Below are 122,044 nucleotides of genomic sequence, written 5' to 3'. Positions count from 1 at the left end.
GAACGAGAACCGTCGCGAATCAATTGGTAACTTGAAATTACGGTCAAGATTCAATTCGCGGTCTCTTCGGGAAAGTTGTAATATCGCGCGTTTGGAAGAGAGACGCGACTCTTTTTTATCGATCGAAGCGCGGTATTGCCCGACGCTATGATCGAGAATCAAGGCCAGAAACGATCATCGTGGGAAGAACGTCGCGAGAGCTCTCAAAGAAGGCTAATTTTCAGGGAGGCCCGATCGATCCTCTTATTCGGTTCTCGGATCGTTTCGAAGCTGGATCAAACTCTCTCGCGACGAAGACGAAGAATAGTGGCGGGAACTACTGTTCTCGGATCTGGGGAGTAAAGTCGATCTTAGCGGCGGGTAATACTGTATACGGTGCATCCTCGACCTGTATGAAATGTACAAAGTTGATCCGAGTCGATTGGTCCGCGCGTTCGAGGGATAGAGAGCACTCGAGTCGACCGTAGAAAGTTAGGCTATAAATGCTGAAGGGTTCGGGAGAATCTCTATCGATCGAACAGCTCGGATCGTCAATCGGACTGGTTTGGCTGAATCGATCGATTCGCCTGGTCGCCGGACTCGTTAAAAATTAAATATATTCTCTAACGATTGCTTTAGGCCTAACGTTTTTCCAGAAAGAAATGTCAGACCGATGAGTCGGGCAGCGATTTTTTTCAGCGAGTTTCACGAAACAAAGGGCGGAAGCGTGTTCCATACGTTATCAACTTTATTATTACGAAAACACCTCGTGTTCGAAACAGCGACGATAATTATATGGCTTGTATCGCGATTAGATCGCCGTTGGAAGCGCAACGCGACCACTTTTGGTCGCGTTTCAATCGACGGAGTTTCCCTTTCCCTATTACAATTTGTTTCCCGCGCGTTTCCATCGCGCGGAAACACTTTTATCGCGCGCGAATCAAGCGGGACGCGCTTACAATGAAATTGGCGGGTTTAGCGATACCAGGAAGACAGTGTTTGGACTCGTCGTCTTCGTTCGATCATAAATACAGACAGCATGCGCAGTATTTTCGTGCGACGATAATAGCGTTCAATTCTATTATTATACCTAAACGTATGTCTCGAGGTCCCGGAGTCTCAAAGCGCGACGTTTTCTGTCCCGCGTTCGGCTCCACCTTGGGCGTGGGCGGCGATGGGCAAAATCTCCACGAAATAAACAATAACTATTTGTTCGCAACTGATCGAGTAACAATAAGATTGCGAAATTAAATATTTAGAAATTGAGTCGATATAGGACGGAAGGTAACGGAAAGTAGAAGAATAATAAATTAAACTGATACAAAAGTGCTTCGTGATTTTGAATCGTTGAAGGAGGAACAGATTGATCCTAAACAAGAAGTGACTAAGAGAATCGCTATTATTTCGATAAAACTTTGCCCACCTCCGCGACACGAACGAACACGACAGTGCCCCGTCGCTTGGCTGAGAGAATATCAAAGTAATTGACTGTTCGCCGTTACATCGGGGGTGGCGGAGGCGGTTGCGAAACGAGCTTTCCAAAGATTTATAATGATACGATACCGCGCGACACTCTGAGACTAGAGAACGACGGACGATCGTCTGCCGTAAATAATGATACTTTCGTACAAACGTATAGAACATCGTTAAGTATTATTATTAGGAGGGTACAGTGCATATAAAGAATCGTATAAATGTATAATATATTTATAATTATATATATATTTTTCTCATATATATATATATATATATATATAATGACGCCAGCTCGCCGGAGAAGCAAATTCGCGATCGGTCCTCCGCGCGAGCCGCTGTTTGAGCTTTGAGATACGCGTACCTTTCGTCGTGTCTTTCTTTCATTACTTCGATACACATCAATGTTAACCATATGCACACACACGCACGCACACACACGCACGCGGGCGCACGCTCGAGCGCGATCGGTACGTTGCGTCTTGAGAGGAGAGATTAATCGCGTATGTTTGTCGCGACTCCCGTGACAGGAGGTCGGCTCGCGAAACCTGCGTTTATTCGGTTGCGTAAGCGATAATAAAAGAATGCTCGACGTCGATTGCAGTATCGTTCGTTACGGATTGTTGCTCTCTCCGATCGCGTTCGAGCACGCGTGAACGTCAGCAGACGCGAGTAAATGTGGACCGATCGTTTGGCGCACGTGCCAGCCTTGGAAAGGATCTGGATCTACGTCGATCGTACGGCGGGATCGTCCGTGGGATCGTCGTTGTTCGCGTTTGTGTCGATCACTGTTACGACGTCGCTCCAACGAGGAAATCGGTTCGGCGTGCATCGAGTTTCCATTTTTCCAATTTTTATTTTATTTTCTTTTCTCCTTGAACTTGTTTTTTTTTTTTTGCCACGTTCGCCGAAACGCGTTTATCGTTTGTTTCCCGTCACCGTGTTATTTTTAGTTCTGAACGACGATCGATTCCTCGTCCGTAGCGAAACCGGGAACGACGACGATCGCGGTTCGGATCGGAGCCGCTCAGCTGCCACGGAACGAAAGTAGTGCCGCTGGTGTCAGCACTGACGAAGGCACAGTCATAAGTCTCGTACGTTCGGCAAACATATCTTTCATAATTTTTTTTTTCTTTCCTCGCTTTCTCATCCACCGTAACCCACTGTTTAAACACGTAAAAAATGGCGTGAGACGTGGAACTATCACGAAATATCATCCACTAACCCTCCTCCCCTTTCCCCACCCGAACCAATCCAGTTCCACCGGTTGCTTTCGTCCCTGTGGTTCACGTTTGGCACCAGAAACGAGCCTCGCTTTTTACGCGGCTAAATCCCATTTTCAGTCCCTTTCGTTTCACCTTCCATGTCGGTCTCTCGTCTCGCTCTAATCCTCATCCCCTATCTCTCCACCTCGTTCTCTCTCTCTCTCTCTCTCTCTCTCTCTCTCTCTCTCTCTCTCTCTCTCTCTCTCCCCCTTTCTTTAATTTTTTTTTTTATATAACATAATATAATATTATAATATAAACGTTTACGTTTTGGCCACTCAGTTCGGTGATCGTCGAAGCACATTATTGTCTGTGTTTCGCGACATTTAGATAGTTTAGAATATTTTTTTTTTTAAATTCACTTTTATACAACACTGATCCCCCTCTAAACTTCATTCCTCGTGTGCACGATTCTTCGCCGGATCACCGGGATCGTGTTGGCCGGCTCATCTCCTCCTTCGGGCCGTGGCTGCCGCGATCATCTGCCTCAGCATCGGCTCCGGGCTGCACACCCTCGGCTCGCACTTCATGTTACCGTCGCCTCCGCAACTGAAATTACAAGTCGTCCATTTTAAGATGCGGTAGACGAAGGAGGTCACTAGCAGACTACAGTATTAATATTTGCCCTCATGAAAAAGGTACGGTATGGTCTTGCTACAAGAAGATGGCCTCTGACCCTTGAAGAGGAGTCATTCTTTTATACTTTCGTAATTAGAGATCCACGTATTTGTACTTTAGAGGGACTGAAATGTGATGCCATTTCTTTAACACCAACTTCAAACAAATACATTCTTAATAAGTTTCTATTTTTCATCAATGATGTAATCACCCTCGTTAAAAAGTCAAAGTAAAATCAGATATGATCGACTTACGTGCACTGAAGGCAAGGTCCCGAGGCCGACCTGATGACCTCCCCGACGCGGTACGCTTGGCCGCGGATTTGGCAGCCGCTCCTCTTTGCGGCTCCCTTGTACGCGTGGGCGTGGAAGTGCGGGGGCAACGTGGTCGTGGTCGTCGTCGTGGTCGTTGTCAGGTTGAGCGACGTGGCCATTGACACCGGACACTCGTATCTGGGGCAACAGAAACCGCTGATGGGCTCCTCGTGACAGCCAGGGATCGGTGGCGGGCAGCTCTGTTGTAGACAGATGATGTCGCTTCTGAAGCAGAAGCAGAAGTCGCAAGGATCGTCCCTGGGTATTTGTTGCGCCGACACGTAGACCTTGCCGCCGTATCTGCAGGTGCCTGGCCCGTATATGGCCTGATCGTCCTCGTCGTAGTCCTCGTCAGGGTTCAAATAGCTGCCTCCTTGCGGAGGGAAGTGAGGATTGTCTTCGCCAGAGACACCTTGGTCAGGGTACTCTGGTAATTGAGGAGCTAGAGTACTCGAGGGTTCTTCGTGAAGGATGGGATGAACTGCTGGTTCGACGGATTCGGATGTATCGTTCACTGGATGTAGAGGTTCCTCGACTTCAGCTTCTGCCTTTTCTGTCGTTGGAACAGATTCTGGTAACATGGGTTCGCCGTGAGGTGGCAGACCTTCTTCTCCGACTTCTTCTTGTTCTTCTTCCGATGGCTCTGCGAGCGATGGTTCGGTTGGAAGCGGTTCGTGTAGTTTCGTGACGGATTCTTGGACAGGGGCTTCGGTCATCTGTTGACCCTCTTCGGGTTTCATCGAGGCTGGCTGCTCAGGAATCGCTGGTTCCGGAGTACTCTTTTCTTGAGACTGTTGCGTCGACGACTCGACCGTGTGCTCTTCTTCAGGGGTTGTCTCGACTTCGGGTTGTTTCTCTGTTTCGTGCTCCGTCGACGATTCTGGCGCAGATTCCGTGGAAGAGTGAGCCTCCTCCGATGGTTGGCTAGGCAGAGGTGCCTCCGTGAGCCCTGGTTCTTCAGGGACAATCGGAGCCTCGGTCGATTCGACCAGCGAAGGCTGTTCTTCGCGAGGACTGGTTGCTTCGGCCTCGGGCGCCGCAGTGCTTGGTTCTTCGCTAATCATTGGAGCCTCAGTCGATGTTTCTTCAGCTTGAGGAGGTGTGCTTGGTGCACCTTCTTTAGGTAACTGTTCCTTGACGAGTATGCTCTCCGTAGTTTGCAGCTCTACCTCTCCTTCGGATTGTGGCGTTTGTTGCTCACCTTCTGCAGGCTTCTCTGCTTCGGGAAGACCCTCCGTTACCTCGGCAGGCCTCTCTTCTTCGGGAAGAATCTCCTCTGTAACTTCGACAGGCTTCTCTTCTTCGGGACGAACCTTTTCTGTTGCAGCAGGAGTTTCTTCTCCAGGAAGAACCTTCTCCGTTACAGCAGGCGTCTCTTCTTCAGGAAGAACCTTCTCCGTTACAGCAGGCGTCTCTTCTCCAGGAAGAACCTTCTCCGTCACAGCAGGCGTCTCCTCACCAGGAAGAACTTTCTCAGGTACTTCGGTAGGCTTCTCTTCTTCGGGGAGAACCTTGTCAGGCTCTTCGCCAGGGATCTTCTCTGGAATTTCGCTAGGAAGCTCTGTACTAGGTGCTTCTGGAACTTGTTCGGCAGGAGTCACTTCCTCAGGAACCTCTTCAGCGGGCGTCACTTTCTCAGGAACTTCAGTGGACAGTTCTTTTTCAGGAGTTTCAGTCGGAGCCTCTTCCTTCGGAACTTCGGCAGGAAGTTCTTCGGGAGCACCCGTGACGGGAGCTATCTTCTCAGGAACTTCGGTAGCTTCTACAGGTGCCTCTGTCGGGAGTGTTTCCGATACTTCGGGGAGCTCTTGACCTGGTGCCTCGCTGGGAAGTGCCTTTTCAGGCATTTCGGTTGAGCTGACTTCGATAGGTGCGGCGCTAGTTGTAGGTGTGGGTTCGGTCGTTCCCTTGATCTCTACCGCTGGAGTTGTTTCGCCTTCGACTTGTTCCTCCTCTTGCGGTGCTCCTGTTCCTTTATCAAGAGATGGTGCTTCAGTTTGTTGCCCTGCTTCAAATACGCCCTCCTCCGAAGGCTTCTCGCCCATCATAGATGGCTCTTCCTCACGCGTTGGACTAACTTCGCTCGTAGTTGACACTTTCTCTTCGGTTACACCTTCACCTTCAACAGGCTTCTGTTCCTCCATTCCTTGCTCAGGTACGATCGAGGCACTTTCAGGCAGTGGCGTTGATCCTTCTTCAACGGCTGGCGAACTTGGTGCTTCGCTAGCTTGCTCTTCACCCGTGGCAGTAACTTCACCTTCGGTAGCAATCTTGCTTGGTTCCGTAGATGTTACACCCTCTTCTACGCTCGGTTTCTGAGTTCCTTCTTCTGGTTTCTGTTCTTCAACGGGAACAACTGGCACGGTGGTTTCTCCTTCGCTTGGTACCAGTGGCTCTTCTGTTCCCTCCTTCAAGGAAGTGTCTGGTGCCTCTGTCATTTGTCCCTGTTCTTCTGGCATCTGTTCTGGAAGCATTGGTTTCGGAGTTTCAGACACTTCGCCTTCAACTGGAGCAGTGGATGCTACGGTCGTCGGTTGCTCCTCCGGCTGAGCCGATTGTTCCTTGACGCCAACGGTAACAGCTTCTTCGGTGCCAGGAATCATTGTTTCTTTTTCAGTCGCGGGTTGTTCAACTTCCTCCTGAGGCAGAATCGATTCTGAAACAGGTTTCTCGCTGGCCGCTTCAGGTGTTGCCGTGATTTCTTCTTGAGGCATTACGGATGGTGTAGCTTCTTCTTCGGCAGGCGAAACAGATTCGGGAGTTTGACCTTCCGGCGATGGAGTCTTCCCAGATTCCTCTTGTCCAGGCTGCACACCACCTTCCTCAGGTTTCGGTTCGACTGCTGGTTCCTCGCTAACTTCCTCCTTTTCTGTAGTTTGTTTGGGGAGAGAAGGTGCTGGTCCTTCGGTGACGATTTCAGGTGCCTCGGTTGAGCTTGGCAACTGTTCCTCCGGGAGTTTCTCAGGTTGTTGAGTGGACAATTCTTCGACGCCTTCCGTAGTTGGCTTCACTTCAGCCTCAGGCGTTTCTTTGGTCTGTTCTTCAACTGCAGGTGCAGCTGTCGAAGGTTCAGCTTCGACAGGTACTGTCTGTCCCTCTTCAGGAGTAAGTGGTTTCTTGGTGGTTTGCAAGCCTTCTTCTACAGCTGGTTCAGTAGCAGTTTCCTCCTTAGTCACGCCGGGAACGGTTGCTTCTTCAGATACTGGAGCTCCCGTGGAGACTCCCATTTCTGCCGTTGCTGGTGCTCCAGCTTCCGTAGGTTGAACAGATTCTTCTTCCGCTGGGGTGACTTCGGGTTCTTCGCCAGCTTTGACACCGCCTGGAGCAGGCGTTTCTGCAGATGGTCTTTCGGTTTCTGCTTCGCTTGGTTGGACAGTTTCGCCTTCGGGTGTCGATTGTTCAGGCTGAGCGGGTTCCTCAGGTTGTTCTTCCACGGCGACAGTGGTTCCTTCCTCCGATGGTTTCTGGGTCTCGGTAACCGATGGCAGACCTTCTGAAACTGCAAGCTCTGGTGTTATAGACGAGCTTGGGACTTCAGGTTCCTTGCTCACTTCTTCCTCGGGAACCATAGGGGCAACAGTCGCCTCTGGCTCACCCTCTGCAGGCTTCTGTTCCTCTTCGGATGGCTCTTCTCCCATGGGTTTCGCAGTAGTGGGTGCAGCTGTTTCTTTGCCAATTCCAGCAGAAGTCTCTTCAACCTCGCCTGCTTGTGTCGTCGGAACTGCTTGCTCTTCGCCAATGCTAGGACTCGAAGGTTGTTCCTCAGCAGCCTGTCCTTCGGTTGGCTGTTCGGTAGATGGCACCTTGGCAGATGGCTCCTCTTCCTTCACAGGCTTCTCCGTGCTTGGTACTTCCGGTGTTTCTTTCGGTTCCTCCGAAGGAATTTGACTAGAAGACTCTGCCTCTGGCACTGAACTGATGGTTTGTTCCTCGCGTACCTTGGCAGGCTCTGCAGCTGTAGTCGGTTGCTCAGGTTCGACAGACTTCAACGTGGTTGGTGCTTCAGGCGCAACAGTTGTTTCGTAGCCCTTGACAAATGGTTCCTTCGTGGTTTCTTGAGTTGGAGCCTCGGTAGGTGGTTCAGTCTTCTGTCCTGCTTCCTGTTCGATCATGTGATTATCGGATTCCAATACCGCCGTAGGCGTGGAGTCGCAAGTGTACATCGGACAGCAGGAATCCTTGGCTGTGTGAATAGGCATGCAGTTCGACAGGTGGCTCGGTGGAGGTGGACACTGAACAAGATCGCACTGGATAATACTGCTGACGCAACGGCACTGAAGTTGACAGGGATTGGCGGGAGGAACAGCTGAGTTGTTGTTGTAGGACTGTCCTTCGACGAGGCAGTTGCCTTCTCCAGGGATCGATGGTGGCGCTCGAACTGGATACTCCGACGTTGTTTCCTCTTCTGGAGTTTGTCCAAGCGTCGAAGGTTCCTCGGAAGCTTGTTCGGTTGTTGGCTTTGGTGGTACTTCTGCATGCGGCGTGGTTTCTGGAACCTCTTCAGGCTTGGCTGGTTCTGCAGTCGATACTTCCTCTGGTACAGCTGGAGTTTCCGTTTCTTTCGCAAGAGGAGCTTCCGTTGTAGGTGCTTCTTTCGATGGGGTGACCTCAGTTTGGGCTTCTTCCGGAAGAGTAACCTTCTGTTCCTCTTCTGGCTGTGTCGTTTCTGCGGAAGGCGCTGTGGACGCTTCAGGGGCTCCAGCTTCGGTGGGAGATACTTCAGGGGTCTCTGTACTGACACCTTCCTCCAGAGGTTTACCTTGTTCGCTCGTTACTTCGGTTGAACTTGCTTGCGTTGATGCTTCAGATACCCCTGGTTTCTGAGTGCCTTCTGGCAATTCCTCTTCAACAGGTTGCTCAGGAGCTAGTTTAGAAGGCTCAGTCGTCATTTCTTCAGGGGAGGCAGGAACTTCGGGTTGTTGTTCTGGTGGTACAGCAGCCTCTGTTTGAGCTTCTTCTGTAGATGGAATTTCTTCCGATGGAGTTTCTTTCGAAATTTCAGGTGTTACTTCAGGTTCTCCTTTAGCTCCAATCGTGGTAGGACTCTCACCTAAGCTAGGAACTTCTGTAGAGGCTTGTTCGGCACCTTCCGTCGGTTTTCCTTCGACCTCTGGACCTGCCGTGGAAACTTCTTCCGAAACTGGTGCTTCGCTTGGTGCGACAGGCGTGACTTCGCTCGGCTCTTCTCCTTCCACAGGTCCTTTGGTTGGCTCCTCTTCAGCAGGTCTTTCACTTGACGCTTCAGACGGTTTTTCTTCTTCGGTGGGTTTCTCCCCTTCGCCAGGTGCCTCAGTTGGAATCTTACTCTCGGTAGGTTTCTCACCCTTGATAGACGGTTTCTCTTCTTCAACAGGTTTTTCGGTTATCTCTTCCTCGGTAGGCTTCTGTTCTTCAACGGATTCTTCGGTTGGTTTCTCCTCCTCTGCAGGCCTTTCAGTCGGTTCTTCCTCTTCAAGAGGCTTCTCCCCTTCAGCTTCTGTTGTTTTCTTTTCCTCTGTAGACGCTTCGGTTGGTTTCTGCTCTTCGGTAGGCTTTTCTTCTTCTACAGGTCCTTCGGTTGGTTTCTCCGCTTCTACAGGCGCTTCGGTTGGTTTCTGTTCTTCCGTAGGCTTTTCTTCTTCGACAGGTCCTTCGGTTGGTTTCTCTGCTTCTGCAGGCGCTTCAGTTGCTCCTTCCTTCATAACAGGCTTCTCTTCTTCAATGACTCCTTCTGTTGGTTTCTCCTCTTCTGTTGGTGCTTCTGTTGGTTTCTCTTCTTCTGCTGGCTTTTCTTCTCCAACAGGTTTCTCTTCCTCGGTAGGTTCTTCGGTTGGTTTCTCTTCCTCAACAGGCTTTTCCTCCTCAACAGGACCTTCCGTTGGCTTTTCTTCCTCGACAGGTCCTTCCGTTGGCTTCTCTTCCTCTACAGGTTTCTCCTCTTCGCTAGGCCCTTCGGTTGGCTTTTCTTCCTCAGCAGGCTTTTCCTCTTCACTTGGACCTTCCGTTGGCTTGACTTCCTCAACAGGTTTCTCCTCTTCACTTGGACCTTCCGTTGGTTTTTCTTCCTCAGCAGGCTTTTCCTCTTCACTGGGCTCTTCAGTTGGCTTCACTTCCTCAACAGGTTTCTCCTCTTCGCTAGGTCCTTCGGTTGGTTTCTCTTCCTCAGCAGGTTTCTCCTCGCTAGGTCCTTCGGTTGGTTTTTCTTCCTCAGCAGGTTTCTCTACTTCGCTAGGTCCTTCAGTTGGTTTCTCTTCTTCAACAGGTTTCTCCTCTTCACTAGGTCCTTCAGTTGGTTTCTCTTCCTCAACGGGTTTCTCTTCTTCACTAGGTCCTTCAGTTGGTTTTTCTTCCTCAACAGGTCCTTCCGTCGGCTTTTCTTCCTCGACAGGTTTTGCCTCTTCGCTAGGTCCTTCGGTTGGTTTCTCTTCCTCGGCAGGTTTCTCCTCTTCACTAGGTCCTTCAGTTGGTTTCTCTTCTTCAACAGGTTTCTCCTCTTCACTAGGTCCTTCGGTTGGTTTCTCTTCCTCAACGGGTTTCTCTTCTTCACTAGGTCCTTCAGTTGGTTTCTCTTCTTCAACAGGTTTCTCCTCTTCACTAGGTCTTTCAGTTGGTTTCTCCTCTTCGCTAGGCCCTTCGGTTGGCTTTTCTTCCGCAGGTATTTCGGCCTCTTCAGTCGCTGTTCCCTCTTCCACCGGCTTTTCAGTTGGCGTCTCTTCTGCAAGAGATGGTTTCTGAGTGCCTTCTACACTTAATTCATCCTCCTTGCGCTCGGCAGGCTTGGTTGGCTTGTGCTCCTCGAGTGGAGCCTGTGGTCCTTCCTTCGCCAACCCAGCTTCCGTGATCGGTTGCTCGGTCGATGGCAATTCAGGACCTTCGGTCTGAGCTTCCTCTTTCATCGGTACACCCTCTGGTTCTTCAGTCATCTGTTCCTCTGGAGCCACCGTAGATGTTTCTTTGGTTATCGGTTCTTCGGTCAGTTCGACAACAGGCTGCTCGGTGGATACCGGCTCCTCAGGCTTCTCCTCTTCAGCTGAGACCACTGTTGGGTGAACTTCCACCATTAAAGTGCCTTCAGTTGGTTTCTCAGCCTCTGCTACTTCTGGTGCCACTGACGAACCTTCGATTTCTGGTGCGGTTGTTTCTTCAGGAGTTTCTTCTACGGCTGGTTCTTCGGTTGCTTCACCCTCGCCAACAGGTATCTGCGGCGTGCTTCCCTCTTCAGCCTCTGGTGGCTTAGCGGTAGATAGAGCCAGCTCCTCTCCTGAAACAGGTTTTTCGGTAACCTGTTCTTCAGGTGTCACCTCGCCGAGACTAGGCTTCTCGCTTGGCAAAGCTTCTTCCGGAGCAGCTGTGGCTTGTACTTCAGGTTTCTCTTCTTCGGTCGAAGGCTTCTCTTCTGGAACAGAACTAACTTCCGTAGATGGTTCTTCGGCATGAGGAGCTTCAGTCGAGTGCGCCAAAGTCTCAGTGGTTGCTTCTTTGCCCTCTGTACTCTGCTCTTCGACACCTGGTTCCGTTGGATGTTCTTCAGCAGGTTGAACTGGCGCTTCGGACGCTTGTTCTCCAGATTCCATTTCTTTCTCGGTGGATTCGCCTTTAGCAGGTGTCACTTCTTCGCTGGAGTCGCTGACTTCCTCGGAGGAAGTTTCGCCAGATTCGTCGATGGTTAGACCCTTGGTTGGTAATTCCTCCTCGGCGGAAGTCTCCTTCGATGGCGGTCCTTCGGAAGACGGCGTCTCAGCGGTGTGATCTTCAGGTACGCTCGGTTTCTCAGGGTGTTGAGTCTCCTCTTGTGGAGCCTCTTCAGTTGGCGTTGAAGCCTCCAGACCGGGACTAACTTCAGTACCTTGAGGAATACCTTCCGTCGCTTCTTCTTGTCCAACAGGAACTTGGCTCGTTTCAGTGACAGATGGAACAGCTTCTTCCTTCTTTGGCTCCTCGCTTGTCGGACCTTCGGTAACAGAGGGTTCTTCGGGTTGCTTCGTTGGTGCTACAGTTCCCTCCTCACTTGGCGTCGCTTCCTGTTCCTTAGGACTCGTCGTTGCCTCCGACGAAGGTGGAAGATACGTCGTGGGAACCTTCTCCGGAACCTCTGTGGCAAGATTGTCAGGTACGAACTCTGATGGCTTCATGTCAACCGAGCCCTCGGTTACGTGAATTTCAGGGACCGATTCTTTGTCTTCTGCTTTGCTTTCAGGTACGCGATCGGTGACGGGAATGCCAGGTGGACCCTGCTCTGGAATCTCAGGAGCTTCCTCTTCTCCCATTTGTTTCTCCGTTACGGCAGGTTGCTCAACCATAACAGGCTCTTCGGTAGGTATGCCATCTTCCTTCTTGGGAACTATTCCAGGTTGTACCTTGCCAGGTTCGGGTGCTTTGTGATCGTATACCTCTAACTCTGGCTTCTGTTCAACTTCAGCTTCTGTAACCGTTTGTACCTCACCTTCTTCGGGAGTTGATGCTTCCGATGGCGTTTCCTTTTCTCCCTCTTCGCTAGGAACTTGTTCAGTGCTTGGTCCTTCTTGCGCAGGTTTCTCAGTAGTCATTTCTATCTCGGGAGTGGCAGCTTCCTCTGGCTTTCCTTCGATCGATTCCACTGTCGTGACCTTCTGTTCAGGTTCTGAGACCTCTGCAGGGGTTTCTTCTTCTTTAGCCACTTCCGTTATTTGTTCTTCCCCTAAGCTTTTAACTGTGGTGCCCTCTGGGAGTGTCTCAGGTGACGTCTCAGGTAATTCTGTAGGTTTCTCAGGTGCTTCGGTTGACTGTGGTTCTTTGGGAGCGGCAGCTTCGGTGGCGCTTGGCTCCTGTTCCAAACTGGTCACGGGTTCTTCAGGTTTCGTCTCGATCTCACCTTCTTCCGTCGCTTTTTCGGTGCTTGGTTGTTCGGTTGGTTGTTCCTTCTGCGAACCTTCGGTTTGTTCCTTCTCTAACCCAGTCTCCTCTGTAACGGGTTGTTCCTCTACTTGTTTCATCGTCACCTGTTCTTCGGGTACCTCTGGTTTCGGCGAAGACGTTTCTGGCGTTTCTTGAGGAGCTGTCGTTTTCGCGAGTCCTTGAGTAGTCTCTTCTGCAGGCTTAGCAGTCGTTTCTTGACCACGATCTTCGCCAGCCGGTGTTGCCTCTGTCTCAGCCTCAACGGGTTCCGTTGCTTTAGCTCCCGAAACAGGGCTTTCCGTGTATTCTTCCGAAACGCCAGCTTCCTTCTCAGTTGCTCCAGACACTGGGAGTCCTTCTTCGGGCGCTTCTTCCTCAGGTTTCTTTCCAATTGGCACAGGTTCCGTGACACCTTGAGTGCTGCTCTCCTCTTTGTGATCTTCTGGAATCGCGTTGTCGAAGCCTGGGAAGGACTCCTCGGTGCTTCCAAGACCGGGAAGTTCCTTTTCAGCTTCCGTCACTGCCTCCATTGTGGTCTCGACAACGCCCTCCTCGGTGGATTGCTCCTCCTCGCCTCTTGGCACCGTTATGAGCTCGTCTTCATCTGCACAAAATGAAGTATACATAAAATTACATTGAAATTGTGACCGAATTATTTGAAAATGGCTACGAAGGATCGAATTTCTTACCGCATTGATACGTGGTCGGGCAACATTTGCCCTCCGGCGGTGGCAAAGCGGTGCAGTTCTTTCCGTGCGTCTTCATGGGCGTACCACAGTTCTGAACAGCGCAGGCGATGTCACCGCGGAAGCAGTAGCAGTGCTGACAAGGCTGCTTCGAGTAGATCAGATCGCCATCCTCGTAAACGTTTCCTTCGTGATAACATTGCGGCGATGCTCCGGGCGCTAGCGTGGTGGTCATAATCAGGCCAGGCGTTGGTTCAATCGTGGTAGCAAGATCCTCGTCATATTCTGTTGGCGATTAATATTGGAGATAATTACGAGGAAAATTACGCTGGAGACTGAAGATGGTTGTTTGAAGAAAGATGGAAGGTTATGGAAAAGTACATGATAGCATTCTATGTGCTCATTCTATGGAAATAAATTTTTTTCTATTGACGTCAATACGAAAGGGTCATGGAAGAGCATGCTTTATCCATATTAGACACTATTTATGGATATCTTTAACGGTTTAGGCTGCATGAGACAGAAAACCTTAGCACTTATTTATAAAACTTTTAAATTATTATAGTTTTCCCTCAATTTTCATTCAAATGAATAGCCATCTAGCGGTTAAAAGGCCGAACTATTTTTCGGAGTATGGTCAGCGCCTCTATCGAGAAAACGCCCAAGCTTGTTCTCGAATAGTTCCTATGTTTACTGCTAGATGGCGCCAATTTCAGTTGTTTTTACCGACATAGTCGGCACATTACCATCATGTCGGTAATTACCATATAAATGACGCCATCTAGCGGTGAAGACAGGAACTATTCGAGGACAAACTTGAGCGTTTTCCCGATAGAGGCGCTGACCGTACTCCGAAAATTAGTTCGGCCTTTCAACCGCTAGATGGCGACACAATTTTCTGCGGGAAATTTGAATGTCTTTTTATTAAATTATATAAATGCTTCGTTAGAAGCATTTGTAGATACTATTGAGTAGTTTAAAAGTCTTTTTCATACGAATTTAGATATCTATGACCATGATTAGCACAATGAATGCGCTGAATAATTCTTCTGTACATTGTTTAGAGATATCTTCGGCGTGGCATAGAAAAGCATTAGCCAGCGATTTAGCCGGCGTGAGTCAAGGAAACGCTCACACGGTCGTTGTTTCGTCACTTGCTTCGCTAAAATTGGTACTGGTAGACTCCCCTTTATCATAGATTAATGTTTTATACACCTAAACCTTCCTCGAGAAAATATAAAAGGGTGAGAAAGCCGCATCAAAATCCGTCAAATTGTTCTGGACATTAGTAATTTTCTTGTGAAATTGGAATGGGTCACGAAGTTAACGTTGATCTGTTCTAGTATTATTCAGATTTTAGATGGAGTTAACGATCCTCCCCAGAGGCAAAGGACCGAAGAAGTGTCGTTACCCGCGCCTGATGCGCAATAACCAACGGCCCAGACCTTCGAGTTCCCCTCCATTGAATGAGTCAAAGTTATGATTTAGCGCACGATCGAAGGGACTCACCGCAATTGTATTTGACCGGACAACACACGCCTGGTTGGTAGACTGGCCTGCATCCGGCCACCCGCAGAGTGCATTCCTGCATGACGCAAGTGGTCCTGTTCCTGATGCAGTAACACAGCTCGCAAGGATTCTGTGGATCGGTGGGCAGCTGGGCACCGTCCGCGTAGAATCGATCGTGAAGGTTGCAGCCATAATTGTCGTGGAATCCTAACGCCGTGGAACCGGAAGTGGCCGCTGGTGCTGTGGTCGTGGACGTCAGCAACTGCACCGGGACTTCTGGACAGGTGATCACGGGACAGCATTGGTCTGGTCTCTTCTCGACTGTGCAATCCTGGCCTATCGCTTTCGAGAAGGGGCAAACCCTCAGGTAACACATCAGCATCCGATTGTGGCACGTGCAGTTCAGGCATGGCTCGTTCGTCACGATTCGATCGCCTTCGTCGTAACGCTGGTAGTTGTAGTAGCATCCTGCCGAAGCTATGATAACGCGAACATTGAAATTAGATCCTTTTGACTCGAGAAATTCCAAGTTCGATAACGATAGGTATATCGACCGTTCGAGTATAATTTCAGGGATGAATTCGTGGCATCAGAAATGTAAATGTTTGGTCGTCCGTATCTGATTCTGTGCGATCAGGAATGAATATGCAACAGTTATGGTTTGGGGGTTGTTTAGGGAAGCAAATTGTATGTATCGCGTTAGCTTTACGATATCGCGTGGAGTTGGCAATCTACAGGAAACGTGTTTCGGTCCCGCAACTATGAGACGCGATAATCAGACGGTGTTGAACGATTTTAATATTCATCGAAAGGATCGATTGAAAGCGGTGCCGTGCAAGAATGGTCGAGGCGGCACGTGCTGTCTGTTCGGTTGCGATACAATTAACGTCACGTCGGTGGCGTGCGCGTACATCGATTAGGAGTAATAAAACTCGCCGCGCTGTACATACCTCCGTCGTATTCTGCAACTTGTGTGGCATCGTGGTCGAGTACTGGCGCTGTAACAGAAATAACAAGGGTGTTACTCTTCGTATGACGTATATATTATCCTAATCGCAGAAAATTCCACCCTTTTCCAATCTATTGTTCTTTTCAACATCATCTTGCCCGACCCTTGCACTAAATTGAATGCTGCCAGCGAATAAAATCCTCCAGCCAAAAATTAGTTAAACAGTTCGCGAATATCGATCGATGCAAACTCGATAATTGAGGCGGAGGGTAACGAAACCGCACGAGGGGCTCCATTCGCGAACAGACCCAATCCACACGCTACAAAATCAGTTCGAAATTGCCTGCCATTGAAGCAACGACAATACAGGCAATTGGCAGATTCGGATCGATACCCGTTCGAGTTTCTCGTCTGCGCGAGCATTGAATTCCAACGTTCGGGCCGGTTCGCGAGGCGATGCAATCTCAGGAACTCCAATTCCCATGAAATTCGTAGGGAAACGAGTTGTGTCTCTCCTGTGCATGCAGTTTATCATAGTAATTACCGACGGGATGCGTTTGGCCGGAGGGTGAGCCGGCTCTAACAACGGAGTGAGTCAAAGCGTCATATGGCGCGAGCGTACGTGGGCGAATTCTCGTTAACACCCTCGCCCCAGTCGAACGAATTGTATGCCGAGTGCACATGGAATACAGAATTCTCTCTGGACCTCTCCGTCTCTCTCCATCTGTATTTTTCTCTCCTGTTCCCTTTGCCTACGACAGTGATTCTTAACCACCGTGACGCTGCCGCGCGGACCGCTACAAATTACTGCGAATGCTTTTCTATGCTTCGTTAAAGAGAAGTGAAACTTTTCGATGTATTGGGCGGCAATATTGATTCCTGCTAACGTATACATATACTCTCTCCATGGAAATACTGTCCGAGTAGGTTTGCGATAGTGTTTGGTTGGATCCGGCGATATTGAATAATGTAAACGAATATGACGCCTAAAGTAGATGTAATGATAGCAATTAAAGGTCGTATATTTCGTTCCTTCTTTCTCTTTTTAGATTGTGTTACGAGTCTAGAAAAACAAAGAATTTTTCAATCATATCGCGAGCTCGAGAAGGTTAAGAACCACTGGTCTACGGCGACACGTTAGCGTGAAAACGTGCTAGCAGACGGGTCCAGACACGCATCAGCACATCGGAGCCTATTCTGAACTCCGTTCTTGGCTTACGCGCGGGGTTTTCGCAATTTCTTTGGAATTGAAGTGCCGCGCGCGGGCTGGAGAGTTCGATTGTTCGTGAAAACGCGACGCGCCACCCTCCGAGGATGCGATCGTTCGCCATTCTTTCTGCTCGCACAATAAGCCTCTCTGTTCGCCGATAGTACCTTGGCGCTCGTTTTCCTCGACCCTATCGTTCGCCAATCCCTTCGAAAATCTCAAAATAGCTCCAACTAGTCATCGCGACTAGTTACACTGCTACAACGATATAAAATAGGTAAATGCATCTACGATCGTTGATACGTAGGATCGGAGGTGGTGTAGGGTCTACGAATTCGCGAGCGAACGTACCGTTCTCTTTTGGAAACTTTTACTTGTACTTTTTTCTTCGAAAACCGACCAGGAACTCCTTGGAATGCACAAAACGTACACGTACGCGGATACGTGCATCGCGACACGCAGGATTCGAATGTACAGTATAATCTTTTCATTGAATGCACCGAGCTGGCAGATTTATTACAAACTTTGCAAAGATTTTCGGTAGACCCTGTGACGAATTTTGGAGGAAGACTTGTTTCGGTCGAACCGAGAGTCACCACCAGGGTTAACTTCATTCTGATCTCAAGCATGTTCTGCAAAAAGCTTGTCCGTTTCCTTATCGCAGGAAATAACGTATGAACGATACTGTCGAGTTCCTGTGAGCAGGAAGGCGTGGGAGGAGACGAGTGTCGATCCGGAGGTCCCATTAGGCGGTCGATCGGAAGCCGATCCGCGGCTGCGGAGGCGCGAGGTTGAAATGCGCGGCGCGTGCGTTTCCGCAAGGTGCACCCGGCCAGCGTTGCGGACATTGGTTTCCGTACGTGCGTCGCAGCAAGAGAGAGCCACAAGGCATATTCGAGAATCAGCATTCCGCGGCGCGGGAAGCGTGCTGGCGGCGGCGGCGGCGGTTTCCAGCGAATTGAATTGTACTGGGAAGCACAGCGAGCTCCGTGAATGGAAGGCCCCATCGTGTCCCGCGGGTCCCACGAGCGGGTCCCAAGCCGCGTGCCTCCACGTTACACGGGCCCCGAGCACGTACCGTGTGTACATCGCTCCGCCGAGACGATTCTTGTCTTGCACGGTGCCCGCGCTAAATTATTGCGCCCGTTCGGCCGCCGCTGCCAGCGCAGGGCACCGGACGCTTTATCGAGGTGTCGGCGAGTCGCGCGTGATTACAATCTCGTACAACTCTCGGACGCACCGTTGTCCGGCCCGATTAATGGCGTAAGCAAATTTACGCGAGTTACGCGACCCTGACGCCTCTACGCTTTTTTTTGCGCCGAACCCCCGTTACATTGTCTGCCGGCGTGATTATCGACGTGGCTCGAGCAACAGGTGCGAAGAAACTCGGCTGCTTTTTTTTTTTCTTCGCCTTTTTGCGCGCGCCACGATAAATTATTTGTTCCTTCCAGGCGAGCACCGGTTAGCGATGGGAGCGAGCCGCGAGCGAGTAATACGACAACTCCGGTCGAGAAGTATTTAACGAGGTCCTCTATGCCGAACGGGCTAAGTACCTGTGGTTATCGTTGTTGGTTATCGCTTCACCAGGAGGAAAAGGTCAAGAGAAAATGTAAACGAGTACGCGTTAAAGTTGATTGAATACCTAGTCCCAGTTCCTATCTCTGTCCGTTCTTCGTGCACCGTAGTCCAGCCTCCCTGCTATGTCCTCGATGCGCCCCTAATCGATTTAGAGGCGACGGATGAATTAAGCGGAATAAATCGACGGCTAACGGGATTGTCCCGCGGCCGACGAGAAGGCAAACAAGGTGTTTCTGTTTCCGCGACAATCGCCTCGAATTCCCCGCGAGAAATTTCCATGCTTATCGAAGAATTCCGTCCTTTGATCGCGGAATTCCAGAGGCGGTGATTAATCGGGGACAAACGGTCGGCCTCCTTGGGCCTTATCGTCCTCAACAATATACACGATCTTGCCTCGGGACTGGAAACCCCATTTGCATGAACGGTAATCGAGGTCAGATCTCCGTGCACCACGGAGACTCGCAGTCATTATGTAAGTCAACGGTCTTCGATTACCTTGCTCTTTCCTCGTCTGCCTTTTCATTAAGTAGCGTCTGTCTCTGTCTCGAGGTGCTCCGGCGCGGACGCTGCACTTAGCGATGGAACTGATACGATTAGGCTTCGATACTCAAACAATTTAGTGGGAAAGTATGTGGTAAATTGTTTGAATGCTTTGTACGAAGACAGTTGAGAACGGATATGTCAAGTTCACCGCGAATTTTTAGACAATACTAAGTTATCAATTGTCTAAAGAATCCGGCTCCAAAATCAGACGGTCAATAACGACTATATTTCTATATTCCCGCAGGCGATACTCTCCTATCAATTTACCGCTACCAATGACATTCCGCGTCATTCCCATCGCTAGATCCTCGAGTGTTCAAGAGGAAGGAACCCGGTGGAAAGAAGACAGCAGCGAGCGAGAGCGACGACATTGCGCGCGCGTTATGAAATCATCCCTGGCGGCCTTGCCTTGCGAAAGTTCATTACCATCAACCGCACACGCTCCGATGAGCACCTGGCTCCCTGCTCCTCGGCGCGTATCGCGTGCACGAAATTCTGCACTGCTAGTCCTCCAAGGTCGCGGTTACCCGGCACCGCAACCGTCGCGGTGGAATCCACCGCGGTGGCCATGAAGAACGCCACGAAATAATTTCGTCCTCCGTGTCGGATGAAAAGGCTTGTTACGACGAAACCGTTTGGCTGCGAGGATGGATCTGCGGTCGTCCTGCAACGCTATAGCTCCGCGGTCGAACACTTTGCCGTCTGGATACTAACGTCCTAAGCCATCATCGCGGAGCTTCTTCTTTTCTTCGTGGAAGAGGAGTGGAGGCTGCGTGAGGTATCTCTGGACCGACGGGGATGGTTTGTCGGATGACTGATTCGATGCTTTGCGAGTCCGCGTTGTTGAGCCTTGTAACTTATTGGCAATATCGTCTTAACTGGCCATCGGACAAGGTGATCTATCAAGAATCTAAGTAAGAGATCCTTGGAAAATTCCTCTCGTAGGATACCTAGTCGCAAGCTCAGCCAGTTATTGCTTTCTCTCAGAAATAATTTTGTCCATTTCTGTATTAGAAATAACCTCCGTAAAATCGCTTCGAAGTTCCCAGTAGCTCCCATCTAAAATTCTAGTGAAAATTGAGCCATTGACAGAAAGTGCAAGCCGACCAGTTTGCAGGAGCTTGTATCCCTCCGGGAGGTTCGTATCTCACCAGTCGATAGTTCAGGGTTTCAGTATACGTCTGCGTTATCTGTGAGAAGCTGCACGACACGTTCCGTAACCTTTGCACGCCGATTACGATTCAGAATGTCGCTTCAACGCCTCGCAGGGCGACAGAGATCGCGAAACCGATAAACGATGTCGTCATGTGCTCATAATTGATCGGGACGTTCACGGTCTTCCAACAGTCAATGTCAATGCCATCGGTATCAAGCCGTGTTGCGTCCAAGATGTTGACCGACCGGTTCTGCCGTAATATGCAAGCGTTCGCCTGCAACGCCGGCACTGTTTCGAGGACAATCATAAATTAATTTCTATTTTCAATCGAGTTCATTGCCGCCCGGCTACGCTGCGCGTCTGGCGTTGATGGATCGACAAAAGGAAGATGGAGTCGCTGGACAAGTTGCTTGACCAACTTCTAACGATTAACTGTTATTTCCTACGGGAGTGATTGAACGACGGCATTCACGCGCCATTGTCGAAGGATTCAGAAAATATTTCAATGTTCGCCGCGCAAACAATTTTCTCGAGTGCTGAAGTCCGGTATACGCGTTGTTCTTCTGGCAGATAGACGATTCGAACAGTACAATGGATAAGTATTCGTTTCCTTTCTTCCCTGGTATCGATCTTGCTTCTAATTATTACCATTACGGAAGACGTATGGTTCTATGTTATAGAATTTTGTAAAAATGTTTAAACAAACAACTTGACGCTAAGTCAGTCGAGATTCAAGAAATACAACACCCAACGCGCTTCTGGGTCATTCTAGATGAGTCTTACTATATCTCTCCGCTGCATTAGAAATGTACATTTCTTCTCGATGACAGAACTATTCCTCGCTGTTTACCGCCTGTCAAATCATTTTACACTTGGCACACGATGCGCATCACCATTTAGAGTACAAGGATAGCCAGTCTTCGAGTTAATGAATATTCCAGCGCGGACTGGTGCAAACGTACTCCTAGATTAACCCGCAGGCTACTCTCCGAGGGGATTCTATGCCGCGACCTGAAAACGTGAATCCTCAGGGAGACCTGTGTTTTACGTCTTTTTCAGCCGTTTTTCTTTGAGGTCACTTTGCCAGGGCCTTCTGGCCCCGCCAGACCTGCACAGGAGGAATTAACACGATTATTTAATCCGTGTCACGACGGAGTAGCACCCACACGTTCCGTTATACCCCTCGTCGGATGACCGCCGCTGACCTCGCCACCTCTGCGAGTAGTCTCGAAAGCTTAGAGAAGGATGCGAGGAGGAAAGAACAGAAGGAACACGCGAGTCCTCTCGCGAAGCACCAACCACAACGAATCCTTTCTGCATCCTTCTGGTTTAGAATTCCCCCTTGAGTCGTATCAACCGCTTTATCATTTATTCTCCTTTTGCAGGTGAAAGCTACTTGGGACGCATTCTCACGGCGGTGATAAGCAGCGCCATTCGTAAATAGAGTGGCTGAAGATAAACGTCCCTTGTAGCGCTGCGTCACAGGGCGACAGATGGACGAATGCTGGGAATCTTTGGCGACGTTTGAAAAGGGCTTCAAAGTCTCTATATCTCTAGCAGCCAAAGAATTGCCAAAGTGATCATTTTCCAACACTGTACCCTTCAAGCAAACCGTCTCTCGCGATCGCGGATCAATGGCCCCACATTTTGGGATAATAAGTATCTTTGGCAATCGTTACTTAACGCGTACAGGCGAACCATCAGGCGCGAGGAAAACCGACTAATTATGCGGGAGTGTTTGCATAAGTACGAGCCGCGTGTACCTTCGCTAACAAGATTCGACCGCTACGTTTGCTTTACACGTCTCGAATTTTAAGCACCGTCCGAATTCGGCATCGTCGTGCCAAGTGCCGCGAGAACTGGACACTATTAGGTACATAGAGGACTCAAAGCCGCCGTTAGACCATCTGGTAATTAATGATTGCGATAACGATGAACGAGCATCCTCAAACAAAAGCCGAGATTCTCTACGAAGCCAAGCAAACCCGACGTGTTTGCCTAAATGTATTCGACAACCGAGTCCTGTTTACCGGGCAAGCGTGCGCGATGCAAATGAAGTTGGAGGCTAACTGGAATTTAGGTGACGCGATACGATATGGAAATTATTTTACGTGCATATACCGAGTTCGTCCAGTTGTCGGAGAGGACCTACTCCAAGAGTCCAAACCGTGAAATTGTTTCAATCCTTCTTACACTAACCTATACAATTCTGACTACAATTTATTCTTCTGTGTAATACACTACAAGCGATAAATATGCTTTGGAGTAACCCTTCTACAAGTTTCTTGTTTACATGGAGCGATTAGAAAGGAAAATCCCGTATCTACCCGGTTCTAAATCTGAATACGACCAGTCTAGGAACGCGTGGGATAAGTTGAGAAATTCCAGTTTACACTTACTTAGAGCCCGACGAACGCGACGTCGGCGTTCGCAACGGGGAAGCGTGGGTTTTTACACGATGGAAATTCCAACGAAAACCAGACACTCGTCCGCCAGGCCTGTTAACTCATCCGACATTTTCAGGAAGCATCGGAGGCTGTGGCGCGCTATCGACGCCGGGCTGCCAGCCTTCGTCAGCTCAACGACACTCGAAGATAACGACACTTTGGCCGGCATTAAGGCATAAATATGGAACGTCTCGGGGGGTCAGGTGCGGCGACATGGACCGTAAGTGGGCAACGGTGAGGTACGCGGTCAGTGACATCCCGTCTCTTCACGGGCTTACAGGTTTGACCAGAATTCACAGCATCACGTGGATGCAGGCAAGTACAGGAACCGCTATTCGTGCAGCTGTGTGTCGGCCACGCACATTTTTTTTTTCATCATCCTCCGCCTCTCCCCCACTACGAGGGTATCTGTTCGTCCAAGATTTCGTAGTCCGGTCCCATCCAGTGGAAGAAATCAATTTTCCGTCAGCTTTCTTCCAGGTACATTCGTCTTGTCGACGTCGAGCGATCGACGATCGATAAACGCTCGATTATAACGGCGGTCAATGAATTAACGTGATTCCACCGTTCATCGAATTCGACGTTCCTGGATTCTTTCGCCCCGATGTTTTGCCGCGCTCGCGGGAGTCGTGTGTCGTCCGTGTGATCCCGTTTCAACGACCGTTTTCTCTCGAGGTGGTAATAATTTCAGGTAAATCGTTCGGCGACAAGAAACGTTCGGGTACGAGCGCAACGTGCTCGAGATGTTAAACTCGCGGTTTCTTGTCGCCTAGAACAGTGACTCTCAACGGATGCTAATTTCTGTTTAAAGAAATAGGAAGTGTAATAGAATCTCGATAGGGTGCCTCGACCCAGAGTCCTACAGAAGCTACTCCTCCCGAGTGGAGAATGACAAATATCATTGTGTGACTCGTAAATAAAAATATATTGGAATGCGTGGCATCGTTCAGAAGGAAGTCACACTATTCTCGAGGAACTTTGACGAACGATGTAGAAACGAATGGGAAGCTGCTACTTCCAAGTGGACTATATTATCCGCAAGTCTCGGGAACTATTAGAACTTACCGACCAATAAGTCCAATAACGTTCATCAACGATCAAGTTGAGGATCGCTGATCTATGTGCTCGACAGCCTGACGGCAATACGTCGAGAATATCGATCTTTTCCGCGAACGCGAACGTCTTTCAAGCGCGCCGATCGTCCTCGAAGAAAACCACGAGCCGTCAGGAGGGATCGATGGGATCGCTGTCGATCTTTCGAGGCTCGAAAGGGAAACCGCGGCAAAAAGGACGCTGGATTTGCTCGCGAGGGACAGGAACGCCTAGCCGCTGGAAAAAAGGAAGAAACGAAGGGACGAAGTCGAGAAGAATTCGAACCGTTCCCGTCCGTTTATCCACACCTGCTGTTCGTTGAATTAGCCACAACCAATTGCCGCCAGAGTGGGGGGCACGGCAAAAAGGACGCATCTTCAATGAGCTCTCATTGACGATGCTACGTTTTTGCACGTCGATGCGTTCGAGGTAGCACGCTGTTCCGAGAACCATACGCGCCCTGTGCGCAACAGCGGGAAACAGGATCGATTTCAGGCTGGCGTTGATGGATCGTAGAAAAGGGATGACTGAGGCAGGGATAATGAACAGGGACGTAACGGGGCAGGGGTGGAAAGGAGCGCGAACTACTGGAGAACATTCGACGAGAGCGTCTTTTACGGAGAGACACGTTTTGGATAAAAAAAAAAAGACTCTATTCGTTATTATTGGGTTGGCAAGAAATTAATGTCGGTTTTCGAACTTTCGAACCTTGACGCTTGGTTTTGTCGCTTGGTCGTTTCCCACGAACTTGACCCTGGAGATTGGCGTGACGCAATCACCCAGGCAGGTGAAAGTAATTCCATCCTTTTCGAACAATTTCCAACGCGACGCGTCGGCTAATCGGTTGTCGATCGAATCCCCCGTGGATCGGCAGCGTTCGATCGATCGTCGATCGCTAGGGACGCAGGGTGAGTCCATGGGTAATTCGAAACCGGCTCGACGTAAACGGAAGAGGCTCGTGTACCGATACCTCGAAGAGCGTGGCTCGTGATGGAGAAGACTGCTTTGGGACCGAGCTGGGAGGAACGTCGAGGAACGAATATGGCGTGCCAGGTCCATGGGAAAGCACCTTGGGACCCGACGTGCCGAGAGGTGAGCATTATGAGGTAAGACTATTCTCCTCGGGTGGCAGGGGAAGGACAAAGATAGGTTCGACGCCCTGAGTGGACGTGGCTCATTCGGATATCGGCTGGCAACGTTAGTCACCTTGGTTAGTTTCGGGAAGGCTGCTATGATCATTGCCAAATGCTAGCAAAATTCTGTGTTTGCGATAGGTTCCAAACAAGGGTTGAGTTGAACTTTTACTTTGAGGCACCCAAATTTACTGACTTTTTTGTTCACCATCTAGTAGTTTATGATGCATATAATTCATAAATCTTAATTGTAACTGCCGACGCTGTAGAAATATAAATCGTACAACTCAACAAGACGTAACCGTGAATTTATCTGCGATACTCTCGTAGAAACTTGAGACGATCGAAGGCAGAACGATTCCGCTCGAGCAACACGTTACCCGTCCGTATCTAATCCGAGTTAGGAATTGAAATGTATTCATCAATGTCGAGCCATTAGTGATGCTAGGATGGTCGTGGTATTGTTTTTTTTTTCTCCCGAAGCCGACTATCCGGGGAACGGACAGTCTAGCCGAAAGGAACGCTCTTCCTCGACGAGGTTGGTTTTTCATGCTATCTCACGTACACCTGTTCGCTGCCAAATGAGTTACGTTTCGACGCGTCGGGCGTGTTAGAGGCGTCGAAGCAAAACCGAGCCGAAGATAAGAGACCCAACGGAGCTGGTCTAGGCGTACCTAGTCTAGCTTATCGGCGGATTTGCCGTAGAACTCACCAGAATTAGATTGCGATGCCAGTAGAACGGTCAGACAGAGTATAATCCCGGGTCGACAAGTCCCGGCGCTCAAGGCCGACATGTCGGCACTCTTCTTCCGTTTCCTGAAACCACGAAAAATGTGCCGTTAGTCTGATTCACTTAACTGTACCTCCTCGAATCCGCGAATGTGTTACAATTCAGCGTGAGTCAACGGTATCGCGAATCGTTTCATTAGACTCGAAAGGTTTCTTCGAGTTCTTCTCGACAGCACCCCCTTAAATATATCCACGCACGTGATCTCGAAACAATCCAAAAGAAGACCTCGTACTTTTTCTCCGTTTCTATTTTTATCGACCCGTGAAGTGTAACGACACACATCCGCTGAACGTTAAGGTCGCATTTATCCCGTCACGTGGCGTTTTGGTGTAACTGTCGCTCCGGACAGCTGAACGTGAGGTAACTACGATTTGGACGCGAGCCAATCGCATGCCTGCGCACTTTGACCGGTTGATTCACGCGATATGCAGATCGGGACATCGTGCGAACGAACACGCGTATTTCGGTACCGGGCGAGGCGTGACTGAAAGTCGCTAATTTACGAAGCGTGTCGTTACGAGTGCCATTAAATCTATCGCGGACCGCAGAGGTAAGCGGTTCGATGACCATTCGGGGTTCGAGCTGCGGAGGCGGACGGAACCGCCAAAGTGGACAAGGGTCGCGTGGAGAACGAATTACGTATGTTGGAAACGAAGCTCATAGATCTATCGGAATAAAGGAGAGGTTCGGTGGGTGGGGGGAGGAACGAAAAACAAAAAGATGAATCGACAGGAAGGGAAGGCGGACTTTGGTGATGCCGGCGCATACCAGTTGCAACAGCGGCTTAATACAAAGGCCCACCGAGATAAAAGAGCGTGGGTAGTTTCTCTTCCACCCGTCTACTTCATCTTTTCCCCGTCGTCTGCCATGCTTCCTCCATCGTTCGCATTGTGATCAAGTGGAAGGTACTCGCGACTCGTGACACCTAAGCTCGCGTACGCCCGCTCGTTAACGCCGCTGTAAAATACCCGACGAATCTCGCGCTTGTTGGACGAACTCCTTCCATCGTCGACTCGTCGAGAAACAACGATCAACCATCCCGGTTGCTTGGCTAGAAGCGAACTCTCGAACCGGCGAAATCTACGTGTCATTGCGTATTCAAGTTACGGCCCATTGAACCGAGGTATTCGGTGAATGGATATGAACTCGCATTGACAAGTGCGCGCACCTCTACGGGGTAGCCGAGTGCTCGTGAAGAGTACCTGGTACTCCGACGAAGAAGTTATGACCTAGAAAGATACTAACGCGTAACTTTGCATTCCCTGGCAACTGCTGTGCCTCTTCCAGCTACCACGCAGGTGCTCAATGCCCTGCGACGGAACGTTCCAATCATATTGTGTAATTAAAAGGGCCGGCACTTTCTGCCCGCGCCTATTTCCTTCGAAATTCAATGAAATTCACGTCCCATTGTCCTATTATCGCATTCCCTGGCGAGCGTGCGTGCATGCGCGTCGAACACAGCCACGGGCGCCGTTACGTTGACAAGTTGGAAACGACACACCCACGCGGCGACGCGCCGTGAATGAAAATGCAAGCGCGCGCGTCGTTTTAGCGGATAGAAGCGGTGTTCGTCGGCCACGCTTCTCCCGGTCCCCTTTTTCCTCTGTCTTTCCCTTTCCTTCAGATCGGCATTCGTGTCGATCCACCCTGATTCGTCGCGAGTCGCGTTACTTTCCTTCTTGCAGGACACGGTTGTGGACTGGCACTCGTCGAACCGCGACTAATTTCACTTGCGCTCTCTATACGACCGTGGCGCAACCTAAAGACTGATTTCACGAAGCGATACGGATCACTCGCGACTGCTGAAGACCTAATGACGCGTGAGAGGTGCATAAGTTTTAGACACTAACCCTTTGCATTCTGCGCTATCTCGTTGCAAAACGTGCGAACAGGAATCGCATTACATAAAACAATCTAACTTTGGAAACGTGCGTTTTTTGGTATTATTAGACTCGATTACAAATTCTTATAGCTTCGTTCCACCCTCTATGGTGGATCGTGAACACGAATGGACAACCCCAAGGTCACGAAACGCATCGTTCAAGGGACTAATCCGTGAGTCGTGGGGCAAGGCGAGTCCATGTCGGCGATATTTATTAGCAGCTCGGAGGACGGGACAGTTAGAAACCGCAGTTAGAAACAACAGGCCGATAACGATCGGCGAGCCTCTCCTGTCCCGGATAACAGCTGTTCGCGCGATAATTGCGGCCACGTAGGAGTTCGACTCGGGTATAAGGTGCAGGTAGGTGCACCCACAGGTCCGGTGAAATGGGGTGCTGGTGCCAGAGGTTCCGTTAGAGCCCGGAGGCTGCGTTCGTTCACCATTACCGTGGAACGCGGAATATGATTACCTTCACCTGGGAACAAACTCCTCGTATCCCCTCCGGTCAAGGAGACCGTGGGCGAAGTGTTTCCAGCCGCGGATCTGGTGTCCTGGTTCGTCGTTGATACTCGACGATGTTCCGCGATTAGCCAAAGACGCGCCCCCGTTCCCTATGTCCCCCTCTACGCGTCCTCGCCTAGCCTCGACGATTCCCGATGTTGCGGGCCGTGAGATCGGGATCTCGCGATCGGGGCTGAAATCTGCATTAACGACAAACGAGCCAATACGACCGCGGCTGAGGAGGTCCCGTTTACGCGTGCAGCTAATTCGATTTCGCATTGCGTGTTATGCAAATCGGCGATTCGACCGACAGCTTGACTTGCGTGCGTGCACGAACGAACACGGCGTGGCGTCCTCGGAACTGGTCCCCGGTCGGGAAATGTTGCGCGATAAAACGTCCGCCGAACGTTCGTATCTACTAATTGGAACACATCCAATAATTCAACCCGGACCGGATCGTCCGTGAGAGCGTTCCGTTTTATCGCCTTCCGTCCCGCGGTCTCATGCTAATCGAGGAATCCTTCGATTCTCGCGTAACGCTGGAACGGTCACCGTTCCCGTCGACCTCTTATCGCGACTCCGCGTGTAACGGTCGGCTATTTCATATAAAGCGCGTTTAAACAGCTCGGATCGAGGACGGTGACACGGACGCGAAAGATCGGTTACTTCCGATATGGTGATGCACCGAGGGAGCAGAGGTATCGACTCGATGACTAACGGGGCCTGTCCGCCTCTCCTAAAAGGCTGGATGTCCCAGTCGTCGCGATGCTTCATCTTTGAGTTTCGACGACCGGGAGCTCGATAATTGACAGGCTGGCTTGGGACCTATCTCGAATCCTGCGGTAACTGGATGCCCAGCTTTGGTGGTGTCTCTAATCCAGCCAACGCTCTAATGCCGAGACCTCTGAGCATCTTGGACTGATGCATCACGAGAAGATTGCTATATTCTGGACTGAATGATTGGTAACAGATACGAGTGGTATTTCGAAGGTTCAACCCTTTCCACGAGGCCATCTCTGACGCGACATAGCTAGTTTTCCCTAAAGTGCACTTAAGTGAAAGTCGATAGTCTACCTAAAGTAGATTAGAACCTCCCTGAAACCTTATCTGCTTTACTCCACGTACTTTCCATCCCTTTCCTCTTCGCATTTACCTATCTTTCACCCGCCATACATGAAACTCCACTTTTCCTTGTAATCTCTTCCTACAGTTTCTTCAAGAATCCCCAATTCTACCTTTACGAGTCTGCTTCCTCAATTTATCAAAGCTCTAGGATCCAGCGATTAGGATCTAAAAATCTCCTTCTTACCTATGTCTAGGTTAACGGCTCAACGGTGTCCTCGTTATGAAACGGAGTTAATTTTCGAGTGGACTCTCTCGTCCTTTGAACGTAAAAGCTTTTTCGTGTTCGACGCGGGAGGAAAGTTTCAAGAAGTCACGAGACGTGTCTGTGTACGCGATGCGAGACTCTCTTCAAGGGCAAGAGCGTCGTGATCTGCACGTTTCAGTTTATGGGCGCAAACGGGTTCAAAGATCACGAGATCGGCGCGGAGGTGGACACTCGTTGCAGAGGTGAAGCCTGTAAATGACGTTATGCAAATTACAATGCAAGCCGTAAAGTCCCGCGACCCTGCTACCATTAGTCGGGGCCCAGTCGGTTGATACCTTTAACCTTCCTCAGCCTGGGAACTATCCGCGTTATTATTTATGAGAATCAGAGTCAGGCTCCGTTCTCCTCCCACCCGTTCCCTTCGTTCTTTCCACCTCCTAGCGCGTTCCAAAGAGTTTGCCGCGCGGCATAGGCCTACCCTGCTTTCAAGCGAATTCGATTTTGTCAATATAAAGTCAACATTTTTTGCTAAATATCCTTGAAAAAAATGATACAGACTACTTTCCGAATGAGAAGGTTTCGCAATAATGAAGCGAGAACACAGAATCATAAAAGCTAGCAATGCTATGGAATCTACGAGAGTTGAAACCAGATCTACCTTAGGTCAACACTGAAGTTCTTTACCTTAATCAATATCTTCATTTTCGAACGGTTCTTGCATCAGTCACCTGCACTAAAAGCTATCCCCTACAACGACGCTTCAACTGCAAGAACATAATCACCCTGCCCGACCGAGACCTTCGTCCTGGGAACCATCCGCGTGATTATTTATGAGAATTATCGCCGGGCTTCGTTCTTCCACTCATCCTTTTCGAGAGGCCTCGTCTCGTTTCACCCTTGAAGGACTTCCGCGTGCCAAGTACTGAACAGTTCCAGACTGGTCCCTGCGGCCATCCGACAGGTTGACGGCGAGCGGCTCGTTACGCGATCATCACCGAGCAATCTCAGCACGAAAGGAGTCGTTGTTCACCGGGGAACTGTGTTTGGTCCTACGTTTCGCGTAGACGAGCGATTCGAGATTGGTTACACGGCCAACAAGCGGTCGCTTCGATTGGGAACTCGTCCCGTCTCGGAAAAGGCGACTCAGCCTAAACAGCGAAATACGAATGTCGAGGAAGACCGAGTAGACCGGGTCTTTCGCACCTTTTTGTAAATCGCACGTATTCAAATTTCGTTTTTTTTGTTTCTTAAATATATTACCTCAGTAGAAGACTTAAAACTTGCGCGTTTTATTTAGCGAAATATTCTACAACCCCAAACAGCGATGATAAATTCTTTCGGAAAATAAGTGCCGCGTCTATCAGTCGGATCCACCGAGCTCTTCGGTGCTAACACACAAGCCTGATAATTCCCAGCTATTCACCGATTCCCGCTCATTACTGTTATTATGAAATGTAACATCAGTCAAGGTGTTCGGTATCAAACAGCATAAATTGCAAAACGAAGGAACGCAGTCGCCGCGTTATTTCTCTAAAACGTCGAACGAGCGCGGATGGAGGCGGCTGGTATTACCAGAGAAATCATTAGCACGGGCCAAAGCCGCGGAAAGGCTATCGAGCGAGCGAGCAGACCGAGCTCTCGACCGTGTTTAGAACTCCGCGAGGCGATTATGTTGCGGGTTAAGGGGCTATCGGGTATTCATTACGCCTAATGACCTCTCGAAGCGGCGAGTGCTTTTGGGCACGATGAAACGATGGAACGTGAGGCGGCACGGCAGAGAGGATACTCTCAGGAACAACGGGGTTCGATTACTTAGGGCCTTGACGTTCACACGAGGGTGCTCGAGCAACAGGTCGGCATCATGTGCACGGGTCTCTATTTATAGATCTACCTGAGCTAGAATTACGTGGGGTCGAGGATGAACCTCCCGACTCCTCGTCTTCACCTGAATCCACGACGCTCTGCTACCCTCCGCCATATTCGGTTCGTTCGCACCGGCAATTCGCGTTTCACTCGATGATTCCGTGGAATTCGCCCCGACGCTCGATCGACCGGTTCTCTGTTCCCTTTTCCCCCCTTCGTTTCCCCACGCTCGCTGAAACCCTCTCGGTTTTGCGGAATTTACGAAGACGTTCGCGGTATGAATTTCACGCGTTCGACTCCGTCCTCGGCTAATGCGATCCTATCGTGCTCGACTCCGATGAGAAAAAACGCGTTATCGCCTCGGTTAAGGTTTCCTCGTTCGCTGGAAAATTCGATAAATTGCTCAATCTCGACGGTTCTGCGGTAATTATGTTGCCCCGCGTAGTTGCACACTTTTATCGCGAGCCGATCCGGCGATAGAAGAAGTAGTAGAAAGAGAAGTTGCGAGAGATCAAAGGAGGGTACTCTCGTACTTTACTCCCACCTTAAATACACGTTGAAGCAATTAATGTGAGATAATCTAATGATTCTTTGTTAGGAACGAGTAATTGGAAAAATACCTGTCGGTGAGAAGTTTCTTTGGGAATCAGCTGTGGATTCGTCCGTGTTAAAGTTGAGTGACTTACCTGAAACAAAAAGGAAAAATTCAGTTAGAGACTGGGAATGATAAATTGATAGATTAATGTGCGCATTCATTGAAAAATTCCTTGAGTAGAGCAGTCTTGTCTGCGCCGTTAGAAAAGGGCTCATCGACACGGTTATGCGTGACAGAAAGCACTGGCAATGAGAAAAGTGACCGTTGGCCTCTCGCTAAGAACGCGACATCCCCGCGAAATGACACATTCCGCAAAGTATGCAAGAATCGAGGGTTAAGGTCCAATTTGCGGTCGGGCTGATCCTTTTTCCTCCCGTAATGACTACTATCAAGCGATTTTTCGAAGACAGGGCCCGTTCGACCGTGCCGCGAGAGCCCAGAGACCAGAGGAGTCCATCAAGGTATTCAGAATACCCCCCACATTTATCCTGCCCATCCCGCGGGTTGTGCGTCGCGATTGAAACGTCCCCTCTGTGTCGATCGATCGCTCGATCGCTCAGCAGCGCGTAATAACGAGCATTACGGCGAGATGCGGCGATTCCCCTGGTATTATAATATCTTCTTGAAGGATCGCATCGGACCAGAGCGCCCCGAGCTCTCGAGAGATGTTCGTCTCTTTCTCCCTCTACGTCGGCATTTTAACATTCGCTCGCGTTTAGGCATCCGAACACACTTTTCCGCACGGGTGCGCGAGTGAAAAATGCACGTAATTTTACTGCCATTATGGCCTGACGCGTTCATCATTACGATTATTAAAGAGCGATTCGCTAGTGGCGCGAGCTGTTCGAACCCGTAGACGGTTTACCGCGCAAGCTGTTTACATCACGTTTCCTTTCGTTGGCCGAGAGGGAAATCGCTCGTGTTTCGCTGTTGGTATTCTTTCGTTTTCGAATTTTACAGGGCTCCAATCTCTAATTCGCATTCCAGAGAAAGCGCAACGCACTTTTTCGCAAGGGTAGCGGGATTTCCGCGTCATCCAGCGCAGCTTTCGCCACCGTGCAATTAACTCGCTGTTATTACCACGGGCACAACTCGACCGTGAGTTACGCGCATTCTTCGCAATCCTGCCATCGTATATCTCGCTCGCACATCTGCAGAAGTAATAAGTGTGTAATACCATCTTCCACCCCAGCGCCGTTTTCCTTCTTTGACCGGTTTCCTCTTCCTTTTCCACAGGGTTTCCGCCCCGTTTCCCATCTCCGCGAGCGTGGAAAACTTCGCGCGAACGTCGACGAAACAATTTCCGTTTCGCCTGGCGATATTCTCCCTCTCGTTAGCTTCCTTCTAGCGCTCACAGTTGCTTTTTATGGCGGAAGTAGCTTCTTATCTAATTTCAACGGCGTCGCTCGCATCGATGAAAGCAGCCTTTTGCTCTCTACCGTTTTCACGAGCTATTAGCGCCTTTGGCTGGCCAACTTAGCCAACTGTTGCCTAACCGTTCCGTTATCGAGTGTCGCTTTGACGAAAGCTACCTTCTTCCGTATTTTTTCGTCACAGGTGCCATTCGGCCGTGCATGGCTCACGGTAGGCCGAAGAAGGCGATCGAGAGAAGAAGGGAACTTAGAACCCGCAATAAAAGCGAAGGGGGGTCCCATTTTTGTTTGACGAGAGCCTTTTCCACCGAGCGTCTTTTGCGTTCCCATGCGAGAGAAGCCTCTCCTCTCGTCACGAGCACGACCAGAGCAAACTCACGGCGCTGCCGAGTTTCCGGCGAGAAGTGGCTGCCTAGCTCGTGTAAACACGAACAGGGACCCGGGGAATGCAACGACTCCGTTCCACGGATAATCCGTAAGTGGCTGTTTTGTGTCTGGCGCGTCGTGTCTATCCGCCGCGTTCCTCCAGCCACGCACCGTGGCAGTACCGCGGCAGCTTGCATGCGCAACGCTGATGCGTTTCGGTTCGGTTCGCGCCGCTCGTCGTGGCGCTTTATGGCATGCATACGTAAGTGGTGTTTCGAGGAAAATGGTTCTTGAATTTTCTCTAAGGGGGCATTCTACCGTGGAAATTTGCAAACGTTAAAAGTAACGATTATCTCTCGAAGTAAGATGGTAATCGTTTAAATAAAATCTGTCTATACGTAGGTACCTGTTTGTAATTTAGATGGTGAAGTATTCGAGGACACGGATGTCCAAGATCTCATTTAACATACCGTTGTTGGGTTTTCCCTGGCCTTAACATACATACACCCTCGCAAAATGTCTACGTTTGCTAGCAAATAAACTTAAAGGTTGCAAGATTTAAAACAAGTTCCCTGTCGTCAAGAACGATTACCCTATATTTAAAACCGACACGGCAGTCAACGCGTCAAACACGAACGCGATCCGTACGGAATGCGGCGACTCCGCTCCGCGGATAATGCGTAAGTGGCTGTTTTGTGTCTGGCGCGTAGTGTCTCTTCTCCGCGTTCTTCCGTCCACGCACCGCGGGCAACGCGCTGCTCGAGGCTCAGCGCGCGCATCTAGCACGCCGCGCTCCGGTTCCGTTCAGCGCGAACGTTTCATCGCAGATCGCGGCGATCTCTTCCTTGGAGCCGTTGCTCGATCGCGCCTATCCCTATAATTTCCAGCCCCTGGCTCGTTTCCCGGATGACTGCGATTCGAGACGCGGTAATTGTAAAATTAATTTCGCTACAAAGTAGAGAACCTCGCGGAAACTGGTTTCCTTTTGCACGGTCTACGCCCCACCCCCCCCCTCTCTCTCTCTTTCCCTCTTTCCCATCGAGCGCGCGCGATGCTCACTACCGGTTCTTCTTCGCGTAGGGTAATCCAATTACGATGATTTTTCGAGTCGCGCCGCGATAGGAGAGATACGTAAACGGTCGGGAAGCATCGTCGAGGCAATTTGCACGAAATTAAAATGGCAGGCCGCGCCTTGGTTCGCGAAGGGCCGCAGGACGCGCGATACGGGGTGGGATGATTGCGACAGGTGTAACCGCGTGTCACGGGCGTGGATCGTCCTCCGTGTCCTATGATCGGTAATCCGAAACGTCGAGGCGTTTCGATCGCGCTCGTCCGCCTATCGGATCGCGTAATAACAGGAAGCCGTACGGACGATCGCGGTAATTAAAACTCGCCACTTTGTAATCTTCAGTCCATTAAAGCCCATCAATTACCGAGAACGCGGCCTCCCCTGAACGAGCCGCATCTCGGAGCGGATCTCGAGCGGGGCTGTGCATAATTCAGGACGTGTTTCGCGATAATGGTCCCCTGGGACCGTACGCTGAATATAGGTTTCCTGGAAAGGGGGCTCTAGTGATTTAAGGGCTGGACCCCTTCGCGGATCTTCCGCCTCCCTTCGTCGTCTGCTGCCTCACGGTTCTCGATTAAAATTTTTTGTTGAGGGAGACCTGGACCGCGTGGCATAACGAGTCCTGTTCTAAGAGCCTGATCTCGAAGGCAATTAATCGACAGGAAACGTCCTGATGTTTCGTTTAAAGAGTTTCTTTAAAAAAAAAAACAGCGTTGTCGGTTAATTCCTTTCGCTCGGAATCTAACATGGTGATACCAATTGTTTCTTTTCTCACAGTACGAAAAATTGCTACTTTGAATAGTTGTCCTTTCCTAGGGCTGTTTCAGGCCCGTCCAAGCATTACTGTACCTGGACCACTATCCCACGGCTAAGAATCGCTAAGTTTTTTCCTCTCGGCGCGTCTTCGAAAGGGAAAAGAACCTTCTCTCGCTGGTTTACGACTCGACGACGGAAGCTTATCGCTCTGCGAAAAGCGAGCGCGAAATTTCTCAGGAATCTCGTGCGCGCGTGGAATCGACGCTCGTTTCCCCTCTTTCCCGATGTCATTATCTCCCCCTGGCCATCGCGGTTCGGATTTATAACGCTACTTAAGCGCTTCTTCGCGTTCATCGGACGTAAAGCGAGCGTAACGTCGTTGCTGGAGTAATCTTGCCAAGTTATGTAACGTTTTACGTTTCCGCCGCGGGTTTCTCGACTTCCCCAGGCAACCACCTTCAGCCCAGAGATGGGAAACCTTTCGGCATTGGAAGGCCGCGTGAATATCTCATGAGATCCCGTACCTCGTAAGCCGTCGATTTTTGCAAAATTATTCAAAGCTGGGAGAAGTTAGTTTTTTTATTATCGGGGAGCTGATTGCTTCTGGAAACCGTAAAAGAAACTACCGTCTCATCGTTCTTCGATCACCTGTCTTCTGATGTTCATCCCCGTGCTCCTCGCGAGCATTGGGCGCTTCCGTTATCGGGTGCGCTCTTCCTCGTGTTATTATTGGCAGAAGCGGTCAGTTACGATCCAGCGAGCGCCGGAAATTGTCCGTTACGAGGAGCACCAGGTGATTAATTATTATGCAAACTAGCGGTATCCGCGTTCCTGGTCCTTTAAGCGTCTGGAAGATGCCGCTGCTCCTCTCGCCGCGGTCTAATGGACCGTCTTTAGAGCACTGTTGCGACGTTTGAAAGAGACGATGCGATGTGGACTGACATCCCCGCCAAAGGGGAATGCAGAATTACTCTTGCAATGAGTTCTTCTCGGTGCCGAGGAGGCTCTCGACTTGTCGCATTTGCGCTTCGTGGATCGCGGAGACGATTACGACGAGTAATATTTTATGAGATGCAGGGCTTAAGCATCGCACTTAACGTATCGAGAAAAATAGTTTTTAAACGTTATTGGTGCAACGTCGTGATCGAAACGCTTGGGTTCTATCGAGCTGTAAAGATATCGGAGAGTACATCGGGCTGTTAGCGATGTTTAAGGAGCGATTACTAATGTCTTGTTCTATTATTGAGTGACGTGAAAACATCAAAGCAGTTTATTTTCTTCGCGTCGAGAATCGTTTGTGTGGGTTGGGTTTGCGTTAAGTCGAATTCGTTGCGGCCTCAATTGCATTCACGGCGGATTTGATCTTGGAATCGATGTCCTTCGAGGGCGCGACGCGGACGAAGATTAACGTCGAAGTCGTCCGTCGAAGAGGATGACAAACCCGCAACGAGTTCTCGGGAGTTACACGTCGGGAATGCGTAGCATGCTCAGATTCCGGAATGTCGATTGGTCGTTCAGCGCGAAGCGAATTACAGCAGGGTCTCGAGGGTCTCTTAACGCCTCTGCGAGCCTCAACCGTGAAATCACGGAGGGAAGAAAAGGGTGGAAGGCGCGTACCAAGCAAGAAATTGCGAATATCTGCTGATGCGTTCTTGAATCTTCGATTCAACAATAAGCTGAGGATCGACCACCGAGACGATTGCGTCTACGGCGACTGACATCGGAAAGATGTAAAATAGGCCTTCGATCAAAATCGGTGGCGTTGCTCGCAAAAAGGATAATCTAAGCGAGAGAAGAGAAGAGGTATAATATAAAAAGGATCAAATTCAACTCGGTGGTTTTGAAGAACGTTGACCAGCAACAATAATATAAGCTGTACAGCTCCTTGCATTTAACACTCCTGGATAAAAGTTTAGCACAGACTACTTCCTTCATCCGATCTACATAAGACCTCCGAGAGGGACGAAGTCGCCGAGCGTAGCAACCGTCTCGCCGATGAAGTCGTTGATCTAATCACGTCGGGCAGCGTACGAGGCAATAAAAGTTTTCCACGGCAATCGCTACGATTACCGTCCAGGCTTGTTCGATAGAAACATTGATAGAGGATCCTCGTTGGCAGCGCAAAACACGAGGGTCCGCGGCGCTCTTTTTCGTGAAATTGCAGAGCCTGGAACTGACATTAGAGATCCACGATACTCCGTTTCGAAGTACCGTTCCCATCGAGATCGGTGCTCGAAGCGTGCGCTTGCATGCTCGGGGTACTCTCTAATCAGAACTGCGCACGATACGCGAGTGTATCCAGCAGCGGAGGATTTGATGCAAATACGACGACGTCGGTACCGCGTGTACAAACAGAGGGATAATTAGAATGATAATGGAAGCGTGCCTTTCGTAGCGAAGAAGTCGAAGCCCTCCGAGACACCAGGCAGCAGACTTCACTTCGTTCTTCGGCGTGTTTGCGCATCGGGAAACCCTCGAAGTTGCACTGTTTACACTGCGTTTACACGGAAAGCCTGGAACACCGAGTTTGCTTTGGGTGCGGCGTTTTGTAGCCGGCTGACTATCTTCGAACCCTCAAGTTCAAGGTACCCTGCCACTTAGCGAGACAATGTTGAGTGTAAACAGGACGTCTGGTATCCTGGCGAGCTTCAAGGCGAACTTGTCTTCACCGTGAGAAAGCTCCACCGAAGACACTCCATCGTATGGAGATTTGCAGGAACGAAGTTCTCGAAATGGTCTGGAGGATTTTTTCGTGTCCTCGATTGATACTATGATTCTATTAATTTGGGTCGGCTGAATTAGGACAGGCATAGGAGCATGATTAAAATTCTCAAGGTGTTCTTTGATCTCAGCTAACGTATCCTAATATTTGAGAAATACACCTCGATTAATCTATGCAGCTACATCTGTGTTCGACTTACTCTGTACGTCGTCTGAAATAGTAGCAGACACGCCTTGACATAATCGCGCGACAGAGACGTCGAACGAACAAAACAGAATCAGCTGACGCACGGTCGCTACCAGTTCGAATTTCCTGTTCAGGTTTTCTCGCGACGTTAACGGTGCCTGCTGCATTCTGTAACAATATCACACATCGGGCGTGCGACGAATCAGGAAATGACGCGTAGAGCCGATCCAGTCGCGGGTTCGGACAACCCGTCACCTTCGTCTTGCGATTCCTCGTATGGTCGGGGTGAAGGAACCTTAATGACTGGATACCGAGAGGACGGGACGGGAGTTAAAGAAACGGCGATCCTGTCCTCCCTGGAAGAGGCATGCGCACCTGTGTCGAGCTTTACCGAAGTAACGTGCCCGATCCCTTAGCGAGTCACGATGGCCAACCTTCTTGTACAAGGTTTTCAGATCGACGCGACATCCCGACTAGGAAACCGGTACAAGGAAGTGGAGGACGATCGCTGGAAGAGCTTGCGCTCCTGGGAAGTAGCTACGACGAATGTACATGAGATTTCGCGGAATCGAACGTGACTCGGCCAGTTTTACCGTCACCTGAAACCGCGCGCCATTATCCACCGCGGATATGGAGTATATATTCGAAAAGTGAAATGATTTCTGCGCTTATAGGCAGGCTTTCATGCGATCAACGTGGTAATTTGTCACCGACAATGACTCATCCGAACGACGAAAGAGTTTCTTCCGCCACGATAATACAATTTGATTGAAGATCCGAGCGACGAACTCGGAATGAAGTCTTATCCAGCTCGGCTGACGTTTTGACTAATTTTCAGGTCTGCGTTTGACGGTCGTCGCGCCACAAAAGGCGAGCAAAAATAAAGACGGATCCGAGCGTATCTATAACGAGGGAGTCCATTATCCTCCTGGTCCAGGTGACGCGTCTCCCCTCGTAAAAAGCGCGACGGTCCTGTCGCATGATTAATATCCGTACATCCGGCTGGGTTCGGATAATTTTCACCTCGGTGGCGCGAGTTGTTAGCGTTGCCGGTGCGACACGCAAAGAAAACGTGAAGATCCACGAGGTCATGTGCGAACTGACCAACGGGACACCGTTGTTCGGGTGACCCTCTATAAATAGAATGGCGGAGAGCTTGATGATCAATATTCGTACATCCGGTTGGTGGAACGATCCGACGGATATTCCTACTTGAATTTCATAAGAAGTAAATATTTTCGCGTGTGGCTGCGCCGAAACGCTCCCCTATCGCTCTGGCAAGCCTGTGCAGGTTTGTATTTGATCGTTATCTTTTTTGGAAATTTTCTGGGATTTTAATATGTACTTTATAGGATATTCAGGATATGTATATGACTCCCATATGGGAGTCATATCTCACAGACCTGGAGCGGACATATGAAACATTGAAATAGTTTGATATAAATATGTGCTCTTTTATGATGTTATTAAGTTATCCATGAAAACATAATTTTGAGAGCTGGCTCGTGAGATCCGGCGAAAAGAAGTCTGTCAAGGGGGAGTGGGGCGTCATCGACATCTTATTGTTAGGGAGAAAACGCTGCTGAAACGGCATACCTTCGGAGATAGCCGTCACGATCAGAATAATGCCGGTCGGTGTAGTTGAACGAGGCAACCGGAGGTGTTAGTGGACTATAAAGAGAAGCAGAAGAAAGGTCGGCTCGTGCACGAGCCACACAGCGGGACACTGTTGTCCCCGTGGCCCAGGTGCAGGGCCACCCTCGCGTCCCTGTCCCCCTCTCGTCGCCCCCGGTAGGAACAGCACGGCAGAAAGGTTACCCGTCGAAGAGAGCCAGCGCTGGCGAACCGGTAAAGATCGACTTCTTGCCCCGAGGACAAGGCGCACGGGAAATAATGTGGCGACGGTGAACCGGATGCGAGCTTGCGAACCACGAACCAGCCACCCAGCTTAGGGCCAGTGGAGTTGTCTTACCCCGTGTAAGAACTAGATACGATCTCCATCGACTTCTGCCGCCCATTGGGACCCACCGTCGGGACAGGTTCATGCGACGACAAAACCTGTCGACGCTCTTCGACACGTCAGCCTTGAAAGGATGATAATCGCACGTAAGGACACTCACGAAACGGCGCGTCGTTAGACAATCGACCGTGGTAATCGATACGTTATAAATGGTATCGTTCCTACTTAGTTGCCTCGTACGCCAGTTCCGCGGCAATAGTAATTAAGTTTTACGGTCCCCCAGGCTGCTAGTCGATTCGAGATACCGAGCGAAGAGCCGATATTTAAGCGACCACTGGTGGGGGGCAGGGGCAGTAATAACATCCTTCGTCCGGCGATTTCGCGGGTCTCGTTCTCCAAGGGGAGAGGTCTTCCATCCTATAACTCCGACAGCTTAGAAAAGATCCGAGGGTGGCGTGGATGAGACTCGTTTAATATCGTTTAACCTGGTAACTGCGGAATTTAGTTTTAAAAAAATGGCACATCTTCGAAGGGGATTTATCGTCGTATTTATTTTGGTAACTTTATCGATATTCCTGAATTTCATTTAAATTCATTCCCTTTGATGCTTCTGAATTAATCTTTTTAGTTCTTCGGTGAAAGGCACTGTTACCCGTATATATGGGTTGGCGTAATATGGGATGTCGATCAACGTGTTAAGATGCTTTACGATACGTAATTTTAACATTCCCGAGGACTGGATCTCCGCAGAGATCTTTTCCGAATCGTCGAGCCAGAACACCTACAAGTATTCGATATCGTTCCCGAGGAAAGGTCTGTAGAATTCTACAGGTTTCCTCTTGACTTTTCGCGCGGAACCCCCTATCAATTCCAGCAGAATCGGGCTGCGCAGATGGGGAGAAGTATCGGTTCCATATTGGATCGAGGCCATACGACGCCTTAATATCGGTTCCTGCCGGCGGCTGGCGCGTCGCGGAAAAGCAAGAAAATTGTATCGCGGCGAGATGGAACGGGTCGAAACGAGAGGAGGTTATACGAAGGGAAAAAGGAGAAGCGGCCGACGGGGGCCAACGGGGGAGAGGAAACGCGTTGCTCTTCCTACTCGGTTCAGAAGGAACGGTCGAGGTGGAGCATACTCTGTTACTATCTTATTACAAGCCCCCGCAAATGGTCTTCATCAAGGTAAGACCATGTTCTACCAGCCTGGATGTTTCCTCCTTCTTCTTTTCTTCTGTTCGTCCGTCTCGTCTAACCTTCCCCCTTTTTTTTTCCCCTCTCGGTCATTTCTACACCGTCAGCGTGCACTCGAGAGTAGTGGACGAAGGTGGATGACTTTCGTTCGTGGTGGCGACCAACGTCGAACAGAGGAGAGGCTGTTGAAGAGAGACCCTCGAGGATGCGAACGAAAGAGAGGTGGGTTCGACGTTATTAATCTCGGAATGGCCGTCACGCGCGACGACGGTCGTGGTGGTTTCTCGTCGTGGTGCATCAGGATGGACAGATAGGGAGTACCAGCGGCCGTGTTTCTCCCAGAGTTCATTCTTCATGGTCGAGTGACTTTTGCGTATATACGAACGCCTGGACGATTAACGATCGTACCGTGGTTGCGCTCGTTAAGCGACAGTTTCTTTTCCACTCGAGATGAGGAACGTACGGGAGAAGAGCGAGGAGGTCTAGCGCCGTGGTTCAGCGAGGAGAACGAGGAGATGAAACTGGTACACGGAGATCATCCCCTTGGTTCGAAGACGAATGATCCGGACCCCCTCGCTGGATACATTATCGCTGCAAAGGTTGAGGCTGCACGAAGCGCAGGGCGACACTTTCGTAGAATCGTGGATCGAGTACGTGACGACGATGGCGATCTGGAAGAGGTCCTCGAGAACCAAGGTCGTACGACTAATAATAACTCCCAACAGGAATCGATTTACCCGCGAATCACGACCGCTCCCACGAAACGACGTGTGGGTTGATAGCTTACGTTAATACGGGCCTACGCGAGAGGTTCCTACAGTGTTCAATTATGCATCGAGGTTTCGTAGAGTATCAGGTCCAAGCTGGACCATATTCGAAGTGGTTGCAACACGACAGCTAGTAGGCTGCTTCATTTCATGGACAGTGAAAGTTCGTTTAGAACACGTCACCTTGATTGGAGACCATTTTATGATGACATTTTGGATGATTGAATCAAATCAGTTTCTAGATCCATGTTCATGCTATACGTACGTTTTACTCAAAGATACTTTAGAGAAACAGGGTAACATTTTTATAGAAAATTTCGTTTATGAAATAATGCTTTTATTTTGTTTCGGGTTTGTCTCGATTCTAACTTGTAGACCGAACGAATATTAGCAACAATTTCATGGGATTTATAGAAAATAGAACGTGTTCGGGCAAGCGTGGAGTGGTCGTTACATAATTTTCAATTAGCCCATTGCCATCGAGTTTTTCTCGTTTCTCTCGCGCAAATAATCGTGCGAAAATCCCGACAACAATAGTAGGAAGTGGTGGGTAGGGTATGGACGAGCATACGAAGATCCACGTGTACCAGTGACTGTGCTGACCACGGGGATTTCCTATGTGTCACAGTTCCGCTCTATTTTTCGATGCACAGGAACCACGCGAAGGGAAAATAAAATAAAAATAACCCTGCATCGAGTTCGATCCTCAACGGCTACGCTAACGTACCTAATTTTTTAACGTTTAATTCTCGCATTAAAAACAGACCATAATAAGTTCGAAGTACCTAAACTTAATTTAATTCGTTTCGCATTTACAACGATTTGACTTTGAGTGTTTGCTCGATAGAACCAAATAACGTGTAATAATAATAATTTGTATCGACCAGAAATTGTCTATGCTCGAGGAGTTAATGGGTATTGCTCGAGCTGACGACGAAAACACTTTACAACGAATAAGTCGAGGAAACTCGACGATGGCTACCATACACTCTCGAGGCTCAACCGCTCCTCGAGAGATCGCCTAATGGCGTTAAAGCAGAAACTAAGCACCGGTTAGAAAATTTACCGTTACGAGGGGCCGATTACCATTCGAGATTAGTTCTCACCCGAGATCGCGTTTATATCCGCTCGTAGATGTTAGAGGCACATTTTTAACCGTGTCTCAGATTAAAACGGCCGACTCGCGTGCGTTTCATCAACGGTAAAGTTCCATCAATTCCAGCGGAATTTGTATCTGCCACAGGCCACGATATCGTATCACGAAACCCCTCGTTTAACCAGTTCGTAAGTCGAGAACCTCCTTCGTACGATCCTCCTTCCACGAGACTCGCGAATCGACCATAAATTCCACAATCGAGAGAAATTCAAATTACACGCTGTTCGACCACTTTCTTCGTCCAATTCAGGGACCGGATAACAGCGAACGCGATTAATTGTCCAACAACCAGAGCGAGGGAAATCCGAAAGATGTTCGTGTATGTCAATTTTGAAGTTATCATCATCATTATTATTATAATAACAGGTCATGTTCAAAATATATTTTTTATTAAAATTCATATAGGATAATATTAAAAAGTACAAAGCACTCTAGATATTAAGGTTAAGGTCTATATATTTATAAAACATTTTACATTTACGTTAAACTGTAGAATATTCAGATTTATTGATTAAGTAGGCGTTGAAAGACAAATTTTATTGATCTTATGTTGAATAGTATCTGTAAATTATACTTTCTACCGAAATACTATTATGAAACTTAACCATATATTTTATATAAATATATATTTATTTATAAGCAAAAACTTGTATTCATTATAATTTTTACTCTTAGAATATTAATACGTCGAACTGTGAATAAAAAACGATCGAGTTTTATTTTCCCTCCAATTTTAATTTTAATTTTAATTTCAAATTTTATTTGATACGATGTTTTAATTGAATTTTGCCGCCGACTTCGGATCGGAGTACGGGCATCACCCGCTAGGGGCGCTGAAACTCGTCTATTAACATTGGCTCTTATGAGCCGCTTCTCCTCTAACCTATACTCTGTGAGTTCGACTTCGAAGTGCTTCGAAACCCGCGTTGGCGTTGAAAAGAATACTCCCAGGCACTTATTCCAGAAAACTTGTGAAACTGATGACAATATTGGCGAAAAATCAGGTACGTAAGACTTTCCATAGTCTAAAGTGACCGTCGTAACTGTACGTCGGGAGTTTCGTCGATACGATCGCCCGTGGCTTTAATTCACTGTATAATGTTACGCGCTATTGTACTTAATTCCGTGGCTCTTACGGTACCCGGTTCCCCAGAATCGCGTGCATCCCTCTCGGACGGACCACTCTCTTTTTTTATTGCTACCTATAATAGATAACCACACACACGTCTACGAGGATGCACCGAATATGGAAGATTCGCGGGAATTGAATCGCGGTCGTGCTAGCGGAGCGTTTCGATTCCCGAGACCCGAGGCTACGTCGCGTACCGGTTTTGGATCAGAGAAATAACAGGACACTTTGAAATGGTTCTTGAGACGGGACTGGACGTATCGACGATCCGTCTCGTTAGATTCGAGAGCACGATTTAGTTGATGTGTCATGGAGTTTAATTTCGAATCGCGCGAGGTTTCACGCGGCCGACAATGAGATGAAATTTTATTTCGCGATCGGGTTTTAACGGTTCACGGTGCGAACGTTAGCTAGAGTAGGGTAGACGCGATTCACATTTTTAACGGTAGTTTATTTCAAACTTTCTGCCACTGGCCGATCGAGAAATTTCTTCAATCGACGGATGTTTATTCTGTCGATGGAACGACGGGTGTTGTTTGTTCGGTGTTTTTGCTTTTAATGAGTCAATTTGGTGATGGGTGTATTTAAATAAATTATTTTTCAAGTGGCCGAAAGGTTAATCGTTCTAAACATAATTTAGGTTGCTGGATAGACTGAAGCGAAAAGGACATGGCTACTTCGAGGCTCCCATACCTTCAGGATTAAGCGCATAAGATCATCGATAAATTCTTTCGTAGCAAATCTAGTTCACCTGGGCGAATACTGAATAGTAAACGACTAAGCAACAGGAAAACCCGATTTCTATTCACGAAATGCTCGAATCTGTAACTGGATTCCTTCGAATGCGTAATAACGCGGTTGTGACTCGTTAAAAGCTATTACAAGAGCGTGAGCGTGGCCTTCGGATCTTATCTGCGATCGAATCTACTAAGGATCTGGAGGAACGACGGTGTTATAAAATGGAACGATCTATAGCCTCTACCGGGGCCATTACACGACCCAATAAAACAGCTCTGGCAACCTGTTACCGGTTACCGGATTATTTCGTGAATAAAACGGCGAGCGTCGCGTGCGTGCCCGTCGCTCACCTTCTTTGTACACGGCGAAGACAGAGAGAAACGAGCGAAAGAGGAAATCCAGAGGGAGAGGGACGAGGAAAAAAGACGGATAGGTCACCGACCGGTTGTCACTGACAATTCCGTCGTGCGATAGACAGGTATGCCGACATTATTAGGGGGAACTAGGCCAATAGTGCAGGTTCACTAAACCACCGCAGACTGGATTACACCTTTATTTTCGTTTGTTCTAGGTCCTAAAATATTTTAGGTTGCCAGGCCAGTCGGACTGACCGAATTTCACGAAAGCCTCAGGTTCCGCTGGGGTTAGTCATCGAGGATTCTCCCCAGCACGAATTCCACGACATTGTTCCTTTCTGACGTTTTTCTGCCTTGGTGAATCAGCGGATTGAATCAGAGCAGGTGAAACGATTATTTTGTCAAATGAGAATGTTATTATATTAACGGTCAAAACGACTAGTAGAGGTCTCAGAGAAGTATCACAATTACTTTGGAGTAATCATCGAGCTTTGAAAATTTAGAAGTTTAGTATCACTTTTTTTTTGTTTTGTATACAAACTCTTTAATCTTCGACTGCTCAACACGTACTGGCTAATTGTGTCGTTGTACGTAGTACATACATACAATAAGCATTCGTATCCTCTATATCTATTGAAGAAATTTGTCTAATCATGTTTCCAAATCAATTTTCTATTATAAATATGTACATGAATAAACTTCACACACGTATATATTTACAATTATAAATTTATTTGGAAGCATGAAGCATTCATTTAAATTAGACAAATTTCTTCAACAAATATAGAGGTTACGAATAATTATGAGATCGATTGTAGCCCGTTACGCAAAGTATCTTACACCTGTACTCGTCGAATTTTTCCTCGAAAAATTCCTGCCAGCGACTCCCAATTCCCAGCAGCTCAATACAGATGGACAGGAGATATTTTCATTGACAAAACGATTGGTACGCGACTTCGTCGATTAACGTTCTAAAAACCGTTCGTGCGGTCGTGCAATACGTGCGACGAGTCCGAAACTCTCTCGCAGGCGATCCGTGCGCGCATTGAAATTCCCTCCGATCTCGTCGAGGCAGAGTAGCCGATTTTTATCGAGTACACGACTGGTTACCGGGCAGCGCTCATAAACCGCATTCGACATCGGGGCTGGGGCAGCCACGCAAGGAATACGAAGTATCACAAGGTAAACCCATTCGTGGTATTTCAATCGGCTGGAACAGAAAACCGTTCGAAACCCGTTCGGGACGCGTTCTTGTAAAACAGTGCCGCGTGTACTCCATCGCGAAGGGTCGCGTGTCCAACCTCTAATAATGGCACCCATCAACGAACGGAGATACGTTACGTGTCGCATACATCTTCATATTCGTGTTTACATAAGTCGTGTTTCTACCAAGTTTTTCTAACTTTCATTCCCCTGGGTTCTTTAACAGAAGTGAATTTTTTAAACTTAAGCAATTCTGCGTGTCAGAAGAGAGAAATTAATGTACGTCTGTGTTCAATAACGATCTACGGGAAAATTGTTCGGGAATCAGTTTATGGCTCCCACGAAGATTAATCATGGCAGCAAGAAGATAATCTTCTCGCCTGGCATAAACGAATTGCTGTACACTTTTTACGTAGATTAATATTCGCCGATGATGAACTGAAAATAAGATCGAAACTTATTCGTTTCAAGGCAATCTATATTAAAATACTCTATTGTCCATTAATTCATCCTTACTCCTTTCGAAGACCAGGGTTGCCGCATCGAAATATATTTCTTTTATTCCGACTTTTCCAAATACTATGATAAATTATGTCCACTCCATTTCTCGGTACTGTTCCACGAATAGCGATGATATACGAGCGTAACAAAGTCAAAGATCTCTCCGGACAGTCGTAATTGACTTCTTTGTCCTCTCGAAGCACGACGTGTCTTCCGGAATTCCTACGGAACGAACGTGAATAATCCGCGGTTGTGACAGAAAACCGATAGCCCGTCTTCCGTTTCTCAGTGACGGGACGTGAAAGTATTCGGAACAGATTCCGTTCGTGAAAAGAGTGCCCGATGTCGAAAGGAAATTGTTTAAGCGCCGGTCCACTCGAGTCAACATCCGAATATTGAAGCGAATTCCAAGCGGTTCGTTCGCATTCGCTCTCAAACTCGTCCGTATCCAAATTCCGCGATAATCGTGGGAGGAACGACCATGCCCAGCCAAGGGTTTTGGAAAGATTCGGTGCCGCGATACAACGAGGCGTGACGTCGGATTAACACTTGGCGTACTGTGGGAACGCGTGCGTGGAATATTGGGAACACGTCGCCTCGAGCACCGTGCGAATAGATTCTCGAATAGCTGTGCGCGTCTAGCCCGAGGAAACGTTTAGCATTCCGTCGTCGATCCGTTTATTTAGCTATTTATCGGCGAACGAGGAAGGAACCTCTTTGGCAGAGAGCAAGGCTCGCGAAAAGACGAGGAAGGATTGTGCGCAAACGTCAGGACGTTGAATTGTGCTCAAATGTTCGAGCTTGCCAAAATTAACGTTACCGAGATTACTATGTAATCAAATCGTAGACAGCTCATCAGTGAATTTTATGTATTCCTTGCCTATTGCCTCGTTTTATGTATTCCTTAATATTCTATGTCGTCCATGAGTTATCGAAAACGGTAGCCGTGACGTAAGCGGTCCTGAGATGACGGAAAATTCGGGATAATTTTTTGAATTTGAATTGAATGCCCAGGGTCGTCAGCGACCGTTTAACGGGCATGAATAATTGATCATCTCTTTCGTGCTTCCCCGGCGCGGCGCATACGGAATTTCACGGGCCGATGGGTCGAGTCTCCGTGCTCGATATTTTTAATACCCTTTTTTCAATACCAGGCCAGGCCAGTGTCCGACGAAGCGTCCGCGGGGATCTTCCTTTTTGAAACGTTATACACCACGTCGATGGAACGCGCAGCCTCTTTTTAATGCTCGATCGCCTCTAAACAGTTTGACGCTCAAAAGATGCGTCTCGACGTCCTAACGGTTATTGGCTTCATCGTGTTCGCGCTCAGTGACACTTATCGTCGACACTTGGCGCTGGCCAGATGATCGATCGATCGATTTCAGACAGAGTAGATAAAAATTGACCACCAGTTAGTATATCTGCGACTCGTGTCGAAGTAAACTGAAACGATTGACGGGGAAATGGTCTTCATTAATACTCGTTAATGTATAATTTATAACGATGGTAGAACAGAATCACAAACAAGAAAAGGTAGTAGTAAGGACTCTTTCATTCGTATTAACACGTTGTGACATATATGAGTGACGGTGCTTTTCACTGAAGAACTCAAAAAATTGATTTCAAAAGTTAAGTGTCAAAAATTGAATTTAAGGGAAAATTCTTGAATTTCGTTAACGATACAAAAATCAGATATATAAAAAAGAAATGTCAGAACAAAGATCCGAGGTGACTGAAAAATTGTGGAAAATCCTTCGAGTGCACTCGATGCAAGACGCTAAATAACCTTTCCTCAAAAGCAGCGCATCGCGCGACCGGAATCCGTGTCATCTTTGGGTTTTTACCGTTTCGTATGTGCCTACGTGATTCGAACGCTCGCTCAAGCGAGGACCCGAATGGAGGGCCGGGATGTCGTACGCATGTAACACCACGAATTCTTGCCCAACGATATCTGGCTCACGGATACTTTCACTGCGATGATGGCGCCTATATATTTTTGGTCGCTTAACTCGCGAAATTGGCGTCCCTAATCCGTGCACGCATCGTTTGCTCGAAACCTGGATTAACTCTTCAGCAGGTCACAGGGTGGTTCAATGAGGGACGTTTATCCCAGATCTTAAATTTACAAAACGATAATACGTTTTTGTTCTACGTGTGCGAGAGCTTGCTTTTCGAGCAACTGCAACGACAGTGTCGAGGCGTTCGAGAACGATGTTTCAGCTCGTGTGTCGTGCCAAGAAGTTGTGCGACATCGTTTGCAGGGGTACATTAAAACCAACGGACCATCAGCCGCAAGAGAGCCGCTCGTCTGGCTGGGCAAAAACTGATATTCGCCTCTGCGAAAGGGAGAGCCGTGGCAAACGCGAGGAAAAGAACTGTCCGACCACGTTACATGCCCCGGGAGCCTGTTATTACTGGCAGCAATTAAATCCTGGTGCAGCTAATTCGAAACCTGCTACTATTCCGCTTAAAATGCAAACGATTTATTCCTTCTATGCCACGTTCGCGAAGCTTGGACGCAACGACGACGCGACGACAGAACTTGGGCTCATAAATAGGGATGGGATCAAGAGCGATACACATACACGTGGCAAAATAAATTAAAGTCTAAATCTTGGAAATTTTGAATGAATATGCTAAATTCATATGGTAGCATGCTAATATGGAAAATAAATTAAAGATATATCTATTCGAGGTGTACCTAACTCGAACATGCTCGGTTCGCACGAAGCTAGCTGCAGCTTACATAAAAAATCTATCACCCTTTCTTTCTATCCGCGATCGATCGCAATCGAGCTCCTCGTAGGATCGATTCTCCACGGTTATTGCTCGCGGTTCGCGTACCTGGGATCGCTTCTTACACACATACACACGACGTTACTCTATTTCATTTTCGTCGCAGTGTGTAACGAGCACCAGACCCCTGCTGTCCGTCCAGCACGCGGCCAGAAAGACGGTCTCGGTAATTAGCGTTTAGTAATTAGCAATTAGACGGGTGAACCGTGGGCAAGAACCCGGGTAATCAGCGTATTGTACAAGCATGATCCTTCCGACGCGTGAAAAATTTGCGCTTGCACTTTGCTGTCGCGCATACGTGACTCGATGGTCAAAGTCACGTCTGAAGCTACTAGAAAAGTAAACCAAAGTTAAATTTATAGACACAGAAGAAAACTATAAATCACAGCGTTAGGGTTTGATCGATGAATCCATCGAAGCGACTCGAAGCTATGATAGGAGCGTAACGACCGGCAACACTGAACTCGGAACTCAGATGCACCAGTCGGCTACGGTCGGTTATCGAACCTCGTGTACTCGTGGAAATTCTTACCGCGGCGTGAAATAGAAACACCATCGCGGCTCACCGCGATAATTAGCCGAGTCGCATAATTAATTGGCCTGATGTGTTATACCTCGGTGTAGGAGGCAAGGAAAATCATTTATTAGCAACCCTGCGTTTCCTGGCCAGGCTTGGCTCGCGTATGGGATCAGCCACGCGCGCTCTAGTCCACGTCGTGATCGTAGATCGTAATGCAATCGCGACTTCTCCAGCGCACCTCGACCGTGACAAATTCGTTCCCTTTATTCTCTCGCGAGCAGAGGATCGGTTCTCCGGAATGGTTTCCGCCCGCTGGGATCGTCGAACGCGCGTGCACGCTCCAGAGGTAGTAGCATGGTCACTTTGGATTCGTCTATTTTTATATACCTTTTACGAGCTCGTTACGAATGGTGCGCAAAAAGTCCAGCATCTATCGTCGCAAATACTGACAGTGGCGAGCGGTTAACTTTTCGTGTTTCTATCGAATTGTTACTTATATCCTAACTTAATTTGAATTTCCATTTACATTTTCGAACCATTTTTATCAGGAATCCTTATTTGAAAGTCTAATGCGTAATTTTTATCGAAACTAGTTCGTCCCTAATTGGTTGCTCGAATTTTTTTATTCGGATCAGAATTTTGCCCACCGTGGTCGGGAGTTCGACGCTCGTTGGCGCGCGTCACGCGGCGTCGTCGGGAAAGGAAGAACCGACGGGACACAAAGGGGTCCCGCGGGCCTCTATAGATTCTCCTAGTTTACATTCTTCGTTCCTGTTGGCGCGTCGCTCACGGGAACGATCCATTATTCCGATCCCTGGAATTTCTTTTGACTCATTATGCTGGCGCGCGTTCCTAACCCAGACCCTGTTTTATATTCTTAACAGCCGGCCCCCGCCACGGAAAAATCGATACAATTTCGACTGTTCGCCTTTGTTAGAGACTAAACGGCACGATCGGATCGCGGCTGGATCCTCGGGAGCCAGGACCCCTCGATCCCGCGAATTTCTTGCGCTACGAGACACAGGACTCTAATTCAAACTGTTCCAGCGAAGTTCGGATATCATAGTGGGTTAGGACTCAATTCTCAATTGTTTCATTAAAATTTAGTGCTTTATTTAAGAAAAAGTTCGACCCTCGCCGCGGGAAAAAATATAATTTCGACTGTTCACCTCGATTGAATCATTGGGGCCCACAACTTCTTCTTCGAAAACCTGTTTAAAATCCTAAACAGTACCCGGTAGATTATTTAATTCCAACGCGATTAAAGGCGAATGTAAACCGTAGACGTAACGCTCTCTCCTACGACAAATCGCACATCGAATTACAACAATAGCGGCACATCGACGCTGCCATCGAACGAGCACACTTCAACAGCGTCGTGTCGCAGCTCGTTCGACAACCTCGCACAATTTTACAATTATCGTTCCAACCAATGTATCGAGAATAATTATGCAAACGGTTGCACGAAAAACCGTTACGTCTACGGCTCCTGGAAGGATCGTTACTTTTTTTCCTCGTTCGACGTAATCGAGGAAGCTTCACGGACGTCATAGGCCCCCGAGATTCGTCGAATTGGTATTCACGTATCGGGCGGGGTTTGCCTCGGTATTCAGACACTGTTTCTTAATTGTACGAAGTGTTCGTGCACGTCCGAGTAGCCTTCGTGGCTGCAAGTCGACACGCATACCTATTGCACGCCGTCTTGAATTATTTAGGCCCGGGCCTCTCTTTGACTCTTTCTCAAGTTCAACCGGTCCATCTTCGCGCGGATGACGCTCGCGGGGAAGGCCGTTAACACGTTCAATGCGCCGGGTTTTCTTCGAAGAATTTCGTACTCGAGGGTCAGTGTTACGCCGTGACTGAAATTTGTTTAATATTTTCGAAGTATTCCCTCATTGACGAAAGTTCGATGTCAGGAGATTCTACGGTTGGATCCAACTTGGAATAATTAGTAATTGACAAAACTACCTTTTCGATTCTTCGTGTCACAGGGCAAGTTCCCACAGAAAGTAAATAAATTGAAATTAACACAGGGATCTCTAATAGTCCACCAATAATAAAATCAAACTCAAGGGAATAATATTCGAAGGTTACGCCTTCCGCGGCAATTTTGCGCGCTTCGATTTCGATTATCCGTGGATCGAGGCAAACCCGTTCGATTGAGCGTGAATTATATTCGCGGCCTATCGAGGTCGAACGTAACAGGTGTATTCCGATCGGCGATCCTATCGATCGCGTTCGGAGGCCCGTGCCGTATCACTTGTCGCGTCTCTCGAGCTCGCGATTCGAGCGGCCCTTACACATACTTCCGGTGAGTGAACACTTTTCTCAGATCAGAATATCCCGCGGCGAGGCACATATAATCACAGTCCATAATATCCACGGGGCTATCGTCGACGACGGGCGACGAGGCTCGAAGCGAGCACAGTGCAACAGAATCACTGATCTTGATCACTTGGTATCACCAGATCGAGGAGAAGCGGCGCGTGCACGCGTGAACGCACAGCGTCACTGTTTTTCCACCCTTATCGCAGGCTTCACAATAGTCCTCGCACTGTTCGAGATGAGACTTACCTATCCAGAGCGGTCGTCGACTACGGACGACCAAGACGATCCTGTCCAGCGACGCGTTCTCCCAGGTGTGTCGCTGTCCCGACTCGTGAACGAGAGGAACGCGTGGGCGGCGCAGCTCAACCAGGTCGACGGAAAAACCTTTGCACTGATGTGTGTCCCGACGGATAAACGTCCCTCGACGGGTTTCGCGACTGATCTATGACCCGTCTGCGCGCGATAAAAACGCGGGGGAGGATCGGGTACGTCGCGAGGACTAGGGGCACACCGAATGATATCTCGCCGCTCGTCACCTCGCACCCTCGAGTGGCGATGCGAGCTCGGAGCGTGTTCTTTCTTTCTCTCGTTCCCCAGTCCCTCTCGTCTCTTCAGTCCCCTCAAAATCACCGCGACACCGCACCGAACAGAAGTGAACTACTCGTGCGCCGCCGGTTCACGGTACCTTAAATACCTTGGCAGCCGCGCCGCCGCCACCGCCGCCGCCGCCGCCGCAGCACGCCACCGCCACCACCGCTGTGCGTCGTGCGGCCCCCTACCTCAAACTCGCCCCACGCCGCGCGCGCCGATTGGCGAGGGAGAGGAGCCCGATGTGTGCCCGCCGGCTACACCGGAGCATCCTCTCTTCTCCCGTCCCGTTCCTTTCCTCCTTTCTCCTATCTCTCTTTCTCTCTCTCTCACCTTTCTCCCCTCCAGCCCCCTCCCGCCCTTCTAACCTCTCCTCTCCTCTTTGTTGATCCTTCCCGGCGTTTGTGCGGTTCTCTCCTCGCCCCGTCTTTCATTTTCGCCTCCCTTTTCTCTCACAACCACCCAGTCGACTCTACCTCCGAGGACACAGGATCCTAGCGCGCGACGATCTCCATTTTCGAAACAGGAACGATCGTTCTTGGATCAAAATCGAGATCCGAGTCCATCTTTGGAGCGAATTGGATTTGGAGGTCCCGAGGATCAGGAGATCCTTAGAAATGCGTGTGGAAACAGTTGGAAACTAGCGTGGAATGTACACGTATACATTCTCCAAGGATTGCAACTCATGTTCATAACGTCTAATAAGAAGAGAGAATCATCCAAGATTTAGCTAAAGCTAGATCGCTTCACGAATCGAGGATCCATTTCATTACCTAGAAAAATCGATTCGTGTCGGAATGGGACTCGTAAAAAAAGATTCGGTGCATCGAAAATCGCTCGAAATATATAGATTTTCTAGAAAATTGAGGATCCTTAGAACGCTCCAATCAGATCCAATCGGAGTCGATCTATCCGAGTCCGTTTCCCTTTCGAATCTCGGATGCCGGCGACGATCCTAAGCTGAACGTCGTCGTGGATCCTGGAGGGTCGCTTCCAGAAGACGAGGAAGAGTTAACGTATAGCCGGCACAAGCGCGGTGCGCAATCGCGGCTGCGCAGAGGCGCAGGAGCCCGCGGACTATGCCTCGAGTCAGGCATTCGCGCTTCGCACGTCGTTGCGAGCGCATCTTGCCTCGGATGGAGTTCTTTTCTCTTGGTCTTCGAGTTCATCGATCGAAAGTATACTTCGACAAGTAGAATAAGAGCCGGACACATTCGTCGGCCTGTCCATTCAGATTTTACCGTTTCCACCTCGTGAATATACCGACTATCGCTCGAACATTCGAGGTATCCTAATCCAAAGTTTAACGTTCGGTGTATTAAAGCTGAGAAATCGAGGAATTGAGCGAATTCTAGTTTCAAGTTTTAGTTTCTAAGCTTCGAGCTTCGACGGACTCGATATCAAAGGGGAGAGAGCCGCGCCGCGATAGATCGTCGATCGTATGATTCATGGACCGCGTATCCGGCACGTAAGGACGATGTCGAAATTATGTTAAGGTCTATCCGGCAATTCGTTTCGAGATATTTGTCAGGGGAGGGGGCAAAGATTGGTAAATGCCGTTGGAAATTCAAACCGCTGACTCACGATCGGTCAGCATCATGGGACACGCGATCCCATGATTCTCAAGACGAATCGCCACGCGTATGGCTGCCTGCGCATTCTTAGAAAATCTGTATTCCGAGATATCCACGAAGTTAGGAACTTGGTCCTTCGAAGAATCGATCTCTGTCGCAGGCGTATCTGGTAGGTCTTAGAAATAAATTCTATACTACAGGTTTAATTTACTCATGCACGGAGGATCATCCTCGTTTCGCTTGTACTACTATTATCGAGGCGCCCTGTATACGAGTTGAGTAATTAGCGGCTGGAACTTGGAAAAAAAGGAACCGTAACGGAACTGATGTGTGTGTGTGAGAGTTGAAAGCACAAAGAAGGGAAAACATTAATATGGAAAGAGTAGAACCTGTTCAGATCTACAAAATAAACGATATAAATGTAAATTTCGTTCGGGATTATTTTGCAAGAGCAACACGTAACTTTCATGAAAGGAGTGCCTCGTTTCTGCTGGATTTTGTCTGCTTCTTGTTCTACTCATGAAATATAGAACAAAACGAAGACCAATGTCTACGCATTCACATAGAGTTCTTTAAGAAATTGAACGATGCCAATACTTGATTAATGCTTCGAAGTTCGGTGACCGAGCTAGCGAACATAGTTAAAAAATTACCAAGTCCAGCGTACTGGATAATAGGAAAAAATAAGGAATCTACTTCCATAGATCCTCAGGAAGCCACTCGACACCTCCGAGTCTCGCCTTCTCGATTCCACGGTTCGCACCCACGTCCAGAAAGAACGCTGCGTGCTCGTCTTCTGATATATTCGCGGCGCGAGGAGGTTCATCCCGTGAGTCGAGAAGGGAACGTAAAGCAAGTCGACGGCCACGGAGCGCGTCGAGAGATATTCGAGACGCGGCGTTTCCACCTGGGTTCACCTTGAGTTCGCGTTGGTTCGGCCGATAGATGGCGGGGAATTCGGTTCAGCGAACCGCGGACGACGTAACTCTTACCTGGCGCGCTCGCCTTCGCGCCTGTGCAGCAGCGGATCGGTGCCATTGACACTGACATAATAACGCCCCGACCGTGGCAGTGAAATCGTCGCGTAAGGACTCGATCATGCTATCGACTTTCTCTTGCACGAGAGTTTGGTCGGGGCGGTAAAAGCCGCGGGATCGACGCGCGTACACTCGCTAGAACGACTGTAGTGACTCTCTAATCACCGACTCTCGTAAACGGTAGAGACCCGATACCCTCGTAAATCGGCATTTCAAAACCGTGTCTGGAATTTTCATACCTGTGAAAAGCTTTCAGAGGAGGCAACTACTTATCGAGTTACTTACCTTGGTTATTCTAAGAACCTCGGTTGTTGCAAGAACATTTACCCCCCATTTTCTGCAGTAACCGAGGTTCCGTTCGAATATCTTTATTTTGCGGGAAAAGATCAGAGATCGGTGGCAGGCGAGGAAAACAGGGATGAACGGGAAAGTGAAATTGAGAAAGAGAGGAGAACAGCGTCCGACGGACTCTCGGTGAACTTGACCCGAATTCACTGCAGGCTGGGAGAAAGAATCGTCGTCGTGGACTCACCGTGGAACGGAGAAAGGAGAAAGAGCGGGATGGAGGAAATTACTTTCGATTTCGAGCTCTTCGGATCGGTTACACTTTCTCTCCCTCGCGTCTGCCACGCTCGAGGTCGTCGTCACCGCTTCCTTCTTCCTCTTTCACGGCCAGTCTGTTACGTGACTCTTCCGCAGGTCAAGGTCGGGCCTTCGATGACCCCGACCTTGAGACAAGTTCACGATCGATCGGTTTCACGGGTGACTTTCAACTGGATCGCGCGGAATCGCCTTTCCTCTCGCGGGAAGCTCAAGTTGGATGGACGTGGGACTCAGAGGGGCAAGGGCTATCGATGGTAGGATTACTCGATTTATTTCAGAGCTCCTGCCCTATTGAATTTTTTTTTTGAAAAAAGAAAATTGTCTCTATGATATACAGTCAATCCCATAAGTACCTCTATGTGTATTGAAGAAACTTTACACATCTATATACTGCTAATGAAAGATTTGTTCGGAGACATTAAACCTATAATTTAATTTAGGTTCGACTGCTTACGAATATGACTGTATGCATTCTCATGTATTGATAAATTTTTAAGTAACCATGAAAATCATTTGGGATGAGATCTCATTCAGTGACTCCAGGCGCGGCTATCCCTTAGACGGAATCTTTCGCGAAGCCGTGACGCAACGCGACTCGCGTAACGCTTTAACCGAATCGCGTGGGCGGTGCATTAAGCAACCGTGAATGTAACTTAAACAAATGCAAGCGTGGCACTCGAGCACACCACTTTTCGCGCCAAGTGCACAGACATTGGCACGATCAGCCGTGTCGACGACCGGCCTTGCGACGTTTCCTGCGCCTCTCGACTGCATTCCTCCGCAACGAAACATCGTTTACAGTTATTCGATACGATATCGATCATACTTCTTCTCGACGCCGATCGACGATCACCGGAAGATCATTTCCATGCCTAGTCGGAGCCAGAGATGGACGACATTGTATTGGAGTAATAGATAAAAAATGGAATCAACGGTAATTTAATTGAAATACCAAAAGCTACGTATACAGTTATTCTCATAAGTATTCGTATCGTCGATACCTATTGAAGAAATTTCCTTGTTTCTTCGATCTTCCTCCTCGCACCTACGCAACACGCGAACCAAAGTTTCTCAATCGGTACGCTGATTAAATCAATAACTTCCTTAAATTCTGAGAACATTCTCACTTGTTGTAAAGCAATTACGTTCAACATCGTGATCTAATAACGACCGTTAATAACTATGATCAACCATCACCGTAAACTGCGATATTTAAATGGAGAAACAATAGGCGGGTGGGTTCCCATCGTGATCAATAGGAAGCAATTATTATAACGTTAACAGAGGGCAATTTCTGACGCACTTATATATTCTGTATATATTTTTTTAATCGACTCGAGGAATAATTCAAGATCTCCATTAGGCATCTTTGAATAAAGTTCGATGGCACCGAGACGCAACGAATAAAAACATTTTTGGTTCGCAATTAAAATTGTCACCGCGACAGGGCAATTATAAAGATATCCAGCGAAATTAATAAAAGTCCGCGAAGGGACATAATCCAATCGGACTTAAAAAAAAAAAAAGAGAATCCAACGAAACGCGAGACCCGCGATAATGCCGATTTCATGGAATTACATTTGCCAAATGGAATATTTGAAAGGAGACGTCCTGCGAGCGTGTGTTAAGAGCATTCTGCTTACACAGAGAGCTCCGGATGCTTGGGCTTTAAAAGCATCATCGTCCCATGCTCTCCGGCCAGCCCTAGCAACGCTATTGATTTCCTTCGTCCCCCTTGCGAGAACTATCTCGCAGAATTTACCCTCTTTCGTGGAAAAGCGTCCTGAAAGTCCATGAAACTCCGCCACGTCAGGGGACAAGACATTTGCCGCGTCTCTCGAGCCGCGCGAGCGGGAGGAACCTGACGGGGACTGGGGTGGAGAGAAAAAAACAGAAAGCGAAATTGAAATATGCTCGGAGATAGCACGATGCAAAACGGTCGCCCAGTTGTCTCCAACAAATCGAATTCAAATAGAAATTAGAAGTCGGTGAATCGAGAGTCGTATTGCCGGACGTCTTTGTCTCGCGAGAATTTCGTGTCGATCGTCATTTTATCGTGGAGAGCAAAGGTTTTCATTTGAATTTCAGGAGAAAGGGCGGAAATAGGTGTCCAGGGTTGTGGTGCGAGTCAGGCTCCGATCCGTCGTAAATTATCAAAAATTTTCACAGTTCTATCGTCGGCGGGACTTCGAGTCCAGACTGCGTTCCCTTTCGTTCACCCTCGCGTACATGACACACGAGCCACCCCTCGAATCGACGGCTCAGCTTGAGATTAAAGTCGTTTTTCATTTCGAGGGTGTTGTTTTGGCTGGTGACACTTCAGAAATGAGGGATGTCATCGAGGGAAAAAAAAAATAGGAAAAGTCGAGGGGCGATTTTCCAATTACGGTGGCAATTAAGACGCGGAATTGGGCCCGGCGAATTGCCATTAATCATGCGCTTTTTTTATTTCTTTGTTTTGACATGGATATTCGAGTTCCAAGCGCGTTGCACGAAACAATCAGTAGCAAATGCTAATTCTCGATCCGAGGAAGGTTTCTGGATGACGTAAGAGAATGGACCCTGTATTAACTCTGACATTAAGTCGTCTCTGAGATGGTCATAACAGTTAGGACCATCCATCAAGAGTAGCCTCTCGGTCTGTCTCGATATGATTATTATTTCTCAATTATTTTTGTCTCATTGTTAACAGCACACGTGTTATTACATGCGTGACAGCGTGTTATTATAAACCGTTATATTATATATTCCTTTGTAGGCAATGAATGAACCCGTGTGCGTAATGGTCAGGTTTAAAAACAGCATTTCAGCTACACTTCGTCTCCTTCCCGCTCTAAACTACTCGTGTCTCTTTTTTTGCGCGCGCGCATCGTACTGTTATTTTGCAAGGCAAAATCGTGAATAATAATGGGCTATTACCAGGAAAGCGCAGATAAGAAGTTAATAATAACACCGATAGATTCCTTTCATTGAAAATAAAATTGTCTTAGGTAAATGCTTATTTGTTGGCGGTAATCATTTCTATTCCCAGTCGGTAGGAGCCCGTTATTAATAAATGACTGACAATTAGGATGATTGATTGAAAATAAATGAATGTAGTTTCCGATCTGCTCGAATGAATGAGTTATTAATGCAGCTCGTATATTTCTCATTCTAATGAGAGTTCATTATATTTATTTCACAGCTACTGGCATTTATTTCGATCCCCTTCGGGAAACAATATAATAATCTGTGATGATAACTTCATAAAATGTACTTCATATTCAATGTCTGAATACTATGGGTTACACTCGTACAGAAAATTCCCAAAGCTGCCCGAATTCCCATCAAAACTCTCGTCACGTGAATCCATATTCTCAATTGGATCTCGGCGAGCCCCGTTCCACGCGAAAATCTCGTTTGTACCATCTGTCTGAGGCTGGCCGTCGATAATTCCCAGGAAAATTCGCCGTGTTCGATTGAAAACGCCGGCGTACACGAGCGCGGAAATCAACCGAGCTGATCCCAAGCGCGGACGATGGATTCCATTTAGCTCGCAGCTGTCTCATCAGCTCATTGATCCCGATTAATCCGTGAGCCACCGAATCACAAAGGACAGGAATCCCCTTTGCGGGGGCGGCTGGGACATGTGCGCGGCGAATCTGATGATTCAGCCCGCGGTGTTGTTGTTCCGAGCTCGCGCGAGGATCGAGCACGTGTGGATCTTCAAATATGGTTAATATAGTTTGCGATTTCGAAGGATCTTCGATAATCGTCGAATGGTTAACGGTTTCAGCGAAATTTGATGGGTCGATGGACGTGCTGATAGCGATGGCTTTTAGACCTCCCCATCCACTGTGAGGGATGCTTAAGGGTTAATAAAATTATTAACACTACTACTTGTTACTCGATCATTCGCTGCAATTTAGCTGTATTGTTCCCACATGTAACATGGAAGAGTACTCGTACGAAATTTGGCGTGAATCATCCAAAAGGGTCTGACGAATCGCACGCGACCGTAGTTTCCCCGTGCGCGTAATTCCATCCGGGCAGATGGGCGTCAGATTTTGGGGGCGGCCCAGACACTCGTCACGCGTTAATTGCGCGGTGTACTCATTAATTCCATCGATCGTTGTCTGTCTGTGCCGTGGCTCGTTGGTCATCGAGCTGGAACCCAGCTCCGTTGACGCGAATCGCTTTCATCGCTTCGCGTTTCGCTCGCAAAGGCGGATTCCCGCGGCTCGGTTCGCTCGATTTGCGCGGGGGGGATGTCGAAACGTATCGAAAAGTGAAATTTGATGGGAGAGGACTTCGTCTAATGCTTGCAAATAAATGATTGATTATAAATATGTATGTAAATAGACTTCACACATTTATATATTTATAACAAAAAATTTATTTGGAAACATCGAACCTATTAATTAATTTAGTCAAATGTCTCGAATAGTCTTAAAAGGTTCGAATATTTATAGGATTGACTGTAGGTCCGTTCTTCGGGTTTACTTTGTTTAATAAAACGCCGAAGAGAGCCAGCATTTTGCTTGTCAACGCCTTCGGGCGTACGAGGCACGAAGCCCGCTCGTAAATTACCGCGAACGATCGTCGCGGTTGTCCTGAATGGGGTACGTTTGGAATTAGGTGTGTTTACCTGGACTCGAGGTTGAGTTTAGGTGCCTCGGCGTAACTATTTCATTTGGACGTTTACGAGGGAATTACTCCCCCTCTCCCTCCCCCCCCTCCCCTCCCCACCTCTCCCCACTCCTCCCACCGACCCGGGACTCCTGGTAATTTCGCGTCATTTTACAATCTTGCCGTAACAGAGGGGCACCATGAGAATTGTGTAGCGGTTGCCGATCATTGCATGATTTATCGTGCCGCAGTACGGTTCGCCTCCTTCGACGTTCCCCGGTTATCGGTTCCAGCTTGTTACTGCCCGTGTCTCTCGAGCAACAACCTCAAGGTAAAGGGAACTGATCTATGGATACTTCACAGAATAGGGTGGAATAATCCAATGGAAGATATTTAGAAGATTTCGTGAAGTGAATTTATGAGTTACTAGCTGTGCCCCGCGGTTTCACCCGCGTGGAATACTGTTCTTATTCTATGTGGAATGCTATTCCATGCCAATCCCGGGACTGGCCAATTCAGGCCTGCAATTAATTCGAGCACCATCGACCTACATCGTTTTTCAACATTTCCACCTCGCCCACGTCCTTTCCACTCCCTTCGCAGCATCGAGAATCGCGTCGAATCAGTCCGTCAGCTCACGTTTCGCGTATTTCGAACGAAAAGAGACGTCAAGTTCAATCCAGAATGGCCGTGGCTCCCCCGACGTTCCCCTCATTCGTGGAGAAATTGATTCGTCTTTCTAGAGGGTGATTCTGTTTACAGAGGGGCCAAGAACGGACGAGCGATGGAGGGACGAGGGTTGATTACGGAACGCAGGGTGGAAAGCAGGGCCTTTGACGCTGAGTGGATCCTCGAAGAAGCCTCGATGCGCCCGTGGTTTGTCCACGTGCTCCGGCTCTTGTTTCTCCGATTCCTCTTGCACCCTTCGCGCGAGCCGCACAGGTTGCCGTTTGATTCCAACGCGTTTCCACTCTGTTACCGTTTAAGCTTCTGTGCGTGTCAGTGACGAGGGAAAGCACTCTGCCGTTGCCTCTGTGGCCTGTCTCAAACCGTTTAACAATCCAGGGAAGGTGGTTGCATTGACTCGGTTCTCCTCTTTGCAGGAGTTTACCAGAGGGTGCGGTTTGACCTCAGATCTGACATTGTTCGAATTACAACTAATGCTAGAAAATGCTGTTAATTGTATAGTCACTGGTAAGGGTCTTGCGTTGGGTTTTCCAGTTTGGAAAAACCCGAGGTCCAACGCGTATATGTATACCTTAGAGCCGCGACATCCCTGTCGTCCTAGGGATCAGTGACTTGTGCCAGTAAAGCACTAACTGCTGTTTCGATTTATTCCATCCGACCTCACAAGATCCCTACCAGCGACTATACCATGAAAACAAGGCATGTTTTTGATCGATGATACCGAAATTGCCTTTATTAAAATTTCATTCACCGTCGAGGGCGTTCACCCCCTTTCGATTTTTTTTTTCTTGTCGGGAAACCTTCACATGGACGAGTTCGTTCTGTTCTGTTTACCAGGGACGAAAATATTCCGGGATGACGGCTATTGATACGGTGCGAGGTATTAAAGTGCGAGGAAGGGAGCGTGGAGTTTCCGCTCGAGTTAGGCCAATGGGCTTGAATATCATCCCCTGTTCCGTCCCTTTTTCATACAGAGTTTATTGTATGCCGCGGTCCGCTAGGGAAGCGAGGAATATTTTGCAGTAATATTTTTGGGGTCGTATTTCACGCAGGGTATGGGTAAAATATTTTGATGAGAACGGCGCTTTGTTTGCTGTTTAGTGCGAGTTATAACTGCGCGCGCTGGTAGGGTGTATTATTTGCCATTGGATCAGCGATCATTCGTCATTCGAATCGCGCTGTACTCTTCGATCTGTCTGTATTCGTTTCCAAAAAGTTTCTTTCGTTCCCCGTTGAAAGTCGCGTAAATGGCAGGATCCCTGACTTCATCCTTGCAATTCCGGAAATTCGATATCTCGATCGACACGCAACTTCGACGGAGGTTTGAATTCTTGGAAAGGGCCGATCGTCCGTTGAGTGTAAGTAAACGAGTCTCTCTGTTGCACCATGGACAGTCTCCACGGTGCGTTACGGGGTAAATTGTTCATTTTAAAAATCAAGATTCTTTCCCTCGGTCGTACCTGAATCGACAATTTCCTGAGCGATCTTAGTTTACTCTTTGGATAGCTAGAACGAATTCTGAGCTAAATAAACATCGATCGCAAGATAACACCGTGAATTTTCGCCTCGTATTCAGCCATGAGGCCTTTCTTATGAGAAACATTTCCTTCGCGGTACTTAATTATTTCATGAGCTTCCATCTTTGATTACATGGTCACGTGTAAAACATCGTCGAAAGATCAATAAACCTGACGATGATAAATATACTAACTAAAGTTACACCTGAGAGACCATCAATTACCACTCTGTACAAACACGAGTTTAAGTCATGCTACAGACGACCTACGAGCGTTTAAATGCTCGAAGACAGCCTCGCCACGCCAACGAAGCACAAAATACTGTTATTATTATACTTACCGCAAGAGGAGGCTGCACTTGGTATTAAACAACTGTCAGTTATTAATACGGGCAATTTTCTTCTGAAAAAAAAAAAAACGAGAATCGTGGACGGTTAACCGAATGCGTTCGCGCGCCGCGCCGGCGCCGTTGCTATCCCAAACGTCGACAAAAACTTGAAAGTGTAAAGTACGATTCCCGACGGGTTTCGCGAAAAGCCTGAAACGAGTCGCTCCGTGCCCCTGTAATTATCCGTTCAAACATCGCCGTGCCACGGAAGTAGAGCAACCTCTGCACTCTGAAAAAAAAAAAAGACCTCCAGGGCAAAAAAGGAGATAGATATCCGTGTTGTACCGTTGCTCGAACGAAACTGTTTCACCTACAGTTTCATTCTTTACTGGCGAGACTTCACGCGCCCCAAACAACCGATAGGCGATCGTGCCCGTGTAATTAGCTCCTATTTCTACCTTCGAGCGTCACCCTTTTTGTCAAGTTCGTTCAGATCGTTCCCTCATTAATCGAGAGATTGCATTTTGCGTTTCGAGACGCGTGGCGTTCGTGTTCGAACCGCGACAGCGGTACCGTTTGATCGTCGTCGATGAACCGTCCACGTTTCTATGTGGGTTCGTGGGTTCATTTTTTTGGGCCAACACGCTGGAACTGAGAAATATCGCTGGGTCATAAAATAAATCAACCGAAACGAGCGGTGACGAGACTTTAACGCGTGGTCCCGTTCGTCATCCCGCGGTTCGGGGACAATGGGTCTCTAGTTCGTTGGGGAATATCGATTGGGAACTACGGTGCCTTGAACTTGGAGCATGGAGTGACTAGGTAGATTGGATAGTACTGTGGGACCTCTGTTAGTCGAAGCAAGAGGAAATTCGTTTGTAATCCTCGCGAGGAAAGTAGCCAAAGAAGTACGAGTCCTATTTGTGTACAGAGGTAATGTTCTAAGTGTACTTCTTTGAAAAAATAATACATCGTCCTAGGGAACAGTTAACTGTGCCAATAAAGCACTAACTGCTGTTTAGGTTTACGACCTCACAAGATCTTCATCAGCGACTATACTTATGTAAGTCAATAAATATGTATAAAAATTCAAATGTGCTTTTGAATTTTTCTTCAAAATTGGCACGAACTTTCTGGACAAGCCAATATTTTATTACGATAGTACGTCAGTTATTACCGTTTTGTAGCGAAATAACGGTATTCAACGAGTATCTACGATCGATAGAATTTCCTCGTCCACTTTCGTCGTTACCTTTTCCAAAGTAATGATCTCGACTAGTTCCGCTGGTTAACTACTCGATGCCGCGATCGATAATTTCCATTGTCCGAGATTCATTATCGCAAATTGTCGAAGCAATTTAATCGTCAACGATAAAAACCGTCTCCACGGGAGCAGAGTACCCCGAGGAGCTTACAGGTGCAAATTGCCACTCCACGATAAATACAATTTGCAAGGTTAATGACCGTTAAACTGCCAGGCTTCGCCTGACAATTATACCGAACAACATAATTCAGCGTTATTATATACGCCTGGCTGAATAGGAATCCCTGCAAAGAAACAAAGCCTTAATTGCCTCCTCGCTTCGCGTCGGGGCCTCTTTGCGGTAGGAATTGAAAATACATCGATCGGCGGAGACGTCTTATTCTTGCCCATAGCGATTACATTAGAAATTGGATTGGAAATTGATGGAAATTGATGGAAATTAGGTCGTAAAACGTGTCGTGCTATAAGCAGTTAAATGAAAAGGTGGATTTATATCGATCATCGACATTCGATATCATCATCAAATTGTCTACCGCGCACTTTAGCACTTCGCGTAATAAGTTTAAAATGTCTTGGAGACGATTTTACGAAGCCCTTCCGACTTGTAATAATATTCAAACATTTTTACTCGAATTTACTTCAGGCTAGATAACGGAGCCAGTTTATATTTCGTTAGATCCTTCGCACAAGAATCTAGATTTAGGAATTCAAGTTAAGAGTGTATATTTCGTATGTCCTTACGCTTCAGAGATTGCACAGTGTTCTCGTAAAATGAAAGGCTCGAAGAACAATGTAATGCTTTTCATTACAGAGGAATGTGTTTTTTTTATTCTGGTACGCATACCGACAAAAAATTATGAATATTAATTTCGTTATTAAGCATGGAACAGGTGCGCTAACGAACTTTTTTTTTTTAAATTAAGAGGCGTAGAACAGTATCGTGCTTATCTCGATCTAGCCTGAGCTATAAATATGAGACGACGAGGAAGTAAAGAAGTAAAGAAACTTTTCAAGTGTAAAAACGTAACGAAACTAGCAGATCTAATTGAGCGTCATACGACAATCGAGATAGCATCCTGCTTCGCGCAATCGATAATCATAACCGTTTATAGTATCACAATTTCCCAGTAGCGGCTATTGTTCTTCGAAGCTGAATGAACAAACTGTTTAGCTGTCTCGCGAAGTGCACTTCTAATCGATTGATTATAAATCGTTAAATTGGTACTTCGCTAAACGATCCATTGTAAGTCAATCAAACCGCGTCGATTGAGTCACTATCGCGAAATCTTTGAGTTTGAAGGAGTATCGTAATTGTTGTAGCACTTCATAAACGCGAGGGTGGCTATGATTAACGAACTTCTTCTGGATGACAGAAGATATTTGCATAAGATAACGCTACGAAGAACATTGTGCAACGTTTGGATGAAATTAGAAATACGGAGGTGATAGATTGTTTGTTTGTGTCGGTAGTTTCAAGGGGAAATGAACAGTTTAATAAGAAGTTAAGGAAAAGATGATTACTATAGAAGTAACTTCAACATGGACTCGAAGTATAACCATTAAATCTACAGCAGAAACATAAATATTAAAAGATCGATAACACGTCCACTATTCGACTTCTTCAATCTTGACGAGGGGATTTATGCGTCGTCCGCGCGAACGCTCATTGCATCATCGAGAATAATCATCGTGAATCATGCAGGCGCCAACGCGGCCTTGGCGAGCGGTCATAACACCGATCAATCGATATCGATCTCGTGAAACTGACAGGAAACGTCAGGACATTCATTTCGCTTAACCCTCTGCGGTCCTATGTCAGAAATCAGAAAATTTGGACCGGAACGGGTCAATTCATTTCAAATGTTCAAAACATCTCACCTTCAGATTTTCTTTGCAAAATTCTGAGCGATATCTATCGAGGATCGTTAACGAGTGGTCGACTATCCGTTGCGCGGATTCGTCTAGCGAAACGAACGCGGAAAGAAGGAAACCAGGAAAAAAGAATGGATGGAAAGGAGTTCTACCGCGAACTCAAGGCTTGCATTCGATGACTTCCTGTTGTGGTTTCGAATCGCTACTCGCTTCCTCCCCTTCGTCCCCCGGGTTGGTTGATGCTCTGATAAATCAGAAATTCCGTGGGCCGATTTTCCTCGGACGTATCGATCCCGAGGAACGAGTTCAGGAACCCTTGCATCGAGCTGCCGTAACGTATACGAGAAACACGATTCTGGTCCAAACGAAATTGCCAGCAGTTTTTCCAGCGTGCGCATCAGGCAAAACACACTGTGACCGTATAGGAAAGAAAAGAGAGTTTGGACGCTAAAGGGTCAGAAATGAGTAATGGTACCAGGAACGAGCAAGGGAAAATATTTACTATGAGTGTACAACAGCACGAAACAACCCTGATCGGCCCGACTCGAAGCGTGTGCGGCCTAGCGGAGCGCGGATGCCCTATGCCCGCGCTTCCAGCCACACGTATTTATGGACGTCTGCGGTTACCTTGCGAGATGGTTGACCGAGAACGGATCACGTTGAGGATCTCGAGAGCTCGCGAAGACACGATCTAAACGAGAATAGCGGCTGGTCTGCAGAACAAGAGCATGGAAGTACAATCTTAGAAACGGCGTGCCTTTATTTTTTATCTCGAAAAGGAAAAGTTCCCGAACAATTTTTCATAGCTCCTGCTTAAATGTTCTGCGAATGGTCTTATTTGTCCACATGCAGAAAGACTAGCTTTAAAATTTCAAAATCATCCCTGCTCTAACTACCCCGGAATGAATTCTCAAAGAAGACTTACGTACCTATCTTTGAACCAGCCGTTTGTGACAAACGTACCTAGGCACTCGAGTCTCAGGAAGTGGCTCGCTTCGATTCGTACCCTCCACGTGGATTCCCAGCAACCCGTGCGTAAATTTCACGCGGTTGCAGCGAACGAAACCGCGCCGGGCATAAATTTGTTCAATAGCCTGGAAGTTACTGTTCGGAGACTTGATATCGCGGGACTTAGGATCTTGATGTTGCTCGTTTCTCTGTTTTATCGCGCAGGTGCCGTCCGCTGACGCGTTGATCGCGTACATGCGGGAAAATGAGTCATCTCCTCGACCGAAGGAAATGAGATTCGAATGTGGTGGCGCGTGGAAACGCCGTGTAAAACGGCTCTATGCCGCGGCGCGTGGAATGTCTACGAGGAATTGATGTAGAAACGCGCGCTATGTGTATATTATTCAAATGGCGGTGTTTAGAGCTCGGATTAGGAGAAACGGCCGATTATTTGTACGTAGTTCTGAGGATTCTAAATTTAAACCTGTCGACGATCATCATTGTTCCTGCGCGAAAGAATGCTTAGGCGTAATGCTTGTTTCCGGTAGCTGCTTTATTCTAACTCAAGTTTTCGTTCTTCTGAGAACGATTGCCGTACGATCTTGGCGGTACGTGATCCTTTTAACAATTTTTCACTTGCATTTTTGCATCGTGGTTCACGCGCTCGTACGACGCAAGATTTATGGGAAATATTACCAGGTTACTTCGTCGTGGAAAATTATAAATTCAAAGCAGACGAGGAGAGATGTAGTAGTAACGCGTTGCATGGACATTCTCCGCGATTATCTTCGAAGGAAAAAGACCTCGCGGTCTTCCTGACGCAAACAAAAGCATCTCTATTCCCTTTGGAGAGATTCAGAGATAAATTTGGTAATCGATTAAGACGAAACGATTTTTAACAGTACCTTTTTGGCAAGATTCCTCTCCATTCCGTTCGCTATTATCGTTAATTCTTCTCCGTATGGGCATCCAGCGTCCGCTGCATGAATTAAGCCATTATATTTCGTGCCCCATGGGGTCCTCCGTAGATTATCAATCCAATCACACGGCTCGTTCGTTTTAAGAAGTCCGTGGAACGGTTTCTCGCTGTCCTTGGAGGTGTAGGCCATCGTTCCCGGCAGTCTGCAGGTTCGATTAACGCGGCAACGTTACCCTCGAGGGCCGTATTTTCGCGATATGCCATTTTCCGAGTCAGTGCGTGGATTCGATAACGCCGCACGCGGGAGGATCGAACGACGGATAAATTTCAATTTTACGCCATCGTCCCATGTCTCGCTCTGCGGTGAAATTAGGGGTGCCGGGTGAACGATTTTGAAAACTTATCGAATTCAGAGCTCAAGAGACTGACCAACTCCTTCAGCCCTGGCGTCCGGTATTGAGGACACACATTATGTGTGCACATGACAAAAAATCAGTTTTTCTCGAAAACTACACTATTAGAATTTTATTTTAAATTTTTTCCATACTAATTTTAGTAGCCTTAAAAATTAAATTACATTAGTACTTGAAAAAAAATAATTCAGATCTGAAAGGATTAAGTTGACATGTGCCAATTTTGACCCGTAGTGCTTTCCAAAAAATGATAACGCGAAGAGAAGATGAACGGTCCTCGCGGATGGATAAAGCAACTCGGCCATTATACTTTGCTACACAAATTCACGAAGGTAGGCCGATCGTACGTTGATAAAGTATGGTTATGGCGAGCAGTAACGAGGCAAAAGGCGACTTAACAAGGCTGTTATTGTTGCGATTACGTTAATTTACCGCTATCGAGGGCGACCGGTTGTGATGGTAATGAATAACCGAAGACGTGATTGCACTTCGATATCCCTCTAGGATACGAAATACCTCTGCTCGATATTTTCCAACGGTGTAGATCGTGTTCTTCGCTTCGCCAACACGTTGCGCAACTTTATTCGTCTCGTCGGACGAAGCAGAAGACGCTATTCGAGATAATTAACATGTAGATCAAGTACTTTTCCGATCGTAAACCGCCCGTGTACCCTCTCGAGAAGTCAAGACGACACTGGTCGAGGCAATTAATCCAAAGATCCAACACTTATTGATCGTAAACGTTCGCGTATATTTTTTGATAATGAAGAAGATACTGTTCGAGATAATTAATCTAGGGTTTGAGTAGTTTATCGGTCGTAAACGCTCGTGTGCGTTCAGTCGCAGTGAAGTTGACAGTGTTCAAAATAATTAACCTGTAGATTGAGTACTTTTACGGTCATAAACGCCCGTGTACGTTCTTGGGGAGTATAGGGAAGGATACTCGCGGTAATTACTCTGTAGATTGAAGAATTAATCTGTAGAAGAGATTAGAATATCATCTCATAATTCTCTGATTATCGTGCAGATACAATTAAATGGAGTACTTGAACCGTTCATGACTAATTCAGTCAGTCCTTCTTCCTTGTCCGTGACAATCTTCCAGGTTCCCAGCCTCTACATCTTTCGATCTATTCCTCAATTAAAACTCGTAATAGAACATATTTCATTTCACATGCAATTTTGATTACTTACCATCGAATTAGACGACTAGAGGATCCGTATCATTTAAGTCTAACAACCTTGTTACCTGTAATTTGTTCCAAAATCTGCCCACATTTCAAACCTCTTCATCCCCATGACCCGATCTTCACCTCGCAGCAGAACTCATTCTTTTATTTCGCAGCCGATTCTCGTTCTCAGGCGATGCATCATCTTCCTAATTAAAGGTCGACCTTCGATCTCGAATGAAATTCGCCAACCATTTCGCTGAGCACCTCGTGTAACACTCATTAATGGCCGAGTTGAGGAACGGAGTCGCGTGGATAATTGATAAATACACACCGCCGCCAACAGCCGTGTCCACGGATTGTTATTCATTGTGTAACTTGTTGTACATTCGTGGGACATAGATATGCGATAACGCCGCAAATAATTAGTGTTGAATTATTCGTTCCGCGTGAAATATTCATACGCGCCGCGGCGTAACACGCACCCGCTCGCTGGCTAATTTCAAGTGCAATGAATTCTTCGCTGGATCGCTCACTCGCTCGTTTTACAGAGATTACGGTTTTCAGGGGATGGACGAAACTCTCGTCGCAATGGGAACTCGGAATAACGAAAATTAGAATTCGAATTGCGGTAAATAAAATAAATGTAGAATGAGTTAATCTCGAGGTACTTCGTGGAGTCCATTAATTGAAGAAATAACGCAATGCAAGTCCTGTTGATATGTAAAATATTTCTCCCACGTTTCGCGCCGTTAGAGAATGTTATAACGCCACTAAAAAAATACTTATTAAAGTATCTATACTTACGCAGAGTAACTCGTTACGTATAGGAAGTTTCTTGTCCGTGTAACGGGTTAATCGAACAAACGCTGCGAATAAATAACTGTGAAACGTTTTCATTCGCGATTTATCATTGGAATGAAGTTTCGCCTATCTCTGGGGTACCGTCGACGAAGCGCGACTTCGACTTCATCGCCTCGCGGCGCGTACTGGAACAGAACGAAGGACGTGGTCGCCAACCCGTGAAAATATGGATGCCGGGGCCGCCTTGTTCCTTCACGGATGCTGAAGGCAGCGTAATTAACCTTAGGATACGAGCCGTGCGTTAGATTCATTTGCGCGGCACTGTCAGCCAACACCTCGGAGAAATTAACGAAGGAAACGCCCATCCTGTTTCGGAGATGCCCGTTTCCTAGCGCGATAGCTCGACGGTGCGCTCTTACCTGGCAATCTGCGTGGAACTCGTCCTTTGTAACTGTTTCTCTCGAGATGGTTTCATTTAGCTTTCATGGTTTCACTTTGTTCCATTTCACGCTGCAGATGCCGAGTTTACGTGTACGTTTGAGAGAGCGGAGTTTGAGGTAACGTGTAGGTACAAGTGTACAACTTGACAACGAGGATGTTGCTGTGAAACGTTGGACGGTGATACAGGAAGCTTTTACTCTACGTTTATGTTTTCCTTAATTTGAGGATTCTGAATAATTTTGTTATTCGTGCGTGTTTCTTTCTGAAATTCAATATGAAGAAAATTAATGTTCCGAAAATGGTGGTCTTCGTTCATAAATTTAAGCAGCGCACAAAAGTTTACCGAACTGCTGCGCGGGTTGGCGAACCGTCGGCATTGTTTACAATTCCATTACTTTCATGTAAATTATGTAAACTGAGACGCAGCAATCCCATTAAACAGCTCCCCGACTCACTCATCGTCCTAAGTAACTGATGAATCTCTGATGAACTCGGTTATGTTGTTTTCACTCGTTAGCTAGTCAGACAGAGACAGCGTCGGTCTGATTTATTTATTAAACAGTTAAGAACTCATTATGTATTCCAAACCACACATGTACAATCAGTCTCATAAGTATTCGTACCCACTATATTTATTGAAGAAATTTATTGAAGCAATTTAAATAAATGTTTCACGTCTCATGTCTCATCCCCAAATCTGATCTCCGTCTTCATTTTCTCCAATTCTTTGGCATACTTTTAGTAGTCGAAAAACGTGGAGAAATGATCAATGTCTCCGCGAAGATCCAATTAATTCCAGGGGAAACCACCGAGTAGAGTAAAATTGCTTTCAAGCCAACGACGAAACGGAATTAAATGGAATCTCGAAAACATTTAACGAACGCTGCTTTGTCGGCTAATAAATGCCGGGCTTTCGCTTAATCCCTCGGACTAAGGGTCCCCTTTGGCCGTTATTTCGCCAGGCCGCGTTAAATGCCGAAATAAACGATAATCCTAGTCTGGACCTATGACAACGGGGGTACGGGTGAACGAGTATTGATTTTGCGGAGGGTATCGGCTCCGGCAACTGCCGAAATTCTCCGTCTCTGCACGTACAGAACCGTGCACCGATATTACACGAAAGACATTCATCACAAGCGTTCGCGCAACGCTGGTTTCAAGGCGAGAGAAGTAACATCCGGGCCAGAAGGGAGCCAGTGAATCGAATCGAAATCGAATTCGAGCCCAAATCTACCGCCAAAGTATTTATGGACGCGAAAGGTAACACCTTCTCCAGGGGAACGATCCGATTTCGTTCGCGGACGTTGCTGGGATTTATAGAACACCATATTTTTGCGATCCATACGTTGGTTTCGCGCATGCGGACAGTCAGAAACGGGTGAAATATTATTTCAGACAGGGAATGGTAAACAGTGAACTTTTATTTTAAAGCTTTCATTTTAGAGCTTCTATTTTAAAGTACTTTACTCATTTTCTTTTGCATCGCGCGTCCTTTGTTCTAATGCATCGTCGATCTGTGTTCTGAGAATACTTTCTTTGTTTCAAGACTGCTCGAGCGTGCATCGATTCTCGATGAATGCCAAGGTGCGAGAAGTTTAAATCGTATTCGCGTCAACTATGAAGAGCTTGCGCGAATACTCAATTGTTAGATTTGCGATGCGAAATAAAGACAATATGTATTCGTCACTTTGACAGGCGATCGATTACTTCCATCGGAATTACAATACACCTAACATATTTTTTTATCCTGTACAAAGGATTAAAGATATCAACTTAATCATTTGAGTCGTTCGCAATTTCAAAGAAGCAGTAGCATGTTCACAGATACGCATTGCTACACTTTTATACTTTTGCTTCCTCGGGACAATAGTTCTCCTAAACGCGATCATGGTCGCTCCAGGAAATGGTCGTGCTCCAGGACGATTTTCTCTTATTACGGACACGCGGATTCCCTTAGCGTCGCAATGGACGTCCGTCAGGAATGTCGCTTCTCTCTGTAGAGTCCTACGAGCGCCGCTGGCGTTTGCCAAATGTCAGGGTCAACAGAACCCCTGGACAATAATGCGAAATTCCGACGTGCCGCCTAACGAAATACGGAGTATCGCTTGCCAATTTTTCCGCGGTACGTGCCAAGTCGCAGGGAATCGACGCTGCTGAATTGTTTAACAGATGGTGGTCGAACGATAAAAATAAAAGCCAAGAAGAATGTAAAGATCCTCGCGTCGCTGGCACGGTTCCGCGAGCACGTCGATCGCTATCTTCGCATGCTCTCGATCGTCACCGATCGAGTCTCTCGATGGTCTGGCGAAGTCCAGGCGCGTTCTACTTGTTTGCTCGGCGACCATCTGCCTGAAACGATCAGCTTCTCCATCGCCTTGGTTGCTCGGCGAACTTTTTCAGGCTGGTTGACAGGCAATTTATTGGATTATTGCACGGGGAAAATCGTTTATTGAATGTTTCCCGTCGGATAATTGAAAATTTCCCGGTTTTGCATCGTTGGTGATCGTGGGAAAGGGAATCGATAGGCGAGCATTCGAGTAGAATATTAATTGCGAAATTATGGTAAAGAGGAACCAGGGTGGAGTTACTAGAATGGAACATATTTCATCCACTTGCAGAAAATCGGTACCGAGACTTTGCGAGAGCTTTGTTCCTGGAACAGGTCAAACTCGACAGTCTCCCTTTGTACCGAGATTACAAAGAGGCTCGAAGACTATCGATTCACAGGAACTGGAACCTCTTTGACCCCGTGAATAAACTGTTAGACTATTTTAAAACTCAACCGGTCCTAATTTTAAATCCGCAGCTCTCCACCGCGCTCCAGTCGACAACTCAGGAAAACTACTTTTGGGAATTTCCGGATGTAACTCTTACTCTTAGGTGCCAGGGATATAAAATCGCTCCCAATGACAGATAGTACTATTATACATACAAACGATTCGTTTTCATATCCCTCAGTTCACACCTGTAAACACACAGAGCTCCGTACCTACGATTGCATACAACTCGATGACTCTCCAGGCGTTCGTCGTGATTCACGGTCGAGGAAGCGACCTTGGGCTGTTCGACGTTGATCCGAGCCTGGTAGGCGGCACAGTAGCCGCAAAGTTGGTCCGAATCGGCGGAACGATTTAGCATGGCTTCACACGTTCCACTGCAATCCCAAACGGATTAGACGCACCGTTGGCGAGCGCAATGTGTCTCGCATATTTCCGTCACGCTCTGCCGATCCTGTGCCTCCTTGGCGCCGGCCGGTGCTCCGTCTGCCTCCCTTTCTCCGCTGGCTTAACCGTTTCTCTACTCTGCACTGTTTGTGCTCGACTCGACTCGTCGGGATCTGGTTCGATTGCAGGGGCTGGATCGAACCAATGAAAAATCAACGTCGCTGATAACGACCGACCAGCCGTCCCTCCCGTCGCTAATTCCAGGATAACGAATTCGATACAGCCCAGAAGGAATCGTGGAAAATCGCGATGAGTAATCGCGACACCGAACCGGTGCTTCCGGTACGGGTCGATCCGTGTCTGAGGGGAGATTACACCTTAGCCAGTTTCACCGCTGATTAGAATGGCCAAGCGTAATTGAAACGCTCGATTATGGCTAGGAGTATGATCATCGACGAGAAGTGATTTCCGATAGATGTACGCGGAGGATTTTGTTGAGATTTTGGAGTAACGTGGTCCATGTTGAGTCAGGATTTTCTGATTTCAGTACAGTTCTGCCGAGTCTCGCACAACATAAGACAGCAAAGAGTTAAGAGATCAATGGAAAAACTAAACAAACCGTATCTCAGCCTATCATTTCGAAGCAGTGAAACTTGGATAACTTGTCTAATAAAAATCCTGCACCTCAGGTAACCTGTCTTAATCTCGCGCAACCTGTTTCTCCGAAGTGCCTATAATGATTCCATGAACGGTTGTCAAATTCACATAATCGTTTTTTAAACAAGTCCGATTGATATTTATTTATCGCTAAAACAACGGTACCGCTCGAAGAGGTTCGACTGGTACTATAAACATCCAGTACACCTGGATAAATTGGTCGAGTATCGATCGTCAAACTCCAAGTTCCCAAGGTTTAGGTGGTAAGACAACGCTAGATTTTCAGGCAGCCATTGAAGTCCTCCTCCGTTGCGTGGCTCCCGGCTACATTGTATCGAAACATTCCATACCGCTACCGGGAAGGCAAAAAAGCGAAGATACTCGACGTCGTGGTACCATACGTCTACGTGAGGCAATTTGATCCTACGTTTTTGTGGAAGCACGAGCGTTCCGCGTAATGAGCGATGCTTCGCTTTTTCCCCTTCTCTCCTCGGTGGACTTTTTTTTTCGTCTTCCTCTATTCAAGAAACACCGTTACCATTTTACACGGGAGCCGAGAGTTCCAATATACACGAAACGACTACGTTCAATTTCGTCGCTGAATTGGACCGGTCGATCCAGACTCCCCATCATCTTTAGGGAGGACAGACAACCTCAGGACCAACGATTTCGATCGTTGCTCTTATTCTGCCACCGTTACGACGATCTCCAGTCGTAGACGAGAAGTATTATAAGGTCGTTACGTCGATTTAAACGTGTATTTACAGTAAAATTGACCATCAGCGTTCATTAGTCGGAATTCTTAAGTTTTACGAGTGGATATTCGCGAAGAGAGATTGAAGTACCACTGTCTTTCTCTGTGTACTCGTCATCGTTCCATCTGTTTGCTCCTTTTGCGTCGGTTATCGGTACACGTTCCTCGAATCGAAGAAACGAATCGTCAGCTGCCACTGTTAGGCTTCTTCGTTCCTAACGCACGAGCTCAAAGTGCTAATATTCCGATTAAACATTCTTTTTTTCAACTCTAGAAAGCAAAGAATATTGTTAAATCGTCGAGGATTCGGCTAACCTTCTCCAAAATGGTATTAAATTCTAATTAAACGACACAGATTAGATTCCACTTGTACACCGTCATGCTGAACCAATGACTCTGCCACGAATTGCGTATTATTAGGTGTTTGGAGATGATGGTATCCCAATGTCCAAGCGAAAGCCGAGCACGGAACGGTTGAGGATCTCGGATCGTCACGGCCGAAGACTATTTTTCCCCAATTTCGTTTTTGCTGGCCAGTGCCGTTGATTCGCGGGCAAACAGGTGCTGGACGAATGATACCAACGCGTTAGATGCACCGAATAACGTCGTGGTTTAGAGTTACTTAGCAAATGGTTCCGTGACCGCGATCTCTAGAAATGCTACTTTGTTCTTCCAGTTTGGATAGCATAGGACCGACATAATTAACACATTCGCGACCGCTGACATAAATTCGCGTCACTTCAAGATGCAAATGTTACCTTTTGTTTTGTAGCAATTTCACTGCCTCATCTTTTTATAAAATTCGTTCTAGACGCTACGTAGTCTCAAACCGAAGATCGAGGCTACACAGTGCCCAGAACAAGTCACCTCTGCTCCCAAGAAGTCCCAATGACCAGACAACCTCCCTTTACCCAGCATTTCTCACATAAAGAGAATCAGAGTTGCACCGTCATTCGGAGTCGACTTTAGTCACAGCCGGGAAAACACGACCGCATTCTAACAGCTCAGAATTCCCGCCTCTTCGAGGAAGATCTCGTTCGAAAAGTCCCCCTCGCGGCTGATTCGCTTGTTTATTTATTCCATGACTCACGAAACTGTTCGCGCCAGGGTTCTCGGTAAAAAAAAGACCTCGAAGCCGGGCGAAAATTCCGCGAGAGGCTAAAGCAATCGACGGACCTTTCTTTTAACTCTTTCATCATCGGTTAGCGCCCGGTATATGTATACCGTGAGCATTTCTTTAGGCATACTTATCGAAACGTGGCCTCTGCATACCAATGAACTCCCTTATATTCGTTTCGAAGTCTCTATTCTCGTTCCCTTTCTGGGTCACCTGGTACGTCGCCTTGTCAAAGCTTTTCCACACTTCTAGACAGTACATTTCTATAGTGCCCCTTGACACGGCTTCTCGAAATAGATGATGGTTCCTTGGGAACCGTCGGAATACTTCGAAGAAGAAGATTACACGATGTTTTGAATATGAAAAAATTGAAGGAACTCGGACACGGAGCAGTGCAACCAAGAGAACGCGGTGTTTCCAAGCAAAGGGCCTCGAAGTCGATCGAAAATTCCACGAGGATCTGAAAAAATCGACGAGTCTCGGGATCCAGTTTTCGATACCATTATGAAATCTCGATGCACGACGCGTTCGAGGGCGGTTCCGCCATTAAGCAGCCCGAGATGCTCGCGGCAGTCTTCCAGCGAGGACAAAAAGAAAGGACGTAAGGACAGGTCTGGCGCGATTATAATAAAATCGCAGTTTGTTCCTGGTCGGGGACCGCGTGTTCCCACAGGGCCAACTACTGGCACAGTCCACCTACCGCATTCGCCACGGTAACTCGCCGTACACTTTGCATACGCGCCGTTTCGGTCAACGGACTCGTGTAAGTGAATCTAGCGCGGAAGGTGGTCGATCTCGATGCTGGAATACGGTTTCGTGGCCGTTGGGCCTCGGTTTCGTCCCTTATAGGAGCCTGCCATTATCTAACCATTTGATCTAACCATTTATCCTAAGATGAGTGAACTTCATGAGAAGTAACGATCCACTGATTTGTTGTACGTTGCGCTCTTAATGGATGCCGTTACGCAAAGTGGAAGGAACGAGATGATATTTAACAGCTTGTAGTTCCCAGAACAGACGCTGGGATGCTCATACACTCGGAGAAATCAGAAATTCTGGTCTGAGATCTACTTTCTCAGACACGGACTTGAAATCCATTCCTTGCTTTTATCGCACTTATCTTTCATATCAAATTTCATGACTATAACGAAAATTTTAATCTCGAGAAAATTAAGGTAATGGGAGTGTATAATAAGTCTGGTTAACGATCGATACTGTTCGAAGCTGTTTCGCAATAAGAACAGAAAGATATTCAGACTTCCTGCGATCGCGCGCAACGACAGGACGTAACACGGGAATAGATTCTCTGTTCCCTGAAAAACTGTAGCGCCATGCACGGAACGGATGCGAGAACACTTCCATTAGATTCACCATCAAATTTTATCGTCCAACAGTTATAATGAATTCCAGGCGAGATTTATCGCGCCGAGAAATGACCGTTAAATCTGAACGCGAGAAAACGAAAAAAAAAAAACGCGAATATTAATGCTTGCACGCGTTGGGAGACGGTGTTTCGCGAAATTTTTCATCGAACGAACCAGTGACTCCTTGAGCAACGTTTACGAGCCAGTGTGTATTACTGCAAGTGAAATATTGCTCGATGTAAAACTCATTTCATCGTTGCGTAATGGAATAGAATCCCCGAAAATAAATTAGTTCTGTACTAAATTACATTAGTACGAGAGAAAAATAAATAAATCAGGTCTAAAAGAGTTAAAACACGAGCTAAGAACTTATCCTAAGTACTGTTTTGTAATACGTGCAAACGTCTGCAAATCCTTGGCGATTTAGCGAAACTAGAGATCGTCGCAGATGTCTGTTTCGTGCGGTTGGACGAAACGCGCGCGTGTGCTCGCTCGGTTGGAAGCGTCGATTAATATGGGAAACGCGTCAGCGTGGTTTCGCCCATTTTTAAGCATTCCTCGACCGACTCGACCCGCCCGTTAGGATAATAATTTCAAAAACGGACATAATGACATTCCGGCTTCGTGGCGGCTTTCACTGACAATAGATCCTCCCGGAGAACATTGACGGTCCTAGAATGCGTCGGGCACGTACCATCCTCGATTCACCGTTCCATCTTCTCCTGTTCTCTTTTGCCCGTTATGGCGTTCAATTGTGCCGGTTCATCGATATGATGAAGAGGAAAAAAGGAAACGGGGGGAAAACAGCTGCGTTATTAGAGCAACTCGACACATCCAGCGTCGCGTCACTCGCTTATCGACGACGACGTTTTCCTCGGGGTGACGTCGTTCGACTCTTTGGAATGCCACATTTTTCCCTACTAAGAATTATCGATATAGAGTCCAAGTGCTTCGCGAAATTATTGATTGTAGTCAGGGTATTTCGGGTGGGCACTCTGGATGTACAATATCGACCCGTGCTTGTTTTAGTTTAAAAATCGAATTTTACGAAGGACACCTGAAATAACGATCGATCGTGCAAGAGTACACCGAAGTAGCAGTGATACACTGTTCGAAATAAACCGTTGACTATGGAGAAACGGCAGAACGCAACGCGGAATGCCTGTTGGAAAAATTAATTATCGTTAATGAGACGAATAAATATGAACCCGGGTGAAACGGCACCGGAACACCGTAACGTTCGAAGAGCAGGTATTTAACTTTACAGTTTTGCGTAACGTTACTTTCATCCCGACCGGAGATGTTTGCTCTCGATAAGTAATTAAGCAGCCGACGACCACGGGCCGATAAATTGTTCGTTACCACGGATGGTCACGGGTACCGTGCGTGTCAAAACCCCGCCTAAGGTTCATTAACACGTTTCCTCCGTGGGCTACAGTTAGTCGGATGACGCTCCATCGGAGTGACTCGCTTGGAAATGGAATTTCCGTGCTCGAAATGGCTGCTGATGCAATCTCTGTCTGCCTATCTAATCGGATGTACCGGATCCGCCATCGAATCTAATTTAGATTCGTCTTCGTTTGGGGATCGATATCGCGATTGGGTCTTCCGGTAATACCGAATTCAGGAAACGCGTTCGATTAAGTAGACACGTGCACTTCTTTGGATTGGCAATCGAAGGAATAGGAGTGCGATTACTCAGATTATCGATGAATGTGTACACTGTATTCGTTCAGTTCTTAGGACAATGTCATGAAACAAAATCGAAGAAAGTAACCATACAAAAATCAGATAAGCGATAACTAGATCGCTAAAATACATCCGCGCGCTTCGTTGAAATCACCGCGGACCGCATCCGTCCGCCTAATCATTAGCATTTCCTAATCGCGTGAACGTGACATTGGTACAGGCTTCGGGCTTCCTTGGCGCGCGGTTAACGAGTGTGCGAGCATTCGAAATGTTAACACGTAGCCCGCGGTGCTAACAATAGGCTAACTGTAACCAAGAACAAGGTTTCCACGGTTCCTCACACTTTTCTTCCACCTGCGTACAGGCATACACACGCGACACGTCGCGTTTCCTCTCGTTCCTCCTTCGTTCGCCGCGTTGTTACGAAGCGAAATGAGCGCCCTCAGGTGACTGGACTTCTGACGATTTATTTTCGCCTTGGCAAACGCTGAAGATGGGCAATACAGAGGCACAAGTCAGTCTTGAGAACGATAGGCTCGCAGCGATGTTGTTTCTCGATGATCTACGGTAGGACCTCCATTATTGCAGAGAAACGTGCATGAGCGTTCTTGCAATGATCGAGGTAATTAATCTGAAAAGAAGGAATTCTAGTTATTCGGCTTACGTCGACTATCTACAGTCGACTGACTGCATGTCCACTATTATTAGTTACTTTCCCTTTCAATTTCACTGGTCCTATAATTTTGTGAGCAACACCCTTTAACTGTCAGAAACCGATTGCAACTCCTCGTACTCCCTTACGTCCTCCACCCAACGTTTAAATTGCTCCAATCCTCGAGTCTCCCCGTCTGAAATGTTTCCCGAGTCGAGCTCGCCTTACCCAACCGCTTGTCAAAGACAAAGGGAAGCCAAACTCGACATCCATCGCGATCCATTCATCTCCGATTCCGTGTCTCAATCCACGGAGGTCCGAGCGGAGCCCTCATCGCGCGCCCGTCAAAACTATACGGCAATAAGTCTCTGAAAATCACGGCAGCTGCGCTGGTTGCGCCGAGCCATTCGTCTTTCACTCACGAGCAGAGCCACAGTTGCCCGCGGTCATTGTGTGCAAATAACGACAAACCACTTGTTTCTTTGGATCGTGCCGCGGCCGTGCTAGCGTCTCGCGCGACCAATCGTGCCCCCTCGTTACCAGTTCCTTCCGATTTCGCGTTCAGGAACGAACCAACGTTCGCCATTTTTCTCATACTAAACAGATGAGTTTGCGTGGTGACGCGATGCTTGGTAAAGTACTTTTTTATTGAACGAATGCCACGATTCGCCGAAAAACAACGACGTAGTAACTGGTCGCGTCGTGACTAGACCGAAACGTCGAAACCTGTGGCGTTCATTAATCCTAAAAACGGGAGATCGCCGAAAAGCAGGCGCGTGTACCATCAGGAAGCGACGCGATAATCAAAATTCTCGCAAAGGTCGTCGCTGCTCCAGGCACCGCTCCGCCGGGAGGAAGTCGAAGAACCGGTAGGAACGTTCGTCGAATACCAACGGTTCATTTAACAATTTTCGAGGAGACATTGGAGCTAAGATTCGGACGAAGACCGGCGCATGGCGATAAAGAAAGAATCCTGTGCCGCGAGAGGATGAGGAGGATGAGGAAGAAAACGAAAAAGAAGCTCCAGCGTACTCGCAGGATCTTTGATCCGCGGTGACGCGGTATAAATAGAAACCTGGCTCCCTCCACAGGCCAAACCACTCTCCACCACCCTTTTCTTCGCTCGTTCAACTCCTCCGGCTTCTCTTCTTCATCCTTCTACCTTTCTCACCTTTCCCTTCGTCGTCTTCCACATTCTTCACCTTTCCCTTCGTCTACCTCCACCGTTCTTCGACTTCACCGCTCCTCTTCATTTTCCTCCCGTCCTGCTCCGTCCTCCGTCCATCGTCGTTCTCTTCAGGGTTCTTACGCACTTCCCCCTCGGGCCCCCCGTGAGCCAGGTCGCGCAGTAACCTGTTATTTCAAGACTGCGAATCGCTGGGAGTTTTTGCGGGTCTCCCAGCCCACGGCACTATAAATATCGAAGTTCCTTTTGCCCGTGGCTGAGCTCGTCGTCGGGCTGGCACACGGGGCCCCGGCTGCTGGCGAGGACGGAATCGGTGGCCCCTCCTTCCCAGAAAACGGACCCAGGCGCCTCTTCGTGGCATCTGTCGCGCGACGGACCCCCTCACAATTAGACATGATCGCCAGCGCCTCGTACGTCTTCTTTCTCGTGCTAGGAACACGCGAAGCCTGGATGCCGCGATGAGAAAAACCCTGGGACGCGCGCCGCGGCTCATCCTCCGCTCCCTCAGATCTGCCTTCGCCTGGTATGTCTCCAAGATTGCTTCAATTTGCGCCAGATCGCATTTCGGCGGGAGGAACCGACTGGGGATTCCCAACTCGAGGATTCTCGAGATTTCATCGCTAATTCCCGTCCACGTTTCTCAACATCACTTTTTGCTCTCAGGCTGTTGGAACTTAAATCGTAGCTTAAGGGGTTGATTTCTTAAAAAATTGAAATGGATCGAAAAGTACGATTCCGCGTAAAACAGCCACCTATAACAAACGTTGCGGAGGTGTGGATGGCACGAAATCCTCCATTCGAGGATCAAGGTGGAAACACATTATTGTCACGTCACACGAGTTTGCAGTTGCGTTGAAATTGCTTGGAGACACCCACCGCATTGTGCTGCCATGCAAATCAGCTCACGCCTTACGCGTCTTTCGTTTTCTGTTGGAACTTGAAACATAGTTTCCACCGTCAGCCAACAATGTTTGAAACAAATGCCCTCGCAAATTTATGGGAATCACGTAAGGTGACGCGACGCTAATATGCTTTCTATAAGTGATTTTTCAGGTTTCAAGGTTTCGATAGAAACGTGTTACTGGCTTTAATGTTACATGAATGCAAACTCGATTCTGTTAAGACGGCGCGTTTCTATCGAGCAGTTTTGGATTCGAGTTGTCTAGATATCGAATTCATCGATTAGAGAATACTTTGAACACGCTTTCGAGACATTTAATAATTACACCGGAAAGCTTTTACGAGCTCTGCTCAATGGTTCCACTCGTCTCACCGTTGTGAAATTAATGTACGGTTGTGAATGGGTTTGAAGATGAATTATAAAACCGTCGATATCGACTTTGCTATTGGGTACCGAGGATGACAATTTCAGCCAAGCCAAAATGACTCGACCACTCTGGTTTGAATTAATAATCCTCACGGAGAATAATTAGAACGGCTCCATAGTAGGTCGTACAATCGAGAAGAGATTAAAAGACAAATCGAGAATGACCCATTTCCGATAAAAAGCCATCGCTTTGGAAAATCGATTCGAGATATAATCGCACGTGTACGTTTGACCCTCTATCGGGTGCATTCTATTGCATTTTTCAAAATTTACCTCTTGGCTAGAACAGGAAATCAAAAATTTATCTACAGATTGAAACATTATTCTAATACAGTATAAGTTTGATGAACATCTATCCATCGGTTTAGTTGTTAACAATTCTTTAAAAAGCTGCGTTAATACCACATAGTGCTCCTTTCGAGGAAGTTTCGCGTGCACCAGCCGAATTGATTCACCTGTCGTCGAAAATCTACCTGTCCGATGACATCCTTGCAAAGGACGCGAGTACTTTCGTCGGATTCCCGCGCAGGCCGTCGAAGTCACGAGGAATCGTTCCCTGGGAGCACGCGAGGACCTTCCTCGTGACTCCGCGATGGTTCCCGGCGAAACACGATTGCCGATAATGAGCGTCGCAATTATTTCGATCTCCGTCGATGGGTCGCATAAATATTGGCAAAAACGACAATTATTTTCTGCGGTTTTGCGGTGGCCTCGCTGCTTTGCACGTACACACAGACGACGCGGGGAGCCCGGGATAACGGTCGTCGGCGTTGTATGTGCGTGGCTGATTAATAAATCCAGTTAACGGGGATTTATTTAGTCAGATAAACATCGCGCGCACTGCGCCGGGGCTTATCGTAATTAAATTTACGCCGTGGCTACCGATCGCGAAACTGTTCGTTCCCTGAATCTTAATTAACGACGGGATCGTGCGGCGCGCTCATGCCTGCGAGAACGCTACTGGGAAACGTTTCCATCGATTGTCTTCGCGTCGGGCTCCGGGAGCGTTTTCTGTCTCCAGCTAAGGGGTCAGTCTGGGAATTTTCGGATAAAGTGTTTCGGAACGAATACTTGGAAACTTGAAATTACGCCGCGTTTCTCCACGCTAAATTCAAACGTGCGTCTCAACCGTTCGAGCGCGGTGATAAACAACTTTTTTTGTACCGTACCAACCATTCGACGTTTGTTGTCTTCTTGAAGCGAGTCAGTCGGTTACTGATCGCCGTCGAAATACGTTCGAATTGTTGCGCATTTTGTCGCTTTTCGTTGAAACCAGTGCCGATATTCAATTCTTTGACTTCCATTCTTCATATAAAGGTCCACCAGCGCTTGAACATAAAGGTAGTTTACTTCTTCTTTACTCGGTATCTTCTTACATGTCGGAGAAATTAAATCAACGAAAATTATTTTTAATAGATGTTAATTCATCGATGCGTCAACCTCGAGTGTCTTGGGTCACCTTACAGAAGGTATCGTTTTACAGTAAATCCGAGTGTCGTATCTAACGATAAGCTTGCGTTCGAAACAGATTTGAGGTGGAATCCACGTTTTAATATGCAGAGGATGATGCAAAGCGTGCCGCGGGGCGTCACCCTGGGTATGGTGTGCGCGTAACCTTAAAAGTGGATCCGTGATATAACAACGGAGGCCAGGAGCCCGAGGAAAGCCCCTTTTATCGGTGTACAACGGAGCAGTCGGTCGGCGCACGGGGAAAGCACGTTCCTCGTCATTGGTATTCCACGGTCATCTTTCTGAGTAGCTCTGATTCTAGACGTAATTCACGGAATTCTCGTTTCGGACAGACCAGGAATCCCTATATTCCAGCACGCCACGCGCATCCCCGATGAGCTCCGGTCGCCACGACGAAAATTTCGGGGAACACGAGGCCGGGTTTTCCGAACTCGGGAACGATGCAAAGTCGAGATTAGGATTCCTAACCCGAGAGGTGGGGTTGACCTTTTGCTGTATTATGTCTCATTAATTATCCGAGCTGTCTTCGCTGGCGTTTGCTTTTATAGCGTCTATTATACTGTCTGCTTTTACACGATCTGTAACGTTACCACCATTTACAATAGTGCACACTCCACGCACCGTGTACAATAGTACCTACACCTATACCATCTACAAATAGTCTACATCCATACGGTAGTGGCTGCTTCCGCGGTATCTACAATACTACCTCATTCTACAGCATTTACCATAATGCCTACCTCTATATCGTTTACAATGGTGCCCGCTTCCTTACCACCTCTAACAGTGCCTGCAGCTTCATCACTTACGATAGCGTCTGTCACAGTAGTTTCTGTTTCCAGGGACCACCTACGATTGTACCTGGTTCTAAGCTATCTACAATAGTGCCTGTTTCCATGCCAGCAACAGTAGTTTCTGTCTCCACCTCGCCATTTCTTGGGTAGCTGGTACCCACTATTTAGAGTCCTTCCTGATTCTACTTCAACCACAACAGGACATATCCCTACATCACCTACGACATTGCCTGCTTCAACCCCAATAACAATTAAGGTCTACTCATACACCGTGAGACCTTCTATTATACCATCTCGAGTTCTTCTTTCTCACATTCGCAACAGTACCTACTGCTTACTTGGACCCAAATACTGCCTACACCTGTCCCACCATATTGCCAGCTTCTGCACCATCTCCAGATATCGTCGCGACTAGAGCTTGGCCGTAAATCGTCTCCGTAGACGAGGATTTTGAATGAGGTCCTTTGAATTCGAGCGTCGTCGCGGCGCCCGCGAAGGAGCCAGGTTTCACCGACGTGGATAGCTCGGAACCGTTACCTTGCATCCCGGTTACGCCGCATCCGGTCGGCACGTGGGTCAAGCCGGAGATTAATCAGGTCTCTTTGTCTTGTTGAACAGTCGGCCGCGGAGATAACATCGCCGATAGGACGATGGGAAAAAGCACAGGCTCGCCGGGCTCTCGCGTATCGACTCGATTTTATACCCGCGGGTCCCGCGACACGGTAGTGCACCCAGAAGAAAGTCTTGTAACCGATCCATTTACCGCGTCGCTTTATACGAGTGCCTCTCGTGTGTGGACGCGTGTGTGCACACGCGGATTAACGAGGCATGCGCCAGCCACGATGAAGACGGTCGGACCGGCTTGTAAATTCTGTGATCGGGGACGCGGCAAGGGCAGCTCGCTATGAAGCATATCGTGTACCAGGCGAGTTTCGAACGGGTTACGGTGTTACGTTTCCGTATTTCACGGATGAAGTCACACGACGCCTGGCATTAAAATATCGACGCGCCCCCGGGAGCGAGGAGAACGTTGTTGGGTCCAATTTCGACGCTCCCTTGGGCGTGGAATCCGCGGTGAGACGCTAGGATAGACTGTGTGAGATTTTTGAGGAGCGACGAGCCTCGAGGAAAAGAGTCGGGAGTTGGTCGTTACAGTGTTGGGGTTTACAGTTGCGTTACTCTGAGAATCCAGGAATGTTAAGTTGATAGTTTGACTGTCTCGATTCGAGGACCTGTCGAAATTTAAGGGTTGAAAGAAGTGAAATCTTAAAAATCGTCAATCAGTTTCAAAGATTGCGTAACGTCGAAACCGTAAACAATTTTTATTATCTTCCCAGCAACGTAACGTTCGAGTCGCTTCCTGTTGGAATAGAAAAAGATTCAAGGTACAGCCGCAGAAACGACTACAATGCAAGGAACTTCTCAGGCAACGGCGATTCTCATCGCAGAATCATCGCGATGCCTGCGCAAACGTAACTACATAATTATCGTACGTTTGCCGATAACTGCATCTAATAGCATACTTTGCCTTCTACTAAAAAAAAAAAAAAAATACCGATACGCCGTACATCTTCATAATCACGGTCTTAATTCGTAGCTATTGCCGGTATTAATTGCGCGTCATTATCGGTCAATGCGTCTCCGCGTAGCCGTCGAAGATGCGAGCCCGGGGAAATTTAGAAAAAGGAAATAATGGATCGTATCTCGCGGCGTGTAATTCTTATGATTTGCGTCAATTAAAGCGAGGCGCTCGCTCTTAAAACGTAATAACCGACTACCTATTCCGTGGACATAAAGGAACGCATTAAATGAAACTGAAGGGGAAATTATAGAGTCCGTCGTGGATAACACGAGGATACGCCGACGTCGGCCCACGTCGCGTAGATTCGCGTCTTCCACGATTCTGGAAAGCAACAGTTACCGTTTCCCGCTATATCTAAATCGAGCCATTTGGCAATTAACGTCGAACGCTGGTCGTACGCTCGGTAATTTTAACGCGTGGCTGCAAACTTTGTTGCAACAGTTAACACGTCATCGAGCCTTCCGCGTTACCCGATGGTCACGGTAGCCTCTCTTGTAACGGAAGGGGCTTATTAAAAATATCAACAGAGAGACACGGTGAGCGTGATTAGGTCGTACTAAATCGAGTAAGTTTAAAACGATAAAGATCGATATTTGACAGATCGATAGAATGGATTTGTTGCTGGAGTTTCGGTCGATTCCTCGAGTCGTCTATGGAATGGAAGATAAAGCTTTTAGGTTTTCATTCTATCCATAAATTTTGTGATTCTATTTCTACTTAAGCACACCCCAGGCTAAGTACATCCCATTCATCCTGTGATAAGTCTTCGGAGTCGGAACTATCTCCAACTAATGAGACCTGGGCACCCGATATTATTTACCACGTAATTGCTAATTATATTAACAGTAGGAGCGCGATGAAGTCATTAATTACGTAGCAAATAACACGAGCGAATTGGCTTCGATCTTCCTCGTATACTTTATCATACGACTGGCTAGATTGTGAACTAGTAAGGTAGGCTACGCGCTACTCGTCCTATCAGCTTCAGAAATTATTCCATCTATCAGACGCAGATCTCGATTATTTCCTACGGCACGCATAGTTTTCATTTTCTGTACCAATAACGCCGGAAATTTCATTCGTACACGATTCGTCGAGAAAGGATCGAGAGCCTCTAATTCTGACTCCCGCAGGAGAGTCTGTTCTAGGGTCTGTTCTAGGAACAAAACTGTACCTAGCCCCCGACCATCTAGGACGCCGATCCTCGGCCGTGGCACGAGGCGCTCCTTCGCGATAACTCGCTCCAATGATCCAGATCCATTTACCTAGTTTCCTGGAAACGTTGGCGGGGCGATGCACGACACGACGACCGACCACGAGGACGACAGCCGCGGTGACGAGGCTCGTCCTCGGACCATACGGCGGCTAGCGGTCTCTGTTAAGGCCGGTATACACTTGGACTCATACTGCCACTCGGCTATCGAGGTTCGTTGCCAGCCAACATTGCGTCCATATTGCCGGACTCCACTTTTTGAAAAATCTTAAATTCGAATGTCAAAGCACTTGGTACAGTCTTAACTTGTTATATTTCATCGCATTTCTCAACTTCTTGTTTTATAGAGTTAATCGATTCGTGCAATACACGTCTCATATGCACAATGATCTTTTTGGGTATCACACCCTTCTTACGCATGAAAACTTTCCTCGCCTATAGTGGAAAACTATATGGGATATGGCAACCACCCTATGAGAATGCGTCGCGACGCGCGAGTGTGTACTGGACTTTACGCGACCAAGCCGGCACGCGCATGGCTAGTCCATAATGCTTCGAAAAAAGAAACCGCTAGACCGTCGGCCCCCTATCTAACTGGTACATCGTTTTCGAACGGACCGTTCACCAGATTCCACGCAAGATTGCTGACCGAGCGAACCAACGCTGGCGACGGGCACAACGTGTGCGCTCCATTCCAGTGCAGCGTGTCACCCGCACTTCCGGTAACGCCGGGCCGTACGCTCCTAGCCTCGAACGCGGCGCTCTCACGGTCAAGGTCAGCCTGGGGAGCCAACACCGAGGGGACGATAATTGCACGACGCGTGGGTGTGGTCGCAGAGGTTATCGAGCCGCGACTCCGAACCGTGGAAACGAGCCTATTGGAGGAATTTCAGGCAATTCCGTGATCAGATCCAGAGGTTGTGGTTTCAGGAGCGCGATGGTTTGGCACATGAAATGGAAAAAAGGACGTTGAAAATGAAGTGTTTGAATGTTTGACGAGTGTTTGACGACATTATCCGTCACGGGAAATGATAGTGTTTTGTGTAGATGGCATAGGTCTGAATATATCGGAATGATTAAAAATCCACGCTTTAGTAGAAGTAGTACAGCACGATATTTCCAGCAGAGTCGCGCCTTTCCATTACCGCTCGCTCACCAGATTAGGTTATCCATCGTCGCGACGCGATAACAATTTCCTCCCTCCGCGTATCAGAGATCGGAGTTCGTATCGGACGACGCTTTCATCTCGCAGTTGTCCCTCCGTCCGCGCGGGGTAGAATTAATCTCGTTAGGAGGTATAATCCGATTCTTCTTTCCCGCGTGATTCGATTTCAGACCGAACGGCGACACCCCCAACGAAATCGTTATCGTTATCGTGGAAATTTCATCGCTGGCCCTTGTTAATCGATTTCTCCTCCCTGGGGGAAGAGATGGATCCAGTCTAGACGCGCGGTAGACGGTGAAATTATCAGTTACACGGGCTTCAAGTAGAGTTAATCCTGTCTAAGAGGCGCGGAAATCCCTATTTAAGAGACTTAAAAAATCTCCAAGAGCACGATGTGCAAGCTCCTGTGCCAAGTCTCCATCTTGAGAGGGTCGAAAGGGGTCGATAGATAAGAGAAATCGACCCTTTTCCACTATCTTAAAAGCTTGGAGATTCGTGATGGCAGCCATAATAATTAAATCTCTCCAAGTTACATAGCCTGACCTTCAGCCAATCCATTTAGCACTTCTAAATTAACAAACCCCCTAACTTCGTCTTGTATTACTAGTTAGAAATATGTTTGCTCCAACGTGGTGGGGATACTGAAACAATAAACATTCTGCTACGGGAATCGATACGTGTTGCAAAAGGATAGGTTGTCTAAAAAATTCGCTATGAGGGAGAAGCATCTCGAATCAAGTACCCCATTAGGGCGCGGCGCGGTATGCACCATTAATAAACACATGGCTTTAATTGCTGTTCTACGATGCTCCAGTTTCAACTGTCCGCCGGAGTCTTTGATCAACATGTGCGTTGTCTGCTAACTTTTCGACAGAGGACCATTGTTCTTAGGTTTCTGTGAAACCCTCGAAATTCTGGCGTATCTTAATCGTTTTTATAACTCAAGCAATTTCGTATTCTTGAATCGCTACCAAAGGGCCCTTTTGTAATTCTTCTAAGACGAAAACTTCTTTTAAAATTGAGATATCCGAGCAGACAATGCGTCAATCATTTCCAAATTACAATTTACCGCTTCGTAGTACTCCAAAGTTCGAACTGCCAGCACTCTACACGCCTTCTCACGCACGCAAGCTCCCGGAGGGGACAGCGCGTAATTTCGAAATTGAATCACGGGGTTCCAGGACCTCGAAGCCACATCACAATCAACGAACGGTATGCCGGGAGGCCTCGAGCTCCCCGTAAACAATTAATCGTAAATTAATTTCACGGGCCACGCAGCCGCGCCTCCGGCCATTTCATCAGATTTAATTCGTTTTCCATCTCTGACGCCGCCTAATACATATTCCCTCGAATATTCGGCCCTCCCGCGGATTACCACGCGTATAGGACGATCCCATTGTTTTCGTTTTTTCCGCCGACTCGTGAGAAGCGCAGAGATAGGAAGCGTCATTCCGAGAATGCACCGGCGTAATTGGGTAATTATCAGACTCTGAGAATTTGATACCCCATCGTGGCCCGTTCAACGGTGCCGGGATTTACCGTTTTTTCTTCCCACTTTAAAATTCCTGGTTGCGTGTCCTTTGTTTGGACTTTGAACATCCACCTTGGCTTAAATAGCTTTATCGTTACGTTAATCACTCGTAACTTGTACGCTCTGAAAACGTTTGGATACTTTGCTGGATAAACGTCTCGGAGTTGCGAACATTTTTTTCAAATACGATCGCATTTTCATAGGGAAATCAACATTTATATTAGCAGGAAGTCAAAGGACAAGGGTGGCGCCGCGAGCGACACTCGCGCGATACGATGATTCCTCCCCATCACGGAGATGGAAAAATAATTTTTAAATGTGCACGGAAGGTAGACGCTTCGCGGATTTCCATAAAAGTGTTTCGTCGGGAGGAACGAATTCCAAGACAGGGCTGGAGGTCCCGGGGTTAGGTAAATGGAGGTTCTAGCAAGAAGAGCGAGGAGCAGTTTTTACAGCACTTAGTCGGCGCACGCAGTTCATACGGATTCAGCAAAAAAGAAATCCTGGAAGGCACCGAGAGAGCAAAGGGACCTCCTCCCGGGGCCCCTTTGATCCTTGAAAATTAGCTTACAGTTTATTGCATTTTTTACAGCGCCTTTCATCTCGAGGATCTCACGCGCGCCGGCTAAAATCTCTCATCAATATGCAGGGTGGGCGAGCATGGAAAAAGTGTGGAGTGGGTTGGACGCGAAGGATGAGGGACGTTGTAACTAGAAAAGAATGGCGTGTCTGAACAAGGGAGTGTGAGAAGAAAAGGAAGAAGAGTGGCAGCACACTTGGATTCCGAATCGCGTCGAATGAAATCCATCTTAATCACGACTCATCGGATGGGAAGAAAGGAGTCCTTATTAAATTACACCCTGCGATATTTCCGAGCGTAACGCGTGGGACATTCGAGAGCACTTTGAAGGGAAAAGGGAGTTAAGTATGATGCGATTTATTTTGGGAGAAATTATCTTTAGAAAATGATTGTAACGAAACAATTAGTTGAAATCATCAAATTTATCGTTTAATTTATAAAAATTGCTTCGATGGATACAGAGGGTACGAATACTTATGGATAAGGAAAAAATTTGCTTCGCGCTGAAAATCCTGAATGTAAGAAAAAATTCCATTCATACCTCGCACCTCTAGACATTCTTCTTCTAATAATTCTCGTTTAATTGTTCAGAAGTTCCATCCGCTTCGCAGGTGCTTACTCATAAAAAACATTTATCTGATAACGTTTACACTTCCGTAGCGCGCACCGTAATTTATGTTTTCTCTGGAAAAACGCCGCCGCGGAATAAATTAATTGAGCGTCAATTACGGCCAATTACAACAGTTTTCGTTGGATTTAACATTACTTGTAGTCATTTATGCCACTGGTTCTCAAACAGCTGTCTAAAACCAATCCTCGTCATTCGTCAAACAACTCGATAAAATTGATCGACATATCGCGTAATGTCGAGTGTTAATTAATTAACAGACTTCATTAGCGATCGAAAGGACAGTCTCCTCTGCAAAAACGCAGGGTGAAATTCATCCAATAAACGGTTAATGGGTAAACTAGTCACGTTCGATGGTCGAGTGCCAAGTTTAGCGAAACACGGAAGGCGATGCCGTTTTTCCTCTGGACAGGTTATGTTAACTGGCTGCTAATTGCGGCCGCTACTTAGAGCCGCGTCGGTCACTTTCCGCGGCGAAAATCGCTGAAGAAACGTCGAAGGATGCGAGATTTTAATCAATTTGTTGCGCGGCGATACGTCAACATTTTGCAACCGCTCGTACCTCGAAATGGAAAAATATACGCGCGGTATCGCGGCCTCGGGCGGTGAAAGAAAATGACCAAGAGCACGAGACAACTCACTTATGGTTATAAAGCAATCCGCTGCTGGCATTGCTCGAATGACTCGGAGTGGCGACAAGTGTCGCGGATGAAACGGATACGTCGCGGCGTTTTTGCAGGGAAAGACGTCTTTCTACAGATTCCAGCTAGTTAATGGCGTTTAGGTCTTTATATAACGTTTAATTATTCGCGGAGGGGCTTCGTTATTCCTGGAATCTCAGATGTGTCACGTTCTTTGTTGCCGCTATCTCCAGCGGACAGGGTCTCACGGTTCTTTTGCTGATATCTAATCGATGACTCTTAGCGAACAGAGATGGCGAGAATGTTAACGCTTTCCATTCTAAAATTCGTCGGAAACGTAGCAGCGATGAGCGTTTCTTTCGAGTCGAGTCTTGTGGATTTGAAGTGTTCGAAAACTTGGGAGAACGAACAGGGAACCGCGTTAAAAATATATACGAGTGAAGAGAGACTAGAATAATAATTGCGAAAATCCTCAGAGGCTGTAGCTATGCTTGGTCACAGCTACCCGAGCTATAAACCAACGGACAATAGACCAAAAGCGAGCCTAACCGAAATTGGGAACCAAAGAAACGTGGACGTTTATTCGCGAGCATTGTGCGAGAGGATCCTCGACGTCCATTCGCCGAGATATGCAAGCTTCATCGGCCCTGACCGTTCGCACCCGAGCAGGAGGATCCGTTCTCGCGTTTAGTCATCCAGCCCGCGGCGATGCGCGAAAGAAGAGGAAGAAGACGAAGAAACCGAGCGGCGGAGATCGCAATCGACCCGGCACGGCCACGACATCGCCGACGAATCTCGAGTTCAACCTGGCCGCCTCTGACCGGTTGGTGATGTCACTCAATATTTCCGTTTTCGAAGAATGGGGGCCCCTTGGAATGGCCCAACCGTGGTGACGTCAACTCGCCCTCATCCCCCGGGTAACGTCATCCTAGCCCAGAGCCACGTATCCCTCGTCATTCTGCATTTTTCGGTCGCGGTCAGTTGAGCAGTCGGGTGCAATTAGTCGGAGATTTCTCAGATCGAGGAAGACACGGGTGTCGTTTACAGGAATGTTTATGGGACGTGGAGAAGGCTACTGGGGGAGAATTGGTCGTTGCAAATTTAACGGACGCTTTATTGGGAATTAATGGTGATGAGGGTGACGTAGTTGTCGCTGGGTAGGATTAATACTGGTTAGTATTTTTTGTAGAAGAGTGTGGCGAGTTAAAAGTGTCCAATTACGGGATTCTGTAGATATTGTTGAATAATTGTTTGCTAGTGTAGTATCGCGCCCCTGATTCCCAAGAACGAGGAATCAAACAAGAACAGGAATCGTAGGGTGCGGAATTGGTCGTGTAGCAAATGAATAGTTCAACCCTTTACGACTCTGTGTCTCCGAAGTCAAAGTACTGTAAAATTAGTATTATATATACTTCTTCATCCAGCAAAGGAATCAGAGGTTTGGCCAACGTTGACTTGTAAAACAAAGTTGTCAATTAGTCGCGTGAGCGGCTGTACGAGGCAATGGCCGTTGGCTTTCCTGTGAGATAACCTGCGAGTTGAACGACACAAGAGCGCGCCGGGACCGGATGTCGTCTCACTCGCTTTGTTTCCTCTTCGCCACGCGGGCCGAGGGAAAAGACAGCCGAGGACATTGTCTGCTCGCGAGAGCAATGTCATGGGCCGGCCGCTGACATTATTAGAGCGTTTCCACGCGAGAGCGAACGCCACTGGGCGAGAAACTGGAAGCGTTCCATCGAAGGTATGTCCGATCGATCGAGTCATCCTCGTCGATCGATCGCGTCGTTCCTCGGGTGGGGAAAAAGGGAATCGCTCTCCATCGCCTTCGTTTCGCCCCTGGCAATCGCGTGACGCGCTTCTTGTCGATGACGACCGATTACTCGATGCTTGAGTGATTTTATCGCCATATTTATTACGGCCGACGATATTGATTTCGTCGCGTTAAGAGCACAACGTGGTTTAATTATTGCCTCCAGGTGTAAAGGCTTCCTGCGCCCGGAGTGGAAAGAAGACGATAAACAGCCAATTACCGAATGAACAGACTTGTCGGATGTGTATACATTTTTTAACTACCTTTTCGATTCGTTTTTCGTTGAAGTGCACGCCAGGGTGGTCAACGAGTTTGTTTGTTGGATGCATGTTCTAGTAGTAAAGTTTGGTTTATTTTGTTTCGATGGCACAAACGAGTTTCAGCGATGTCATAGGAATGTCTTTCCTCGTCATATTTAATCTCCCCAGTGGGAATAACCGAAAGTGGTACAGGAGGTGCAGCTATCTCTAAAGAACGTGCACATAATGTTTAGGATCAGTAGCTCCTGCATACCAACAAACTCGCGCTAATAGTGGATACTTAACAGCGATGAATTCGTTTGTACTCTCGGTAGGGAACGGGTTTCTCGTATATGCTTAAACAAAAAAGGCAAATAAAAAGTTGTTCCCGCATTGTTCGCCGCGCAAGTATTTTTATGCCTCGAGTAAGAGAATCCTTTCAAGCGGAATACATGCGGCGCGTCCGAGAATATCTCGGTATTTGAACAATGACATCACCGATTGCAAACTCAAACACCGACTTTGTATCACCGTTGTACCTGACTGTTAAACAAACCGGTGACATCCAAATTGAATTCAAGATTCACAGATTTTCGCAGGGTGAAAGACTCGAGAAAAATTGAAATTTATTCGGAGCAATATATTCTTCCAAAACCAGCCCCCAAGCGGAGTTATCAAACTTGCATTGTAACCCGAAGCTATCTAAATTTCGAGACGCGACTATCCACCAATAGGAGGAAAACGAAATTTCATTTTGGCTTATCAAATAATTGCACTGTGCATCTTCGTCGCAGAGTGAAAGTACCAAAGAGTATCGCGACGTCGTCGACCACCGATGCGAGTCCTGCGTGTCGACGCCACTGGACCCGAGCTATTCCCTCTCGATCGTCCAAGCCAAAAGGACCTACGCGAGCGAGATATCTCGCCTAGCCCATAATCTATTAACGATCGAAGCTCCGTAATTCCTCGATTCTCCCCTGTCGCGGTCGGCAGCGGTGCGTGAATGAAACGAGGAGGTTGTCGCGTGACGCGTCCCGGCTCACGCAGGACGACGAACGTCCTGCATGATTCACAGGGCGATAGCAGGTGGAAAAAGAGAGGAGTCGAGTAAAGAGGCGAGGCTGGGAATGGGACGAAGGGAAGAGGAGTCGGACAGCGTCGATGACGACGGCGATGAGCGCGACGACCGAGGCGGATAGAGCCCGGAGTGGCGAAGAAGTCTAGGGTATCATCGCCTATAAATACACGCGCAGCCTCGGGCAAGGACGTCGTTGGTTACGGAGGATGATCCTAGACGATCGTCTTACGACGATGCTGACCTCCTCGAGCGGATCGACGTGCGCCGATCAGACACTGGCGAGCCCCGCTAATTGGTGTCTTCGGCAAGCCAGAAAAGGGATAGTCCCTGGGGGCCCTGTAATGAAGGGTATCACCCTCGAGGGGATTTCAGAATCTGTACGCATGCCAACCTGTAGGAAACCGCCACGGTATTATCCCCGGATAATGAGTCCTGGAACATCGTATACGCGGAAGGGACGGAAGGATCCATGGTACTTGGTCGATTCCCGCCCGAGATCGCCGGAGTAACGGATCAATTCCGGCGGCACGGGTCTCCCTCGTCTTCCTCTTTTCGATCGTCGACGACGATTAGCCCAGGGAGACACCGTCCTGTGGAGAATCTCGCGCTGTTGAGCGGAGCATGAAGTAAAGCTTCGATTTGCGCGCGTGATAAGGGGAGTCGTTTTCTGGAAACTGGTGTTTTGGATAGAAATTGTTGGATGAAATTCAAGTTTCGCGAGATTTATTTATGGAGGGATGGTAATCTCGTTTGACGGGGCTGTTAAAGTAATTGGAAGGAAGTGTAGTAGTATCGATCCCCTCGCGGACTCGGTCCGAAATAGAACAGATCCTTCTCTTGCAGAGAACTACACATAGGTATACAGTACCACCAATTACCGCATACCCTGTATATTTATAGAGGCCGATGCGCGAGGACAATAGTACTACTCGTGCAAGATAGAAAGGAATTCTATATTTCTTTATACAAAACATAAAAAGAACGTTAATTAATAATAGTTGCATATCCTTTCCTTTCTAATTTACCATTTATCTTCGGTGCCACTTCCTATAAATATCACTCCAAATAAAACAAAATAGTGTCCAATCAACGTAAAGTCGTTCGTTTAAAATGTAATCTCCCGACATGTCACGGCGGTAACTCGCGTTAAATTGGCTCAGGCAAAAATGTTGATGGACACCCGTAGCATTCGTCGTTGAAGAATAAGATAACGAGATAGCGTTGAAATACGAGCAAGCTGGATCCCTGTCGCTTGACAGTTCCTCGCGAGCTTGGATCGCGTAACGGGTGGATCGTCGCGGTAATTGAACCGTGATTTCGCGATCGCGTGCTGTTTTTTGGTCTTTTGCGCTTGACTAGGTTCGTCACGCGTCGAGATACTCAGGCTGCCCGCGGAGATTGATGTAGAGGGTTCTCCCGTTCGGTCGCGAGTGACAAATCCCATTTTCTGGACGTTGATCGTGATTCAGACGGACTGAATTTAGTAGTTTTTGTATGGGACACGTTGTAGGAGGTAATTATTTCTCCTTGATTCAACGAAGATCACCGAGTGCCGCGTATTTTATTTAAACACAGAACATAAATCAAATAATTCCAATTTAAATTGTCGCATCGCGTTGTAAAACATCCAGTCACATGGAGCTCCTAAAATGCTTGTAAACCAGTCAATAATTTGTAAAAGGTCCAGGGATAAAAATATAAGAAGCGAGAGAATAAATCTCTTGTCAGAAATTAATGAGATGCGATATTTTAGTCCGCTGTGTGCAACGGCGAAGACGATACCAAGTCACTTTTTTCTATCTAGAATTAATTTTATGCCTGAAGAGGGTTCCAGGGAAGAGAGCCGAAGTGTCGACTTCATAAATCATACGTCTCGTGTCTCTGCAATTTTTAGTTGCTTTTATGTATTAATTGGGAATAGACACTGTGTGTTTTATTTAGACAGGAATTTTTACGCGAACAAAGAAGCAGGAAAAATAAGGTCATTCAATTCTACGTAATGCATCAGAGAAATAACACTGATAATAAATCACTCGTTTCATTATAAATAATGAACAACTATTTAGTTGCAGTGAAATAGACACAGATTTCATCGTGTAGCAACGAGTATACAATTGCAAAAGTATTCAACATAATTTCAAAATGATTCTCCGAGAATTTTGATTACGTATTCAGCTAAACCGGTAGGTACTTTTTACGATAAACACCATTAAGGTAATTAAATAGAGTCACGGATACAATGACGCACAAGTGAAAAAGAAACGAAGAAGCGAAACCGTGATTTACTTATAATGATTACTACCGTCACTTATTATCGCTGACGTAATCCACGGACTATGTTTTACACTCTGCCACAACGCAACAACACACAACATCGCGGAGTTACGATCCTCGCGTTCTATTCGGTGTCACGATCTCCCCAGGATGCATCGGATCATTTATTGCCACTCTCGTAGCATTGAAATGTCTAACGGGAGTCGGTGCATTCCAAACCGTTTAATTGTCAACGATGGTCACTTTGATTCGAAAAGCAGAAACGAGAGGTTCCAAGGGACTGATATTCTCCTTCGGATCATTATCTGAATTCTAATGTCTTTAACCTTAAATTATGTAAACCATTTTTTGCTTAGAAATGTAAAATTTAACCTAGACGACAGATCGTTGGAAACTAACTTTCATAGCTAAGTGGATACGAATGGCGCTCGATCCCTTCGAGCATCCAAGTATCGAGAGAAACGGAGAAAAACGAAGTGCAGGACGCGCGAGGAAGTCGAAGTCGCAGGAAGACAGTCGTTTATTGGCGTAATCGTTACCTTACTGGGATAATAAATACATCCTCGGGCGATACAGTACAATGTTCTCTCCGCGTTTTTTTCGCGAAATCCGCGATCCGACAAAGAAAATCCTCGTAAATACAACTGCAACGTTTTTACACATAATAAATAATAATATCCCTGTTCTGACTAATCGTTGGACAACTTAATCAACGTGTAGATGTCAATTGCAGAGGAATCTATTTATCCATCTTCCTCTCGCAATAATCGGCGCTTCTTTCTTCGTTCAAAGTTTGAACACGATTACGTCGAACGCAGAATTTGTTCCTGCCTCGTCACCGCGTAATCAAACATCACGAAATCGACGTTTATTTGTCTGGACGGTGGTCTGGAAGGAACGTACGCGCGAGCTGCTTAAATATTCGGCCATCGACCGTTTGTGCGAAAATCTCGCCGTGAATCTCGATTAGCGGATTACAAAATGACCAACAGACAAGTTCAATGACACTTTTACACAATTCTGCGTCTCGAAGGATCCGCCACACACGTCGAATCCGTTTATCGAATCGGAATGTTCGTTCCATGGGAACCCTCTTAGAAACGGGCGGAGGGTTAGCGATAAGAAAGTGGACTTACCGTACTTTATTTTCCGTGAGGGGATTCGAATATCCATTAGATAAATTTCTAAACTTCTAGAAAGCTTTTAGAAAATTTCTAAGCTTAAGAATATCCGTTTGATAAATTTCTAAGTTTCAGATTCTATCAATTAGAAGCTTGTTTACGAATATTTATCTAAAATTACAATCAGCCTTGTCCTTCTCAGTCTTAAACGCTTTATTATTACTTAACTTGAATACGATCGTAATGACTCGGCCGATAAATAGCATTCTCTTAAATTCTACGAGCATACAATGTCGTTCGCTGAACTTTCAATGGTAGGGGAACGTTAATCGCTCTTAAGGACGTGGAATATTTAACAAGGATTGCTGAACATTGTTCACTTGTCCGTTGGAACAATCGCAAGGGGCCAAGGGTCTTCCTATTTCTCATGTGCGTAGAAATCTCTTACATCTCGCTGTACCTGATTGCACACGGTTGTTGGCAATCATGGGCGGTTCAAGTTGCAACAGGCAAGATAAATGTTGGGCATTTCGCGAAATCCATTTATCCGACATGTCCCGCGCCGTACAATGTTGAGGTAGCGAGAGCTGGTTTAAGTAAGGATAAGATATGAAGTAGCACCGCGGTGGTGCGTTTCACTCGTTATCAAGAGTTAGTCGCACTTATTTGCTAATTTATCATTTCCACACTCAATTAATCAGCGATGTATTAACCACCGGATACCACTATTCTCCGTGATCGTCTTATTATGTAACAATTTATTAGCGTTGTATTTCGTTCGGGCTCTCTCGTTTCTCAGAGGGTACGCGGAGGCGCGGGTTCAACTCGACAGAAGTTACCATACTGTAGGATTTATTATATGTTACTATATTTATAAAATACTGACTTAACTATCAACGAAACTAAAATGAATAGAGTCCGCTCAACGATCCGCTCTACGTCTATTCGCGCTGTCTTTACCCTTCGACTGCTCAACCAAATCTGTCTCCAACGCTTCTTTTTCTACCTCCCCTTAAAGTTAAACTCTACCCAGGGTTTTTCCCAGGCAGGGGAACGTTGTTCTAGGCGGCCTCGCCGAGACGCGCCTGGGCAACATCAGCCCAAGTGGCCAGATCATAAATTAAACTAAACTAAAGCTACGTTACAATATCCTTATACCTATCCTATAGCTAACGCTCTCTCTCTTTCTCTCTCACGCACACGCACACATTCCCACTCATACAATACCTACCTGTTACCGTGCTAATTTTAAAAGTGACGTCAACGATCAAATTGAAAATTGAATCGAGGGCATTGGTGAAGATGCTCTAAAAACAACAAGTAAAAAATAGACTAAACGCCGTGACAAGATTTCGTTCAGTATATTATCTGAAAGAAGAGAATGTAATATTACTTGAATTTCCGTATGCTCGATTTATCTACCAAGGAAATTGCAAACGCGATTAGCCAAAGCTAATAATAGAGTTCCACAAATGCATCGGCAGCCCTCTTCCACATCTTTCAAGACGTACCTTCCTCCATCCTAGGTGTGAAATATTCATATTCCTCTGGTATCGCTAAAAGCATCAACGTCCATCTTCCCGCGAGACAAATTGCACGTATACCTCGGCAGTGCTCGGATTTGTACCTGGTCCAGCGGATCGACCAACTGTCGGCGAACGTTGCGCTTCGTCCTAAAATAGGTGACCCACGTCACGGAAGAACTGGTTGTACAAATGCGCTTTCTTCGTATCGATTCGGAGAACGCCTCTTCTCCTCAGCCAGTTTTCGACCCAGGAAGTGTCGTCGACCCCAAAGGAAACGATTAAGTAATCCCAGCCACGGCCTTCGCTTTCTGGCTGGGGAAATCCAGCCGTGTTTCGTGTGAAAAGAAATCGAAAGGACCTGTACCCAGCGTCGTGCACGACGACGAAGAGAAGGGAAAAAGGGTCAACTATCTTCCCGGTTGTAAATGTTCCGCCAAGAAGAATGGTGATTACTGTAATGGTAGTCCTTTTCAAAGCATCACGTGCTCTTCCTCGGTCTGCAACTCGCGACGCATTGGGTCGACGACCCGAAATCCTCAAGCTCGTCTCCTAAATTCGTCTCTATGTCTCATTCGCTTTTCCCTCGGTAAAAAGTTCGAGAAATAACGTTTGTCGCGTGGAATCGAATTCGAAGGTCTCGGCCCAGAATTTATCTGAATTTTAAATCTTCGAGATATTCCAATCGACACGGATACCACCATTCTCTCCCCCATAAATTCACCCGTTTCATTGATCGTCATTACAACGAAAAAATACGTGGTAAACAGTGTACAGTACACTCGGTAACCACGTCGTAACTACGCCTGGAGTCGCGCGATAAAGTATTAACCTCCGCGGTGTACATTAGCCGGCGGCGTGGCTGAACAACGTCCTGAGCTATGATGTTCACCACCCGAAGGGGTTAATAAATAAACGGGACCCTACCTAGGCGGTGTCCGTGATCTCTCGCGGCTTCTACGCATAATTCATCTCGCAATAAATAATGACTCGCCACCAACGGACCAACGACCAAACTCGGGGCGACAAGAAATATTTCAATTACATCGCGATTAACTTATTTTGTGGCGAGAAGCGGAGGGGAACAGGCCGAACCAATCTTTTTCACCGCAGATTTCACGGAACCTCTCGGACACGGCATCTCCCGGCGAACGTAAATCAAACGCGACGAGCCATCGATTCCCCGAGCTAACGGTTAATTTCTCAGAAGACAATCGCGGTCCGATCTAAAGGACGCAGCAGGTAACAGGAATCATGGACGCTCGATGCAGCGATGACATCAACCAGCCATCGATTACGATCCCTCGGCCAAATGAATTTTTAACGGATGCCTGGAACACGTGGATGGAAATGCGCGTTTGTAATTCGACGCGATGAATTGGAAGTTTGAGTAGTTTAAGCTCAGACTATATCGATGTCTTCGGTAGTCATCGAGGGATCCAACGAGTAAATTCTGCGAGACATTCCAGTTCGACAGTTAATTATTATATAATACTCCCGTAGCTCCGTATACTGGGCCATTTTAGTTACCCAACACCCTCCAGATCCTCCAGTGACTATTTTCTTCGATTTCGCAACTTCAGTCTGGACCAACGCCTCGAGAGAAATGGGCGACGAAGAATTTCCAGACTTCAAAGAAGGTAATTGGCTCCGTGGGGTATACGGTCGAGTCGCGTAGCTCCGTTCGTAAAATAGTAATCAGTGTCGAGTTACAGCCTTTGACGGATTGGCGAGGGCTCGTAAACGTCCCCTCTTGGCGCGACACGTGAAGTCAGGGTCTGGGTTAGGTTCACTGAAGTCACTGCGAACCACCCACCTCGAGGAAACGTAGCTCTAGCTTCCCTGTGTTTACGTTGCTCCAGATCGGGTTCGATGACACAGGAAGAACGCGATCTCGTGTCTTTTTTATCGACTCACCGTAGTTATTTTCGAGTCTCTGTTTAATTCAAAGGGGAGAGTCTCTGGCAGTGATGGAATAAAGTTTGATTTGACGGATGAAATTTTCAGAAGCCTGCGAGAATACTCCTCGCGAGGGTAATTGCATAAATTCTCTGAAAGGATTTCCTACATGCGATAAAACGCAAGCAAAAATCGTCGAGTTAAATTGAGATACGATATTACGATGCGTACGAATAACAAGAACCGCGGTCGATGGTCGAGGGCCAGTCGCGTGGAATAACTTTTTGATTCGGGTAAAAAGTCCAAATGGCTGTTTCATTTGCGAACGACACGTCTGCGTTACAGTGGATCCCATGGAACGAAGGGATCATCGAATACCGTTCGTCACGAGGATATACCACCGGTGGTTACGCATTTCGTGGCCGAGTATTTGGTTACAAGCCGCGTAGCAATCTACTTGATTCACGAGACAAGTCGCGCTAAACGACGTCGTTCAATTATATTTATATTTTTGCTAACGGCCCATTCCGCGCGGATCGTGCGTGGCCTGGGCAAATCCTGTTCCTCCTTTCCCACTGAAATATCGATGCCTCTGGCGACGGGCATGCCAAAAGCCGGATCAGGACCGCTAAAAGACTTATTAACACCCACGTACTACTTCCAATTCAGCCACCCCTCTTTAACTCATCATAGAAAATATGAAATTTTAATACGTTGTTCACCGGTCACGAGTAAACTCGTGTTTGCACTTGCATTATCTATTTCAATTTATGAAATCCAGTTCAAAGTGTATTTTCCTCCTCTCGACCTCTCTCAAAAGTTCCTAGAAAGATGCGTCCAGACGAACTCTTCGTTTCCACGTGAAACCGGCCCTGGTTTCGGTCTCCGAGAGGACAGCAGTCTCGATTCCGCACGAAAATGCATCAAGATGCACGTCATAATCCTGCCCTCGCGGAACACGTTTCTTTCCGCGTTTCACCCGATGTTGCATGGATACGACATGCTTCGAGGAGGGGTCGCCGATTTTCGGGCTTCTTTTTCGTGAGCCGGCAAACGGGCCCGCCGCCGGACAATTTCTTTTTACGCGCTGCAGCTCGCTTGAATCCAAACGGCACGCTCAGTTGTTTCAGGAAAAATCGTAAAAAGGCGTGCACTGGCTACCTGGGCCACATAAAACGTTGCGATGAAGCCAGGCGTGGCTCGAGGGGGCTGCTGGACCACACCCATCGAGGGACCTCGTTCTTTTATATTTCGACAGAATTATTTTCGATTTTCTAGCGAGTTTTCACCGAATCGAGCAACACTCTTTGATTTTTAAGAAGTAAAAATAATTTTTAGAAAAAAAAATAATTCAAGTCTGAAAGTGTTAATATTTTCACTGCTTTGGAAATGAAACATGTAATTTCTGTACTTAGCTACTCAGAGGGACAATGGAGAACAGTAACTTTCGACTTATTAAAGCATTAACGTTACGGTACAAGAGTCGTGTGAGAGAACGATGACCATTCTATCCACCGATCGTTTCTTTCCGTCCACCAAGCGAAAAGAATCGCACAGAGAGCTTCCCATGAGAGGTTAGAAGCTAAAGACCCGCAGCCACGTGCAAGAAACAGGATTCTGAAGCTTAATGACAACTCGGGTGTCACGGTGTGCGACGGTGTTATTGAAAACACCGATGATCCTACTCGTCGATAACGGTCCACCAAGATTGCTTTTAGATAATGCCGCTGGGAGGATAATCGCGGCTGTCTCGATGAAGTTGTACGGCCGTACGATTGGAAAAATCGACAGGAATCGGGATATCCTGCCAAGGTGCGCGATGTCGACGCTTCTTGCGTCCCCGCGGGAATTAATCATACGTCTGTGGATCCTAATTGTCGCTGGCAATTGAAATCAACCCATCAAGTGGATATTCAGGCCTTCGAGAGAATTTTTTTACGAAGAACTACAAAACATGGAAAGTTGAACTTTTACACGATTATTTGTCAGTTCTTAATTATCATCGATTAGCGTGCCGAGTCATAAGCGTGTTCATACACGATCAAGTTAGGTCAGCCAGTCCCTGGTAATCCCCAGCAACACTAACCGGAATCTGGCGTGGCTAATTTACATTTTTCCAGTTAAAACAGCGTAATAAAAAGCAGACGAACCTCCCATGATCAACACCGAATGTAGTTAGACCGTCGTTTAATATCCCCGAATCGATAAACATGATCGTCCGACGCGTGTTTGGTCGTAAATAAATAAAGTAAATAATCGGCTTAAACTATCCATAACATCGGTAGTCTGCAACAGTATTCCAGCCGTTTTCCTTCTAAATTTCACCAAGCTCTGGACACCCCCCCCCCCCCCCCCCCGCCCCCTCCATCCGCCGCCGCCGTCGCCGCCGCCGCCGCGCAAGAAGTACTCCGATGCTTGTCGCTCTATTTTACCGTCCGACTCCGACCGATTCCTCGCATAACTAGCTCAACTGTTGCGTGTACCCGCCCACGCGAAACCCGTTTCCACTTCCTGATCGAGATTGCCGGCGTCGTCGCGTGCGGGCCGACGTAACAGGGAAAATCCGCGACGCCTGGCCGCATAGAGTAATTTGTACGCTCAGTCGGCGTTACTTACGAACGCGTTCCCGTATAACGAAGCCAGCGAAGGGCGTATCAATTATCGAATTACATCGAGTGGGCGCTCCTGACGACCACGGAACGGAGACCTCGATGCTCCACTTAATCGGAGACATCGACGCACAAACGCGAAGCGTCGAAAAACCGCACGTTGCTGTGGGCTTTTGCGATGGCGTCATTTGTCTAAAATATTTATTTCATCGCGTTAGAAAAATTCAGATGAAGATGATGATACGATATGAATTTCAAGTATCTAAATCGCTTTCATAATTGAGATCCTCTTTGGAAGTTAGAATTCCAATAACGCAGGATTCTGTACCAGCTTGTAGCGACATCGCCGGTGACATCTTTCTACCTGGATACACTCGAGCATAGATCACCGTTATCAACAAATTCTGAAACTTAATTGGAACGAAGAGAATTACGGGCATAAATCCGTCGCGTTTCCGCTCGGAACGCAGCCGATCGAGTGGAGAACATCGCGGACATGGAAAGACAGATCGACCAAACGACGAGCACTCGATGTACGCCGATGTTCGACGAGGAATGCCAAGCCGGTCCTGAGCTAACCTCCCGACTGCCGGTAGTCCTCGTGTGTTCCAGCAGGATCGAAGGAATTTAATGGAACCTAATGGTTATAGCTTCGAGGTTCAAGACTCGACGAAGTCATGCGCGTCCTCTTCTCTCCTTGAATTATGTCTGCCGTAGCTAGGCATCGAGCCACTTGTTCCAATAGAAATGGTCCGCGGAATTGTCCAATTCGGAGATGGGAGCACGGAAATACTATGGATTGGATCGAGCTTGGCAGTGCGAAAGAATTGCGTTAAATTTAATATGAAGCGAGTCGAGTCTGAGTCAGCAAGCACTGTTCGGTAGAAATTCTATAGGCAAGAAGATATTTTCATCGATTGTCTAAATAACATTGGACAGTGAATCGTTCAAAGAAACTTGACGGAAGGAAAATAATATTAAATCGCTTCATTGGATCGCGAATAAATTGCCAGCGAAAGGGTTAAAGGGATCACGGCGAGGAACGACGAAAATAAAGAAGTCTGCGAGTCCTCGCGAGCCCTACGGGATAACGGGTCGCATGTCGACTGCCAGCTGAATTTATCTCGAGCCTATAGCGTAACGAGCCGTTAACAGAGAAACCTTCTAATTGCGGGAGAAGTTAAAGCCGCGCGAGTTCGCGGTGTACGCGAATTCCAGGAAGGTTCGGTACATTTAATAGAATCTAATGAGTATAGCTCGGAGGTTAAAGGCTCAGAGGCTTGACGCTTGTTCCGTTGAAAGGACAACCGTCCTGTGAATGGAGACTTAAATACACGTCCCGTTAGAACGCGGCACTACTGAATCTGGGACCGAGAACTCGGGGATTCGAGACTGCGCATATTTTCCTTTCGTACAACTTGCGGTTTTCACGGGGGAAAAATTTCCCTTGGCAATTACCAAGAACTTTACTTCCCGCTGCTACGTTATGGCCATTGGTATGTGGAACGCGAAGTGGTGGTATCACGGTTTTCATCGATCTACGAAAAATACGTTTACAGTACTTCGCGACCTATTTCGTTGCTTCTCGCGGAGGTTTCTTATCAGTCGATCGTTGCGAACGATAACGAATAATTGACTTCGGTGCGAGTCGGTGTTCGGGTGATTCATTGCTTTTCGATCGAAGTGTTTAGCGCTTTTCCTGCATGAGTAAATTAAACGAACGACGTTGCTTGATGCGAAGTACTTTTCCTTCGTACTTTGTTTAATTTTGAGGAATATTTTATAAATTTTGTATTCAATTCGTGCATTATTCGATTTAGTTTCACGTAAAATATCATTGCATTTATTTGAAGGAGGTGTCTCTAATCGAAAAATGCCCTCGTTTGTCTGCGCCCGGACTAGAGTAACTTAGCTCACGAAAATCGTTGGATAACCGTCAGAGAAACCCTGAAACTGCTCGATATTACTGGCAATCTATCGCGGCAAGATAGAGCCGCGCGTGAAATGGACTGTTCACGATTGTCATTCGTAGGACGGCACAGAAAATCGCAACTGGCAGAAAGTAGGCGCCTTCTGATTCCTGGCGAACCGCCAGGAGCATCGCGATCCCACACTCCGGACTTCCAGGAGCCTAGCCACTGGAAAGAAGCCCCGCTATCGATCTCTCGAAATAGTCTACCGTAGAAAAGTGTCTTGGGCGTGTTTGGTGAACGGACACGCTGATGAATAGGGGAGTCACGTCTTGGAAACTAGACAAGTTCCCAAGCTGATCTAACCACGGGGCAATGAGACGTTAGAGGAGGCCATTTTATTTGATTGATCCGACACGTATCGCCCCTATAAGAAAGAAATAATAATAATAATGGGGAATATATTTCTTAGTGACAAATGTACCCAGACCTGGATAAAAAATCTTGCGCGAGTTGTTTATTTTCAAAGCCTGATTAAAAATTTTGTTACTTTGACGCAAGCAGCCATGAAATATATCTCCGTAAATCATCGAAACAAGCAGAATTGAGGGCCGCCAATCAGCCATTATAAAATATTCCAATCGAAATAATCGATGGCGCGACAAGATCGCGGTCCGACTGTCGTCAAGAAAAGTTGGTAACCCTGCATGAAGAATTTATGTTCATCGACGACTCTTCCGCATTGGATCGATTACACACGATATTTACGCGGCTCCGCAATTATGCGCGCTCCACTTACGAGTCGCCGCGAACCGCGCGTTAAAAGCGCGAATTCCCATCGTAAACCGCGTTGCCAACGCTGTTCGATGAAAGGATAATTTTATTACTAAATTACTTCCGCTTACGATTAACCGTCGACCATTACTTGACAGAGGTGCATCTCTATAAAGAAGAAATGTATAATCGCTCGAGTTTCTCTTTTTCTGCGGAGATGCGCAAGAACCACCGGAGCATGAATCCCTCGGACACCCTTGAAGTAAAACCATCCAACGAAGTCAACAAGCGCGAGCACCATCCTCCGATTTAATTTCCATCACAATTCAATTTAATTTCATGAAATCCCTGGTCCGTTCGCAGCTCGACGATTCCCCATCTCCAAAGCGACGCTTTCAATTTTTCCAGTAGCGCGCATCGAGCGTTTCGCGGTCGCTGAATGGACGGGTAATTTTATCGCTGAATTACTTCCACTTGCTATATAAGTCCCGACCGTTACTTGCCAGGGCTACGTCTCTATAAAGAAGTAATAATTAGTCGAGTTTCTCTTTTTTCCGCGGGAGGAGCGAAAGGAGCATTAGCATCCGTTGGCTGGAAGGATAATCTCTCGGACACCTCTTGACCGCGTCTATCGCGGACAGGTTGCTTCCCAGGCGTCCGTCTCTATACCCCATGATGAATCCAGTCATTAGTTTGATCCCCGTCCGTGCGTTCGATCGTCGTGCGGCGTCGGAATGATTAGCCTGGGTCTCGGCGTCGAGAGCGTTCGCGCTGGCGTCGTTACCGTTCGCGGAGCACGGGGGTTAACGAGTCTGCTGCGTCCTCGGTCATCGGGGTTACTTCTTTATCGCAGCGGGACGCGAGAGCTCTCCTCTCTGTCACTCGTTTTTCACTGTCTCGTTTTCCCATCGCCGAACTCAATCAACACTATCCCCTGCTTGTCGTAACAGGCATCCCCTCTCTAAACCATCCGCGCTATTTCCAATCGTAAACAAGAAAAGTGCGTCTGGTAACAGTAGTTCACCTCCTCGAATAGTTCGAAATGTTGATATTAATGGAGAAAAAAGGCGTCCCGGCCGGATATCGCGGTCAATAAACCGTCTCTATCGCTAAATGAAGCTTAATTGCTTTGGGCGCAACGCGAAATGAGAACTCGAACGCGGATTATTATTTCGCATGATTTTGTATTATGTTATTACACTTTACAGGCACATATGTTAATCACGTTCGAGTCAACGACAGTTTAACTCCCTTTGGTATATTCTTCCCTCGTAGCGTCGAGGTTATTATACCGTTTTGCATTCTGCGGATTGTGGCGTTCTTTTCGCGCGAGATTAGCTTCTCATCGTAAAATCTCGCTGGCATTCCATAGGATATAGGAAATTAAAAGGTGCACTAAAACGAAATTGTTGCGTCGTCGCATTTCCGTGGGACGTCGACGCTGCGAACTCTATAAAACCGCTACCCTCCGACGACTCTTGGTCCACGGGACCGTTCAGTCCCTAGAAATTTTAATCACTCCTGGAATTCCACGATTTAACAGCTCTGCAAGGAGATGGAACGTTTCCTGCGATCGCTATACAGCTCAGAGTTCGACCATCGTTCGATGGAATTAATAAAAACGTCGCCCTGGTGATTTCAACGCGTGGCAGAGCGCGAATGCCCCGTTCAAAGCATAGCCATCCATTTCCTAACGAGAACAAAATCACGCTTGTCCTCGCAGAACGCACGAAACCGAAGGTGCGAATTGTTCAACCAACAACTCATCGCGTAATTGCCAGTCCATACGCGTTAGCTCTTTTATTTCTATGTTCCGAGAATCTCCAATAAAATATTTCCCGCTGCGGGGAACAAGTGAAATGAAGAGACGCACGAGCGTCAATTTCCGAGAAAGACACCTGCGTGCAACGACGAAACGGATGTTGCAGGCAAAATTTTATTCGAATGATAAATAACGGATGAGATCAACGCGTGGAAATTTATTTCCGTCGGTTCATTCGGTTTGTATTCCTCCATTGTGAAATCACTCGATTTTACAATTGAAAACGTTCTTATTTTCATTCGACAAACTAAATATTGTTCGCGTAACTCATTGTCAGTTTTTATCATAGCTTTGTCGTTCATTAGTCACGGAACTTACACGGTTCGCAGTGTCTATGCTCAGCGTGCACCTAATCGTGTCGTCCATCATCTCTGGGACACGTTACCAGGTTTCACCCTGAAGTGTCTGCCCTTGGTCTTCGGTTTAGATAAACCCACTGCTGCGTTGCTGATGTTCCTTCGCCGGAATGAGGAAACTCTGGGACATAAACGTAACGAAACGCCGCGGGCAAACGGCAAATGTCGAGGAAAAGGGAGCGTGGAAACTAAATCGAAGGGGAGCCTTTTCCTCTTTGTCACGCGGTACGTTCACAGCGGCGAGTTTTCCCTCGTTTTTGCTTCTCCTTTGAAATCTGCGCGGATATTTTCTTTTCATTCGGACAGTTTTGCTCGGTCTTTGTTTGCTTTGGCCATTGTGGCTCGCGAATCTGTTCCGTCGTCGTAATATAAATGTAATGCGTTAGCATGCGAGCTGGTTTTCTCGACACAAAGAGCTTAAAGCGCGTAGCTCCACTTGCAACCGACTTGCGTGCCTTTCAGACTTGACCGTGTCGAATATTTTCAAGTCATCCACGGATAATCACTGGTCGGTTGCAAGGTAGACGTATCAGTAATAAATAGAACGAGCATCAGGCCTGAAATAGGCATTAGATGCAAAGTCCAGATGTTCCTTGAATTTTACGTGGTCATTGAACTTGATCACCTAACTCTATTCATCTAGGTAGAAGCGTGTTGCAACATGTTGCCATAAATTCCTAGTTACGATTGTCTGGCGATTAAAACGGAGCGACTGGCGGCGTCAAAGGCTTTCTCGAAGCCGGTAAAATCTGCACGTTCCCGGTTGCTAATCTCCGGAGTTGGCGAGGCAGCTCTATTGGCTGTCCCATAACGACGGAACCTCTACTAACACGCATTTTCGGTATTGGCCGTGTCAAAAGCTACCGCGTGACGAAGGCCGTGAACAAGATAGAGCGACAGAGCAATAGTAACTATCGGCTTAAGGTTAATCCTAGGACACCGGACGCACAATGCACGCGGATATCGCGGTCAGGTCGACGCGTTATCGACGGTAACGGTACGATAAACAGATTTTCGCGGCGGCATGCACGCCTTTAATTATGATACCGCCGGCCGTCCGTGAACGCTTACCGCGGTTTTAACGAAACGTGGCCCGTCGGCGGTTGCCATTCATCACCGATTACGCTCGACTAGGTAAATCACCCGACGCCTCTATTCCTCGACGAGCGGCGATTTTCTTTCAACGGTCGGCCGCTTCCAGTTGGACGTCGCGCTTGGAACGTAGCTGGACGACAATTACTTATTCTGACGCGTCAACCGCTGGATAATTAATCGTCGTCCAGTCCGCCCCCGCCCCTCTACGGCTGAGCTGCGAGTCAATCGACGGTGCACTGTAGGTGCACCTAATTGCACCGGCAATAATTATCCGCGTACCCATCGGCGTGTGTGAATCACGATGTCCAGGTACGAGCACGTCATCGAGAGGATCTAGCGGAGACGACGGCCCGCAAGATTTACGCTTCCCCAGGGGTGAAAAGGAAACAATAAAACGACGCGACTGGCTCGCCTCGATCGCCGTTTAGATTCTACATGCCGTGGGAATTAACGCGAGGACACTATTCGTCGTGAATTAATGGCGCGAAGGTGTTGTGTTTACATTGGAAATTGATTGACAAGGTTTCACCAAGGGATCGTTACCCAAACGAAAATAGAGGAGAACGCTTCATTGAGCCAAGTACTTGGAGCCCACGTGAAACTCTAGTCTAGAGCAGTTGCAAGAAGTGTTGCTCTTAGGTTCAATGTTACTGGTGTTACGAACCTCATTATTTGGTCAATTGATAATATTCGCGTATTCCTCTGTCTCGGTACCAAAAGGACGTTTCCTGTAGATTCCTGTAGGGAGCTCGGAAGCGCGTACGAAAGGAAACGCGATCGTAGGAGTGTCGTTTCGTATTCCTGCGCGTGTTTCCCACAACACTAGCCGTTCGGAGCGAGCGAGGCCAGGTATGACGGGACGACAGGTAACTAGGATAACGTAATAATTTTAGAAGCGAGCCGAGCTATATTTAGATCAGATTGCCTCGCGCAAAGTGTCTTCTGCGTGCGTAGATTCCCGCTTATCGGACCATGACCGCCTCGGCTTTTCTACGCCCGTGTCTTCTTGTTCCTCTTCTCGCTCCTCCTCCTCCTCCTCTTATTCTTCTTCTTCTTTCGCGTTCCCCTGCCGCGCGGTACGCCTTCTTCACCCCGTTCGCCTCTTTTCCATCGTGGCCCCAGCGGCCTGTTCCTTCTCCTTCGGCCAACAGAACAGACGCTCGGAACGAGTTCTCTGTACGATGTGCGTGTTATGGTTCGCGAAGGGTAATCAGCTACCGGATACTTGTCTTAGAGGGATTTCACAGATAGAATTAGACGCGGAATCGGGGAAAAATCGAGCGACGCCTGTTGCCGCGGAAGGATCATTATGTCCACGGCTGGACGGAGAAGAGGAGATCTTGATGTCAGAATGACAGGGTGAGCCGAGGCAAGAACCCGCCGCAGTCGTACGATGTATAATTAAGCAACAGAAAAGCGAATAACAGGCCGAGGAATGAAACAAAGTCCGGCCAGGATAAGGGAAAATGAAACGCGAAGGGTCGAGAAGGGAGGCAGGCAATCGAAGGAGGAAAGTGGATGGGTCGCGTTGCAATTTCTGGCCAGGTGTTTTCCATTGGTTGATTACACAACATTGCACGCGTGAGATTAATCCTTTAATTTAGGAATTTTAATTCGTCACGCAACAATACCAAAATGGTAAATTCATACAACGTCGTGTATCGTCGCAATTTAACGTCACTCTGTCGCTACTTCACCCCCGGAACACCAACAACAAATTAAGCGCACTCTAACGACGACGATTTTCGAGCCATCTTTCCGCGACACGCGGACCGAGAGAACGGGCGCTTTAACAAGCGTGCATGCGCCAAGTCGAAAAATAAAGAGTGCCGCGAAGAAGCGACGGAGACGTCTAGCGAGCCCCGAAGAACACCCAGAAGATCTCGAAGGCCCCGAAGGGGTCGATCGGTGGTGCACAGAGGTGAGATTGAAATTAAAATCAATTAGCCTCGGGTGTGCGATCATTAATCCGTCGCGTTGGCCGTGTCACGTGACCAGGGGGATCCTGACGCAGCTCGGAACGTTCAGTCGAGACGAGCCTCGTAACGTATGGCGCGAGATCGATAAAAAACTGGACAGATGTACGTAGACGGAGGTAGGAGAGAAGATGAAAGTCGCTTGTCGCTGGTAGGGATTTAAATAAGGTTCTCCTGATGACGAGGGAGCATCTGCCAGTTGCTATCCTTGAGGGTGGGTCGAGGAACGAGGGTTCAAAAGGCTTCGAGAAGTTACGCGGCAAGGACTCTTCGTATGCCGCGATGACTGCGATTTTCATCTTGCCATCCAGTCCTGGAAGCCTTGTCAGATTAATAACGTCCCGAAGTTACTGTTAGTCTAGTTTAACGCAACGCTAGATCTATTCATCAATGTAGAGAGGTTATTTGTAGTCATCGTGCTCGGTATGCTTAGGTTAATTAATGGCTTGGTCTACGGCGATGTTTCTTCATCGAAGAATGCTTATTACGATGCAACGTTTCGAACGTCTTGTGTGGTCATCGTCGGAAACGACGTTGCGTTGACACTTTGCCTGCTTCGATAATTGAAGCTTACTTGAAACGCTGCAATGTCTTCGGTGTTAGCGAGTGCGAGTCAACGATAGTTTTCGAAGTAGACGGTGTACACCAGACATCTAGAACTTCGAATTTGAAGGGCGCTCGAATCGAGAAGAATCGTCGATGTCTGCCCGTTTCCGCGTGGAGACTGCTCCGAACCGGAGCATAATAAACGTAATTGCGCTCTGCCGTGTGGAAGTGCACGGAAACGCGTAAAGTACGACGTCCCCGCACGATACTCGCTCAAGTCCCCGAGGGGTCCTTAAGTGGAAACGTGAGAAACAGGAACCGCCAGGATGATGCTTATCGGCGAGAGAGCAATCTGCGCAACGTTATCAAGGAAAAAATAATTGTCGTCCTATCCATGGTTCTGCTCTCTGACATTAGCTATCGCGTCGCCAGCCTGAACGCGTGACACTATCGGGACTGGACTCTATCGAGATAATTAGTCGATCCAATAATGCCTGTGCTTACCATAGATACATTTGCGCGCTATTCTTTTTTTTTTACTCGTAACTGGTTTGGGTCCTTTTCGATAGATCGTGTACGTTGTTCGCTCGTTTGGTAGGATGATTCTTTGAGGGAAGTTGTTTTCGAGGACATTTCGATAAGTATTTTTCTACACGTAGAGATTGCTTGTTTCGTTCTCGTATTGCAAAATATCAGGCTTCCAACTCGCATGGTAATTGCAGCTGCCACCACGGTAAAAAAGTGTTACACAGTTCGGAGAGGCACAGGGAAGGTAAAGAGCTTCCTCCTGGAATGACCTGATACATTACCCTACTCTTAGAAGACGCATTGTCGTCGAAAGGAGCGCGCATTAGCCGCGGATAATTATTATCGTCGTTTACTCGTGCGAAACAGTGCCGTCTCTGGCCGAGAAGCCGGTGGGAAAGGGGAGAAGGAGAACGATACCTGGTGGAATCCCACGAGGACTAACGACGCCCGGACGATTCTCCGCGTCCCCGTTAAAACGGCTCCTCCGTGGACTTATCGAAGCCGGTTTATGAGGCGTCCGAATCGAATTTTTCCGCCGACGACGGCGCATAATCATTATATCGGACGCGCCGGTTTAACCAGTCCCGATACAATCTTTCCCATGCTAAATATATCAGAGCACTGGCTAAATCCGTATCGCCCATTCGAATCACTAAAGACGCACAGAAGCTATTCAGATGTTCGTTTACGATGAAGATCATTTTTAGAAAATTTGCTGGAGTATTCGCGAATGTTATATCATATACAGTTATCATCATGCAGTTCATTTAATTTTCTTTTGTATTTTCGAATTTGCGGCGGGTTTACAAACTTTAACATTTACCAAAAATTCTAAGAATAAACCGTGTTTGCCAGTACGGATACAAAAACCCAGCACACGAAAAGCAAAACAAAGCTGTATCGTCGTTAGTTTAGCCAAAGTCAAGCTCGCGTAGTAAATATTTGTAACCGGTCGTCGCGGATTTCCAGGAATTAATTCGCCTCGGTGCGCGGAAGGGTCACGAGCGAATTCCAGAAATTTCATCCCCACTCCCACTCGCAATCGTCGTGTCCTCGGTAACCGACCGATGGTTTCCCTGATTAATTCATCAAACGGTGTCGAGGGTGGCAGACGTCGAGTTCGTCCCTTCAGGAAGAGCCGCAAGCCCATCTCGGATACTCTATGGCGATTCCAGCTGACAAACCGGTGGGAAACTCGGGACACTGGACCAACGGTTCCACGTGACATTAGGCAATAATTAACCAGGTATACGTACAGAAGTTTATTCGAAGATCTACGAATATTTCCAATACCGAACCTCGAGTCAACGCGTGCGTTTTAACCTTGCGGAAAATGACTTCCGTATCATCATCGGTGAATCCACCCGTGTTCTGCGGTGTCACTGGCATCTGCCAGCAGACTTTCGGCCCGATCCCTCTACGCGAGAAAATAGATGTTCCCCCTTAACGCGCGATTCATCTTCTTTCTTCGGTTTCTTAGCGGGATCCAGCGTCGCGGGTAATTCGGGGCGCAATCTCGAGGTTCGCTCGTCGTGGCTGTTACGGCACTCGGCTAATTAATGTACAGGCGATTAGACGCGCATTGTAGTGATCTGGTTCGCCACGTTAATGGCCGCTAACTCCTCTTACGTTTGCGGAATTGCCGGTCGGGTCGTAACTTGGAAGATTAATGCGCCCACTGTAACGCGATGAATTAGCCGCTAGCAAGATTAATCGCGACCGCGAGCGGACGATGAATTATCCCGCCATCCGAAAAATCAATAAAGTAAACGGCTGGTAATTAATTTCGCGAAACGCAGCTAATCGCGATGGAAGACACGCTCGGCTTATCGGCGCCTGAAGCGGCGGCGAGCGTCGAGGAATATCGCAACGACGTTAAAATCGCCGAGGATGATTACGAGTTAATTGGTATTAACGTTTTCATCTCTTCGCGGCGGTAGTGCTAGTCTTTTCCTGCGACTTTGTCCACAGAAAGTTTGGTGATTTTTTAAAATAAAACGGTGAAAGGCAAATGTAGAATACGTTTTCGGAAAAGTGACGATTCGTGGGGATCTTCTTCAGGTCTAATTCCAAGCTTAACGTTTCGAATAATTAATTCTTCGTATATACTAATTTAGTGATTGCAAGTCAAACATTCGAGCCGTTCATTGGACAAATCGATTAACTCCATGAAAGTTGAGAAATGCGACGAAATAATGTACATTATTTCTTGAAATTCCCTTTATAATATAAATTCAACTAAATATCGTGGAATGCATAAATACAAATGTAGCTTTCGTATAATGGTATATAAAATTAATAAGAAGGAATAGCCAAATACTAATCGTCAGTAGTGTTACAATTTTTATGTGACTGCTTGTTAATCGATTTGTGCAGTGCTTGAAGAACACCCCGTATTTATAGACTGACTCGATCCGGTTCTATTATTCTATTACTGCGCGAGCGGCTCGAGGAAAGAAACATTTACTCCATCGTTTAAGAACCCACCGATTTGTACAAATATCTTGAACTACTAATATTAATGGGGAGCGGTAAGAAAGTACTTCTAGTGGCAGCAGTTAAACGCTGCTATCTCGCGTATAGTAAACTAGTGGGCAAGGAAAGCATCTGTTTAACGAACCGCCTTCCCTCAATGTTCGCTTCTAATTGCCCCGTTCTGGATCTGGGTAATTAAGGAAATCCTTTTGATAAAGGACACTCGTGGAGAGCGTGGTAATCTCAATCGCAGCTCCACGCTCATTGGTGAATTTCCCTATAATTCGTGAGTAAAAAACCACTTACCGCTTATATCCACGTAATTGTTTAATGGTAAGGCATAAATACTCGCCGTTCTTAAGGCGAAATTAATGGGACTCAAGTCCCGTTTCGTTGCGATATGCTCGCGGTCTCCCGGTGTATCGAAGGGCTGTAACAAAATGACTTCCAATCTTCGGCGAGGATTACATTAAGTTTTATAATTACGAGAATTGTACAGGATGTTGAAACGATGGCGAAAATCGTACTGAAAACGTTAAAAAGGGAACGGAAAACCTTTTCGTTGAACACTGATGACTCGACTATGTAGACACTTAAAATGGTGACTAGTGGTGATTACGAGTTATTACTTGTTTAATTTAAAATTAGAATGAAAAAAATGACTTCTATACAGCAACAACAAATAAAATAGAATTGGTAGTTGGTCAGGAATTGACGCTTTCGTACAACTTTTGCTTAATTTACAATTAAAAGAATTACACCCCGTTAAACGTTCCGATAACTCTCCGCCGTGAGTTAATCGACCGACTCAGCTGTCCGCATGTCAAGATTGACGGCCATAGGTGCAGCAAATTATATCCCGTTCGTGTACGATCTATACATTCAAACCGTTAGATATTACGAGCTCGTCGAGTATGACAAAGTCGAGGCGAGGGAGAGAACGAGAGGGACACAGTTGGTCGCTCCGTTAGATCGAATCTAGGCCGTTACGCGCATTTCTAAAACGCTTCGACATTAGGAGCACTGCTCGAGATGCGCTCGACCTTCATACTAATCTCGACCTGGAACGACGAATTTTTTTATTTTCAAACCGAGGCCACCGCGACCGTGCGAAGTCGACCGAATCGAACATTTTACGATATCAGCTGCACGGTTTCCTTACATAGATAAATCACGCTCCTTCGTCCTATTGTACTGAAAAATTGCTTTCTAATCGCCTACAGTTTTCTACAATAATGAATGTAACGACATCCCAGTCGCGCGTCAATTTCGTAAATCTCGCAAACGTTCCTAAAAATTGACACAACCGATCGCAGGCTGTCTAATTGCGTCGCGTTGATTCTGTGTACCGTTTTCGGATGGAAAGAACACGAAGCTCATCAGGGACAACGGAATTCAGTTCGTTAGCCAGGAGACCGGAGGAAAGACGTCGTACAGATCGAGCGGTGATAAGCACGCCGACGTTTCAGGACGCTCGCTTGCGAGTAAACAAAGGAGAGTTCACACAACGCGACAATGAACCTGAAAGCCCTTAGGTAACATCAACAGACACCAGACGCGACGAAGACGCCTTCCATAGACGTGATCTCGTAATTATGCGCGTCCCGTAGACGAACTGCCTTCCTCCGCGACCTTTTTCTTCGATTTTTCTCCCGTTTACTTCCTTCGAAGTGCGCATTCGTTGATCATAAGCCAGTCGGAGACGGCATTCTCGGACAAAGTCTTTTTTTTTCCGATAGAATCGAATAATTGCTACTCGATCAAATTCTATAGAACGTAGTTGTTAATTTTTGTTCATTAGATTCATGGATATAATCGGATAGGAACATTTCGGAATATTTCTGTTTATCAGAGGCGTGTTTAGATGAGAATTTCAGTTCAGTTACACGTCCCAGTAAACATTTATAATTTATTGGGACTTATTTAGAAGCTATCATTTACGGCCACGAGGAAGTACACTTTGATCTCTTCTGACCACAAACAGCTCGGATTTAAGTCGGCCATAGGCTGTCGTGTTTAGAGCCTATTTGAAAACGTTCGATCATAAAGAATACGTACGAAGGCGTTCGGTGTAATTCATATAACAGTATCAAGGTCTACTTCGGTCTACTACTGCTACTGCTATGTTTATGTTCCTTTTAGACGTGAATTATCAGAGTTAGGGTCACTTGGATGAAAATCCGTTGCTATTACGTCCAAACTCTCGTTCGATACGCGCAGTTTTACAAATCGTTCCCGGTAGCTCGTGAGAAGTCATGGACGATCGCATAGTAAGCAGATTGAGTCTGACTAGTCAGCCGTTGATGAGGGAGTTAAATTAGAATAGCAGCGGCCGGTTCGTTCGACGAAGCTAGCACGTCACGGCTTCTAGCTCTCTCGTTCCCTCCGACACGTGAACCTCTGGGTATCTACTTAGCAGTCTCCATCGTCACCCATGCGACCTCTCGATTCTGATTTGCTTCGCGGTCTACGCAGGAAGGCTCTTCGCGTTCCTTGAGCGGGAAAAGAATCACGCAGGGAAGAAAACGCGAGGTATCGTTCGTAATTCTCGGTAGCCAGTGTCGGTAGGCAATCTGATCCCAGGACAACGGTTCGGAAGCATCGGTTGACAGTAAAATATCAGCAGGTACTAGTCAGTATAGCCGCGATAGGATCGAGAGGAGGCAGGTATATAAGCACGGTCCAGGCGCAGGCACTCCTATCCTGGCAACAGTCCTCGGGGTACTGTTAGCCATCGATGAATGATAACCGTATCGCGATATGCGCCGCCGATACAATGGAGAGTAAACGGAGAATGCATTGGTAAGGGCGCGCGCACGAGGCGAACGTTTCTGAAATAGAAGGAGTATTGGGTCGATAATTCATCTGGCCTGGAATAGTTGATCGCCGGACGACGCTATCGGTTTGCCTCGCGTGTCGAAGCGCGTGCGTGTCAGGAATACCGCGGTTGGCGATTGATAACACAGCTGGGGAACGTTTCCGAGGACAGACGGCCGTCGGTGGTTAGGAATCGCGAGGATGAAGTGTTGCTTCATGGTCCTAGAGCAGACCCCGAAATTGTAGCACGAGCTTTAGCTTAGTTGGTAACTCTTGAATAGTTCATGTTTTCTCAGGTAAATTCGTCTACGCTGATACGCTACATACGTTAGACGACTCTCGGGAGCAACGACTCACATCCCATGTAGAAAGACCAGATTATGAAATCGGAATTGATCGCGTAGGAAAAGCGGTTGACTGTGGATCCGAGGATCGTGGCTTCGAATCTCTGTGTCTTATTTTTTTCTCTTAGACTCTTACAATTATTAAGTTTCTTTCGTTTCTTCGTCGATCTTCTGATCGAGTTCGACCCGTCCGTGCCGATGGAACGCTCCCCAGAGATTTACCGGATGCGTTTGCCTCTCCTCCATTCCTTTTCTCGAGCTCGTTACTCACCGAAATGTAAGAGATAGCGGCGGAACCTAATTAACCGAGGACTCGTGGCTCACGGGCTCGCTGATAATTGAACTGGCAGCTCATGAGAACCGTTTCCGGTTCTCCGGGTCGTTCGGGCCACCGTTCGAGACGTTTTCTTCCTTCGTGTTCCTTCTCTGGACCCCTCGCCCCGCCTACGAAGCTTTACCTGTTCGACCTAACGGCGCGCCTCTTTTCAGCTTCGTCGAACATCAAACGTAGCACTCTCCGTTTCCACCAGCGAAGATTCCGTCATCCGGTGCGATGTCAACGGCCTGAGTTTCGTCACGTTTTGGGGAATCGTGTCTGTTTGTCCTCGGCGTGTCCACAGAGGCTTCCACTCGAAGAGGAAAGACAACGAGGGGCCTGTGACAATTGTTTCCTGGACCACTTCCCCGACAACTGGTGAATCAATGCCGGATTCGGCTGGACGAGGAGGAACGAAGATCTCGGGTGAGTTTCGGAGCTGATTAGGAGGAATCGGGGAAAGATGGGAACAATGCGCCTGCTTGATCCCTTTTTCTAGGAATTTAGTCCGGGACCTTGGCAGTGCTAATATGTAGAAACATTTTGGGAAAATGTAGCCCGTTAAATATCGTGTACGTACATTTTTCTAATATCTTAAAGCATTCCACTTCTAACGCTCTCAGCCCTTTCCACCGAGAAAGGTTCGCCTTATCAGCGATCAACTTTCTCCGTAAGACGCTTGCTCTGTAAAAGTTAATGGACCGCCAGACTTTGTATCTCGAGATGCTTTCTTTATCTTAACGTAGAAGAGACAAGCTTTTTCTATTCTTAAAATTATCGCTTTAGTCGCATTTAGCTTAGACGCAGCCACTCTTCTCTTCTTGTCTACTTGGAACGGAGGATTACATCGTGCAGAGGTGGGCTGTTTGAGGAAAATACCTTTCCAGATAACCATTCACAAGAATATAAATGCTTGTGGAGCAGATAGGAAGAGAACTTAGTTCGTTCAGCGTGAAATTTCATTTGATTGATGTAATTAATACAGATTTTAATTGCGATTGGACAAACAGCAGACCGAAAGTTATTTATCTTTTATTGGCCATTTCAAACTTTTCATCTAAATGAGAATTCAGACCATCTCCGCTTCAGCTTCGCCGGGACGCCCCGAGCAAGGAGAAGATGGCTTTATGGCTGGCCCAATTGTGCCTGGGGAAACCTATGACCGGTCTGTGGTTAGACCAGAAGGTACTCCTGCAAATTGCTTAATCCCGCTACAAGGATTCTGCGGGGAATTACGAGATACTCTTGTCTCCTTCCTCTCGCGATCCCTCGAGCGTTTCGGCCCCCGAAAATAAACGCCACCGTAGAGTTCAAAATGGAATTAACAATTTTTTCCTATTTAAACTTGGTATCCGAACGATTGACA

General features: G+C 47.4%; 1 protein-coding gene and 2 long non-coding RNA genes across 5 annotated transcripts; 2 read left to right on the top strand and 1 right to left on the bottom strand.

The window, feature by feature from the left end:
• Window positions 1-3,022: 3,022 nt before the first annotated feature.
• LOC128891553 (titin-like) lies at window positions 3,023-53,546 on the bottom strand. 3 transcript variants are annotated; one of them, XM_054151117.1, is made up of 8 exons: window positions 53,127-53,546; window positions 31,789-31,854; window positions 25,515-25,618; window positions 15,648-15,695; window positions 14,698-15,174; window positions 13,192-13,473; window positions 3,590-13,106; window positions 3,023-3,266 (listed from the first exon to the last, which is right to left on the bottom strand). In XM_054151117.1, the coding sequence occupies exons 3-8, from the start codon at window positions 25,594-25,596 to the stop codon at window positions 3,164-3,166; spliced, it is 10,509 nt and encodes a 3,502-aa protein (XP_054007092.1). In that variant the 5' UTR covers window positions 25,597-25,618; window positions 31,789-31,854; window positions 53,127-53,546; the 3' UTR covers window positions 3,023-3,163. The 3 variants fall into 3 exon arrangements, with proteins under 3 accessions (XP_054007092.1, XP_054007093.1, XP_054007091.1); XM_054151118.1 differs by lacking the exon at window positions 31,789-31,854 and having other exon boundaries at window positions 3,590-5,262; window positions 5,293-13,106; XM_054151116.1 differs by lacking the exon at window positions 31,789-31,854.
• LOC128891577 (uncharacterized) lies at window positions 44,038-45,922 on the top strand. The gene is made up of 3 exons (XR_008460867.1): window positions 44,038-44,313; window positions 45,079-45,654; window positions 45,748-45,922. It is a non-coding gene; the product is annotated as an uncharacterized LOC128891577 (long non-coding RNA).
• Window positions 53,547-114,814: 61,268 nt separating the features above from the next.
• LOC128891575 (uncharacterized) lies at window positions 114,815-121,687 on the top strand. The gene is made up of 2 exons (XR_008460863.1): window positions 114,815-115,972; window positions 120,852-121,687. It is a non-coding gene; the product is annotated as an uncharacterized LOC128891575 (long non-coding RNA).
• Window positions 121,688-122,044: the final 357 nt, after the last annotated feature.

This window comes from Hylaeus anthracinus, unplaced genomic scaffold, assembly GCF_026225885.1.
Source record: "Hylaeus anthracinus isolate JK02 unplaced genomic scaffold, UHH_iyHylAnth1.0_haploid 12002, whole genome shotgun sequence".
Taxonomy (NCBI): Eukaryota; Metazoa; Arthropoda; class Insecta; order Hymenoptera; family Colletidae; genus Hylaeus; species Hylaeus anthracinus.
The sequence above is the reverse complement of the archived record's forward strand: the minus strand, read 5'-3'. Positions and strand labels throughout refer to the sequence as shown.

Coding starts and splice junctions, on each gene's coding strand:
- LOC128891553 (XM_054151117.1), bottom strand. CDS start 25,596: ATGTCGGCCTTGAGCGCCGGGACTTGTCGACCCGGGATTATACTCTGT. Junction 15,696..25,514: donor GGCATCGCAATCTAATTCTG/GTGAGTTCTACG, acceptor TTTCTGTTACAG/CGCCAGTACTCGACCACGAT. Junction 15,175..15,647: donor AGTTGCAGAATACGACGGAG/GTATGTACAGCG, acceptor GCGTTATCATAG/CTTCGGCAGGATGCTACTAC.